The sequence below is a fragment of the Balearica regulorum genome, chromosome W (assembly GCF_011004875.1).
Source record: "Balearica regulorum gibbericeps isolate bBalReg1 chromosome W, bBalReg1.pri, whole genome shotgun sequence".
Classification (NCBI taxonomy): Eukaryota; Metazoa; Chordata; class Aves; order Gruiformes; family Gruidae; genus Balearica; species Balearica regulorum.
This window is the reverse complement of record NC_046219.1, coordinates 24,925,107-25,033,297: the sequence shown is the minus strand read 5'-3', so window position 1 is coordinate 25,033,297 and position 108,191 is coordinate 24,925,107. Positions and strand designations below refer to the sequence as shown.

Sequence of the window (108,191 nt, the reverse complement as noted above, 5' to 3'; positions counted from 1 at the left end):
TTCCTGTTCTTGTCTCCATCCCAGGGCAGGGGAGTGAATGAGCGGCTGTGTAGATGTTTAGTTGCTGGCTGGGGTCAACCTACCACAATATCTTATTTTGAAGTAACTGCACTTTTATTGGCTTCTGGACTTTTTCCTATAATTTGATTGGTGAAACTAAGAATAGTTTCTTACATTGTAATTTCCTACCTTTGTAATTTTTTCACAGACAGAAGGTAACCATGGTAAGAAAGAAAGTGATGCCTCAAGCACAATGATTAGAAGGGGTCTCCTAACAAACAGTCCAATTATTGTAGTCAGAGTCCTGCATTGTTTTAAAATCCAGTCCATTCTTTAGTGCCCAGTCTATCAGTTTTCTTCACAGTATATCCTTGAGCCTTAATTCTCCAACTTGAATATATTTCTCTAGAACTGCCTGGTAGTAGTTCTAACTGGAAGACTTGTACACTGGGGAGTTAGTGGTCCACATAACAGTTGACCTGAGTAGGCACAGGGATGTGCTGTGCTGCACATATTCCTTGGCTGCAGGATATACTTAGCCCACTAATTGTAATGGAGAAGTCTATAGGTGGCTCCCACTTGGTACCTGGTATCCTGGTTTTGGCAGGGATAGAGTTAATTTTCTTCCTAGCAGCTGGTATAGTGCTGTGTTTTGGATTTAGGATGATAATAATGTTGATAACACACTAATGTTTTTAGTTGTTGCCAAGCAGTCAAGGACTTTTCAGCTTCTCATACTGGCCTGCCAATGAGAAGGCAGGGGGCGCCCAAGAAGCTGGGAGGGGACACAGATATTCCAAACCATATGACATCATGCTCTGTATATAACTGGGGGGATTGGCCAGGAGGTGAGGCAGCTCAGGAACTAGCTGAGCATCAGTTTCAAGTAGTGAGAAATTGTGCTGTTCATCACTTGGTTTGTATATTTTATTATATATTGTATATTTTATTGAAACGGCTGTGTGGTTGTTTTAGCTGCTGGCTGGGTTAAACCACGACACCTGGTTATGACACCAGTGGTGTGTCTTTGTCTTTTTCTTGAAGTGAAGCAGCATATTCTCATGTGAACATCCTTTCGCTTGAACAGTAAAAATGAATAATAGAATTGTTTACTTCTAAGAAAATCCTTTAAGATGGGATCTGCGCAGCATGCCATGCCCTGATGGGAGGTCATTTTAATCAATACCTTATGGAGTATGAGTGCCTTTCTTACTGGGATCTATAGAAACATTTGCACCCATGCATTACATCTGACATAGTCTGCAGGATCCCTGTGAGAAATGCCTTTTTGGAAAAAGGATAGTGAGGAGAAGACAGAATAGGTGCCCAGATAGCCCCACATGCAGCCATGGGGGACAGTCATGCAGTGTTTGGCCTGGGTGACCTCCTCAATGAGCTGGAAATCAGAGAAAGAGTTGTTTGGATGTCCCACCCCAGCTGAAATATTAACTTGTATCCAAAAGCAATGGGTGGGAAAAGGAAAAACCCATCAGGATTTGAGCCTTATTAGGTTGTTACTAACATGCTTGAAATGAGTGTGGGAACGTTTTGACCAGATATAGAAGAGTTACAAAAGACTAATAAGATATGGTAATAACTAGTTCAGGTATTCCAGCAACAAGAAACACCAGCCTTGAAGGAGCATGCTGCTTGTTGTGCTGTTTGGGGGCAGAATGTGCAGTGTGTGGTTTGTAAGCAGCAGGTACAAGGAAAGGTTGGGATCCTGGCATGTGGAATCATTGATTATGAACAAAGTAATGGGGCCCCCTGGGCAGCCTCAATGCAAGTTTACACCCAGGGAGAACTGTAGACCATTGCTGAAACTTATTGACAAAAACCAGGGGAGAGACTAGGGCAGTGGCTAATGTGAGTGCGTAAGATAATCGAGTAGGGTAAAAGCTCTAATGCTATTAAGGGTCGAGGGCGTGGGAGGTGTGCTCCAGGAGGAGAACATATGTGTGTGTCAGTGTGCTGCATTATAAAGCTGACAACCATTACACTTCAGGGCAGAAGATTCATGGATCGGCTCATCATCTGAATGGTTGGGTTCTTCAATGATGATGGGGACCTCACTAGAGCTCCAGAGAACCTGTAACACTTATGCCTTCAGATAGCAATCACACAGCTCTACCTGCTGGTTGGGGTCTGTCGTACTGGTGAGGCTTCACTAGGGCTTTAGTATGCACGTAAATCATAGAATCATAGAATCATAGAATGGTTTGGGTTGGAAGGGACCTTAAAGATCATCTAGTTCCAAGCCCCCTGCCATGGGCAGGGACACCCTCCACTAGACCATGTTGCCCAAAGCCCCATCCCGCCTGGCCTTAAACACTTCCAGGGATGAGGCCTCCACAACCCATCTGGGCAACCTGTTCCAGTGCCTCACCACCCTCACAGTAAAGAATTTCTTCCTAACATCTAATCTAAATCTACCATACTTCAGCTTAAACCCATTACCCCTTGTCCTGTCACTACACTCCCTGATAAACAGTCCCTCACCATCTTTCCTGTAGGCCCCCTTCAGGTACTGGTAAGCCACTATTAGATGTCCTCGGAGCCACCTTTTCTACAGGCTGAACAATCCCAAATCTCTCAGCCTGTCCTCATAGGAGAGGTGCTCCAGCCCTCCAATCAGCTTCATGGCCCTCCTCTGGACTCGCTCCAACAGCTCCATGTCTCTCCTGTACTGGGGCCCCCAGAGCTGGATGCAGTACTCCAGGTGGGGTCTCAGCAGAGTGGAGTAGAGGGGCAGGATCACCTCCCTCGACCTGCTGGTCACACCTCTTTAGATGCAGCCCAGGACATGGTTGGCTTTCTGGGCTGCAAGCACACACTGCCGGCTCATGTTGAGCTTCTCATCAATCAATACCCCCAAGTCCTTCTCCTCAGGGCTGCTCTCAAGCCATTCTCCGCCCAGCCTGTAGTCGTGCTTGGGATTGCGCTGACCCACGTGCAGGACCTTGCACTTGGCCTTCTTGAACTTCAGGCGGTTCGCACGGGCCCACCTCTCCAGCCTGTCAAGGTCCCTCTGGATGGCATCCCTTCCCTCCAGTGTGTCGACCACACCACACGGCTTGGTGTCTTCGGCAAACTTGCTGGGGGTGCACTCGATCCCACTGTCCATGTCACCGACAAAGATGTTGAACAGTGCCGGTCCCAGTACCGACCCCTGAGGAACACCACTCGTCACCGTTCTCCACTTGGACATTGAGCCGTTGACCACAACTCTTTGAGTGTGACCATCCAGCCAATTCCTTATCCACCGAGTGGTCCATCCATCGAATCCATGTCTCTCCAATTTAGAGACAAGGATGTCATGCAGGACAGTGTCAAATGCCTTGCACAAGTCCAGGTAGATGACGTCAGTTGCCCTTCCCTTATCCACCAACGCTGTCACCCCATCATAGAAGGCCACCAAGTTTGTCAGGCACGATTTGCCCTTAGTGAAGCCATCTTGGCTGTCACCAATCACCTCCTCATTTTCCATGTGTCTGAGCATAGTTTCCAGGAGGGTCTGCTCCATGATCTTGCCAGGCACAGAGGTGAGACTGACTGGCCTGTAGTTCCCTGGGTCTTCCTTTTTTCCCTTTTTAAAAAAATGGGGGTTATGTTCCCCCTCTTGCAGTCAGTGGGAACTTCGCTGGACTGCCAGGACTTCTCAAATATGATGGAGAGTGGCCTGGCCACTTCATCCGGCAGTTCCCTCAGGACCCATGGATGCATCTCACCAGGTCCCATGGACTTGTGCACCTTCAGGTTCCTTAGATATTCTCGAACCTGATCTTCTCCTACAGTGGGTGGTTCTGCATTCTCCCAGTCCCTGCCTTCTGTGACCTGGGCAGTGTGGCTCAAGCATTTGCCAGTGAAGACTGAGGCAAAGAAGTCATTGAGTACCTCAGCCTTCTCCATATCCTGGGTAACCAGGTCACCCGTTTCATTCCGGAGGGGACCCACATTTTCCCTCGTCCTCCTTTTCTCACTAACATACCTATAGAAGCTTTTCTTCTTATCCTTGACATCCCTGGCCAGACTAATTTCTATCAATCAGGGCCTTAGCTTTCCTAACCTGATCCCTGGCTGCTCGGACAGTTTCTCTGTACTCCTCCCAGGCTACCTGTCCTTGCTTCCACCCTCTGTAGGCTTCCTTTTTGTTTGACTTTGCCCAGGAGCTCCTTGTTCATCCACAGGGCCTCTCGGTGTTTTTGCTTGACTTCCTCTTTGTTGGGATGCATCGCTCCTGTCCTTGGAGGAGGTGATCCTTGAATATTAGCCAGCTGTCTTGGGCCCCTCTTCCTTCCAGGGCATTGTCCCATGGTATTCTACCAAGCAGATCCCTGAAGAGGCCAAAGTCTGCTCTCCTGAAGTCCAGGGTAGTGAGCTTGCTGCGCACCCTCCTCGCTGCCCTGAGGATCTTGAACTCCACCATTTCATGGTCACTGCAGCCAAGGCTGCCCTCGAGCTTGACATCCCCTACCAGCCCCTCCTTGTGGGTGAGAACAAGGTCCAGCATGGCACCTCTCCTCGTTGACTCCTCTGTCACTTGGAGGAGAAAGTTGTCATCAACACATTCCAGGAACTTCCTGGATTGCTTGCGCTCAGCTGCGTTGTCCCTCCAACAGATATTGGGGTGGTTGAAGTCCCCCATGAGGACCAGGGCTTGTGAACGTGAAGCTGCTCCTATCTGCCTATAGAGGGCTTCATCTGCTCGGTCCCTCTGGTCAGGTGGCCTGTAGCAGACCCCCACTATGATGCCCCCTGCCCCAGCCCTCCTTTTAATCCTGACCCATAGGCTCTCAGTTGGCTCCTCCTCCATCCCCAGGTGGAGCTCCATGCACTCTAGATGGTCATTGACATAGAGGGTGACGCCCCCTCCTCTTCTGCCCTGCCTGTCCTTCCTAAAGAGCCTCTACCCTTCCATCCCAACACTCCAGTCATGGGAGCCATCCCACCACGTCTCTGTAATGCCAATAATGTCATAGTCTTGCAGGCGCACACACCATCACACTTAAACCTCACACCATGGTTGAGGTTCGACCCTTGGTCAACTTGCAAACCAGTTTGAACCTGACCAAGGTGTTTAAATGAAAAGGCAGCAGTGGCTTGTGAGAGTGGGATGGAGTGTTCCTCTGGGTCCTGCAGTTCTCCCCACCCAATTGCTCTGTAACAGTTCAGCAGTGAGTATTCCTGAATCCTTGGGAACAGAGCCCCTGTGTGAGGGGATGGAGGATTCATCCTTTTTCGAATGTACCCGAAGTGTTACAGTTGGTGATCAAACTATATAACTCTGAAGGAGCATATCCAGGAACACTCCACCTATTGAACCAGCAAATGGCATTGGCCATAGAACAAAGGCCCAAGAAAATAGGCTAACCCTCTCTATTCTGCTCCTAAGAAGTAGGAAAAATAGTTACATAAGAAATAAACAATTGCAAAAAGATTTCCTCACTTAAAAAGTCAGCCTATATGGGGCAAGACATCAAACCTCCCAGTTCTATTGAAAACCAGACCTTAGGGAGGGAAAAAGTACCAATCCTAGCTCTATTACTCTGTGAAAGAAAAATAACATGCATGTCATGGCTTAACCTTGGTAGGCAGATAAACACCACACAGCAGTTCGCTCACTCCCCCCACAGTGGGATGGGGGAGAGAATCAGAAGATTACAAGTGAGAAAACTCATGGGTTGAGATAAAGACAGTTTAATAGGTAAAGCAAAAGCCATGCATGTAAGCAAAGCAAAATAAGGAATTCATTCAGTACTTCCCATCAGCAGGCAGATGTTTAGCCATCTCCAGGAAAGCAGGGCTCCATCACACATAACGGTTACTTGGGAAGACAAACACCATAACTCTGTATGTCCCCTCTTCCTCCTTCTTCCCCCATCTTTTATTGCTGAGCACAATGTCATATGGTATGGAATATCCCTTTGGTCAATTGGGGTCAGCTGTCCTAGCTGTGTTCCCCTCCCAACTTCTTGTGCACCCTCAGCCTACTCGCTGTGTAGTTCTATCTTGAATCTCATGGAACAAGAACATGAAATTTTTATATTGACTTTACCATTAAAACCTTTTTTTTTCAGGGGGAGAACAATCCTGCTATATAGCTTGAAATAGTACACCTCTCTTGCTGTACAGGTTTATAAGATGCCACTTGAAAAAATCTTACAACATAACTCTTGAATTATTTCCATTTGAAGTTCATGACAGCTACATATTTACATCTACTACAAAATGTGATGAGCCTTTAGTTCATTACCTTGTCAGTTTTGTTAGGCATTTCTGGTTATATTATACAAAGTAGTGTGAGTTTATCATGTTGTAATGCTAAAAGTAGATCATCAGCTTTGAGGCCTCTTGTACTTTTCAGGTAGGTCCTCTGCATACAACTTGGTGAAAAATTAAAAAAAAAATTATTTGAGGGGGAAAAAAAGTGGCTCTGGATTAGCTGAAAAAAATCCAGAGATGTGTTCCAAGTTGAAGGAAGAGTTTTGACCAAAAAAAGAATGTTCAGTAAAAACTCTTTCCTTTTGATTTTTTTTTCAGAATGAATGTTTTGAGTTCTAATTTGCCTAACTTTACTGTATTTCTTAAGTTGAAGAGTAAAAAACTCCCCTGAAAATAAATAATAAATAAAATGAAACAACCTCATCTTTCTCCTCAAAAAAACCCCAACAACGCACAAAAAAAAACCCAACAGAAAATGACACAACATTTTATTTCCACTTGAATAACACATTTCAAACATTTTTTTAATTTTGGGAAAACAAACATATCATTTGATGCTAGGGCACCCAAAACAATTGTTCTTCCCCAATTATTTTTTGGTCAACTAGTGAATAAAAATATTGTTCCAAGGCTTTAGCTCTTTAACATAGTCCAGTCAAGTGAACTGAAGAAGCTCAAGGAAATGAAATGACCTACTTAAAAAACATGGGCTCACAGTTAAGTGAAATCTGTCAGAGACTGTGGCAAAAACCCCTAAATACCATGTCTGCTCATGGCATTCAGGTTCCAAATCACAAGTGAAGACAAGAAAATGGAAGGTTGCATATATGTTGGGTGAGTAAGGTGTGCTTTGACCTTTATATGGAAAAAGGACTAATCCTACTACTTTGTATCATCACCTTTAAACAGATCAATGGAGATGCACTGACAAGCAGCCTGTAAGAGGCTGACAACCTATTTCACTGTGCTAACTTAGCTAGCATATGCGATAAAGTCAGATTAAAAAAAAAGGAAAGGATGTTATAGCATTTGGTGGTTTCAGAATGAAGGATCTGAAGTAAATTTTTATCATCTGATTCTACCCTTGTGACAATGAATTAACATAACAATGATGAGAACTGAGATATGCTAAAATAAATAATTTGAACACTTTTTTAATGCAGAGCATTAAAAGAAGCACTGATCCAAAGAGAGCAGTCGCAATCATAATTACTCCAGCTGAGCACCTGCTGTTAGTCCGCATTATTATCTACTGAATTTTTAAGAAAAAAAATAGGGGAAGGACTAAAACATTAGAAGGAGAAATCGAGTGACAGTCATTAGTTAACAATGGCTGTAACTCAAATTTTCTAATATAATAGAAACATCAACCACACTAAAAAGTCACAGGTGTTCTTGTTTTTTCTAATCAAATCAGGACCAAAAATAAAAATAACAATATATTTAATATTTTTAAAAACAGATCTTGTCATTGTAACATATTGCATTCCAGTATAATGTAATACAGTAATTGTAATACACTACAGTGTAATCTTATTTGTTATATAGATATTGTTACATATGTGTATTATATACATATATAATATATATTGTCATAATATTGTTATATTGTTGTTGTATTGTTATATAATACTGAAAGACATTTTCACAGAATCACACAGAAACACAGAATAGTTGAGGTTGGAAGATATCTCTGGAGTTCATGTGGTCCAATCCCCCTGCTTAAGCAGGGTGTGATGGTGTGCTCCCCCCTGCCCCAACCTGACCTTTATTTCCCATAACCCTGCTCAAGCAATAACCACCAGTGGCGGTTGTAATGGCTGCATCTGTCGTGATGGCTGCATGACTCAAAGTGAATTTGGAGACAGATAACACCACAATAGCCAAGGGCTAATTTGAGCAATGCACCCACCTAACCACAGTGCTGGTCAATGTCCAACTCAAGCCAAATTTGGAAGAAACTAACATCTGTATTCAGTATGCAAATATGACTATGAGTCAATCATCTTACTCCATAAATAGCGAGCAGTCCAAGAGCCCTTTGATCTCTCCTGCATGGCAGCAGGCTGCACACCAGGATCTCCCCTTGAGTAGGGACACCTTTCAAGGTTACTGCTCAACGTTGAGAGATTCCTTGCTGCAATAGATTCTCAGTAAGTGACTAATAGCATGCTAAACTTTGAAATCTTAGCTAAGTGATATAAACGATTGACTGTGCACATATAATCCTTTAGACATAAACTGTTGCTCAAGTCTGGGACTAGGATTGGATCCAGCTGCACCAGGATTCCTCTCTGAAAAAGGGTTTAGAAAGCAAGGGGGTCCTTTCTGAACCTCATGACTCAACAGGAGGGTATCCCTGACAGTTTTGCCTGACCCGACCATCTATGCAGTAAATAATCAAGTGTACCTTGCCATCAAATCTTGTTAAACCACTGTTGCATTTACTGTTTAAATTTGTTAATTCACTGGTTTATATCAATAAAGTATATTGTTGCTTCTCTCTTACAAGTGAAGTGCATGAGTCTATCTGCGACACAGGGTCAGCAGATTGCTTGAAGCCTTGTCCAGTCAGGTTTTGAATATCTCCAAGGATGGAGACACCACAACATCTCTGGGCACTCTGTTCCAGTGTTCAACCACCCTCACAGTAAAAAAAAAAATGTTTCCTTATGTTCAGAAGGAATTTCATGTGTTTCAATTTGTGCCCATCGCTTCTTGTCCTGTCATTGGGCACCACTCAGAAGAACCTGGCTTTGTCTTCTTAAGTCATCAGGAATCTCCCCAGATAGCCATGACCTTTCAAAGATAATCAAGAGTGGCCTCACAAGGACATTGGCCAGCTTCTTCAGCCAGCTTCTTCAGTGTGCATCCTGTAAGGCCCCGTGACCTTACGTATGTCCAGTTTGTTTAAATGTTCCCTAACTTGATCCTCCTCCACCAAGGGTCTTCCTTGCTCCAGACTTTCCTGTGGTCTCAGAGGCCTGGGATTCCTGAAGGCCGATCTTACCCGTAAACACTGAGGCAAAGAAGGCATTGAGTACCTTGGCATTTTTCCATGTCCTTTCCCACCAGAGTCTCTGCCTCATTCAGCAGCAGGTCCACATTTTCCCTAGCCTTCCTTTTGCTGCTTATGTACTTGTACAATTCTTTCTTGTTGCCCTTCACGTCCCTCACCAGATTCAACTTTGACTTTCCTAACCACATCCCTGCACAATTGGACAGTGTCTCTATATTCCTCCTGGGTCACCTGACCTTGCTTCCACCTCTTGTAGGCTTCCTTTTTATATTTGACTTCAGGCAGGAGCTCCTTGTGCATCTATGCAGGCTTCGTGCTGCCTTTCCTTGATTTTTCTGCTCTTCAGAATGGACCAGTCGGAAGTTGGAGAGGGTGGTCCTTGAAAATCAACCAGCTGACCTGGATTCCTCTTCTCTCCATGACTGTCTGCCATGGGATTCTTCCAAGCAACTCCCTGAACAGGCTAAAGTCTGCTCTCCTGAAGTCCAGGGTTGTGAGCCTGCTATTTGCCTTGTTCCTTCCTCTCAGGATCCTTAACTCCATCATCCCATGATCACTGCAGTCAAGGGTACCCCTAACATTCACATCCCCAACCATTTCTTCCTTGTTTGTAAGTATGAGGTCCAGCAGAGTGCTTCTCTTTGTCTGCTCTTCAATCAACTGTGTTAGGAAATTGTCATCAATACACTCCTGAAACCTCCTGGTTTGTTTGTGCCCTCCTGTGTTGTCCTTTCAACAGATGTCAGGGAGGTTCAAGTCCCCCATGAGGACCAGTACCTGTGAATGTGAGGCTTCCTCCAGTTGTCTGAAGAAGGCATCATCTACTTTTTCCTGATCAGGCAGTCCACAGTGTCATCCATGTTGGTCTGCCCTCTAATCCTAACCCCTAAACTCTCAACTGGCTCATTGTTCATCCCTAGACAAAGCTCCATGCATTCCAGCTGCTCTCTCACATAAAGGGCAACTCCCCCTCTTCGCCTTCCCAGCCTGTCCTTCCTAAAGAGCCTGTATCTACCCATGGCAGCACTCCAACTGTCTGAGCTATCCCACCATGTCTCTGTGATCCTGATAAGATCACAGCCCTGCAGCTGCACACAGACCTCTAATTCCTTCTGTTTGATCCCTATTGCATGCAGAGGCACTTCAGAGAGGCACCCAGTCATGGTGAGAGGTTTCTGCATTAAATGAAAAGATGTGCATATATATGTATTTTCTGCCATGATGCAACAGATATACACACTTTTAAACTATTACTGACACAAAGCAGTATAGAACCTTGATTTATTACATGAAGATTCTTCTGCATTGTTGCCAAACCATACACCGGTCCAAAATTACTAAAAAAATTAAAAACCCCTATACATTGGGTCAACAAAACATGAATAAAACAGCATAGTTCTTTGTGTATATATAGTTTAGTACAGATTCTTAAGAATTCAGGAATATGTATACATTCATGCCATGACTATTTTATTAACCCTCTGAAAGCATAACTCTGAACCTGAATATATTGTTCCTCCTCTTAAGTCCCACAGGTAAATGGAAAAGAGCCATAATCTAACAATTTTTAAAAATAAATCCACAATATTTTAAACAAAATAAGAAATTGTTTAAGTTATAACAACCACTTCCAAAGAAAAAGAATGCCTCAACATTTCAAAGTGACTCATTTGCTCTAAGTTCATATGCAGCTTTTTCAGGTTTATCTAAGCAAGGTGATTGAAAAGGAGGAAAGACAGTGATAGGATTTCTGCTTGTGGACATTACAACAGAAGGCAATGATGAAGCTTTTGATGCTGAAGTATTGATAGCATTCAGAATGGCTCCCTCTGGACTTAACAACAGTTTTTTGATAGATGTATCTAAGGCAAACACTGAAGTGTTACTTGATAACTGAGAGTTCCGAGGGTGCATGGAAGAAATCAAAGAAGTTGCAACTAAAAGATTAGCTGGAGGTTTTATCACTGAAGACATAGACAGCGGTGGTGTTGATAGTGAAGCACATGAGCTAGCAGGAGTATTCAATATCTGGGGCACTGTGTGTACAGTGGGTAAAGCATTTGCAGACCCAGAAGAGTTCACAATTTTTGTAGAGCTTTTCAAAGGATGTTTTGATGTTTGCCAATTTAATGAATTAGTGGGTGCTAGTGTGATCTTTAGGGGTACAGGATTAACAATTGGTACACCTTGAGCCCCTTGACCATGGTTAATAGCTAAAGGAAGAGGAGTCTGCTTTGTATTAGAAGAGAGAAGAACATGGCTGCCAGGTCCAAGGCCTTGTGATGGAACAATAAAATGAGTACCATTAATCATTATCTCAGTTCCAGGTGACAAAGGCATAGTGGTGTTAATTTTCTGTTGAATGCAAGGTTCATTCAATTGATCTCCTGCCTGGCTTGTTACAGAGGGTGAAGTTGTAGACATCTGAACAGCAGAAGCACAGGTGTAAGTATGACTTACTTTCACTATATTGGGAGACATCTGCTGGCACTGTAGAGAAGAAAAGCTGGGAAAATTAATTACTTTACCTGTATTTTGTGAAGCAGAGGACAATATACTTTGAGGCTTGTGAATATCTGCATTAGATGGCAAAGCAGCTGAAATACCTGGTAACTGAAACTGAAGCAATGCGGGTGGCTTGTCTTTTGGGAGTGAGGGGAGATTTGGAACTGCTATCAAGTGAGGAACTGTATGTATCATTTTTGAGGAGATAGCTACAGATCCAGGCAGGCTAACAGCTGGAAACTCTAAAGTAGATGATAAGTTCTGAGGAGATACTGTTGGTCGTGTAGTTGAAATTAGCACAGGTGAAGCAAGATGTCTTGTTTCCACAGTTGATATATCCACAGTATTTCTGATATTCAATGTACACAGTTGCTTAGCTAAACCTGGCCTTATTCTTGAAGTGTTGTTTCCATCAATCAAGACAGTAGGTTGTGTCCTAACAGAAGTCTCACTTGATGTTACCGAAACAGATTCCAAACATGCATTTGCTTCTGTTACTGTAAAGGCAGTTGCAGCTTTCATTACAACACCTATGGATTTATTCAATGATGTAACATTTTGACTTCTAAACCCTGAACATACTGGAACCAAGCTACCATTGCTTGACAAACATAAAGTAAGACCCATACTCTTTTTGTCTTCTCCCTTAGAATTGACAAACTGTGATATATTCATTGATGGAGTTTGTTGTTCATTGACTTTGGTATTTACAAAGGCATGCCCTATGTTTAGTCCAATTTTCACATCTTTTACTTGAGCCACATCAGGTGATGATTTTTTTTTTATTGATACTTCTACTGTAGATGGGATCAAAACCAACTGTGGCTGCTCTGTGGCACTAACAAATGTTTTGTTTATGGAAGAAGGGAGGATCAGTTTTGATGACTCCACAACTAGATTAGTGTTTGATGCACCACTAGGAAGTGGAGTATTAATGAAAACTAATTTTCGAGCACTTATACCAGTGGAAGTTAGAGAAGGTATAATATTGACTCCTGTAGCCCCACATGGAGACAAAATAGGTGGATTTTTGACTAACATAACTTTTTTAATTGGAGTACCACTGATTACATCACCATTTGTTACTGTACTAATCTCAGATTGTATAAGGGGATGTTTTTTAGCTTTAGTATCACCTTGTTGCTGCATTGAAGAATTTGGGGTAATGACAGTGTTATCCTGTCCAACACTAATTGCATTAACAGGACTGCTTGGAATTGCTGACATTGAAGTGCTAGTTGAGGAAAAGGGTGCCAAGAAAGTAGGAGAGGACACATGACAGGTTTTCTCTGTTTGATTCAAAATGCCCCCATGAGGAAGCTGCCCTAACATACATTTGAAATTTTTCCCCATTATCTGATTGAAGCCAGCAGGAAAAGATGGAATGTTGAAAGAAGGAGCTGCTGAGGTGGAAAACACAGAAACAGATGCTTGTCCAAAAACTGGAAAATCAGATGTGGCTGTTGTTATAGATGAAAGAGTAGAGGTTGATAATATTGTGGATTTTGGCACCAAAAATGCCTTAAGTTGAGATGCATAAGCAAAAGTTGAATTAGGAGATAAACTATTAGCTGCAGTCTGGTCTGGGTTTGTCTGTACTTTAACAATTCCTATGTTCCCACCTCGTGTTGTGACCAGAATAGCCTGCGATTCTCTTATACACACTGTTTTTAGTTCTTGCTTAGCTTCAAAAGAGTCACTGGTCTTCTGTGATGTGAGACTGTGAAAGGAAGAAGTAGTATTTGTAGATCCACTTAATATTGTTGCTGATGTAAAAGGCTGACTACCTGTAGGAACAGTGGGTAAAGCCAAAGATATAGGGAATGGGGCAGCTGAAACTGTAGGCTTGGTATTGTCAGTTTCACTGTGGCTCATTGTAATTGTTGATGATAATAAGTTACTTGTTGAGTTTATAGAAGGAAATGATTGCAGTCTGTTCACAGGACTAGTTATCTGTGACAGATGCATAATGTGGTGGTTAAAAATTGTACTAGGCAGTGTATTAGTAACATGTGCAGTTGGTGTTACCAGGACAGGTGTTAAAGAAACATTGACAATTGCTGCTTGTGAGAAGGTTGTACAGTGCAGTTCAGGAGAGTTTTGTTGCCATGACTGAATGTTCTTCAATACAGTTTTTCCTTCATTCTGATGAATAAGAAAATTCTTAGGTTGCATGACTTTTTTTCCAGTTTTAGGGTCAATCACAGCTTGCATTTGAATTTTCATTGAGCTGTTGTGAAGGTCTCTTGATACATAATGACTACCTGGCATTTTGTGTGATGTTTGCAAAGGACTTTTTGAATTGGTCTGGCAAGGAAGTGCTGCTTTTATTGGCGGCGATTCCATAGGTGATATAACTGTTTTTTCAGAAGTAGATACATTTATGCCTGGGGGAGGTAGCAGTGGATTTGTTAATGTCACTTTGTTTCCAATACTCTTGGCAAGCAAGGCCTGGATGGGTTTGGTCCCTTTCAGAAAGTTTGATATTGATGTTGCAGGATTTGACAGGAAAAATGATCCTGGAGTTGGTTGTTCATATTGTTTCAGCTCAGTCAAACAACTGTCCGTCTGCATGCTATTTTCTGAACTCTGGACTATAGCCTCAGTAGTGCTCAACTTAGCTTGCTTTCTTGGTGAAAGCTCATTTGTGCTATCATCCAGACAACTGTTCTGCTCGGACTGTCGTTTAACAGATTTAGGCAGCATCTTATGTATTTCTTTAGAAGTCCAATCTCTTTTTAGAAGTCTGTTTTTTCCTGCAGGTAAAACAATCTCTAACAGTTTCATTTCATCTGCAAAAATAGTAAAGTAAATTTTTAAGTGTTTTACAAGTTTGCAATTGATACACCTATATGACAATTTGACAATGTTCAGATAAAGGCAAAGTGCTAGTTCATAAACATTTGTCAGGACAGCTATCAAGAACAGTTTCTGAGTTGATGACAGCATTAATCATCTGTAATGTATTTTACTTTTTTTTTAACAACTTAAGCTACAGCTGATTTAATGTAAATTCTTCTGAGCAGGCCTACTATTTTATCACAGAAATAATTAAGCACAAAAATGGCAAAAGCTTACTAATACATAAAATCAAAATTCTCATCTAGGTCATCTCTGCCCCCTTCTCCTGGTCTATCATCTATCAGAAGTGCATCACAAAATCCAGTATGCTTACACTATAATTAAGGTAAAATATATGACAGAAACATGCATGAAAAAACTGATAGGCCCTTGAATCAAGTCCAGGCTATTAAATTTCGGTAAGTACTTACCAAAGTCTAGATGATCTTTTTTGGAAACAGCCTCATGTTCTACAGACTCTGAAGATTTACTGGCTATTACTTCAAAAGGCTCTTTGCCAGCATCACCCTCACTTTTGTCATTACTCCATAATTCTCTGGTAAATTTATCATAGTCTAGCTGTCTTTGAAAGTTATCATAGTCTTTCTTCAATCCAGACCTTGAAAATAATGACACACAGCAACTAACTTCACTGAGGAACAATACTCAATTTTTTCATGCTTTTATTTGTAAGTTTCTCCCCCCCAAAAAATCAAATAGAAAAGATAACCTACAATAACCTATGCCCTTTAAAAATGTGCAGGGTAGCTATATTCAAGTGTCTAAAAGTCTTCCCTCACTGAAATGAAATTCTGTCCTCTTTAATTTTTTAACAATAAGCAACAAGACTGAGTAAAATTTGACCCATCACTACTTTCCTGTCTCCATTTCCTGCTTTCCACCTTACACTATGATAATTAATACCCTAATCAATACAGGTACATCTGTAACAAATCTACACATCTATTATTTCCTCTGAAGAAAGCTTCATCTAGAAAAATAAGCAATTCTTGCTTTCAGGAATGCGTCATATCTTTGGTGCAATTAGATGACCATAATGTTCCTTTTTTTTGGAAAAACACCTTCCTTATTTTTCAGCCACTAAAAGAGCTGTCACCCACTTCCAGAAGCTCATATTCCATTAGGAATGTGCAGAAGATAGAAGTAAATACTTTGCTCCATTTGAACACTCTTGTGAAATTATATCCACCATGACACAATATTTGCCTTGATAGTCACACAATGCTACTTTCTCCCTTGTTCTTTCTTCTATATCATTGCTCAGATGATATCTAGTGGTATTTTAGCATATAAATACAGTGAACTACAGAGCTCAGCCAGTGGTAAACACGACATCAGAGAGATTCATTAAGAAAACAATTAAGAGATGCTAGTAATTAGCAAATTGTCTAGGCTAGAATATAGATTCTAGCCTGGACCTAAACTCAACCACTATGACAGTAAAAATAAGGTTTTGGTACTTCCTTAAATCTTAGAATTATTTAGGATAGAAGGGGCCTCTGGAGGTCTCTAGTTCAACTCCCTGCTCAAAGTAAGTTTAATTAGATCAGGTTGCTCAGGGCTTTGTCCAGTCAAGTTTTGAACACCTCTGAGGGTGGATATTCCACAAACTCTCTGGGCCTCTGTTCCAGCATTTGACTACTCTCATGATGAATTTTTTCCTTATATCTAATCGGGATTTCCCATGTTCCAACTTGTGTCTGTTGCTTCTTACTTGATTGGTTTGCACCTCTGAGAAGAGTCTGACTCTGTCTTCTCTGCATCGTCTGATCAGGCAACAATAAGGTCTCCCCTGAGCCTTCTCTCCTCCAGGTTGAACAAATCCAGTCCTCTCAGCTTCTCCTTATATGTCATGTGTTCCAGCCCCCTGACCAGCTTGGTGGCCCTCTGTTGGGCTTGCTCCAGTATGTGTCTATCTTGCACTGGGGAGCCCAGAACTGGATACAAGACTCCAGATGTGGTCTCACAAGTGACAAGTAGAGGGGAAGGATCACTTCCCCGAACCTGTTAGCTACACTGTTACTAGTACAGCCCAGGACGCTGTTGGCCTCCTTTGCTGCAAGGTCACACTGCTGGTTCATATTCAACTTGTTGCCCACCAGGACCTGCAGGTCCTTTTCTGCAAGGCTTCTTTTTATCCAGTGGACCCCCAGTCTGCACTGGTACATAGGGTTATTCCAGCCCAGGTGCAGGACTTGGTACTCATCCTTGATGAACTTCTTGAGGTTCCTGTCAGACCATTTCTTCAGCCTGTCCAGATCCCTCTGAATAATAGCTCTTCTCTCCAGCACATTGACCACCCCCTCCCAATTTGGTGTCATTCACAAACTTGCTGAGAATGCACTCTGAGTCATTATACAGGTCATTACTAAAGACAATCAACAGTGTTGGCCCTAGTATTGATCCTTGAGGGACACCAGTAGTAACCAGCCACCAGTTGGACTTTGTACTGCTGATTGTGACACTTAGAGCTCAGAAGCCCTGTCAATTTTCTACACGCATTATTGTCCACTTATCCAGTCCATACCTCACCAATTTGGCTCTAAGGATACTATAGGAGACTGTGTCAAAGGCCAAAGGTATGCAACATTCACTGTTCTCCCTTTGTCTACAGAGTCAGTCAGCTCATTGTAGAAAGCAATCAAGTTGGTCAGGCATGATTTGCCCTTGGTAAATCCATGATGGCTGTTCCCAGTCACATTCTTGTCCTTCTTGTGCCTAGAAGTGGCTTCCAGGAGGATTTGCTCCATAACTTTCCCAACAGTTACTAATCTGTCTGGCCTGTAGTTCCCTGGATCCTCCTTCTAAGATGAGTGTGACATTAGCTAACAGACAACAGTAGCACAAGCTTCAAGATGCAGTGGCAACATATGTAGTCCTTAAAGGGCTTTGAATCTGGGTTCTAGTCCTCACCTCATTTTCATTGCTGATATTACTGTGTTGGGTTTGTGTGGCAAGGTTTTGGTAGCGGGTGGGGGCATGGGCTATAGGGGTGGCTCCTGTGAGGAGCTTCTAGAAGCTTCCACAATGTCTGACAGAGCCAATGCCAGCCAGCCCCAAGATGGGCCCGCCCCTGGCCAAGGCCAAGCCAATCAGCGCCTCTGTGATAACATATTTAAGAAGGGGGGAAGTTTTTTTTACATCTGGAGGGGGAAGTGTGGAGATGTAACATCAAGGTCGGTGCAGGTGCAGGTGCAGGTGCAGGTGCAGGTGCAGGTGCAGGTGCAGGTGCAGGTGCAGGTGCAGGTGCAGGTGCAGGTGCAGGTGCTCGTGCTCGTGCTCGTGCAGGTGCAGGTGCTCGTGCTCCAGACACCGGAGCAGAGATTCCCCCTGCAGCCCGTGGTGAAAACCATGGTGAAGCAGGCTGTTCCCCTGCAGCCCATGGAGGACTGATGAGGGGGTGTAGAGATTCCACCTGCAGCCCGTGGAGGACCCCACGCTGGAGCAGGTGGAGGCACCCGAGGGAGGCTGTGGCCTGTGGGAAGCCCGGGCTGAAGCAAGTCCCTGGCTGGACCGGTAGACCCGTGGAGAGGGGAGCCCATGCCAGGGCAGGTTTTGGTGGCAGGACTTGTGACCCCGTGGGAGATCCATGCTGGAACAGTTTTCTCCTAAAGGTCTGCACCCCATGGAAGAGACCACGCCGGAGCAGTTCGGGAAGGACTGTAGCCCGTGGGAGAGACTCCATGCTGGAGCAGGGGAGCGATGAGAGGAGTCCTCCCCCCGAGGACAACGAAGCAGCAGAAACAACGTGCGCTGCACTGACCGCAACCCCCATCCCCCTCCCCCCATTCCTCCCCCCTGCCGCTGAGGGGGCGGAGGTTTGAAGCAGGGAGTGAAGTTGAGCCCGGGAAGGGGGGAGGGGTGGGGGGAGGTGTTTTAAGGCTTGATGTTACTTGTTTTTTTTTTCATTGCTCTATTCTGTTTAGTAATAAATTAGATGAATCCCTTTTTCTAAGTTCAGTTTGTTTTGCTCGTGATGATAATTAGCTCTCCCTGTCCTTATCTCGACCCGAGCCTTTTGTTAACTTCTCCTCCCCATCATGCTGGGGAAGGAGTGAGCGGCCGGCCGCGTGGCGCTCAGCTGCCGGCTGGGCCTAAACCATGACAATTACCCATCTTGACTATCTTTAATCTTATCACTGCTACACTGATGCTTGTCTGATACACATAATCCTAGATATACACTAATTTACAAAACTAGGAAGACTCTAACAATTTAAGAACTAGTTCTCTTATGAGGTTGTTAATGACCTCATGACCTCAAGGTAGTTTTAGGTAGTAATTAATACCATAGACTGACTTAAAAAGTTGTAAGAAGACTTGGTCCAGGTTTTTTAATACTGTTTTTCAGGAATTTTTTGATCAAACAAACAGCAATATTAACCACAGCTAGCTTATGATATGCCATAGCTAGAGACAAGCATGCTTAGGGATTCTAGAGCATCGTGGGGAAAAAAACAGGGATTAAATCTCAAATTTATTTGTAATCAGTAAATCTGTTGTTACAAAAATGACATTTATCTCTTCAGACTAAAATGCTACTTAGATATCATTTCTGTTCTCAAAATATCTTAATTACCATGATTTTAGAAGCCAGCTAAGATTGACTGGTTTTAAAAGTAAGGAACTGGATTTTGTTTCAAATTTCTTGTATTATTGCTAAAAAGAGCAGCTAATTACCTGTTTCTTTGAAATGCTTTCATTAGCTTTAGTTCCCATGGTAACAGTTCATTAAGTAGTCGTATCAATGTACTATGTAATTCCTTTACAGCTTGCTTTCGATGGTACCATTTTCCCTGCAGACACAAATAACATTTAGCATTGCATTATATCTGAATCTTGTTATACTATAGTAGTCCTACAACAATCTTGGTACACTTACAACCTAGTAAAATAATGACTAGAACAATATTAAGTCTCACAATGTCTATTACCAACCTTCATAAGACAAACCTAATACTCTACAGTTTGTATAGTGCAAAGAGATAATATTCTAATTTATAAAAGCAACAGTGCAGAGATGTTTACTTTTTCAGATTTCTCAAAATTAGAAATGAATAGAACCCTGCTAACAATTACACCACATGTTTAAAATTGCCTATATGAGTAACCTTAATATATGTTGTAGACATTTCAGGTCAAAAAAGGCAATCAAATATGCAAAGCTTCAAAAGTTAATATTAAAAAGATATTTCTATTAAAAATTGTATAACTATTTCATTTAATGTATAAATGATATAATTTATATAGACCCTTACAAAAAAAAAAGGTTGGTATCATTTTCAGAATTCACACGCACACTTTGCATTATACTTTGCTCATCCAAAATTCTAGATAAAGTTATTAAAAGGAAAGTTCTGTTGGCCATTTATAAAGTAACAGACTATGGAGTAAGGAACACATTGCAGATGTAAAAACCTTTAGTTTTTTTAACTCATTCTTGCAATTAAAAACTCTTTTATTTTCTAAACTGAAATTTAGCATGTATATGTCCATAAAGAATTCTTGTTTTGTTAAAAATGGAAAGGCTGATTGAGGATAAGAAAACATTGTGGAAAAAATGAGTAGTGTGCATGCACAGTACACAGTTTTCCTTGGTATTCATTTAAATAGTTGCTGTGGGGGCCCTGAGGGAACCAACAAGCTCTGCACCCTCCCCCTGCCCCTGCTCCTTGGGGTTTGGCTGCCTGTGCTCAAGGGCACATATGCTGATATGGTGCAGCCATGCAACTTGGGATCAGATTGCTGGGAAAACCAAGTGTGAGAAAGAGCTGGGAGATGCCTTGGCAGGGACCTCCCTCTTTTGCTCCGGCCTGCATTTAAGCTCAGGCCCTCACCCTTGGGTCTTCCCTGAGTTATGCTCAGCATACCTTACTGACCCCAACCTGGCTTGACCTCGGCCCTGCCTTGTCACTCTGAACTTGCCTGGCCATAACTGGATTGTAGTTGACCCTGATTACCATTACTAGACCTGCTCTGCTCTTCTTCCTTGGGTGCAGTGGAAGTGCATCCTGTTGGTGAGGGCACTGCCCCTGCCTTGCTGTCACCCTCAGCTCCCAGCTCACCTACATTTGCAGAGCAGCTATTCTTGCTGCTTCCTGACAGGCAATATGCAATCTTTAAAAAAAAATATCACAGTGAATATAATGCTATGAAACACATCTTTTTACATTCTTAAACATGTATGCCTTATAAATATTTGTTCTAAAACTTTATTATGAAGTCACTCACAAAAATGAGAAAACATGTATATATGGGCAGCTACACAATCAGATAATGTACATTATAATGCTTCTGTCACTATACCAATTCAGTGCATTTTTACTTCATTGATGATTTTGTTTTAACAACCTCTCTGACAAGACAGGAGACAGTATGGTTCTGCAGCAAAAAAAGAAGACAGACTTAGGAACTTTTTTTATATATGTCTTTAGATTTTGGTAGAGCTCTGTTCTTTAATAGCTATCTGTATTTTAGCATGCACAGAAATTTAGGGCGGGAAAAGCTGATCCAGGCCTGACATGGCAGCCTTTCAGCAGTCTGCAACAGTGCTCTCCGTGACTAGTGGAACAAATTCCTTTCTACCTGTTCCTAGCAGGTCTGCCCACTGTGTACTGTACAATGTCAAGCTGCATGCTTATTTGAGGACTTGAGACACTGTTTATTTTTATGAATAATCATTTAGATGTTACAGAACAGAATTAATGGCTATTCATTTATTCTTTAATTAAAGTTACAAACCCCAAAGTTTTTATATGGAAAATGGTACCATATTACCATACAACGTTTGATGTTGAAAACAGAAGTCAGGAGATTGTCTTCTAATATCCCCCCATTTGTGGCCTAGTCATAGTGCATGTGTAACATACTGAAGATAAGCTTCCATCAGGTACTGTTTTAGAAAATAGCCTACTTGTATATTGTAGCCTAATTAGGCATTTGATATTGCTTATTAGTTTCAATAGTCAACAGAATTAGCTGTGAATGTATAAACCAATATTAACAATGCAGATTTATTTTCCTCTTAAAGACCACGTATAATGTTTCATAGAGAGTTGTAGAAGGATGAGTTGATATACTGCATAATATTAGTGGAATGTATCATATCAAAAATCAAAATAGCCAAAATAAACAATGTGATTATATGACCAATCAATCAATGAACTCCTTCAATGGAAGAAGACTGTGAGGAGCTAGGCAAGGGCTATGTCATAGCTCATGAAGGTCAGGGAAGAAGGTAGGGAGTGACTGACCACAGCTGTTCCAAAACAAGCTGAACTTAACACAAAGGGGACCAGAGGGTAGCCTTTGTTTTAGCTAAACACTACATCAGTTGGGTGGGTCAACTGGGGTAAACTAAGTCAACCAGTTGAGCAAATCAACTGGTTATATCAGTTCAATGAAACAAATGGCTATGTAACTGTTCATCCCTGAGTTAATATAAAGAATGCAAATATATGTCTTCCTTAGCCAGACCAGCATGGGGGGGTATATGCATGGCTCAGCTCAAAATAGAGTATAAAACCAGAATAATGAACAAAAAGAACTTTGAAGGGAGCAACAAGTTTGAACTGGTTTCAACCCACATATTGCTTCCTGGTGACTGGGAACACCCAGCATCATGAAGGTGAGCATAATATAGAGACCAGTAATGAGAATCATGTTTGTGATTCAGCTGTATATTGCAATTGGTATACTCTGATAAGTGTAATTTGTACTTGTATAGTGATTTCAATACATTGCTGTGCTTTCAGTACTCTGCTAAATCCAAATCCCATGTAACATCAAATAACTTCAAATAAGTACATTTAGTATTAAAAATTAAATTCTACATGTGAGGAATATCTAAAAGAACCTGATCAGAGATTATCTGGTCAGATTGGAATCTTATGCTTAGCAAAGAATAGGATGAATGAAAACAAGATAGAATAAAAAAACTCATGAGAATTACCTGGAGAGTAAAAAGGAGAAGCTGATAAAGCTGAAGAGACTTATTTACCTGTAAATAAGGCAGTCTGATTTATATAAGGAAAAATCAAATATGAACTAGATATGGTCACTGAAAGAACTATGAAGAAAAAATTGTTTCATGGGCTGAATAGACGCAGGTAGAAGATTTAGTCAAGAACAGACTTCAAGACTTCATTATATTAATTATTACTTCAGGGAAGAACAAAATTATCACAGGTCACATTTCTCCTCCTTTAAAGAGTCCAATACTCTCTGACAAGGTTCTTCTAGATATTCCACATGATGAGGGTTTAATGTTTGATATCAAATTTATTTATTTGAAAGTATTTGATAATTGCATGAAACTTTGATTTAGCGGAGTGATACAGAAATATACTGAAATCACAACACAAACACAATATAGCAATTGCAACATACAGTTGGATCACAATACAAACACAATTCCCAATACTGGTCTCTGTATCCTCACCATTATGATGCTGGGCATCCCCAGTCTCTGAGAAGGAATACACGGGTTGAAGCCAGATGAAGTCCATTGCTCTCTTCAAAATTAATTTTGTTGGCTGTTCAGTTTTTATACTCTATGTTAGGCTGAGCTACATATACACTTCCCACATGTTGGTCTGGCTGGCTCAGGACGTTCATAATACTTTCTATTGATTAACTTAGGGAAGATCATTTACACAACCAGTTGACCCACTCAACTGATACAGCCATTCATCTAAAACAAAGGCCACCTTCACTGTAGATTCCTGCCATGTCAGGAAACACTTTTTGAAGTTTTTGAGGGGAAAAAGTTCCCTCAATTGCTTTGTGACTGTAGTATATTAAGTGGTATGTGGGTGTCTATCTCCTTCTCACAGTTTTAGCTACTATGAAAATTTCATCCCTGAATGTCTGCTCATACCTTTTCTCAAATCTCTTTTTTCTAGACACTTGTCCTGGTTTCAGCAGGGATAGAGTTAATTTTCTTTCTAACAGCTGGTATGGTGCTGTGTTTTTGATTTAGTATGAGAATAATGTTGATAAGACACAGATGTTTTTAGTTGTTGCTACGTAGTTGTTGTGTCTACACTAACTCAAGGACTTTTCAGCTTCTCACGCCCTGCCAGGTGCACAAGAAGCTGGGAGAACATAGCCAGGACAGCTGACCCAGACTGGCCAAAGGGATATTCCCTACCATATAATGTCATGTTCCATATAGAACTGGGGAAGTTAGCAGGGATGTAGATTCGCTGCTCAGAAACAGACTGGACATGGGGTGGGTGTTTTTTTTTTCTGTATGTGGTGAGCAATTGCATTTGTGCATCACTTCTGTTATTGCTATTGTTATTGCTATTCTTATTGCTATTCTTATTCTAATTCTTATTCTTATTCTTATTCTTATTTTCTTCCTTTGTTATCCTGTTAAAATGTCTTTATCTCAACCCATGAGTTGTTTTTTTTCCATTCTCCTCCACATCCTCTTGGAGGGAGGAGGGGGAGTGAGCGGCTGTGTGGTGCTCAGTTACCTGCTGGGATTAAACCATGATAGTCCTTTTTGGTGCCCAACGTGGGGCACGAAGGGTTGAGATAATGACAGATCCAACCAGAGCATGTTAAAACAAATATGTTACAAGCATTTATTATATTAGTTTAATCATTACTGGTCCACTGGTCACAATGTTGTTTTATTTGATCTCAAAGTTGTTCTGAGAGTTGTGTTATGTAACAGCTTACTTGCCACATATGCTGGTTATCAGTGTTTATGTGAGGTTTCTCAACTCTGGGTGTTGGATTAAGGTTATCACTCTGCTATTCAGTGTGCTACTGCCTTATGGTATGATAAAATCATTGATAGTCAGACCAGTTTTGTATTTGTATTCAGCAGTAGCCGAATCTGTATTCAGCGTCAGCAGAGCAACATCGATGGCTTCATCTCCATACTTCAGGAGCCATCTGTCAGAAGCTATTAATAACTATACATTTACTTACTTTTGAAAGCTAAAGCCCTGATAGAATTAAATATGGCCAGGGACATAAAGGGCAATAAGAAAAGCTTCTATAGGTATGTCAGTGATAAAATCAATGAAATCCTGTGCAACATGCTCTAAGTGATCCTGCTCTAGCAGGGGGGTTGGACTAGATGATCTCTAGAGGTCCCTTCCAACCCCTACCAATTTGTGAATCTGTAAAAGGAAGACTAGGGAAAATGTGGGTCACCTCTAGAATGATACGGGAGACCTGGTTACCCAGGATATGGAGAAGGCTGAGGTACTCAATGACTTTTTTGCCTCAGTCTTCACTGGCAAGGGCTTGAGCCACACTGCCCAGGTCGCAGAAGCTAAAGGCAGGGACAGGGAGAATAAAGAACCGCCCACTGCAGGAGAAGATCCGGTTCAAGACCATCTAAGGAACCTGAAGGTGCACAAGTCCATGGGACCTGAGGAGATGCATCCGCGGGTCCTGAAGGAACTGGCGGATGAAGATGCTAAGCCACTCTCCATCATATTTGAGAAGTCGTGGCAGTCCAGTGAAGTTCCCACTGACTGGAAGAGGGGAAACACAACCCCCATTTTTCAGAAGGGAAAAAAGGAAGACCCAGGGAACTACAGGCCAGTCTCACCTCCGTGCCTTGCAAGATCATGGAGCAGACCCTCCTGGAGACTATGCTCAGGCACATGGAAAATAAGGAGGTGATTGGTGACAGCCAACATGGCTTCACTAAAGGCAAATCGTGCCTGACAAATTTGGTGGCCTTCTATGATGGGGTTACAGCATTGGTGGACAAGGGAAGGGCAACTGACATCATCTACCTGGACTTGTGTAAAGCATGTGACACTGTCCCACATGACATCCTTGTCTCTAAATTGGAGACACATGGATTCAATGGATGGACCGCTCGCTGGATAAGGAATTGGCTGGATGGTTGCACGCAAAGAATTGTGGTCAACGGCTTGATGGAGATCAGTGACGAATGGCATTCCTCAGGGGTCAATATTGGGACTGGAACTGTTTATCATCTTTGTCGGCAACATGGACAGTGGGATCGAGTGCATCCTCAGCAAGTTTGCCGATGACAACAAGCTGTGTGGTGTGGTCAACATGCTGGAGGGAAGGGATGCCATCCAGAGGGACCTTGACAGGCTGGAGAGGTGGGCCCATGTGAACCTCATGAAGTCCTCATGAAGATTCTGGAGATGACTTCTGTCAAGCATGAAGGAAAGGTATCCCTTCAGTGAAGATGATGTACGTCATCCAGGCAAGTGAACCACCATGGAGAGAGGCATCCAGTACCTGAGGGAATTAGCCATGCGGGAGACGGTTTATTATGACCTGGACAATGTGCAGTTACCCACAGATCCAGATGAAGTCCAATGTATCTGACCCATGTGGTGGAGGTTTGTACATAGCGCACCACCAGCGTATGCCAAATCATTGGCAGTACTGGCCTGGAAGGAGGAAGAGGCACCAACAGTGGATGAAGTGGCTGGCCAACTCCAGCAATACAAAGAAAATCTCTTTTCCTCCCTATGGACCTGTGTCTCAGCCATAGAAAGACTGTCTGAAAAATCCAAAAACCCGTTCAAGAAACTGTCCTAGGAGGTCCCGCAACTCAAAGAGGATATGTCCTATTTCACACCAGTACAGATCAGTATCTCAGCTATTAGGAGTAAGCGTTCCTCTGCTCAAGAGAGAGGATATAGAGGGTACACACCATGAGGCACCCTGTGGTTTTACGTGCGTGACCACGGATAGGACATGAGGAAGTGGGATGGAAAACCTACCTTACAACTAGAGGCATGGGTACGTGAATTGCAAGGAAAAAATCTCAAATGGAGGTACTTCCATAAAAATTGCTGCTCCAGCTTCCAGTGGGCAGTTCCCCAGACAGACCTGTATTTCTGGAGTGACAGAGGGATCCCAACGGTTAACTGTATTGGAAGCTGAAGTAAGTCTAACTGGGAATGAGTGGCAAAAGCACCCCATTGTGACTGGGCCAGAGGATCCATGCATCCTTGGCATAGACTACCTCAGGAGAGGGTATTTCAAGGACCCAAAAGGGTACTGATGGGCTTTTGGAGTAGCTGCTTTGGAGACGGAGGAAACTGAACAGTTGTCTACCTTGCCTGATCTGTCAGAGGACCATTCTGTTGTGGGGTTGCTGAAGGTCGAAGAACAACAGGTGCTGATCGCTACCACAATGGTGCACCAGCAGAAATATTGAAGTAACCGAGACCCCCTGATTCCCATCCACAAGTTAATTCGTCAACTGGAGAGTCAGGGTGTGATCAGCAGAACTCGCTTACCCTGTAACAGTCCCATATGGCCAGTGTGAAAATCTAATGGAGAGTGGAGGCTGACGGTAGACTATCGTGGCCTGAATGAAGTCACTCCGCTGGTAAACGTTGTGGTGCCAGAGATGCTAGAACTCCAATATGAAATGGAGTCAAAGGTAGCCAAGTGGTACGCCACTATGGATATAGCTAATGCATTTTTCTCGATCCCTTTGGCAGCAGAGTGCAGGCCACAGTTTGCTTTCACTTGGAGGGTTGTCCAGTAAACCTAGAATCCACTGCCCCAGGGGTGGAAACACAGCCCCACCATTTGCCATGGCCTGATCCAAATTGCACTGGAACAGGGTGAAGCCCCAGAGCACCTGCAATACATTGAGGACATCATTGTATGGGGCAACTCAGCAGAGGAAGTTTCTGAGAAAGGGAATGAAATAGTCCAAATCCTTCTGAAAGCCAGTTTTGCTATAAACAAAGTAAGGTGAAGGGGCTTGCACAGGAGATCCAGTTTTTAAAATGGCAAGATGGATGCCATCAGATCCCAATGGATGTGATCAACAAAATATCAGCCATGTCTCCACCAACTAGCAAAAAGGAAACACAAGCTTTCTGTTAAAGACTACACTGAGAGCAATGGGTGGTGGGACCCTCAAACACTGGGACACACATTTAGCAAAGGCCACCTGGTTACTTAACACTAAGGGGTCTACCAATTGAGCTGGCCCTGCCCAATCAAAACTTCCACGTACTGTAGAAGGGGATAAAGTCCCCCTAGTGCACATGAAGACTGTGTTAGGGAAGACAGTCTGGGTTAGCCCGGCCTTGGGCAAAGGCAAACTGAACTGTGGGACTGCTTTTGCTCAAGGACCTAGGTGCACTTGGTGGGTGATGCGGAAGGATGGGGAAGTCCTATGTGTGCCTCAAGGGGATTTGATTTTGGGTGAGAATAGCCAATTATTTATATTGTATGGTGTTGATTGATTGCTACATAATACTGCATGCCATCACTACTATGATTGCTATATGCCATAACAATGGTATTACAGTAAGAATCACCCAGACTAATGAAGAATGAACTTTGATGAAACCAAGCAAGGTGCAGAGGTGATGAAACCAGAACTGGATTCAGCAACCAGCGCCCAGCAACTTCCTCGAGATTGACATCTGCAACACACACACCGTGAGCATGGACTGCGTCAGATACATCAGCTACGAGCTCTGGATGCAGCATGCAACAATCCAACACCACACACCATCTCCCCTGCCCTGAGAGACTGTTATGACAGATGGAGTCCAAAAGTCATGGACTAAAGGAACTCAGTGGACATTTTAGAGGGATGGCCCATAGACTAAGGAATGATATCAAAGACAGGAAAAGTGATGGTGATTAAATGGAATGTATTGGGAAGCATAGGACCTGGTGTGGTGGGTTGACCCTGGCTGAGGGCCAGGTGCCCACCAGAGCCGCTCTATCACTCCCCTGGTTCACCAGACAGGGGAGAAAAGCTACAATAAAAGAAAACTTACGGGTCGAGATAAGGACAGGGAGAGATCATTCTCTAATTATCATCACGAGCAAAACAGACCGAACTTAGAGAGGGAATTCATCTTATTTATTACTAAGCAAAACAGAGTAGAGGAATGAGAAATAAAACCAAATCTTAAAACACCTCCCCCCACCCCTCCCATCTTCCCGGGCTCAACTTCACTCCCGGCTTCAACCTCCATCCCCCCTCAGCGGCACAGGGGGACGGGGAGTGGGGGTTACGGTCAGTTCCTCACGCGGTGTTTCTGCCGCTTCTTCATCCTCAGGGGGAGGACTCATTGTTCCCCCGCTCCAGCGTGGGGTCCCTCTCATGGGAGACAGTCCTTCACGACCTTCTCCAACATGAGTCTCCTCCACGGGGTGCAGACCTTCAGGAGCAAACTGCTCCAGCGTGGGTCCCCCACAGGGGGTCACAAGTCCTGTCAGCAAACCTGCTCTGGCGTGGGCTCCTCTCTCCACGGATCCACAGGTCCTGCCAGGAGCTTGCTCCAGCACGGGCTTCCCACGGGGTCACAGCCTCCTTCAGGTGTCTCCACCTGATCCGGCGTGGGGTCCTCCACGGGCTGCAGGTGGAATCGCTACACCCCCTCATCCTCCCTCCATGGGCTGCTGCAGGGGGACAGCCTGCTTCACCATGGTCTTCACCACGGGCTGCAGGGGAATCTTGCTCCGGCGCCTGGAGCACCTCCTCCCCCTCCTTCTGCACTGACCTTGGTGTCTGCAGATGTTCTTACATCTTCTCACTCCTCTCTCTGGCTGCAAAAGCGCTCTCTAACTGTTTTTTCTCTTTCTTAAATATGTTATCACAGAGGCGCTGATTGGCTTGGCCTTGGCCAGCGGCGGGTCCGTCTTGGAGCCGGCTGGCATTGGCTCTATCAGACACAGGGGAAGCTTCTAGCAGCTTCTCACAGAAGCCACCCCTGTAGCCCCCCCGCTACCAAAACCTTGCCACGCAAAACCAACACACCTGGGCATGATATAGATGGTATGGAATAAGGGGTGGATACTGTCCTGGCTTGGACTGAGAAAGAGTTAATTTTCTTTCTAGCAGCTGGTATAGTGCTGTGTTTTGGATTTAGTATGAGAATAATGTTGATAACACAGTGATGTTTTTAGTTGTTCCTACATAGCTGTGTCTGCACTAAGTCAAGGACTTTTCAGCTTCTCACACCCTGCCAGGTGCGCAAGAAGCTGGGAGAGCATAGCCAGGACAGCAGACCCATACTTGTCAAAGGGATATTCCCTACCATATAATGTCATGCTCCATATAGAACTGGGGAAGCTAGCTGGGCGGCAGAATCACTGCTCAGAAACAGACTGGGCATCAGGGGGGTTTTTTGTCTGCATGTGGTGAGCAATTGCATTTGTGCATCACTTGTTTTATATGTTTTTTATATATATATATTATTCTGTTCCTTTGTTATCCTATTAAACTGTCTTTATCTCAACCCACAAACTGTTTTCCCCCATTCTCCTCCCCATCCCCTTAGAGGGGAGAGTGAGTGGCTGTGTGGTGCTTAGTTACCAGCTGGGATTAAACCACAACAACACTCTGACCTGGTCTCCCTTTTTGAGCAGAGGTACAGATACTTTAATTTTAATCACATCCCTGTATACAGTTTTCCAAACCCCAGCAGAGTTTAAAGGGTTCTTGACTACAGGCTTGGCTCTTTGATAAGAAAGAAATTTTTTACAGTAACAATCATTCACTGGAACAACCTCCCCAGGGACGTGGTAGAGTCCCCATCACTGTAGGTTTTCAAGATGTAATTGGACAGGGTTCTAGATAATCTCATCTAAGCTGCCATTCCCACAAAAGATTGGAACAGATGATCTTTTGAAGTCCTTTCCAAACTTGGCTATTCTATGATTCTCTGATAGTTCTGTGGAAGCTATGGTTATAATTCTTTAAATGGTCTGATAACATATCAATGTAGCAACAGGTGTTGCATGCTATAAAATATCTCCACATCTTGGTTTTGATCATCCTGTTCAAATGCTCTATGACGGTCTTTTACTTCATTATTAGCAATAAAATGATGAGCATTATACTGTTTTTACAGCTTGTTTCCTCTGTTCTGACATGGGTTCCATGGGCTGCAGTCCCTTCAGGAAAGTACTTACTCTGGCATGGGTTTATCCACAGGCCACTGCCACACACCCCACACCCCTGCCCTGCTACCAAAACCTTGCCATTTATACCCAATACACTTTTTATAAAATGGCAGCCCCTCAGGTGTAAAAGGAGGTAGAGTAAACAGACTATATGACCAGAAGAGGGTAGGGACTTCCAGGGTAAGTAGGATATGTGACTGTCAGTAGCAGGCACGGCTTCTGCTGGAAGTTGAGGGCATGGCACCTACTATTTATTGTGTTGGATACTAATTGTCCTAACACAACTATGAGGTAATCCAATGTATGCTAAGAAAAACTTTTCCATCAATCTTTGATCTAAAACCAGAAAGGACCTCTTTCCTGGACCATCAATTGAATAGGAAAAAGCCAAATATAATTGCTTGCAAAAGAGGATGTATCAGGAATCATGTTAAATTACATGAGAGTGTCAGTACATGTGAATATTTGATCAGCACTGCATAAGCAAATGTGAGAACTCTACCCCATCATTGCTTGGTTAATCAGAATCTGTCTTCAAGAAAGAATATCCACATGATTAATAGGAGTGAATTAACTCTAAGATACTGCCACTACCCACATTCTATTTGGGCAATGCAAAAACATTGATATGTAGTTATCAGTTTTACTTATGAAAACATTGTGAATTGAGCCCCTTATGGGGCTCCATGCAGTTAATTACTGATGAGACAAAGTCTTCTGCTGAGAAGCCTCAGCAAATAACTGAAATACATTTATATCCATACAAGAGTTTTCTTTTTTGTCACATACCGATTTCTTTTTTCTGTCCTCCAGATGCATGAGTTCATTCTCAGTCTTTGTGATTAATTCCCTGAGCTCATTAAGACTAGTGCAAATAAGCTAAAAAAAATCACACACACAAAAAACCACATAAGCACTTCAAACACTTGATAATGAGACATTTGGGGAAAAACCCCACCCACATACACAATTGCTTTTAAAAAAAAATATCTATAAACTACTGTGGTGGGTTGACCCTGGCTGAGGGCCAGGTGCCCACCAGAGCCGCTCTATCACTCCCCTGGTTCACCAGACAGGGGAGAAAAGGTGCAATGAAAAAAAAAACTTACGGGTCGAGATAAGGACAGGGAGAGATCATTCTCTAATTATCATCACGAGCAAAACAGACCGAACTTAGAGAGGGAATTCATCTTATTTATTACTAAGCAAAACAGAGTAGAGGAATGAGAAATAAAACCAAATCTTAAAAACACCTCCCTCCACCCCTCCCATCTTCCCGGGCTCAACTTCACTCCTGGCTTCAACCTCCGCCCCCCTCAGCGGCACAGGGGGACGGGGAGTGGGGGTTACGGTCAGTTCATCACGCGGTGTTTCTGCCGCTTCTTCATCCTCAGGGGGAGGACTCATCGTTCCCCCGCTCCAGCGTGGGGTCCCTCTCATGGGAGACAGTCCTTCACGACCTTCTCCAACATGAGTCTCCTCCACGGGGTGCAGACCTTCAGGAGCAGACTGCTCCAGCGTGGGTCCCCCACAGGGGGTCACAAGTCCTGTCAGCAAACCTGCTCTGGCATGGGCTCCTCTCTCCATGGGTCCACAGGTCCTGCCAGGAGCTTGCTCCAGCGCAGGCTTCCCACAGGGCCACAGCCTCCTTCAGGTGCCTCCACCTGCTCCAGCGTGGGGTCCTCCACGGGCTGCAGGTGGAATCGCTACACCCCCTCATCCTCCCTCCATGGGCTGCTGCAGGGGGACAGCCTGCTTCACCATGGTCTTCACCACGGGCTGCAGGGGAATCTTGCTCCGGCGCCTGGAGCACCTCCTCCCCCTCCTTCTGCACTGACCTTGGTGTCTGCAGATGTTCTTACATCTTCTCACTCCTCTCTCTGGCTGCAAAAGCGCTCTCTAACTGTTTTTTCTCTTTCTTAAATATGTTATCACAGAGGCGCTGATTGGCTTGGCCTTGGCCAGTGGCGGGTCCGTCTTGGAGCCGGCTGGCATTGGCTCTATCAGACACAGGGGAAGCTTCTAGCAGCTTCTCACAGAAGCCACCCCTGTAGCCCCCCCACTACCAAAACCATGCCATGCAAATCCAACACAGGGAGGAAGAGAGATTCTCTTCGAATTTCCAGATTTGGCTGATCTTACTTCTGATCTTATGGAAGGAGCTTCTGTGGGACTACTTTTGCTCAAGGACCTAGGTGCACTTGGTGGGTGATGTGGAAGGATGGGGAAGTCCAATGTGTACCTCAAGGGGATTTGATTTTGGGTGAGAATAGCCAATAAATTCAATTGTACAATGTTAATTGATAAATAACCCTGCCATTGTATGTCATCATTGCTACAATTACTATATGCTGCATCAACGGTATTCCAGTAAGAATCATCCAAATTAATGAAGAATGAACTTTGATGAAACCGAGCAAAGTGCAGCAATGGTGAACTGGATTCAGCAAGAAGCGCCCAGCAACTTCCTTGAAATCGACATCTTCATCCCACAGACCATGGGCATGTGATGTGCCAGATATACCAAGCTGTGAGCTCCAGATGCAGCATGCAACAATCCAACAGCACACACCATCTCTCCTGCCCTGAAAGACTGTTATGACAGATGGAGCCCAAAGCCATGGACTAAATGATCTCAACAGACATTTTAGAGGAATGGCCTATAGACTAAGGGAATGACATCTGTGTGTTTAACCAGCTGCAGTTAAACCACAACAGTCCTTTTTGGTGTCCAATGTGGGGCTTGAACCTATGACTCTGAGACTAAGAGTCTCATGCTCTACTGACTGAACTAGCTTCACAAAAATATAGAATGCTTCACAAATCTGCATGTCATCCTTATGCAGCAGCCATGCTAATCTCCCCAGTCGGTAATGAAGTACCATGCAGCCACTCACTCAACCCCCACACACAAGAGGATGGGGAGGAGAATGGAAAAAAACCCCGTGGGTTCAGTAAAGACAGTTTAATAGGATAACAAAGGAAGAGAATAATTATTATTTTTTTATATATATGGATCTATATAAAGCAAGTGATGCACAAATGCAATTGCTCACCACATGGAAGGAAAAAAAACCCCACAACCTGATGCCCTGTCTGTTTCCAAGCAGCGAATCTATATCCCTGCTAACTTCCCCAGTTCTATATGGAGCATAATGTTATATGGTAGGGAATATCCCTTTGGCCAGTGTGGGTCAGCTGTCCTGACTATGCTCTCTCAGCTTCTTGTGCACCTGGCAGGGCGTGAGAAGCTGAAAAATCCTTGACTTAGTGTACACACTACAACTAGATAGTTGTTGCTAGATAGCAACAACTAAAAACATCAGCGTGTTATCAATATTATTCTCATCCTAAATCCAAAACACAGCACTACACCAGCTATTAGAGTTAATTTTCTTTCTATCATCTCAGCCAAAACCAGGACATGTTGGAATCTTTTAGTAAAATCAAATAAAAATAGAACACAAAACGCAAAAGGTTATTAACATACACCAGCTACTTTTTGTTTTTTTCAAAGCTCATTAATTCATGACAATGTATTTTGACTTCAATACACATTGAGTTTTAAGTTTGGACAAATTCAAACAAATAAAACAAAACTCCAGAGGACTAACTGTTATATTTCATTATTAAAATATAGAACAGATACTTTTACTAAGATATCAAAATTTGAGAAACTGTGAAAATGCAGTTACAATTTTTCATAGTTTGTGTACATTTCAGAGGGTTAGGAAAATATAGCAACTCAAACTAAAAGTATCTACATTTATCAAGTAAAGTTTTAAATAATTATGCTATTGCTATGAGCAACTATTAGATTCTATATACACAGGATATACCTCTAATATTAAAACTCCAAACCTTCTTAATGAACCATATAAATGCTAACTGGATTACACTCAATGGTTCACACTCCTTTGGGAAAAAAAGAAAGCCCACAAACTGTGATACTATACTGTTATTATTTTACAAAAGTGTACAAGTTTAGAAAGTCAAGCAATGATATAATTATAACTGAATCATAAGGTATACAACCAAATGAGTTATAGTCATGTATAGCCAGTCTTAAACCTGGCTTTTTTTTCCTCCTCCCACATGACCCCAGATTAATTCTATGTACCATGGATTGAGGATGAATCAGAAGTATAAAGCAATAAAGGATATTGTCCATAGAATTCTTGCATCAGTTGCTGCAGAGTTAGAAATGGAGTGAACTGAGTAAAGAAAGAGATAGCCAGGAGGGGAATGATGATCTCATGCCTGAGTCAGCTGAAATACTGGCTCTACCTTTGGCTCTGTCCTGGTTTCAGCTGAGATAGAGCTAATTTTCTTCATAGTAGCTAGTATGGGGCTATGTTTTGAATTTGTTCTGGAAACAGTGTTGATAATATAGAGATGTTTTTGTTATATAGACATGTTTTTGTTGTTGTTGAGCAGTGCTTACACAGAGTCAAGGCCTTTTCTGCTTCTGACATCACCCCACCAGCGGGATGGCTGGGGGTGCACAAGAAGTTGGGAGGGGACACAGATAGGACAGCTGACCCCAACTGACCTAGTCCTGCTGGCCACACTGTTTCTGATACAAGCCAGGATGCTGTTGGCCTTCTTGGCCACCTGGGCACACTGCTGGCTCATATTCAGCCAGCTATCAACAAACATCCCAGGTCCTTTTCTGTTGGGCAACTTTCCAACCACTCTTCCCTAAGCCTGTAGCATTGCATGGGGTTGTTGTGACCCAAGTGCAGGACCTGACACTTAGCCTTGTTGAATCTCATGCTCTCTACAACTACCTGAAAGGAGACTGTAGCGAGGTGGGTGTTGGTCTCTTCTCCCAAGTAATAAGTGATAGGACAAGAGGAAATGGCCTCAAGTTGCACCAGAGGAGGTTTAGATTCAATATTAGGAAAAATTTCTTCACTAAAAGGGTTGCCAAGCACTGGAACAGTCTACTCAGGGAAGTGGTTGAGTCACCATCCCTGGACGTATTTAAAACATGTGTAGATGTGGTGCTCAGGGACATGGTTTAGTGGTGGACTTGGCAGTGTTAGGTTAACGGTTGGACTTGATGATCTTAAAGGTCTTTTCCAACCAAAACGATTCTATGATTCTATCATTAAGAAAGCATTTATTAACAAACATGAATGTATTTTATTTGCATGAAAAAATAGTATCTTTTCTCTGTAGCAGTATAGTTATTGTAATATCTTTAAAACACTGCTAAGTAACTTGGGACCCAGTTTTTCTAAAAAAGATTACACAATAGTTAACTTGTAAACTCATGATTTATCATCTGTCATATGACTTGCATTTTCAGAATGTTAAAAATATGATTCCTGTTTTCATGTGTTCTTATTCTGTAAGGACAGTTTACTTTGCATCTACACACTTTTTTCATTATGTGAGCTAAGGATTGAGATGACAAAGTAGTAAGGGAGTTTTGTTCGCCAATTTGTGTGTTTATTGTTTTGTTCTTGACATTAAAACTATGAAAAAGAACAGAGAAAATGAGTCATATATTTCCTCATGCACTTCTTTTACATGGCATTCTCACTGTTAGGATTTATTAGTACATTTATCTCCTGAATATGATTATTAATATTTTAATACAATATATAATTATATTATATTATTATATTAAAATATTTTAAAATTAATACTAATTTATTTAGCTTTAAAGTTTGGTTGTTATGATTTGAAGTACTAGGATCTATAAAATGAATAATGTATCAGTGGTATATTTGCATTAAGGATTTATACAGTGTGAGGATGTTAGTAGACTGCATGTACATAAAGAAATTAAGTTGTGTGTGTGGTTTTTTATGAAAAAAGATGATGTCCATGTATGAATAGTAATAATCTTATGGTTATTAAAAATACTTCCGTTTGCATATCGCACATCAAGCATAGACTTGAGGTGCCTCACCAAATGATTTAAAAAAACGCTACATAAACATTTACATAATTTTATTAAGTTCGGCCATCATGTATGTGAATTAGAGAGCACCAAGAAATGACACTACACTGCAGTATCTAAAAGTTTCAGTAGTATTCCCACTCAATTTAATATTCACAAATGCTAGAAAAGTAGTCCTAATCTTCTACCCTGCCTGTCCTTTTGAAATAAATGGTAAAGTCATCCCCTAGTAAAGATGCACTACTGGTATTGACAGATCTTAGCCTGATCAAACAGTGCCCAGATTATTGTTACAAATTTAATTATCCTACATTTTTACACAGATTAAAAAAAAAAAATTGGGTTAAACTTTCCATATTCTTTTAGACAGACTATGCCTTGTAGGATAGGGGTTTTTTTTCAGAGCAACAGTTTAATAATGCAGCACAAGATTTATAATTATTTAATAGTGAACATGCATGTAGGGAATGTGCCAAAAAAATGTACACATTTTTAAAATTTTGCATACTTTCTGGACTTGCCAAGAGCAATTTTAGCCCCTAACATAAGAATGTAGATGTGGTGGGTTGACCCTGGCTGGATGCCAGGTGCCCACCAGAGCCGCTCTATCACTCTCCCTCCTCAGCTGGACAGGGGAGAGAAAATATAACAAGAGGCTCATGGGTTAAGATAGGGACAGGGAGAGATCACTCACCAATTACCATCATGGGCAAAACAGACTCAACTTGGAAAAATTAATTTAATTTATTATCAATAAAATCAGAGTAGAGCAATGAGAAATAAAACCAAATCTTAAAACACCTTCCCCTCACCCTTCCCTTCTTCCTGGGCTGAACTTCACTCCTGTTTTTCTCTACCTCCTCCCTGCGAGTGGCACAGGGGGACAGAGAATGGGGGTTGCGGTCAGTTCATCACACGTTGTCTCTGCTGCTCCTTCCTCCTCAGGGGGAGGACTCTTCACACTTTTATCCTGCTCCAGCATAGGGGGCCTCCCACAGGCGACAGTCTTCCATGAACTTCTCCAACCTGAGTCCTTCCCACAGACTGCAGTTCTTCATGAACAGCACGGATCTCTCCCACAGGGTGCAGACCTTCAGGAACAGACTGCTCCAGCATGGGCTCCTCTCTCCACAGGTCCACAAGTCCTGCCAGGAGCTTGCTCCAGCGCAGGATCTCCACAGGGTCATAGCCTCCTTCAGGTGCATTCACCTGCTCTGGCTTGGGGGTCCTCCATGGGCTGCAGGGTAGATATCTGCTCCATCGTTAACTTCCATGGACTGCAGGGGGACAGCCTGCCTCACCATGGTCTTCTCCATGGGCTGCAGGGGGATCTCTGCTCCCGCACCTGGAACACCACCTTCCCCTTCTTCTTCACTGACCTTGGTGTCTGCAGAGTTGTTTCTCTCGCATTTTCTCACTCCTCTAAACCCCCAAATGCTGCTGGGGGTTTTTTTTGGGTGGTTTTGGTTTTTTTTTCTTCTTAAAAATGTTATAATGGAGGCACTGATTGGCTCAGCCTTGGCCAGCGATGGGTCCGTCTTGCAGCTGTCTGGCATTGTCTCTATCAGACACAGGGGAAGCTTCTAGCAGCTTCTCACAGAAGCCACCCCTGTAGCTACCCCCACTGCCAAAACCTTGCCATGCAAATCCAATACAGTAGACAAAAGTCAATGCACATTAGGATGTGGGCCCTTATTTAGCATCAACCACTACTAAGGGATTTTAATCTCTAGAAGTTCTACTAGCCCCACCTGGAACACTACATCATCATGGACAAAACTGATTCAATTTGAGAGTTTTGCAGGATAACTGCAATTTAGTGAGGCCTTACTGCCAGGAATAGCACAGGTTGTTTTCTTAACATAAAGAATATGAAAAGATATACTTATAACCATAGGAGAGCTCCAACTCAAGCAAACATGTATGGATGAATTGTGACATATAGCTGAAATACTAACTAAAATACTTCTGCTATAGTATCATAAAAACCACATTATAATTAGCACTCTCTTGGTGCTCTCTGGTCTAAAGTTCACATATAGCTAAGAGGTAATAGCTAAAAACAAGAGGAGTCTGCAAGTCTAAAATTTTTTCTTCCAAGTCCTTTACCTGATCAAGCTACATCTCATCAACTCAAATATCAATGTCATATTCATGTAAAACCCAAGTAATTTTATCCATGAAAACTATATATTTGGTAACATCTACAGTATCAATTACAAACATCTCTTAGTTTTTCAAGCTCTGTGCTTTAACTGGTGTGTTATATAGTGTTGCACAATACTAGTTAAGATGCACATAATAGAAATGCTAAAACATTTTCTATCAAGAAAAAGTAAAATTCACATTTGAAAGTGTTATTAGATTAAAATTTTCAATCTGCTTAGCTGCAACTGGAAAAATGAGATTCACCTTTAACTATATTTTCTGTGATCTCAGTCAACCACTGAGGGAATTACTTAAAACATTCAGATTTCGAGTACTTAAAAACTAAAATAATTTACCTGAAATTCTGGTACAGTAGACTTTGCAACAGCTTTCTTCTTCTTCTTGAATGGTTTTTTAGATATGGATTTTTTTCCTTGTAAGATTAAAAGAGAAAAGCTTTAGAATGTTGTTTCTTGCCCTTCATTAATAAAACAATTACATACAGCCTTGAAAGTTACATTATAATTAATAGATTGCTGATAACAAGTCAGATAAGCATGATGAATCAGAAACAGACTTAACCAAATCAAACACTAAACTATAAGCATCTGCAAATAGCAGGCCTCCCCTTTCCTCTAAGAACAACCCCACTACAACCCCCCAAAATTAATACAATTATTGTAATATTACGTTAATTCATAGAAAAAAACCCCACATTCATACTACTGTTCTGAGTGGAGCAAGCTCCAGAACTTAATCCACAAATTTTGGAAATAATATAACTTAGCTGTAATTTTTTTCCTCTGATACTTCTGCAAAGTAATCTACACACTAGGCTCTGGAATCTCTGTAGATTATATTAAAATATATTCTCAAAGCAGAAACAGTTTTCAGAAATCCCCACATAGAATCATAGAACCGTTTTGGTTGGAAAAGACCTTTAAGATCATCAAGTCCAACCGTTAACCTAACACTGCCAAGTCCACCACTAAACCATGTCCCTAAGCACCACATCTACACATGTTTTAAATACGTCCAGGGATGGTGACTCAACCACTTCCCTGAGTAGACTGTTCCAGTGCTTGGCAACCCTTTTAGTGAAGAAAGTTTTCCTAATATTGAATCTAAACCTCCTCTGGTGCAACTTGAGGCCATTTCCTCAAAATTAACATGTGAAAGCAGATTACAGTTTCATCTTTTATAGCAGTCTGGTTTCAACTGTGGCAAAAATCACACATTTCTGAAGAAAGCAAATGCCTTCCCATAAGCAATTCCCACCCAACTGAACTATGTAATAATATAGATGTTCAAACAAAAAAAACCCACCATACTCCTTCAACCTAAGGTAATTGGTTTACTTCACAAAGTATCAGGGTTAATATATCACATATAACTTCTCAAGTAACTATGTCATACAGCTAGGAACAACAGGCAACTTCAGGAAAGTAGAATTTGACCTGTTTACAGAACTGCTTGGAAGAAATCCATTGGACATGGTCCTGAAGAGAAGAGGGGTCCAGGAGAATTCACCAGTAAAGAATAAGTCAAGGAAGGCATTAAGTACCTCAACCTTATTTGCATCTACTGTCACCAAATCACCTGGCCCATACAACAACAACTCACAGTTTCCTTGTTCAACCTTTTATTGCTAAGGTAACGGTAGAAGTTCTTGTTGCCCTTGACTTCTCCTGTGAGCATCATCTCCAGCTGAGTTTTGCTTTCCTGAGAACATCCCTACATGCCTGGGCAGTGTTTCTAAATTCCTCCTTTGTAACCTGTCCCTGCTCTCTTTTTGCATTGGAGCTCTACCATGAGTTCCCTGCTTAGCCAAACTGGTCTCATGGTACATCTACTTGTCTTCCTGAATATTGTGATGGACCTTTTTTCTTTCTTGGAGAATGTGGTCCTTAGAGACCTGCCAGCTTTCCTGAACTCCTTTGCCTTTCAGAGTTGCCTCCCATGGGATCCTACTGAGTAGTTCCCTGAATAAGCTGAAACCTGCTCTCCTGAAGGCCTGGGTCTGTACTGTGCTACTCTTTCCTCATTCCCTAAGGATCTTGAGCTCCACTGTTTCATGGTCACTATAGCCAAAGCTACCATTGCTGACCACATTCCCCAATCAGTTCTTCCTTGTTAGTGAACAGCAGATCCAGCTGTGTGTTACCTCTGCTTGGTGCATCCAAGTCTGTATCAAGAAGTTAATCTCTGATACCCTCCAGAAATCTTCTTGACAGCTTGTATCTCTCCATGTTGCCTTTCCAGCAGATGTCAGAGAGGTTAAAGCCTCTCCTAAGAACCAGGATCTGTGATATAAAGACTTCTTTCAGTTGCTTAAAGAATGCTTCATTTACTTCCTCACCCTAATCAGAGGGTCTGTAGCAAACTCCTACCATGATGTCATCCTTACTGGCCTCACCTCTGATCTTGAATCACAAGTTCACAGTCAGATTGCAATGCAGCCTACAGAAGGGCTCCATACATCCAAGCTGCTCCTTCACATAAAGGGCAACTGCTCCTCATCATCCTTGCCTGTCTTCCTGCTTGTTTCCCATGCTGCATGCATTTAGAATCATAGAATCATAGAAAGGTTTGGGTTGGAAGGGACCTTAAAGATCACCTAGTTCCAAGCCCCCTGCCATGGGCAGGGACACCCTCCACTAGACCAGGTTGCTCAAAGCCCCATCCAACCTGGCCTTGAACACTTCCAGGGATGGGGCATCCACAATTTCTCTGGGCAACCTGTTCCAGTACCTCACCACTCTCACAGTAAAGAATTTCTTTCTAACATCTAATCTAAATCTAACCTCTCTCAGTTTAAAACCATTACCCTTTGTCCTATCACTAAACTCCCTGATAAAGAGTTCCTCCCCATCTTTCCTGTAGGCCCCCTTCAGATACTGGAAGGCTGCAATAAGGTCTCCCTGGAACCTTCTCTTCTCCAGGCTGAACAATCCCAACTCTCTCAGCTTGTCTTCATAGGAGAGGGGCTCCATCCCTCCAATCATCTTTGTGGCCCTCCTCTGGACTCACTCCAACAGGTCCATGTCTTTCTTCTGCAGGGGGCCCCAGAGCTGAAGACAGTACTCCAGGTGGGGTCTCACAAGAGCAGAGTAAAAGGGGAGAATCACCTCCCTCGACCTGCTGGTCACACTTCTTTTGATGCAGCTCAGGATACGGTTGGCTCACTGGGCTGCAAGCACACATCGCTGGCTCATGTTGAGATTTTCATTACCCCTAAGTCCTTCTCCTCAGGGCTGCTCTCAATCCATTTTCCACCCAGCCTGTAGTTGTGTTTGGGATTTCCCTGACCCATGTGCAGGTCCTTGCTACTAGAGCCTTATACTCCTAGGGGTCTGACACTCCAGGCCATCGAATCCACACAGGCCGGTAAACCCTGTTGTCCCTTTCCTTCACCTGGCTGGAGGCAGAGCCCTCTAGGCCTGGTCATCATATTCATTACCGATGAATGGATTCGTGTGGCGTATATGGGTTTAAGTCTCATCCTTGTTACGCACTGCTTGTAATTACGAATCAGAAGCTCCTTCCATAAGATCAGAAGTAAGATCAGTCCTCCTACTCTGTCTGGGGAACTTCCCACTGGAAGCTGGAGCAGCAATTTTTCTGGAAGTACCTCCATTTGAGATTTTTTCCTTGCAATTCACGTACCCATGCCTCTAGTTGTGAGGTAGGTTTTCCATCCCACTTCCCTCAGGTACTGGATACCTCTCTCCATGGTGGTCCACATGCCTGGCCAACGTACAGCATCTTCACTGAAGGGACACCTTTCCTTCACACTTGGCAGGAGTCACCTCCAGAGGCTGAGGGCTTGTGTCTTTTTCACAATTGCCTCGTCAATGCCCACTTCCTTAGACAGGGATCCCAGCTGCTTGGCTTCCCTACCCTCTAATTCCAGGCTACTGGCTCCATTATCCCACCATCGGAGCAGCCAGATAATGATGTGCTCGCCTGGAAGGCGACTGAAATCTTTCCACGTATCTTGCAGCTCACTCAGGGACAGGGATTGGCTGATTACCTGTGGTTCTACCTCTTCCTCCTGTTCTCTTGATGGTCCTGGTTCATCATCATCCTGTATTTCTTCTTCTGTGTAGAGGCGACTGATACCCGCACAGGTTGGTTTTTTCGTTCAGCTGCGCTTCCTGTCGCCAGGGTTTGAGTAGCCACAGTGCCTGTTGCCAGGGTTAGGGTACCTGCAGTGCCTGTTGGTCTGTTTTCTCTCTCTTCCCACTGAGGGGACTGCCTTATATCAAGCACTGTTTGACAGATACTGGCCAAGGCCTAGCACAGTATGATAAGTTGTGCCTCCTTGGAATAGCCACAGTATTTTCCTTTCAAATATTCTATCACTTTATCAGGGTCCTGTAGTGGTTTGGGAGTGAAGCTCCAAATCATTGGGGGTGAGAAGTTCTCTAGACACCTGCCCATATCCTCCCACATGCCATGCCACCCATGACTATTTCGCCTCAGGGCAGATCTCTGGGTGGTATTATTAAAACAATTTTTTGTAACCTTAAACAAGACTTGAAACATATTCAGGAGACATAGCAGGAACAGCATGCTATCTTGAACATCCCAAGGGTATTCAAAATTCTCAAAAGCTTCTGTAACCAGCCTGAAGGAAAAAGGGGAGGTGAAAGAGCAGGAGAAAGTATCACCCCTCCCCATCTTTCTCATAGATTGGGTGTGATTATTAATCAGTTCTGAGAGATGTCATCTCAGGTATGGACATGATAGCAATGCCACGTACAAATACCAGCTTAACCTCATGACCAGTGATGTTATCATATTGTAAGTCGATATCACACAGTACAGCAAAATGAGAATCCTGATCCCTCTCCTAGAGGTGATAAATAGCACCACAGGGAATACATACAGCAAGTAAGAGTTTACATATCACAGCTATGTGAACAAACAAACCACCATTGTGATAAGTAACTGTTTAAATAATGTTATAAATACTTATAACACCTTTTTTTTAACACTCTCTAGTCAGATCTGTCATTATCTCAACCCTTATCACAGAGGTACCACCAGCATTGCTGATTGGCTCAGCTTCAGTCAGCTATGGGTCCATTGCTAGATTCAGCTGTGTTTGGCACGGGGACACCCAGACAATCACAGAATCGCAAAATGGTAGGGGTTGGAAGGGACCTCTGGAGATCATCTAGTCCAACCCCCCTGCTAAAGCAGGATCACCTAGAGCAGGTTGCACAGGATCGCATCCAGGCGGGTTTTGAGTATCTCCCCAGAAAGAGACTCCACAACCTCTCTGGGCAGCCTGCCCAATGCCCTGTCACCCTCAAAGTAAAGAAGTTTTTCCTCATATGCAGATGGAACTTCCTGTGTTCCAGTTTGTGCCTGTTGCCCCTTATCCTGTCACTGGGCACCACTGAAAAGAGTCTGGCCCCATCCTCTTGATACCCTCCCTTTAGATATTTATAAGTATTGATGAGATCCCCTCTCAGTCTTCTCTTCTCCAGGCTAAACAGACCCAGCTCTCTCAGCCTTTCCTCATACGAGAGATGCTCCAGTCCCCTCATCATCTGTATTGAGTTTGCATGGCAAGGTTTTGGTAGTGGGGGGGAGGGGGGGGCTACAGGGGGGGCTTCTGTGAGAAGCTGCTAGAAGCTTCCCCTGTGTCTGATAGAGACAATGCCAGTCAGCTCCAAGATGGACTCGTCACTGGCCAAGGCCGAGCCAATCAGCGACAGTGGTAGCACCTCTGTGATAACATATTTAAGAAGGAAAAACACAACTTAGAAGGAGCTTTTGCAGCCAGAGAGAAGAGTGAGAAGATGTGAGAAATAACTTTGCAGACACCAAGGTCAGTGCAGAAGGAGGGGGAGGAGGTGCTCCAGGCACCGGAGCAGAGATCCCCCTGCAGCCCGTGGTGAAGACCATGGTGAAGCAGGCTGTTCCCCTGCAGCCCATGGAGGGAGGATGAGGGGGTGTAGAGATTCCACCTGCAGCCCATGGAGGACCCCACGCCGGAGCAGGTGGAGACACCTGAAGGAGGCTGTGGCCCTGTGGGAAGCCCAGGCTGGAGCAAGCTCCTGGCAGGACCTGTGGATCCGTGGAGAGAGGAGCCCACGCCAGAGCAGGTTTGCTGGCAGGACTTGTGACCCCATGGGGGACCCACGCTGGAGCAGTTTGCTCCTGAAAGTCTGCACCCCGTGGGAGAGACCCACACTGGAGCAGTTCGTGAAGAACTGTAGTCCATGGGAAGGACTCACGTTGGAGAAGTTCATGGAGGACTGTCTCCCCTGAGAGGGATTTCATGCTGGAGCAGGGGAAGAGCATGAGGAGTCCTCCCCCTGAGGAGGAAGGAGCGGCAGAAACAACATGTGATCAACTGACTGCAACCCCAATTCCCTGTCCCTCTGTGCCGCTTGGGGGGAGTAGCTAGAAATCAGGAGTTAAGTTAAACCCGAGAAGATGGGAGGGGTGGGGGGAGGTGTTTTAAGATTTGATTTTATTTCTCATTCCTCTACTCTGTTTTGCTTGGTAATAAATTAGATGAATTTCCTCTCTGAGTTCAGTCTGTTTTGCCTGTGACAGTAATTGATGAGTGATCTCTCCCTGTCCTTATCTTGACCCACAAGCCTTTCATTATACCTTTTCTCCCCTGTCTAGTTAAGGAAGGGGAGTGATAGAGCGGCTCTGGTGGGCACCTGGCCTCCAGCCAGGGTCAACCCACCACATCATCTCTGTAGCCCTCCGCTGCACTGTCTCCAGTAGTTCCCTATCTTCCTTGTACTGGGGAGCCCAGAACGGTACTCTAGATGTGGCCCCAATCTCTTCTCACAGAAGCTACCCCTGCAGCTCCTCCACCAAAACCTTGCCATGTAAACCCAATACAACAGTATTACAGTATCCTGAAAGTAAACCTGCTGCTGCTTTCATAAATGCCATGTTTGAAACAATTAAAACATAACATATATCTTGGCCCATTCTTCAACAAGATGGAAGATCCAGCTTTAGGGCGCTTCATGCTAAACCAAAACCACTTCAGTCACATGATAATTTGTACTGGTTTAGCACTTTGTAACTTTATTAATTTCAGAATTGTAAAAAAATTTTTTTTGAAGATAATTTTATCCTGGAAAACTTGCTGGATCAAGTATAACTCATCTGTACCACTCAAGTTATAAGAATGTCTAGTTGAGCTGTATCTGTAATTAAAAAATACTACTCACAGAAAGTCTGTATTAAGTGGTCTGGCTAATTTAGCAGAAATGTGATCATGGGCTTGTGGTCAAATCTGTACTGCTAGGCAATTAAGATTACACAGTTCTACTAATAAAATCATGACCTCACATGATTGGCTCTACATTTCTCTGCGACTAGCATGAGGTAATACTGTCAGAAAGGGGACAAATATTTCCACAATTGCTACAAGTTAAACTATGCACTCTGAAACAGATTCATTGTCCTAGATACTTTTTGTAAAAAAAAAATCTCCCAATTAATTATGTTCTCTCTGTCTGCACATGAATCATGGTTCAATCAACTGTTGAGCCTGTTTTATATGCTTGTATTATGAAATTGGAAACTTACATTAAAATTAATATCAGAGACATGTAATAAAATAACACTATCCCAGTTCAAAGTAAAATGTGACCTCTTCAGCCAATAACAACTTCTAATACACTAAAAAAACCAAAATAAGCCCCCAACGTTTCCCTTATTTTTAGTGCAGTAAACAAAAAATCAATTTACCAGATTCGTGCTCATGTTTCGCTGTCTTTTTGATTACAAACAACTTCTTCTGCTTCTCAGGTTTATAAGATTTGAATGAATGAGGATGAATCTCATGCTTTTTTTGCAAGTCATCAAGTTTTCTTTGTAGATTTTCATTTAAAGCAGCTTTTGATTTCTTTTTTTTCTTTTTCTTCTTTTTTGTCAGCATTTTAGTAAGTTTTAGTTTCTTATTACTTTGCAATGAGTTCTCCAGCAGTGTTTCTTTAGCAATTTTGTGGCAAGTCATGTCTGGATTGTCATTATGACTGTCATTGATATGCATTTGGCAGGTTTTCAGGGTATTCTCTTTTGACAGGCTGGGCTCAGTTTTTACTATGCAAGTTTCATCACAGTTTTCCCCATTTTCTACAACCTTATTTTCTCCTGTGCTAAATAGTTCCCCAAAGCCAACAATCTCTCCTGAACTAATTGTTTTCACCAAGTTCTTTTTATAACAACCATTGTTTTTGATGTCATAGACTCTTTGAGATTTTATTTCACAGTTAAGTTTTATTTTTTATGAGATGTCACTAAAGCTATCCAAGTGATTTTTTTTCCCTGGACAGTAAACACTGTAATTAACATTTTTCCCTGGTTCTGTGTTGGTACAAGGTAGCAGCTCTTCTCTACCATCAGATGCAACTTCCTCATTGCTTTTGTTTACAGGGTCACATTTTACGTTCTCAAATTTATTCTGTGGTACTTTTTTTACTTTGATGGCATGAGTTGGAAATTCTGGGGCCTGAAGAGGTTTTTGCCTGTAAATCCGAACATCTGCACCACAAAACTGTGGAAAATGAACATAAGCATTCTCCAAGTAGTCATAACCAAGGATTACTTCTCTGCATTCATGGATGGGCTGACCTAGCACAGCATCCTGGACATCTTTTTGTGTTTCATAAACAAAGTCACAGAGACCTTTTAGCAGCCACACTTTTTGGTAGAATGGAAGCTCATGAAATGATTTTTCTTCCAAAGGATTAACTTCTCCAAGGACTTCAAAAAACTGGGGACATAGCCCAAGTTTTTCAGCACAGTCATTGGGGTTGTCAGTTTGCCCTACAACAGTATACCACTGCTGTACTTTCTGTCTAAGTGCTGCTTCCCAAGTCCCATAAGGAAGGATTGGTTTTCGATGCAAGGTAGATCTGTGATGAGGAGGACTTAACAAAGAAGTCATTATTTTAGATAAAAAAGCATTACATTGAGGCATCAGAAGACAACGCTCCAATTCATAGAACACTATTTCAGGTAAGCTTAAAATCTGTTGAGCTAAACAGAGGAAATGACCAATAGCTGGAATTTCCCACATTGTCTCTATTCTTGTAGGTGCTGCTTGAGCTAAAAGTGACTTTTCCCATTCTTCTATTTCTTTATGACTAGCTGCTTCTGCTTCTTTTCTTTCTTGCTCTCTCAGTCTATTGAAATGAAAAAAAATTGAAAATTCAGATACTAGATATACTAAAAGAAATAGCAAAGGGAAATTAAAACTATGGTATGGCAAACATACATGTTTCAAAGTAACAAAACAGCACATAAATTATTATATAATTTGTCTTTATTTCTGACTATAGAGTGGGTCTAAAATCATTGCTACAAAATGAGAAGTTATAGTCCCTTATTTCTCATCACCAGTAGTTCTAAAACAGAAGAAAAACTTAGCAAATAGCAACAGTTTGGGTGTTCTTTTTGGAGGGGGAGAGGAATACATTTCCCCTCTCTCTTCTTTGGCACTTTCAATATATCTACTGTCCTGTATCAGCAGACTATGTACTTGATCATCAATCACCCAAATAAAATCTCTTAAATACCTAGCAAAATCTTACTTTTGAATGATTGTACTATGGCTTATGACACCAAACTTCTAACTTCCTATTTTGGTACACACATACACATGCCTAACTATAAGCATCTCACATATATATAAATACTTCCTTTTCCCCACAGACGTGTTACTAATTACTCTGTAGTGATGCTCAAAAAGGAAGCAAATATTAAGATGCATGAAGAATGTTATGGGAAGAAAACAGAAAAGAGGAGAAAAGAGGAGAGGAGAGAAGAGAAAAGAAGAGAAAAGAAGAGAAAAGAAAAGAAAAAGACTATTTCAGTTGGAAGGGACCTACAACGATCATCTAGTCCAACTGCCTGACCAAATCAGGGCTGACCAAGTTAAAGTATGTTATTAAGGGCATTGTCCAAATTCCTCAAACACTGACAGGTTTGAGGCATCGACCATCTCTCTAGGAAGCCTGTTCCAGTGTTTGACCACCCTCTTGGTAAAGAAATGCTTCCTAATGTCCAGCCTAAATAAAGATTTCAATGCTATTTCAAAGAGATATTTAAGAGGAAAAGGGGGGGGGAAGCGAAACTTCTTAAGGAAGCAGTTCTTTGCTTAAGCTCTGCATAAGATGCATCAGAAAAATAGGCAGCAGCAGCGTTGGTTTGTTTCTACACATTGTATTAAGTAACGTAGGGGAGAGATCCCTCATTTTGTATTTGGAATTTTGGTGTATGAAACATTGGGTTAGGAAATTCTTTTGTTTGGTACTGAAATGGGTTCCACTGCTTCCAAGGAGGTTCCTCTTTGTTCTCCCTTAAGATGCATCCTAAAGAATTGGAGTAAATTTGGAGGGAACCCCATGACTAGGGATAAATTAAAACAGTATTGTAATCAATGGTGGCCACAATATCAATTGGATAATGGTGAAAGATGGCCTGAAAATGGGTCTTTGAAATATCATACTATATTTCAATTAATGTTGTTTTGTCAAAGAAATGAGAAATGGGATGAGATAGCATATGCAGATTTGTTCTTTGCATTGAGAAGTGATTGGAATGTTAGAAAGAAATATGGTTTGATGGATTTGGAATACCAGAAGGGAATATGTCCTTTAACCGAGGAAAAGAAAGAAAAGGGAAAAAAGAGTGTTTGTGTTATACTGATTGCAAGAAAAGAAAAGAGTTTATGTGTTGTACCGATTGTAAGATGGGAAAAACCAGGTCAGAAGACACGGAGGAAGATGTTCAGCTATTGGTAGCCCCCCCCGAAACAATTAGAATCAGATTCCACAAGTGAGGAGGAAAAGGAAATTACTGGTCCTGTTTCTGGAAGAACTAAGGGACAGAGACGGAGAGCTGTACTCCAGGCCCCTCTTAGACAGGCTGTAGGACCTGATGGAGCCCCGGTGTATGTTCATGTACCATTTACCACTTTGGACTTATTACACTGGAAACAGGGTCTTACCGGAATATTCCGGAGGGAATGTATAGCACAGTTAAGACTGTGATGATGACTCATGATCCTAATTGGAGAGATATACAAGCCCTTATGGAATATTTGTTTACCCATGAGGAAAGGAGGACAGTCTTAGAAAAAGCTAGGGAAGGATTGTACCAGAAGCATGGAGGAGTACCTAATGCTGACATATATCTCCCGAGGGAAGATCCAGGATGGGATCCTAATACAGATAAAGGATTACAGGGAATAAAGGAATACCAAGAACTAATTCTGTACGGAATCCAAAAGGGGGTAGAAAAGCCCAAAAATTTATCTAAGTTGTATGAAATAAGGCAAGGAGACAAAGAAAACCCATCTGCTTTTTATGAAAGATTGTGTGAGGCAGCTCGAAAATGGACAGATTTGGATCTGGAGGATGCTAGCAATATGAAATTGTTTAATATGTTGTTTACTCTGTAAATTAAATGCACAATTAACCTTCTCTGAAGATTCTGTTCAGTTACATATTCCCCCAGAGAATGTGTGGAGAGCTCACATATGCCTACTAACCGAGAAGAATCCTACAGAAAGGGAGATATTCCCGATGAAGTGTTGGACGCAGTAATACCTATAGCGTGGTCCTCGGGAACTCCAGGAAAATGTGACTCCAGTAAAGATTGAACTGAAACCAGGAGCCCAGCTGGTAAGAAAGAAACAATATCCTATTAAATTGGAAGCTCGGAAGGGACTGGAACCTACAATAAATTCTTTTTTTAGAACACGGACAGCTAAGGGAATGTCAATCGGAATTTAAAACTCCCATTTTGCCTGTAAAGAAACCTCACTCCCAGGAAGATAGACTGGTACAAGATTTACGAGAAGTTAACGCGAGAACTATAGATGTGCACCGTGGTTCCAAATCCTTACACCCTCCTTGCCTCAGTTCCTGATAGCAATACTTATTTTACAGCACCGGACTTGAAGGATGCTTTCTTTTGTATACCTGTGGATGAACAGAGTCAGACCATTTTTGCTTTTGAATGGGAAAACCTGACTACAGGAGGGAAGATGCAACCCTGTTGGACTGTCCTTCCCCAAGGATTCAAAAATAGCCCCACCTTGTTTGGTAATGCATTGGCGAAGGAACTAGAACAATGGCACAGTGAGTATAACGCCATCACACTGTTACAGTATGTAGATGACTTGTTGATTGGCTCTGATACTTATGAAGAGTGTTTGGAAGCCACAATCAGCTTGCTGAATTTTCTAGCTTTAGCAGGCTGCCGAGTCTTCAAGTTGAAGTTTTGAAATTTGAAGTTCTGCAAGGACACAGAGAACTGAGTGCTGAAAGAAAGGAGGCCATTTGCAGAATTGCTGTACCTACTTCAAAGAAACAATTAAGGGGATTTTTAGGAATGGCTGGGTGGTGTCGGCTATGGATTCCTAATTTCGGACTAATTGCCAAACCATTGTATGCTGCTATTAAAGGAACTGAAGGGTTTTTAGAATGGACACCGGAATGTCATAAAAGTTTTGATGAAATTAAGAGAAAACTGATGGAAGCCCCTGCCCTAGGGCTCCCAAACTTGAGAAAACCCTTTCAGTTATATGTACATGAGAGACAACAAGTGGCACTGGGGGTGCTGACACAGAAATTGGGAAGCTGGAAGAGACCAGTGGGATACTTTTCCAAACAACTGGATGAGGTCAGTAAAGGTTGGCCCGCCTGCTTGCGAGCAGTAACGGCGACTGTAACCCTAATTGAGGAATCTCAAAAACTAACCCTGGGCCAACCAATTACTGTATTTGTACCTCATGCTATATCGTCTCTCCTTGAAAATAAGGGACACCACTGGATATCCCCGAGTAGGTTAGCTAAATGCCAAGCTGTGCTGTTAGAACAAGATGGTGTCATACTTTCTTTGACCTCCACCTGGAATCCTGCCACCTCACTCCCAATCTCTGAGTCTGATGAACTGCAACATGATTGTGTAACCACTATTGAACAGGTGTATTCCAGCAGGCCGGACCTACAAGATGAACCATGTTTGTAAGATCTGTAAATGTTTTTGATATATGTAAGTTGGGCTGCTGCGGTGTTTAGTCAATCTCCTAAGTATCGGAGGCCTGGCTGATCATCAAAGTGGCAGGACGGAGGGAGTCACTCCTTCAGTGGTTTGGGCTCGAACCTTGGGAGTATTTTAACGAAGGAGGGAACTGGATAAGGAGGGGAGAGGAGCGGATTTTATTAAGAAGAGCGTATTTAACACCAATTGGACAGATAGTAGCCCTAAATTGGGAACAACCTGTCCCAGATGATACCTTTTTTAAACCCCCATATTGATGGAGGGTGATTCCTTGTTTTGTGTGTGGGCTTACTAACAAATTATGTGAAAATTGGCATTCGGCCTGGGTCTTGTTAGAGTGTTCGTTTTGTAAGGAAAGGTGGTATTGTTTATCTGGAAGGCAGAAAGCTGAATGTCCTAAGTGCTTTCCCAAAATCCCCAGCTTTGTGATTGGGAAAGGACTTATCAAGAATCCAAAATAGGAAAGTTTGCGTGTAAAAAAAAAACAAAACAAAACAAAACAACAAAAGACCTAATCCCATAAATTTGGGGATGTCTGGGAAAAAGGATTGAAAGAGAACCATGGGGATTTGTAAGAGGAGGTTTGTGTGGAAATTAAAACTGATAGAGAAGGTATCTGGAAAGAGTTTGTGAAAAAGGAAAAAGAAATTATTAGGATGGGCAATACCCAGGGAGGCATTCTAAAAAAGAGTCCCCTAGGCTGTGTACTTGCTCACTGGAAGGAAATTGCTGGGACTGGAGGCACAGAGAGCAGGAAGACCCTTATTAAGTACTGTAATCAGTGGTGGCCGCTGTACAAACTGGAAGATGGAGCCAAATGGCCGTTGAATGGGTCAATTGATTATAACACTATCTTGCAATTAATGCTGTTTTTAAGAAGGGAAGGAAAATGGGATGAAGTATCATATGCAGATATGTTTTTCACCCTCCGAAATCATCCGGAGTGGCAAAGGGACTGTGGGATGGTGCCACCACAGGACCCTATGGTACTTGCCCTTGAAAGAGAGAGTAACAAGGAACTTAAAGGCAAGCTGAAGCTGGCATGTAGTATTGGACAAAGATGTACAAACGTAAACAAAAACCGCCAGGCACTAGAACAAGATCTAACCGATTTGTTTAAGCCTCCCCCTCGATCGCAGGAGCAGGATCTGGACTCGGACAGAACCTCCACTCCCCCGACTAGCCCTGTATCCTCCCGTACTAGGCGGAAGCCCGGCCTGACGGTCCTGCAGGCACCTCTCCGGGAAGCAGTAGGACCTGATGGTGGGACAATGCTGATCAAGGTACCTTTTTCCACAATCGATTTAGAGGCATGGAAAAGGGCTGCTAAGGATTACAGGAACGATCCGGTGAGTGTGACCAAACATTTTCAGTTTATCGTAAAGCAACACAACCCTGATTGGAATGACATACAATTATTGTTAGAATGTATGAGCGAGATGAAAAAACAATTGATTTTTAAAACTGCAGGGGATCTGGCTGAGGACCATTATAAAGTCTCAGGAGGAGACGTTAAAGAATACTTCCCCCTTCAGGACCCAAAGTGGGATGCAAATAGGTCCGCCCATATGGAGAAATTGCGGGCATATCAGGGATGGATTTCAAAAGGAATGGAAAGAGCCATTCCCCAGACCATAAATTGGTCAGCACTATATGCAATTAAGCAAGGGCCTTCCGAGTCACCATCCGAATTCCTGGATCGACTGAGGGACGTAATGCGCCGTAATACACCACTGGACCCTGGGTCAGAGGTAGGAATACAACAACTAGTTTCTTTATTTTTGGGCCAGTCTACAGGGTGTAACCGTAGGATAGGGGCCGTGAAATAGAAACTATAGAATCAGGTTGAGATAATTAGTTTGTAACCAAGGTAATAGGTAATGAAGCTAGCTAACCATGGCAAGTGGCAAGATGACCGTGTCAAGATACAATGCTGCTATGTTCCTTGTACAGTCCCTACCCAACCGGACAATAGGCCCGGGAATATCAATCTTATAAAGTAAGGACAGGTGCAGATGTACCTGCACAACAAGGGTACTGCGCATGCCTGCACGAAGGGGGTCATCCAGCGGACACGGGTGCAAGACCACTGACGACCACCAGAGACCCCTGAGGACCACCGACTCAAATCACTGAGCATGCGTGACGGGGAGGAGAATATGGAAATGAATTCTAAGAAATGATTATCATAGGACTGCCTTTTCTGAGAAAAATGATGAATATGTATGTTTTGATCCTACATAACCTGTGTGTTGGCGATCACCTGGCATGCACGTTGGGTGGAGCTATCCCCCGTGCATCCAGCGCTGCAATAAAGAATGCCTGCCTTTTAACACTACATTGGTGTTACGAGGTTTATTCCCGGATTTCGGTGACAGTTTCTGGCGACCCAGGTGGGACCCTGCTTCTGAACCTCGACGGATCCGTGGGATCGCAGGACCTCCAGCCGGCACCGGGGAATTCTCGGGGAGAACCTCCGATCCCCGGACCGAAGAGCTCTGAGCAAGACCCCTGGGAGAGGTAAAGGCATTCTTATTTGATTTGAATATTCAAGGAGCCCCGTGGACGGGAGGCCTGCTCGTAAGGCGCGGTGAAAACTGCGCAGAGTTGGGCTGGGGAGACGTCTCAGGTAAAAAGTCTCTGCTAGGCGAAAGCCTGTGGAGCAGGGCCCAGAGGGGAGGGGAAGCCTCCAAGGTTGAGATTTCTCTTACCACCGTGGTGGGACAGGCCCGCACCAAGAGAAATCCTTGAGGGAGTTCTAACACGGGTTAGGGCCCCTCTGACTAGTGCTTGTGATAGTGCACAATCACAACCACTGAGTCCTTGGGAGATGGGTACTTTTCCGAGTAAAAAATCAATCCCATGAAAAACACCACTGGGATGCATTCTGGAACACTGGAAGGATTTGGGAAATATTGATCCTCTGACTCGGAAACAGTTAATTGAATATTGTAATCACTGGTGGCCACTGTATACTTTAGAAAATGGGGAAAAGTGGCCGAAAAATGGGACGTTGCAGTATAATACAATTTTGCAACTAATGTTATTTTGTAAGAGGGAAGGTAAATGGAATGAAATGGCATATGTAGATTTGTTTTTCACACTGCGAAATCATCCGGAATGGCAAAGGCAATGTGAATTGGTTTCACCTAGTTCTGCGATAATGGCGTTAAAGGGGCAGGAACCTGATAAGAATTTGGAAAAGGTTGCTCAGTTTGTGATATTGGTAAACGGTGTTTTAAATGTGAATTTGAAGATGATGATGTTGAATTATTGGTTGCACCTCGCAGAAGGTTAGGAAATGATCGAGGGGATCAAAATCTGGGGGCCAATAATGCTTCCGTCCCTCCTGTGGAAGGGGAGGCGGAAGGATTCAGCCCAATTGCTGGGAGGACAAGGGGAAGAGGGGGAGGAGACGGATTAGCTCCCCTCCAGGCCCCTCTTCAACAGGCAGTTGGTAATGAGGGTCTGGTAATGGTAAAAGTTCCCTTCTCAATAACTGATTTAAGACCAGGGAAAGAAACTGCAGGCACTTATCGAGATGATCTTGAAAGAGTTGCCAATTTGAAACAATAATCAGAACCCAGAACCCTGATTGGGAGGATTTCAAAGTAATATTGAATACTTTGTTGGAAGACACTGAAAAGAAAATGGTACTAAATACGGCCAGAAAACAAGTGGAAGGAGCTCATGCTAATGGGATTATACAAGGGACAGTGGATCAGAATTTTCCATCCACAAATCCTGAGTGGGACCCTAATCAACTGGGACCCAGAGGGATGTTTAGATATCAGAAGTGGATTTTATTTGGTGTTAGACATGCAATGCCAAAAGCAATTAATTGGTCTAAATTATATGAAGTAAGAAAGACAAGAACTAAACGAATCCCCTTCAGCCTTTATGGAAAGACTGAAGGTGACTGCGAGAAAATATACTAATTTGGACCCAGAGAAAAAAAAAACCAAACCAAACAAACAAAACCACAAGCAAGCAAACAAAAAACACCACAGAAGAAGCTATACAATTGGCCTCTATATTTATGGGACAATCAGCCCTAGAAAAAACTCCAGAAACTGGAAGGGGCTGAGTCCAGAGACTTAGGTAAAATACTTGAAGTAGCCTGGACTGTGTATAACAACAGAGAAAAAGAAAAAGAAGTCAGACAAATGTAAAGGGATGGAAAATTCTGGCAATCTTGACCAAGAATAATAAACATGTAAAGCAAAACTCAGCTATAAATCAGCAGAGGTTGTTGGTGCGACGGGGCGAAAACAGAACTGGCCTTTCTTGAAACTGTTAAAATTTAAGCTGGGAAAACAGTAGGTAACACATCAATTTTTGTACATGCCTGAATGTCCGTTGCCTTTATTGGGACGAGATTTACTAAGCAAATTAGATGCACAAATAATTTTTAAAGATGGAGAAATCAGATTGCTAATACCAGAATCAAAGCCATAGAGGCGAGAGTGTTTATGTTACAGGATTCCTCCAAGGAGGAACAGATTTCAGAAGCGGTGGACAATGCAGTTACCCCCCTGGTATGGACAAGTTCCAGGACGATCCAAACTGGCAGAACCGGTAAAGGTGACTTTAAAACCTGGAGCCAAGCCGGTAAGACAAAAACAGTATCCTATTAAGTTGGAGGCTCAGAAGGGATTAGAGGAATTAATTACAAAATTTTTAGAATATGGGCTGTTAGTAGAATGTGAATCAGAATACAATACCCCTATATTGCCAGTAAGGAAATCAGGAGGTAAGGAATACCGATTAGTTCAGGACTTAAGGGCCATAAATCAGATAGATAGTTCAAGATATACACCCAGTAGTAGCCAATCCATATACCTTGCTGACATCCTTGAGGGAGGAGCATAAATGGTTTACTGTACTGGATTTAAAGGATGCCTTCTTTTGCATACCTCTGGATACGAAAAGTCAAGGCATATTTGCCTTTGAATGGGAAAGTCCTGCTACAGGACGAAAGACGCAACTAACGTGGACTGTACTTCCACAAGGATTTAAAAATAGCCCTACAATATTTGGAAACCAATTGGCAAAAGAGTTGGAAATGTGGAAGAAACAAAATCAAGGAGAAGGCATATTATTACAGTATGTGGATGACAACCTGATAGCAGCAGAAAGTAAGGAAACATGTTTTGAAATTACTGTCAGTTTATTGAATTTCCTGGGCCAAGGAGGATACAGAGTCTCCAGAAACAAGGCCCAGATAGGGAAAGAAGCAGTGATTTATTTGGGATTCGAGATATCTCAAGGACAGAGACAATTGGGAAATGAAAGAAAAGAAGCCATTTGTCAGATCCCCGAACCTAACAGCCCAAAGGAACTGAGAACCTTTTTGGGAATGATTGGGTGGTGTCGACTCTGGATTCTAAATTATGGACTGTATGCGAAATCCCTATATGAAGCCCTGAAGGAATCTAAAGATCAATACCTGACTTGGACACCTGAATGCCATAAATCATTTAAAGAACTCAAAAAGCCATTAATGATGGCCCCTGCATTGGGTTTACCTGATCTGACTAAACCTTTTGAGCTATTTGTACACGAAAGGCAACATCTGGCCCTTGGAGTGCTGGCGCAACAGCTGGGATCCTGGAAGCGACCAGTGGGGTACTTCTCCAAACAACTTGACACCGTGAGTAAAAGATGGCCGGGATGTTTGTGTGCCGTGGCAGCAATGGTGCTGCTGATTCAGGAAGCCTGAAAATTGACTATGGGCCAAAAGATAGTGGTATATGTACCGCATATGGTAATAACTGTCTTAGAACAAAAGGGGGGTCACTGGTTATCCCCTAGCAGAATGTTGAAATACCAGGTTGTCCTATTGGAACAAGATGATGTGGAATTAAAAACCACAGCAATTGTAAATCCAGCAATGTTCCTGTCAACAGAAAATCCTACCGAGAAATTGGAACATGATTGCCTGCTAACCATTGAACAAGTATATTCCAGCAGACCGGACCTGAAGGACGAACCCTTGAAGGATCCTGATCTGGAGCTGTTTGCGGATGGAAGCAGTTTCGTGCAAGAAGGAAAGCGAATGGCTGGGTATGCTGTTGTCACCATTGACAAGATATTGGAGTCAGGGACACTACCTGCAAATACATCAGCACAGAAAGCAGAATTGGTGGCGCTAAAGCAGGCTTTACGGATGGCAGAAGGGAAAAGGGTAAACATATGGACGGATTCCAAATATGCATTTGATGTGATCCACGCTCATGGAGCTCTCTGGAAAGAAAGAGGGCTGTTATCAGCCCAAGGATCACTAATAAGGCATAAGGAGGAAATTCTTCAGCTCCTACAAGATGTGCAAAAACCAAAGGAAGTGGCCGTAATGCATTGCAAAGCTCATCAATTTGGTCAGATGGCTGTCAATATAGGTAATCGGTTGGCGGATAAAGCTGCAAAAGAGGCTGCAGAACGAGGTATCCTTGCACTAGTACCAGTAAAACAGGTAAAGATTCCGAACGTAAGAGTAAGATACAGTAAATTAGACGAACAATTGGCAGAGCATTTAAAGGCATCCCAAAATGCAGAAGGATGGTGGGTAACACCAGAAAATCAGGTAATAGTAACTCCACAAATTATGTTGGAACTTGCAAAAGAGGAACATGAGCAGACACACTGGGGTGTAGATGCTATGGTTACAAGTTTAAGAACATCTGTAATATGTCTAGAATAGGAAAATATGAGTGGAAGTATTGAAAAGTTATTATTTCAAAACTTCCAAAGGGGGGAAATGTAACCGTAGGATAGGGGCCGTGAAATAGAAACTATAGAATCAGGTTGAGATAATTAGTTTGTAACCAAGGTAATAGGTAATGAAGCTAGCTAACCATGGCAAGTGGCAAGATGACCGTGTCAAGATACAATGCTGCTATGTTCCTTGTACAGTCCCTACCCAACCGGACAATAGGCCCGGGAATATCAATCTTATAAAGTAAGGACAGGTGCAGATGTACCTGCACAACAAGGGTACTGCGCATGCCTGCACGAAGGGGGTCATCCAGCGGACACGGGTGCAAGACCACTGACGACCACCAGAGACCCCTGAGGACCACCGACTCAAATCACTGAGCATGCATGACGGGGAGGAGAATATGGAAATGAATTCTAAGAAATGATTATCATAGGACTGCCTTTTCTGAGAAAAATGATGAATATGTATGTTTTGATCCTACATAACCTGTGTGTTGGCGATCACCTGGCATGCACGTTGGGTGGAGCTATCCCCCGTGCATCCAGCGCTGCAATAAAGAATGCCTGCCTTTTAACACTACATTGGTGTTACGAGGTTTATTCCCGGATTTCGGTGACAAGGGGATATTAGGCGAAAGCTTCAAAAGCTGCGTCCCACAGAGGGCAGGAACCTGGAAGTATTGTTGAATGAGGCATGGAGAGTGTTCAGCAATAGAGAGGAAGATTACAAACGGGGACAGAGAAGGGTGGTAGCGGTCGTCAAGGAAGAAGAGAGAAAACCCAGATGAGGACCGCCTCGATTAGACAGGGATCAATGTGCGTTATGCAAAAGATTTGGTCACTGGAAGAATGAGTGTCCAGAAAGGCAGGGAAATAAGGGGAAGGGACGAAGCAATCAGAAAAGAGGGATAGTGGCCCATATGAAGGAGGACTGACGGGGACCTGGGGAATCTACCCTAGCGGATCCACTGGTTATAATGAAGCTAGGGAAAGAACAAAAGAAGATAGAATTTCTGATCGACACAGGGGCGACGTATTCGGTTTTAAACCAAGCTTTGATGCCCCTGGGAAATGACTATATCATGGTAAAAGGGGCAACTGGCCAAAGTGAAAAGGCATATTTTTGTGAGCCTCTGAAATATAAACTGGGAAAACAGTGGGGCATTCACAGATTTCTGTATATGCCCAACTCCCCGAAGGCGCTTTTGGGAAGAGATTTATTGGAGCAATTGGGTGCAATAATTAAATTCAAAAAGGGAGAGATTACTCTGGAGGTAAATGATCAACAGTATATCCAAATAATGAGTTTATCACTAGCTAGTGTTCCCACAGAAGGAAAAATCGGGGAGGAGATCACCAACCAGGTATACCCCGGGGTATGGGCCACTGATGTACCTGGAAGAGCAAAGAATGCCCCACCTGTTGAGGTCAGGCTCAAAGAAGGAAGGCAGCTGGTAAGAATTAAACAATATCCTCTGAGGAAGGAGGACAAGGAAGGAATCCGGCCAGTGATAGAAAATTTTCTACAACTAGGATTACTAAAGGAATGTGAGTCCGACTTTAACACTCCCATATTACCTGTCCGTAAGCCCGACGGATCATACCGGGTAGTCCAGGACTTACGGGCTGTAAATAAGATAACTGAAGACCTCTACCTGGTAGTGGCGAATCCATACACCTTGCTGACTGTATTGACACCTGAACTAACCTGGTTTACCGTTTTAGACCTGAAGGATGCCTTCTTTTGCCTCCCTCTCCATAAAGCCAGCCAGAAAATATTTGCATTCGAATGGGAAAATCCTAAAAGCGGTCGTAAAACTCAGCTTACTTGGACGGTGTTACCACAAGGGTTCAAAAACAGCCCTACTATATTTGGTAATCAACTTGCAAAAGATCTTGAGTCTTGGGAAGCCCCGCCTGAGGAAGGGAAGCTGTTGCAATATGTGGATGACATCCTGATTGCCACCAAGACAAAGGACGCTTGTATGACCTGGACGGTGAGTCTGCTAAATTTTTTGGGGCTCCAGGGATACCGGGTATCCAAGAAAAAGGCCCAAGTAATGCAGTGCAAAGTGATTTATCTGGGCTATGAAATTAGTGCTGGACAAAGGACTTTGGGACAGGCCCGAAAAGAGACAATATGCCAAACCCCGAGACCACAAACAGTGAAAGAGTTACGAACTTTCCTGGGGATGACTGGGTGGTGCCGACTATGGATCTATAATTATGGACTGCTTGTTAAACCCCTGTACGCACTAACAACCACTGAGCAGAAACCCCTTAAATGGAGCAAAGAGACCATACAGGCCTTTGAGTTGCTAAAGAAGGCCCTGATGTCGGCCCCAGCCTTAGGACTCCCAGATGTGAGTAAACCATTTTTCCTTTTTTCCCCATGAGAAGCAGGGGATTGCCCTAGGAATATTAGCGCAAGATTTGGGCCCGTACCGACGAGCAGTTGCCTACTTTTCCAAACAATTGGATGCAACTGCAAAGGGCTGGCCTGGATGCTTGCGAGCGGTCGCGGCTGTAGTACTAAACATCCAGGAAGCCCAAAAATTCACCCTGGGCCAGAAAATGACTGTGTTGGTGTCCCATACAGTATCTGCAGTACTGGAAGCGAAAGGTGGACACTGGCTTTCCCCACAAAGATTCTTGAAATATCAGGCTATAATGGTAGAACAAGATGATGTGGAGATTGTAGTCACTAACATTGTCAATCCAGCCTCTTTCCTCAGTGGAAACACAGGAGAACCAGTGCATCATGACTGTCTGGAGACCATTGAGGCAACATATTCGAGCCGCTCGGACCTGAGAGACAGTCCTATGGAAAACACGGAAAACTGGTTCACGGATGGAAGCAGCTATGTCCTAAGCGGTAAAAGACATGCTGGATATGCCATTACCACCAGCCAGGAAGTAATAGAGTCAGGGCCTTTGCCCATGAATACCTCTGCACAGAAGGCAGAAATAATTGCTCTGACCCGCGCCTTGGAATTGGCCCGAGGCAAAGCTGTAAATATCTATACAGACTCAAAATATGCCTTTGGAGTCGTACATGCACAGGGAGCAATCTGGAAGGAGAGAGGATTATTGAACTCACAAGGCAAAAACATCAAGCATGCGGAGGAGATCCTGAAGCTGTTGGAGGCAGTCCAACTCCCTGAGAAAGTGGCAATCATGCACATTAAGGCGCACCAGAAAGTGAACTCAGAGTTGGGAAAGAGGAAATGAGCTGGTGGACAGAGAGGCAAAACAGGTAGCCAAAACAAAGGTAAAAACAGAAGGGGCTTTGGTCCCTGACAGGCGAATCTCCCTAGAAGGTAAGCCAGAATATACCAAGGAGGATCAGAAGCTTATCACAGATCTAGAAGGGTCATATAATAACGAGGGGTGGGCTCTCACCCCACAAGGGAAACTAATCATTCCCTCCTATCTAACATGGTCTCTGATAAGGGAAGAACATAGGAAGAGGCACTGGAGGGCAGAGGCCCTATATAAACACCTGATTAGAAAGATTGTAGCTAGGAATTTATACACCTCCGTGAGACAAGTGACTCAGCAGTGCGATCTTTGCCTCCAGACTAATCCCAAGAATACCCCCAAACCAGAAATAGGCCAAATTGGGAAAGGCAACGGGCCTGGGCAACAATGGCAGATTGATTTCTCAGAACTCCCAAGAAAAGGGGGGTATCGATATTTATTGGTATTAACTGATACCTTTTCAGGTTGGCCAGAGGCATTTCCTACCAGGACAGCCAAGGCTCGGGAGGTAACCAGAACATTAATACAAGAAATAATACCACGCTTTGGGGTTCCAGCAACCGTATCTTAAAACACGTGGTTGGGACTCGAAGCAGGGGTTTGGATGGACCTGTACATAACATAAAACCTGGAGATTATGTATATGTGAAGTCTCTTACAGAAAAGACCCTGGAACCACAATGGGAAGGACCGTTCCAGGTACTCCTCACATCCTTCACAGCAATAAAGATTAAGGAACAGAACGCCTGGATTCACCACTCCCCTGTGAAGAAGGCACCTAAATCTCCATGGAGAGTCACGCAAGTACAGCAAGGAAAGCTTACCTTGTCACGACACTGACTGTAAGCCTAATAGGGGGACTTGAGGCATGGGAGAATAATGCCTTTTTGCAGCTACATGACAAAATTGCTAATGCCATGAACTGGTCTGATTGCTGGATTTGCTCACGATTGCCCACAAACGTAGGACAGGGCCACCCGGTGGTCGCCACCAGTTTTCCCAACTCTTCGGAGATAGCCAAGGCCTTTAGTAATATATCCCTCACCGAATACACGGAGATACCAAAAAGGAATCTCGAGTGGCAGATAGATTTTAGCATACTCTGGAACGAGACCACGGAAGTACCTTGTGTCCAGAGGTGCTACCTGGAAAACACCACAAAGAGTACGGGAGGGAATAGCACAGATAAAAAATGTGGAAGTACAAGTTTTGTTGGGGCTTACCCTAATTGCACGAGTTATATCAAGTATGGAGGTGCAAATATGTGGAATAGCAACCAGACTCGAAGACACGTCAGCAGTACCCCCAAAGGCTGGCCCACCCCTGTGGGTCAGGGATGGTACTGGATCTGTGGGAAGTGGGGGTACAAAGTATTGCCCTTAGGGTGGAAAGGTCAATGCGCTACAGGGACTATAGTTCCTAACATTACTATTGTACAAAACTTAACTAGTTCAGGCACGCTCGGTTTATTACGAACTTATATGAAACCCGTGGCCCATCCAACCCGGGGAAAACGGAACCCTTTAGTAGAAAGACCAACCAGCTTTCATAGCTTTGCGAGGTGGTTTATCCCATGGTTGGGGGTTAGTGAATTAGAAAAGGCCTTAGTCAACATTTCGGCTACAATGGAAATTATTAATAATGCTACAGCTGATGCGCTCACGGCTCTACAAAAAGAAATCTCTTCTCTAGAACAGGTGACACTCCAAAACAGGCTGGGGCTGGATTTGCTTTTTGCTAAAGAAGGAGGTTTATGTACGGTTATTGGTGAACATTGCTGTACCTATGTCAACCAAGACAAAAGGATTGAAAAGGATTTATCTCAAATTTGGGAAAAAAACAAAATCTTGCATGAAGTGCCCCAAGATAACACATCTTGGGGGTTTAGTGACTTAGTGGAAAGATTAACATCCTGGTTACCGAATTTGACATGGTTGAAACAATTATTTGTTATGACAATTATGGCTATAATCCTGTTTATAGCTCTGTGTGTAGTAGTTCGATGTGCTTTAGGGTGTTGTCAAAACACGGGGAATTCTTACAGCGAATGGAAGAAATACCAACTAAGGCAAAGGTTAGAATCAAATAAGTATTTTGAGAAACTATTAGATAGTCATTGTATTAGCTGTAGTAAACGAATTTACTAACCTTTTTGAAAAGGGGGGATTGATAGAGGGAACTAACACTTAAGGGAAATGGCAGGACCATTAACTAGCTTAAGCCACATATCTAGTAATCTTAACCCTTACGTAAGATGTTTTAACAAGAACTAGCGTAAGGAAGGGTCAAGATGACCCTTCATTCTGCTTGCATTTTTGTAACCAATCACAAGATAAGGAGGTAGTAAATCAGAATGGAATGAACACGGAGGATTCTCTGCTAATTAGGAACCGGTCTGAGTAAGTTTTGTGGTGAAGGTGAAAAGTGCACAGTGAGGAAGACATACGGCCTTCATCCCTAAGACCCCGGCCCACGACCACCAAGAGGCACTGCGCGTGCGCAGCTGAGAGGAGTTAAAGGCAGAGACAATGGAAATGAACTCATTGTAATAAGACCGCCTTTCCACGGAAAGATCATGAATATGTATAGGCGCTTTTTGAATATGTAACATTTTGTTGTATAAAATTCAAAGGGAATTGCCGCAAGGTGCGCACGATTTTGGTGGGATGACCCCCTGTGCTGCCCAGCGCTGAATAAACATACCTACTTTACAACTTTCCCAGTTGTGGAGTCCGATTTTCCGCACATGACACTGATTCCAAATATGCCTTTGGAGTGGTGCATGCACATGGAGCAATTTGGAATGAGAGAGGATGATGTGGTTTAGCCCCAGCCGGCAGCTAAGTGCCACGCGCCACTTGCTCACCCCTCTCCCTGGCAGGATGGGGAGGAGAACAGAAAAACAATGGCAAAGCCTCGCGGGTTGGGATAAGGGCAGTTTACTGGGACAGCAAGGGAGAGGGAACACAATCAACAACAGTACTGATAACAGATATTAACAATGGGTGATAACAGAGAACGATTTACCGATCCAACGTCCGACCGGACACTCAGCCTGTCCCGGAGCCACGCTGAGCCCACCCCTGCCCGACTAGCCCCCTTTTATGGTGAGCATGATGTCACATGGTATGGAAGAGCCCCCGGCCAGCTTGGCTCACCTGTCCTGGCTCCTTGTGAAATTAACTCTATCCTTGCCAGAACCAGGACAGAGGACTATTAAACTCACAAGGAAATCCAATAAAATATGGGACAGAAATTATGAAACTCTTACAAGCAGTTCTTCAACCAAAAGAGGTTGCAATAATGCATTGTAAAGCTCACCAAAAGGGAAACAGTGAAGTTATAAAAGGAAATCAAAAAGCAGATTGGCTAGCTAAAGAAGCAGCCATGAGGGAGTCCAACTTAGAAGGAGCTTTAATTCCAGGATCTCATATAGAACTGTTACCACCAAAATATACTGAAAAGGAAAACCAGTTGGCAGAACAATTAGATTGCTCCAAAAATGGTCAAGGCTGGTGGGTGACGCCACTGAAACAATTATTGATTCCTGAAAAAATGATGGAAACTGTGCTTAAAAGACTGCACCAAGAAATGCATACAGGAGCAGATGCACTGGTATTAACTGCTAAAAGAAATGTTTTTGGGCCCAAAATGCAGAGTATAGCAGATACTGTAGTAAAGAAATGTACCATCTGTTGTGCTAATAACCCAGAAATCGGGAAGAAGATTATGGGAGGACTTGTGAAACAAAGAATAACTCCTGGGGAATAGTGGCAAATAGACTTTTCAGAATTACCTAGATGTAACCAGTATAAATATTTATTGGTATTAGTAGATACCTTCTCTGGCTGGCCAGAGGCTTTCCCTTGTTGTACCAACAAAGCTAGAGAGGTAATTAAAATCTTGTTAAAAGAAATTATACCCAGATTTGGTATTCCAGAGGGGATCTCCTCTGATCACGGACCTCATTTTATTGCAGAAATGGTACAGGAAATTTCCAAGTTTTTGCAGATTAAGTGGGAACTACACACCCCCTGGAGGCCTCAATCTAGTGGGAAAGTAGAAAGAATGAACCAGACTCTCAAAAGACAAGTATCTAAACTTTGTCAGGAAGCACACCTTAAGCGGACAGAAGCCTTACCCATAGCTGTTTTGCAAATCCGAATAACCCCTAGGGTCAAGGAAGGAGTAAGCCCCTTTGAAATCATCTACGGGAAAGCATATCCTACAAACCTTTTAAATGTCAAGGGAGACCAAATGCATATAAAAGGTCAGGCTGCAATTAAAGAATACTTGATTTCTCTCTCGCAGACTTTATCTTCACTGCACAGGTACCTAAATCAAAAGGTGTCTCTTCCCTTGGACACACCAGTTCACCCATTCCAACCAGGAAATGTTGTTTACATACGGACCTGGAAAGATGAACCACTAAAAGAGAAATGGAAAGGACCCTATACCGTGCTATTGAAGACTTACTCTGTGGTCAAAGTAGAGGGAATTAATTCCTGGATTCATTATACACAGGTAAAAAGAGTACCAAGGCCTGATGAAGACGAATGGACCTCCCCACCAACCAGAGAAGTTAAGCCTCGATGAACTGTACCTGAGAAACAGGACTTGCCTAAGTAGAGGTTAAGTGCCCACAAAGCCAATTGGTTTTGTATTTAGGATTAATAATGTAGTTATCTATTGTTTTGCTGTTTATGTATAGAACGAATTTTTTTTCCACAGGGATAATTATAGAACCTCCTCAGAAAGCATTGTTAATTTAACTCTGCTAAAATTGTAAATATTGTAATAGTATATTCAGTATTAGCAGTCTGTAATGGATAATTGTAGTTATAATGAAAAGAAATAGTGAGACATATGAGACCCATGAAAAGGGATCTCATAGTCTCAAAGGGGGAGGAAAAATGATATCCATAAAGTAGAAATTTCCACTTTACAGGGACAGAAATGTGTTTGGGTTGGTGTTTAGACACTGTTATAATTTAGGGTTAAATGCAGTACTTGCTTTGCTGATGACTATACCTTTGAAGAAGAGCCAAAGGACTGATAAAAAGCATGCTTTGCTAAAGAGTACCCTTGAAGGAGAGCTGAAAAACTGATAAAGAGGAAACATCCTGCCCCAGAAGGCGCTGAGAGCTGGGCAATTGCCAGAGAGGCCTGAAGTCAACAAGACAATTAGTGTAAATTTAAGCAGGTTTTTCTAATCCTGTAACAAGATAAATATGCGGTAGATTCTGTGTGGTGTGTGCTAGCTTTGTGGAATTACCACCTAGCACCCATCCCTGCGCAGACATGAAATAAATAAAATACCTCTGCTTTGTGTGTATATTGGCGTACTGCACACCGGTTAAACGATCCTACTTTTGGGACAACACCCTCACCTGGAACACTGTACTCAGTTCTGGTCGCCCTGTCTAAAAAAAAAAATAAAATGATAGAGCAAAAGTAGTGGGTATTCAGAGACATGTCAAGAATCCTGTAAAAACCTTCCACAGAGAGGCTGAGAAATCTGGGATTTCAGACAAAGCACTAATAAGAGGGAACATAATAGAAATATATAAAACGTTAAAAGATAGACAGGGCACTTCTACTTACTTTTTCATAGTATAGTGAAATTTAAAGACAACAAGTTTGGAAAGAAAAAAATGATTTTATTTTATATAATCACCTTTAGCTTAGTTACTAGTGAATTTATTAGCACACAAGATACGTGTCATGGTTGTGTTGGTTTTGGCTGGAATAAAGTTAATTTTCTTCACAGTAGATAGTATGAGGCTATGTTTTGGATTTACGTTGAAAACAGCGTTGATAATACAGAGATGTTTTCATTATTGTTGAGCAGTGCTTACACAGAGTCAAGGCCTTTTCTGCTGGGACACATCACCCCACCAGTGAGTATGCTGGGGGTGCCCAAGAACGTGGGAGGGGACACATCCGGGACAGCTGACCCCAACTGACCAAAGGGATATTCCATACCATATGATGTCATGCTCAGCATATAAGGGGCTGGGGCAAGAGGAGGGACATTCGGAGTGATGGTGTTTGTCTTCCCAAGTAACCGTTATGTGTGACAGAGCCCTGCTTTCCTGGAGATGGCTGAACACCTGCCTGCCGGCGGGAAGTAGTGAATGAATTGCTTGTTTTGCTTTGCTTGTGCGCGCAGCTTTTGCTTTACTTATTAAACTGTCATTATCTCAACCCATGAGTTTTCTCACTTTCACTCTTCTGATTCTCTCCCCCATCCCACTGTGGGGGGAGTGAGTGAGCAGCTGTGTGGTGCTTAGTTGCCAGCTGAGGTTAAACTGCTCTTAACCTGGCTGGCAGGTAAAACAACCACACAGCCATTTGCTCACTCCCCCCTACACCAGTGGGATGGGGGAAAGAATCGAAAAGGAAAAAGTAAGATTTGTGGGTTGAGATAAAGACAGTTTAGCAGGACAGAAAAGGAAGATTCATAATAATAATAATAAAAGAATATACAAAACAAGTGATGAACAGCACAATTTCTCACCACTCGAAGCCAATGCTCAGCTAGTTCCTGAGCTGCCCTGCCTCCCAGCCAACCCCCTGTTATATACAGAGCATGATGTCATATGGTATGGAATATCTGTGTCCCCTCCCAGCTTTTTGGGTGCCCCCTGCCTTCTCGTTGGCAGGCCAGTATGAGAAGCTGAAAAATCCTTGACTACTTGGCAACAACTAAAAACATCACTGTGTTATCAACATTATTCTCATCCTAAATCCAAAACACAGCACTATACCAGCTGCTAGGAAGAAAATTAACTCTATCCCTGCCGAAACCAGGACAGTATGTTAGGTAAGTTTCAAAGTGAATAATTGGACTTTTGCATGAATAATACAAATAAAATGTGGGTCAATAATAAGACTATCTAGTGTTACATTGCTAAGAGAGGTTTTACTTTATGTTTGGATGATGTACAAATATTTTTATCTCAGGGCACAAAGTAGACTCTAAATGATAGAATTAGGATAAAATTGTCTCTACAGGAAGATTTTTCCAGGATTATTTCAATATTCTTTTTTCCCTTTGAAGCTTCTAGTACTGACCATTGGAGAAAAAGATATGGGATATACAGATCACAGATGTGGCCTAGTACTGGAATTTACATGACGTTATTTTCAAACTGCTATGCCCAAATTCTTCCTCTTCACTACAGTTGTGGTGGATTTGCCCTGGCTAGCAGCGAATCTCCCACCCAGTCTCTTGCTCAATCTCCATCCTCCTCAGCAGGATAGAAGGAGAAAATAGGAAGAACAGGAGAGCAAGACTCATGGATCAAGATAAAGACAGGAAGATTGCTTACCAATTACTGTCACAGGCAAAACAGACTCAACTTGGGGAATATTAACTTAACTGATTGCCAATTAATATAATATAAATATTCAAGTACTGATTCAGATACTGGGAAACAACAACAAACTAAACCACCACAACAGAAAAAAGAAGCAAACATTTACACACTTCCCTCTCAGGCTCAACTTCACTCCAAGCACATCTCCCCCCCCACACACACCTTATTATCCATGCAGGTTACACTCAGTCCCTTCAGTGAGGCAACAAGTGGTGCAGGGCATGGTGGAAGGATGTAGAGGTTTCTCTCTGCTGCACCTTTCTTCTCACTCTTTCCCTCTGTTCCAGCATGGGTTCTCCATGGGCTGCAATTCCTTTGGGAATATCCATCTACTCCAGTGTGGGTTCTGAACAGGCTGCAGGGAATATCTGCTCTGCCATGGAGCACCTCCTCTGACTTTGGTATTCCCTCTGCTGTTTCTCACTTTATTTGTTCCCTCTTCCTCTGCCTGACGAGTGTTTTCTCCCCTTTCTTAAATATGTTTTCACAGAGGCACCACCAATTCCTCTGATTGGCTCAGCTTTGGCCTGAAATGAGTCTGTTGCCAAACTGACTGGAACAGGCTGTGTCCGGCACAGGGTAGCTCTTTAGCTCTTCTCGCAGAGGCCACCCTTGTAGCCCCCCTGCTACCAAAACCTTATCACATACACACAATACAATAGCGTTTCATTTTTTTCCCAAGAAAAAGATAAATCAAAAACTAATTACTTAATTTGTGGATGCACTGTATTGAAGTCCTGGGTTCATAAGTAAGCTCAGGACCAGGAACAACACTGTGAACTGGGGAGCCCAAACTGGACAAGAAAGATATTGATAAACTTGAGCAAGATCAGTGGAGAGGCACCCAGATGATCAAGGGGCTGGAGCACATGCCATATGAGGAGAGGCCTAGAGAAGAGTAGGCTTTAGGGGGACCTAACAGCAGCCTTTCAATATGTATGAGGAAACCATCAAGACAACAGAGCTAGGCTTTTCACAGTGATGCAGAGCAGCAGGACAAGAGACAACAGGCATAAGTTGAAACAAGAGAAGTTCGGATCGGATATATGGAGAAACTTTTTTACCATGAGAACAGTCAAGCATTGGTTGCCAAGAGAGGTTGTGCAGTGTCCATCCTTGGAGATTTTCAAGACCAGACTGGATAAAACCCTGCTGAGTAACTTGGTATGACCTCATAGCTGACCCTGCTTTAAGCAGGAGGTTGGACTAGAGACCTCCTGAAGTGCCTTTCAACCTGAATGATTCTGTGATAATTTTTATTCTCCTAAAGAAGGTGCTTTAGAGAAATATGAAGACAAGATTATTAAAAACAATTCCTCCTGCCCACTTTTTTTTCCTATTACCTCTTTTTCTCCTTTGGTCTCAGCTGTTCTTCCTGTCTCAGAACCTGAACCATTATGGACTCAAAGACACCTGTTGTCAAGCCTACTAAAGTACGAGGTATGGAATGACATCTTGTTGAAGTGCATGCCCTTCCCATATCATCTTCCAGCCCATAGCACCCTCTTGATGTTACAGCTATTGTTGTTTTTGCTCTCAAATGCCTAGAAGGAAAAGGAAGTCAATTCATGATTACAGTGTTCCTGACAAGCAGCAGTTTGACACCTATGCTTCCAAACACAGAATAATCACATTAACAATAATTGTTTTTTTCTGAGCAGAAGTGCCATGATAAGAATTGCCAATTTTTTTCAGCTCTAAAATACAGGTTCCCTTACAAAAGAAATCATAGAATGGTTTGGGTTGGAAGGGACCTCAAAGATCATCTAGTTCCAACCCCGCTGCCATGGGCAGGGACACCCTCCACTAGACCATGTTGCCCAAAGCCTCGTCCAACCTGGCCTTGAACACTTCCAGGGATGGGGCCTCCACAACCTCTCTGGGCAACCTGTTCCAGTGTCTCACCACACTCACTACCACCCCCTTTCTTGTCATTTGACATATACACAGATATCATTCCCTTAGTCTATGGTCCACCCCTCTAAAATGTCCACAAAATGTCCTTTGGGTTCATTTAGTCTATGACTTGGACTTCATCTGTTGTGATGGTCATTTAGGACAGGAGAGATGGTGTGTTGTGTTGGATTTTTGGGCACCAAAACCAGCTCAGGTTGGATCACTGCTGCACTTGCCTGGATCCTTATGAGGTTCATCCTCCATTGGTTCAGGTGACTCTTGCTGTAGTACTTCTGACATACAGCTATGGCAGCATACAACTCAAATCATGGCTTATTGTTAAATCTCCTTGAAGAAGGCGTTGCAATTCCACATTCTTCCACATTACCCACCAAGTACACCTAGGTCCCTGAGCAAAAGCAATCCCACAAATGGATGGGATCTTATCTCCTTCCACAGTATGTAGGGATCTCATTTGGGCAGAGTCAGGTTAAGTAGCAGATCCTCTAGTATTAACCAGCCAAGTGGCTTCTGCTAAATTTGCATACCAGTGCCTGAATGTCCCAGCACCCATTGCTCTCAGTATAGATTTTAACAGTCCATTGTCTTGTTCAATCTTTCCAGAGGCTGGTTCGTGATAGGGAATGTGATACACCAAATCAATGACATGTTCCTTGGCCCAGGTGTCTATGTGGTTGTTTCAGAAATGGTTCCTGTTGTCTGATCCAATTCTTTCTGGCATGCTGTGTCACCTCAAAGCTTAGTCAGTTAATTAGTAGGGAGATAAGGTCCCTGTAGCACACATAAGGAACTGGCTGGGAAAGACAGTCTAGGTTACTCCTTCCTTGGGACAAGACAAACCCATTTGTGGAAAGAAGAACTGAAGAATCCAGGATTTGTAATAAAAGCTTCTAAATAAACCAGGAAAAAAAAAGAAATTCTTAAAAAGACTTGCCTCTCCATGTGCTACCTTATATTAAATGGATTCTTATCTCAAATATTCAATTAGACATTTCTTCACCATCACTTTATGATAAGAGTTTGGTCATCATAAAAACAGCTGAGTGTTGATGGCCATCAACTATCAGGTGATCACAGGTAACATTGATACTATTACAAACAACTACAGTTACTGTTAACCTTAGTAAGGGCAATCATCTGCCTAGAAAATTGGAAAAAAATAAAATACAACTCATTTGCCATCATGCCAGTATAAAGTAATTGTGGAGATACTTTGCAGGAGTGGACAGAACCCTCCTTCCTGATGTAGATCACATCAAGGTCAAAGAGTCCAAACTTGTAGATAGGGTGAAGTTAACAACATTTAAGAGACAGTAGGGATGCCTCAGCATACAATGGCCAGGGAAAGGGCTTTAGTCTTCATCTTTTGCTACCCCACCACAGCTCTAACAGAGCTCCAATACTAGTCATGTTTCCCTGTATTGCAACAGATAAGATGAGGGATAACAAGGGTTTCCTTACCTTGTATATCCATGCCTGACTTGAGTCAAATCTAACTTGGTTAGCCATTTATGTCAGCAATTACTCCTTTAAGTCAGTAGTTCCCAATCTTTTTTAAAACCAAACTTCACTTGAGACCACTGGCAATGTTCGTGCCCCATAGGGTTCAGCTCTTTCCCCTCTACCCCAAACTTGTTGCTATGCAAAAAACAGTTTCAAAAGGTGCAGTGTTGATGCACCAAGCCAGAATGCATCTACTACAGCTTATTCAACTGGGTTCCACACCTCACTTCTTAAGCATTCCCACTAGATGAGCAAGGACCATCTCATTAGCTGGCAGCACTGCTCTGTGTCACTAACAAGTTTGAGAACAGTGGATATATTTAACTTCACGTATTTATTAACACCTACCCCTCCTTCCCCCCTACAACTTGCAGCTTTGATATACAAGATACCAAGCTCTTTCCACAGAAGGCTGATAGACCTTTCAGGGTAAGCAGCACCTCACAATTTTCTAATAAGAAAACTCATACCTGAGTTGTGACTCAAGTTGGGCCTTTCACATTATATCTGAAAGTTTTCCATTCTCCAGTTCTTGGCCAAAGAAAAAAATTGTTACCAGGGACTTGTATTTACCCATACTATAGTTTTCATTTTGACTTTTGAGATTATAATGAGCATGGGCCAAGGGCCATCTTCCCTTTTTATATCATCATCAAGTACTGTGCTGACATTTAATAGCAATATCAAACAAGGCAGTTTGGGCTCCATATTTAATTTAAACTATGGATAAGGTGGATATCACTGTAACATAACACTGTACAAATCATATGAGATATCATTTACTTTTAACAGATAAGGTTGTCAATTTAAAAGAGACATTCTATAGAATTTGGGCAGATTTATTGACTTTTACACCAACAAAAAATAAGGGAAACAGTTAAATTTATCATTACATCCAAACAAGTGCTCCTATATGTCATGGGAGGCCTCTGTCAGAAGCAAAATCTCTAGTCAGGAACTGATAAGCCTTTTTTCATTTTGGTATTTAGTATTCAGGTCAAATACACACTCCCAACTCTGGTTTAAATAAATAGCAGCTTCCAGAGCCTCTGAACACAATCCTTTGTTACACCTACCGGGACAGCAGTGCCAGCTTCTGTTCCAGCATCACCTCTAGCTTCTGGGCCTGCTTGGACAGCCAGTGATCCACACCATGAAGCCGGTAACACATCTCCAGCATCAGACGGAAGTCAGCCACAAAATCCGTTATCCCTGTATACTGCCCACTGGAAAATTTCTCTTCCATCTTCAATAGCCACATTCCAGCTGATGACTGCTGAAAGGAGTGACTGCTGCCATAACCTGACTGGGATGCACCTTCTCCTTCATCCCTGATGGATGCCTCATCTGTGAGCGGCTTCAGGAAAGGTGCTGTCAGTGGATGCTGCTTCTCCAGAAGAAACTCACACAGTATGCGGTACCCTTGCTGCAACTCCGGGCTTAGATTCTGTTCCCAGGGACAGCTGCTGTTCTTGCCTCCCACATCATCATCATTATCCTCATCCTGCTGAATATCCTCCTCCCTCTCTGGAGGGCCGCTAGCTAGGGCTGGATCCTTTGAAACCGGTCTGTCTGGAGCAATGGGCGGCAGCTTTCCCACAGCCCCCATGGGCTGTGCCAGGTCCGTTTCTCTCATCCCGGGTACGCATGCACACATACTGTACCGTTCCTGAAGGGGGCACTCAGCCCAGGAATTAAGCTCTTCAGCATGGGCTGAAGACCTCTGTACGCCCCCCCAAGCCAGGGAACAGAGATCGAGTTCACCTATGTACACAAGTCAGTCTCTCAGCACGCTCCCTCCGACGTCCTCACCCCTACCCTAAAGTGGGAAGAAGAATATGCGCCAGTACAAGCTTCCTCACCGGGCTCTGTCCTGGTCCGAGTCAGCCACATAAAATGGGCTCGACTGAACCTGCACACAGCTCTGCCTGCACACCTCCTTCCATTGGCACTGAGTGAAGGCTACTGCTTCTTCTGTGCCTACTCCGGAAGTAGCTCCCTGTCCCTTGTCCTCAGGTACCGCCCTTTTCACGGGGCATTCAAACGTCATCCCCCCACCCCTCCCTTCTCAGGAGAGGGACGAAAAAAGCACCGGCTGGCGTTCAGTCTAGCTCCTCTGACTTCTCCCGCTACCTGCAGCAGGCAAGAGGACCCCGCCAGCTGCTTCCTGCCATCCAGAAACTGCTCCTGCTTGCGTGGGTCATCCCTTCGGCATGATGCATCCACTGCCCTTGCTGATTTCTCACCCCACAAAAGCCTTCTTCAATCATCTACCTCAGAAAGGGCATCTCCTGAGAAAAGGAAGTCGAGTCAGGCTGCAGGGCCGGAGTGCATGACAGCAACAACAGAAATGACAGCAAGCACCACCTTCTCACTCACAGCCCCCAGCTGGCCTCTATCTACGTTCCAGACAGTTCCCCTCCTCACATCACAACACAACACAACACAATGGAGCCAGACTTTCTGCTGTGGGACATAGCTGTTACCGAAGTTAGCAATGCTGTCAGTTAATAGCACGGCAAGGACAGGTTAATAGAAGAGAGCAGGGACTTGATCCTCTGTGAGGCCTAGAAAAGGAGTGAGAGAAAGAAACAGGTTTCCTCACCTCGTACGCATATGCCCAAGTAGAGGCTATAGCCAGTAAGGCAGCATGCCAGTTATTTTGGACACCAGCTGAGTCGGCATCATCAGAAAGTAATCTGCTTAGAAAAGGTATGTGAGATTTAGGACGCTTACACCTCCTGGTACGCATTTTGTATGCCTGCTGAGTTGAATTGGAGGGGGGGTAGGGGGATTAAGAGTGTGGAACCTTGGTACCAGGGACCAGATAGTAGACCTGCTTGCAGGTGTGCAGTTTTCAACTGTCTTAACCCCCATGTATATACTACCACAAAGATCGTGTTACAAGTCCAGTGAAGCCATACAACTATAAGTGTGAATGAATGTATGCGTTGGTTTTGCGTGGCAAGGTTTTGGTAGCGGGGGGGCTACAGGGGTGGCTTCTGCGAGAAGCTGCTAGAAGCTTCCCCTGTGTCTGATAGAGCCAATGCCAGCCGGCTCTAAGACGGACCTGCCGCTGGCCAAGGCCAAGCCAATCAGCGCCTCTGTGATAACATATTTAAGAAAGAGAAAAAACAGTTAGAGAGCGCTTTTGCAGCCAGAGAGAGGAGTGAGAAGATGTAAGAACATCTGCAGACACCAAGGTCAGTGCAGAAGGAGGGGGAGGAGGTGCTCCAGGCGCCGGAGCAAGATTCCCCTGCAGCCCGTGGTGAAGACCATGGTGAAGCAGGCTGTTCCCCTGCAGCCCATGGAGGGAGGATGAGGGGGTGTAGAGATTCCACCTGCAGCCCATGGAGGACCCCACGCCGGAGCAGGTGGAGACACCTGAAGGAGGCTGTGGCCCTGTGGGAAGCCCAGGCTGGAGCAAGCTCCTGGCAGGACCTGTGGATCCGTGGAGAGAGGAGCCCACGCCAGAGCAGGTTTGCTGGCAGGACTTGTGACCCCATGGGGGACCCACGCTGGAGCAGTTTGCTCCTGAAAGTCTGCACCCCGTGGGAGAGACCCACGCTGGAGCAGTTCGTGAAGAACTGTAGTCCATGGGAAGGACTCACGTTGGAGAAGTTCATGGAGGACTGTCTCCCCTGAGAGGGATTTCATGCTGGAGCAGGGGAAGAGCATGAGGAGTCAGGTGCCCACCAGAGCTGCTCTATCACTCCCCCTCATTCACTAGACAGGGGAGAAAAGGTACAATGAAAGAAAACTTATGGGTCGAGATAAGGACAGGGAGAGATCATTCTCTAATTATCATCACGAGCAAAACAGACCGAACTTAGAGAGGGAATTCATCTAATTTATTACTAAGCAAAACAGAGTAGAGGAATGAGAAATAAAACCAAATCTTAAAAACACCTCCCCCCACCCCTCCCATCTTCCCGGGCTCAACTTCACTCCCGGCTTCAACCTCCGCCCACCCTCAGCAGCACAGGGGGACGGGGAGTGGGGGTTACGGTCAGTTCATCACGCGGTGTTTCTGCCGCTTCTTCATCCTCAGGGGGAGGACTCCTCTCATCGTTCCCCTGCTCCAGCGTGGGGTCCCTCTCACGGGAGACAGTCCTTCACGACCTTCTCCAACGTGAGTCTCCTCCACGGGGTGCAGACCTTCAGGAGCAAACTGCTCCAGCGTGGGTCCCCCATGGGGTCACAAGTCCTGTCAGCAAACCTGCTCTGGCATGGGCTCCTCTCTCCACGGATCCACAGGTCCTGCCAGGAGCTTGCTCCAGCGCGGGCTTCCCACGGGGTCACAGCCTCCTTCAGGTGTCTCCACCTGCTCCTGCCTGGGGTCCTCCACGGGCTGCAGGTGGAATCTCTACACCCCCTCATCCTCCCTCCATGGGCTGCAGGGGGACAGCCTGCTTCACCATGGTCTTCACCACGGGCTGCAGGGGAATCTTGCTCCGGCGCCTGGAGCACCTCCTCCCCCTCCTTCTTCACTGACCTTGGTGTCTGCAGATGTTCTTACATCTTCTCACTCCTCTCTCTGGCTGCAAAAGCCCTCTCTAACTGTTTTTTCTCTTTCTTAAATATGTTATCACAGAGGCGCTGATTGGCTTGGCCTTGGCCAGCGGAGGGTCCGTCTTGGAGCTGGCTGGCATTGGCTCTGTCAGACACAGGGGAAGCTTCTAGCAGCTTCTCACAGAAGCCACCCCTGTAGCCCCCCCGCTACCAAAACCTTGCCACGCAAACCCAACACAACCATGAATGAACATCTAATGACTACAAATTGTTTTGCACCAGGTGGTGCTGGTTCATTATGATCGCAGTAAGAAAGGCACTCAGACTCTGTAAGGTATTGTTTAAAATGCTATTTATAAGAGGTAGCACTATAAGGAGAGAATAGTATATATAATCTTACATCCCTTTGACGTGCGGAAAGCAGACTCCACAACTGAGAAGGTTGTAAAGTAGGTATGTTTATTCAGCGCTGGGCAGCACGGGTGGTCGCCCCACCCACAATCGTGCGCTCCTTACAGCAGCTTTTAGCTTCCTTATATGCTACAGAGTATTACATATTCATAATAGTTTCGCAAGACGCCTATACATATTCATAACCTTTCCTGTCTCGTATTAAAATTAGCTCTTTCCCCGACTCCTCCTCCTGGCGCATGCGTAGTGTCCTCTAGTCAGGGTGGGCAGGGGTCTCTGATGATGAAGTAAATATCATCCCCTTCATAATCTTTCGACCTTCTTCCCTTACGCAGGCGCAGTACTCTCCCTGATCCTTTCCCAGACCGCAAGGTTAGTTTGAACTGATTCTTGTAAGATGTTTCCTACTGCATCAGGGATTCTGTCCTTGGTTCTTGTGGTGGGTTGACCCTGGCTGGGGGCCAGGTGCCCACCAGAGCCGCTCTATCACTCGCCTCCTCAGCAAGGCAGGGAGGGGAGAAGGGAAGATGGAGAAAAAACAATCCCAAACTCGTGGGTCGAGATAAAGGCAGTTTAATGTAGCTAAAGCAAAAAGCCGCACGCGGAAGCAAAGCAAAAAGCAAAGATTATTCTCTACTTCCCATCAGCAGGCGATGTCCGGCCACTTCCTGGGAAGTAGGGCTTCAGTAAGCGTGCCCCTTACTCCGGAAGACAAACATTGTAAAAAAAAAACAACGAATGCCCCCGCCCTGTTCCTCCCCCTATTCTCAGTTTCTTACTGCTGAGCATGACGTCATATGGTATGGAATATCCCTTTGGTCAGTTTGGGTCAGCTGTCCTAGCTGTGTCCCCTCCCAAGATCTTGCCCACCCCCAGCCTGCTGCTGGGGAAAAAGAAATGTTGGAAAGCCTTGATGTGTGCTGGCACTGCTCAGTAGTAGCCAAAGCACTGGTGTGTTATCAACAGTTTGCTAGCTACCAATACACAGCACAGCACCATGAGGGCTGCTGTGGGGAGAATTAACTCCATCTCAGCCAGACCCAATACAGTTCTTCCTCTCATCGTTGTGATATGTGTAAACTATTCTTAATCAACCTGTTTTTTTTAAGTTTACTTGTGTGGGAACAAAGTTCGTGCCTCCCTTATCTCACCTTTGGATGCTGGGAACTGTTATGAAAATTCCCTTTCCTAACTATTATATCAATCAGTGTCTATAGTATGAAAGTGTATTAGCATTGTTAATATATATTAGTTCACATTATACACCATAATGTAATGAGGTAGTGGAATTTTACTGGAGACTTTGGTATTGTTCATGCTTAAGTAAAACAGACTAAAGGAAAGCCTGGCCCTGGAAATAAGGACTTTGCTTCTTGGAAGCTTAGAGCTGTCCATGAAGGATAACGGTAGTGCCAGCATCCTAGCCCCTCTAACATGTCTCTGAAAATCTTCCAGCATCATCTAGTGTCATAGACAAATAACTCTAGCAAGACTGACTCCAGGGACATCTGGATCAATAGACAAGCAGCAAGAATGCTGCCGAAATATAGTTGCTTTACGAAGTTTTGCTATGATTAGTAATAGGTAGTGTGGGTGTTAGTTATTAGTCAAATCGTGTTGTACCTGAACGTTTGAAGGGTATAAGAACCCTGTGTAAAACCACATTCGGCATGCCCCAGTTTGGCTGGGACACCTCATGCACATGAATAAATATTTACCCTTGCAATTCTATAATTTGTGTCCTAGCCTCTCCCCTCAGTTGGCACGGACCAGTTGCAAATTTTTGTGACAGAACCCTAGGTGGTGTAGCATTGAATGGGCCTCTGATCCATGCGCAGCATGCTGTGCAGAACTTGTCCATGGAAAGGACATGAATGACCTCATTTTGGTCATTCAAGCTGTTTTAGGATTTTTCTTACAAGGAAACAACTCTATTCTACATTTCTACTGTCAAACATGAATGATATTCGCATGAGAACAACTTGCTGCACCGTTAGATAATGGCAAAACCATGCAGGTGGTGTAATCGACAGTACCAAGTGGGAACTGCCTGCAGGCTCCTCTGTTACAATGAGCTGGCTGAGTTTATCCTGTATCCAAGGGATTTGCGTAGCACAACACAGGCCTGAAGACCAAGCTGTATGTGCATGTGGTGGGTTGACCCTGGCTGGGGGCCAGGTGCCCACCAGAGCCACTCTATCACTCCCCTCCTTCTCTAGACAGGGGAGAAAAAGTACAACGTAAAAAAAAAGCTTATGGGACGAGATAAGGACAGGGAGAGATCATTCTCTAATTATCGTCGCGAGCAAAACAGACTGAACTTAGAGAGGGAATTCATCTAATTTATTACTAAGCAAAACAGAGTAGAGGAATGAGAAATGAAATTAAATCTTAAAACACCTCCCCCCACCCCTCCCATCTTCCTGGGCTCAACTTCACTCCCGGCTTCAACCTCCGCCCACCCTCAGCAGCACAGGGGGACGGGGAGTGGGGGTTACGGTCAGTTCATCACGCGGTGTTTCTGCCACTTCTTCATCCTCAGGGGGAGGACTCCTCTCATCGTTCCCCTGCTCCAGCGTGGGGTCCCTCTCACGGGAGACAGTCCTTCAGGACCTTTTCCAACGTGAGTCCCTCCCACAGGCTACAGTCCTTCATGAACTGCTCCAGCGTGGGTCTCTCCCACGGGGTGCAGACCTTCAGGACCAGACCGCTCCAGCGTGGGTCCCCCACGGGGTCACAAGTCCTCTCAGCAAACCTGCTCTGGCATGGGCTCCTCTCTCCACGGATCCACAGGTCCTGCCAGGAACTTGCTCCAGCGTGGGCTTCCCATGGGCCACAGCCTCCTTCAGGTGCCTCCACCTGCTCCGGCGTGGGGTCCTCCACGGGCTGCAGGTGAAATCTCTACACCCCCTCATCCTCCCTCCATGGGCTGCTGCAGGGGGACAGCCTGCTTCACCATGGTCTTCACCACGGGCTGCAGGGGAATCTCTGCTCCGGCGCCTGGAGCGCCTCCTCCCCCTCCTTCTGCACTGACCTTGGTGTCTGCAGAGTTTCTTACATCTTCTCACTCCTCTCTCCGGCTGAAAAAGGTCTCTCTAACTGTTTTTTCTCTTTCTTAAATATGTTATCACAGAGGCGCTGATTGGCTTGGCCTTGGCCAGCGGCGGGTCCGTCTTGGAGCCGGCTGGCATTGGCTCTATCAGACACAGGGGAAGCTTCTATCAGCTTCTCACAGAAGCCACCCCTGTAGCCCCCCCGCTACCAAAACCTTGCCACGCAAAACCAACACAGTGCAGCATAACGCAGCACAGCACAGGCCTGGGCTTACTCAGGTTAACTGCTATGTGGATCACTAACTCCTCAATGTACAATGGTCTTCTGGTCAGGACCACTACACACACAGAGTAAGATGAACTCGAGGAGAGGAGAAAGAAATCAAATTAAGTTTGATTTCAGACTCCTCAATCTGAAACAGTATGTAGCAGTACAGATAGGGTCCAACTGGCTAGAAAGTAGCTTTGCAGAAAAGGACCTAGGGGGTACTGGTGGATGAGTTGAACATGAGGCAGTGTGGTGGGTTGACCTTGGCTGGAGGCCAGGGGCCCACCAAGCCACTCTCTCACTCCCCCTCCTCAACTGCACAGAGGAAAGAAAATATAACAAAAGCCTCGTGGGTCAAGATAAGGACAAGGAGAGATCACTCACCAATTACCATCATGGGCAAAACAGACTCAACTTGGAAAAATTAATTTATTGCCAATCAAATCAGACTAGAGCAATGAGAAATAAAACCAAATCTTAAAACACCTCCCCCCACGCTTCCCTTCTTCCCGGGCTGAACTTCACTCCCATTTTTCTCTACCTCCTCCCCGCGAGTGGCACAGGGGGATGGGGAATGAGGGTTGCGGTCAGTTCATCACACGTTGTTTCTGCTGCTCCTTCCTCCTCAGGGGGAGGACTCTTCACACTCTTCCCCTGCTCCAGCGTGGGGTCCCTCCCATAGGCGACAGTCCTCCACGAACTTCTCCAACATGAGTCCTTCCCACGGGCTGCAGTTCTTCATGAACTGCTCCAGCGTGGGTCTCTCCCACAGGGTGCAGACCTTCAGGAACAGACTGCTCCAGCGTGGGGTCCCCCACAGGGGTCACAAGTCCTGCCAGCAAACCTGCTCCAGCATGGACTTCTCTCTCCTTGGGTTCACAGGTCCTGCCAGGAACCCGCTCCAGCGCGGACTTCCCATGGGGTCACAGCCTCCTTCGGGCACATCCACCTGCTCCGGTGTGGGATCCTCCACAGACTGCAGGTTGGATATGTGCTCCACCATCATCATCCTCCATGGGCTGCAGGGGGACAGCCTGCCTCACCGTGGTATTTTCCATGGACTGCAAGGGAATCTCTGCTCTGGCACGTGGAGCACCTCCTCCCCCTCCTTCTTCACTGAACTTGGTGTCTGCAGAGTTGTTCCTCTCACATATTCTCACTCCTCTCCCTGCTGCTGTTGTTCCACCGCAGTTCCCCCCCACTTCTTAAATATGTTATCACAGTGGCGCTACCACCATCGCTGGTTGGCTAAGCTTTGGCCAGCAGCTATATCAGACTTAGGGGAAGCTTCTAGCAGCTTCTTGCAGAAGCCACCCCTGTAGCTCCCCGCTACTAAAATCTTGCCACGCAAAACCAATACAGTATGTAGCAGTACAGATAGGGGCTGATTGGCTAGAAAGCAGCTTTGTAGAAAAGGACCTGGGGGGTACTGGGTACTGGTGGATGAGTTGAACAGTTAAGCAGTAGTGTGCTCTAACAGTAAAGGCAGCCAACAATGCCCTGGGATGTATCAGCCAGACCATAGCCAACAAGCTGAGGTGTTTGTTCCCCTCTATTTTGCAGTTGTGAGACCACATCCAGAGTCTTGTATCCAGTTTTGGTCTCCTCAGTTGACATGGTTTAGCCCCAGACAGCAGTTGAGCACCACGCGCCGCTTGCTCACACCTCCCCCGGGCGGGATGGGGAGGAGAATGGGAAAAACAAAGGCAAAGCCTCGTGGGTTGGGATAAGGACAGTTTACTGGGATGGCAAGGGAGAGGGAAACAATCAACAACAATACTGATAACACATATTAAAAATATTCACAGTGGGTGATAACAGAAAGCAATTTACCGATCGAGGACTGACCAGACGCTCAGCCTATCCCTGAGCCATGCTGAACTCACCCCTGCCCGACTAGCCCCCTTTTATGGTGAGCATGACATCACATGGTATGGAATAGCCCCCTGGCCAGCCTGAATCACCTGTCCTGGCTCCTTGTGAAAATGAACTCTATCCTAGACAGAACCAGGACATTATCCACCCCTTACTCTATGGGCCATTGCTCTAGAATGTCCATTGAGTTCATTTAGTCCATGGCTTTGGGTTCCATCTGCCATTACAGTCTCTCAGAGCATGAACAACGGTGTGTGCTGCTGGATTGTTGCACGCTGCATCCGGAGTTTCACGGCTGGTGTATCTGGCATGATCCATGATCGTAGTCTGGACGTGTGATTTTCGATGAAGTTCCTGGGCACCAGTAGCTGAAGTCAGTTCAAGTTCCATCATCGTGGCACTTTGTTCAGTTTCAAAGTCCGTCCTTCATTAGTTTTGGGTGATTCTTATGGTCATACCATTGATACAGCATATCGCTATTAACATCATGCAATTTAATTTATTGGCTATTTTCACCCAAAATCAAATCCCCTTGGGGTACACACCGGACTTCCCCATCCTTTCTCATCACCCACCAAGTGCACCCTGGTCCCTGAGCAAAAGCAATCCCGCAGATGGGCTTGCCTTTGCCTGAAGCAGGGATAACCCAAACTGTCTTCCCCAACATATTTTTCATGTGCACTACAGGAACTTTATCCCCTTCTACTGCGCATGGAAATTTTGAGTGGGCAGAGCCAGCTCGATTGGCAGATCCCCTAGTGTTGACTAACCAGGTGGCCTTTGCTAACTGTGTGTCCCAGTGTTTGAGGGTCCCACCACCCATTGCTCTCTGGGTAGTCTTTAGCAGTCCATTGTCCCTTTCAATTTTCCCAGAGGCTGGTGCATGACAGGGGATGTGATACACCCACTCAATGCCATGCTCTTTGGCCCAGCTGTCTATGAGGTTGTTCCGAAAATGAGTCCCGTTGTCTGATTCAATTCTGTCTGGGGTGCCATGTCGCCACAGGACTTGCATTTGAAGACACAGGATATTGTTCCGGGCAGTGGCAAGGGACAGGAGATATGCTTCCAGCCATCCAGTGGTTGCTTCCACCATTGTAAGAACATAACGCTTGCCTTGGCGGGTTTGTGGGAGTGTGATGTAGTCGATTTGCCATGCTTCCCCATGTTTATATTTCAGCCATCGTCCTCCATACCACAGAGGCTTTACCCGCTTGGCTTGCTTGATTGCAGCGCACGTTTCACATTGATGGATGACCTGTGAGATGGCTTCCATGCTCGAGTCCACCCCTCGATCACGGGCCCATCTATACGTCGCATCTCTTCCTTGATGGCCTGAGGTGTCATGGGCCCACCGAGCTAGAAATAATTCACCCTTACGCTGCCAGTCCAAATCCACCTGAGCCACTTCAATCTTGGCAGCCTGATCCACCTGCTGGTTGTTTTGATGTTCCTCAGTGGCCCGACTCTTGGGTACGTGGGCATCTACATGACGTACCTTTGCAACCAGCTTCTCTAGCCGGGCAGCAATATCTTGCCATAATTCGACAGCCCAGATGGGTTTGCCTCTGCGCTGCCAGTTGCTCTGCTTCCACTGCTGTAACCACCCCCACAGGGCATTGGCCACCATCCATGAGTCAGTGTAGAGGTACAGCGTTGGCCACTTTTCTCTTTCAGCAATATCTAAAGCCAGCTGGATGGCTTTCACCTCTGCAAACTGGCTCGATTCACCTTCTCCTTCAGCAGCTTCTGCGACTCACCCTGTAGGACTCCATACAGCAGCCTTCCACCTCTGATGCTTTCCCGTGATGCGACAGGACCCATCAGTGAAGAGGGCATATGGTTTCTCATCTTCTGGTAGTTTATTATACGGTGGGGCTTCTTCAGCACGTGTCACCTCCTCCTCTGGCGACATTCCAAAATCTTTCCCTTCTGGCCAGTCTGTGATCACTTCCAGAATCCCTGGACGACTGGGGCTTCCTATTCGAGCCCCTTGTGTGATCAGCGCAACCCACTTACTCCACGTAGCATCGGTTGCGTGATGTGTAGAAGGAGCCCTCTCTTTGAACATCCAGCCCAGCACTGGCAGTCGGGGTGCCAAGAGGAGCTGTGCTTCAGTGCCAATCACCTCTGAAGCAGCTTGAACCCCTTCGTAGGCTGCCAATATCTCCTTTTCCGTTGGAGTGTAGCGGGCCTCGGATCCTCTGTATCCCCGACTCCAAAACCCCAGGGGTCGACCTCGAGTCTCCCCTGGTGCTTTCTGCCAGAGACTCCAGGTAGGGCCATTCTCCCCGGCTGCGGTGTACAGCACATTTTTTACATCTGGTCCTGCCCGGACTGGCCCAAGGGCTACTCTGTGGACAATTTCCTGTTTAATTTGTTCAAAAGCTTGTCGTTGCTCAGGGCCCCATTGGAAATCATTCTTTTTCTGGGTCACCTCATAGAGAGGGCTTACTATCAGACTGTAATTTGGAATGTGCATTCTCCAGAAACCCACAACACCTAAGAAGGCCTGTGTCTCCTTTTTGTTGGTTGGTGGAGACATGGCTGCTATTTCGTTGATAATATCCATTGGGATCTGATGCCACCCATCATGCCACCTTATTCCTAAAAATTGGATTTCCTGTGCAGGCCCCTTCACCTTACTTCGTTTTATGGCAAAGCCAGCCTGCAGCAGGATTTGGATTATTTTCTTCCCTTTCTCAGAAACTTCCTCTGCTGAGTTGCCCCATACAATGATGTCCTCAATGTATTGCAGGTGCTCTGGGGCTTCACCCTTTTCCAGTGCACTCTGGATCAGGCCATGGCAGATGGTGGGGCTGTGTTTCCACCCCTGGGGCAGTTGATTCCAGGTATGCTGGATGCCCCTCCAAGCAAAGGCAAACTGTGGCCTGCACTCTGCTGCCAAAGGGATCGAGAAAAATGCATTAGCTGTATCAGTTGTGGCGTACCACTTGGCTGCCTTTGACTCCAGTTCATATTGAAGTTCCAGCATGTCTGGCACAGCAGCACTCATCGGCGGTGTGACTTCTTCATTCAGGCCACGAGAGTCTACTGTCAGCCTCCAAAAAAGACTGTGGTGGGTTGACCCTGGCTGGAGGCCAGGTGCCCACCAGAACCGCTGTACCACTCCCCTCCTTAACGAGACAGGGGAGAAAAGGTATAACGAAAGGATTGTGGGTCAAGATAAGGACAGGGAGAGATCACTCACTAATTATCGTCACGAGCAAAACAGACTCAACTTAGAGAGGGAATTCATCTAATTTATTACCAAGCAAAACAGAGTATAGCAATGAGAAATAAAATTAAATCTTAAAACACCTCCCCCCACCCCTCCCATCTTCCCAGGCTTAACTTCACTCCCGGCTTCAACCTCCGCCCCCCCCTCAGTGGCACAGGGGGACGGGGAATGAGGGTTATGGTCAGTTCATCACACATTGTTTCTGCCGCTTCTTCATCCTCAGGGGGAGGACTCCTCTCATCATTCCCTTGCTCCAGCATGCAGTCCCTCCCATGGGAGACAGTCCTTCACAAACTTCTCCAATGTGAGTCTCCTCCACGGGGTGCAGACCTTCAGGAGCAGACTGCTCCAGTGTGGGTCCCCCACGGGGTCACAAGTCCTGCCAGCAAACCTGCTGTAGCGTGGGCTCCTCTCTCCATGGGTCCACAGGTCCTGCTGTAGCCAAAAATATAAGCCTGTAACAAAGGCCTACTTATATGTGATAAGAAACTATTCATTGTTACTTTAGGTAGAAGGCTAACAATTCTTAGAATGAGCACCTGCCACACATCATGATAAAAAGGAAGAGCTACAAGACACTTCTTCTTAATGCTAAATTCTAAATTAAATGCCTGCTTCTTAATGCTAAATTGGTGTTAAGGAGTTTTATTTTATTCCCGAATTTCAGTGACAGTTTTAGTGACCCAGATGGGACAAGGCTTTTGAATCTCCATGGATCCATGGGATCATAGGACCTCCAGTCGGCACCATGGGATTCTCGGGGAGACCCTTCAATGCCCCAGACCGAAGAGTTCTGAGCATGTTCCCTGGGACAGGTAAAAGGCATTTCTCTTACTTTTAATTGATTTAAGATTTGGGTTAGAGGCCCCCTTAGCCTTCAAGTAAGCTGTGGCGTGAGCTACGCGAGGGGCTATCGTACTGCAGTTTAACAATTATCAAGAACTTGTGTTTTATTGTTTTGTGTCACTTTTGTCATTTGTCAATTTTTTATTATGTGTTTTTTGTGGTATTTGTGTTACGATGGGTAACAAACCTTCGGTGGATGGGGGGATATTAAAGAAATCTCCCCTAGGGTGTATTTTAAAACACTGGAAACAAATAGGAGGGGACCCTCTTATAAAAAGACAACTAATTGAGTATTATAGTCACTGGTGGCTGATGTATAAATTGGATGATCAGGAAAAATGGCCCAAGAATAAGAATTTGGATTTTAATACAATGTTACAATTGATGTTGTTTTGTAGAAGGGAGAAGAAATGGGATGAGGTACCTTATGCTGATTTGTTTTTCACCTTGCGAAATCATTCTGAGTGGCTGAAGGACTGTGGGTTTACCCTGCAAGACCCCCTGGCATTAGCATTAGAAAAGCAGGAAAAGGTAGAGGGAGGCTGTGAAGGTGTTGCTCTGCGTGTAGTACAGGGCAACGGTGTTTGAAGTGCGGGTGCAATGAGGAGGATGATTTGGAAATAATGAAAGATGTTGGAGGTTGCATGGATGGTTTTTGATAACAGGGAGAAAGAGAAGAAAATTAGAGAAGAGCAACGAGAAAATGAAAGAGAGCGGAGACAGGCACGGAGAGACAGGGAAAGAGACGGTAACCTGACAGCTGCACTGCAGGGAGTATCAGCAAACAGTAACTTCAGGGGAGGACGGCAATACTATGGGGGGAGAGGCGAGGCCCCTCCAGCACAAAAACCAGGAACACCTTAGGACATAATCAGTGTGCCTATCGTAAAGAATTGGGACATTGGAAAGATTAAGGACCGTTTTAGGGGTCCTATTCCTATCAGTCGAGAGGTTCTGGAGGAGGCACAATACAATCAAGAAGCAGCTCCCTTTCCATGTCAGTTCCCCTTAACTAAGTCCTGAAGGGGACCGGGGGAAACCTCCCCAGCAGAACCCCACAGTAGAGCTGGGGAAATGGAAAATAGATTTTCTTGTAGATACTGGGGTAACTTATTACTTGTCAAAGAAAATTGAGCGATGATACAGTAAAAGTTGTGAGTGCCACAGGGAAAGCGGAACAGCGTGCCTTTTTCCATCCTTTAAATTTTAAGCTCGAAAAACAATGAGTAACTCACCAATTTTTATATATGCCTGAATGTCCTATACCACTCTTGAGACGGGACCTATTGAGTAAATTGGAAGCGCAAATCACCTTTAAAGATGGGGAGGTCGAGGTGTTAATTCCTGAATCTAAACTTGTACAAGCATCTGTGCTCCTATTGCAGGAAGATAAAATTTTAGAAACTGGCATTCCAACGGAAGTGGAAAATGCAGTGACACCCCTTGTATGGGCTGGAGAAGTCCCTGGTAAAGCTAAGAACGCCGAACCGGTAAAGATTGAACTCAAAGCAGGAAAGAAGCCGGTAAGGCAAAAACAATATCCTTTGAAACTAGAGGCTAGAATCAGGCTAAAACCAAGAGTGGTTCACAGTTATAGATTTGAAAGATGCCTTTTTCTGCATACCTCTCGAGCGAGAAAGTCAAAATATATTTGCCTTTGAGTGGGAAGACCCAGAAATGGGTTGCAAATCACAGTACACTTGGACAGTGTTGCCACAGGGATTTAAAAATAGTCCCACAATATTTGGAAATCAATTAGCCAGAGAACTGGAAACCTGGAAAAGAAAACATAAAACAGGGACTGTGTTGCAGTATGTTGATGATATTTTCATTGCAACTGTAACCCGGTGTCCTGGTTTCAGCTGAGAGGATTGATTTTTCTTCATAGTAGCTAGTGTGGGGATACGTTTTGGATTTGTGCTGGAGACAGCATTGATGATGTAGAGATGTTTTTGTTCTATGGACTTATTGTTGAGCAGTGTTTACACGGGGCCAAGGCCTTTTCTGCTTCTTGCACTGCCCTGCCAGCGGGATGGCTGGGGGTGGACAAGAAGTTGGGAGGGGACACAGACAGGACAGGTGACCCAAACAGACCAAAGGGGTATTCCATGCTATATGATGTCATGCTCAGTTTATAAGGAGCTTGGGGGAAGAGAGAGGGGGGGCGGCGGCGTTCGGAGCAATGGCGTTTGTCTTCCCAAGTAACCATTACGCGTGATGGAGCCCTGCTTTCCTGGAGATGGCTGAACACCTGCCTGCCCATGGGAAGTGGTGAATGAATTCCTTGCTTTGCTTTGCTTGTGCGCGCGGCTTTTGCTTTACCTATTAAACTGTCTTTATCTCAACCCACGAGTTTTCTCACTTTAACTCTTCTGATTCTCTTTCCCATCCTGATGGGGGGGAGTGAACGAGCGGCTGCATGGTACTCAGCTGCCGGCTGGGGTAAAACCACGACACCCGGGAAGAATGCTTATGAGTAACCATTGATCTTTTGAATTTTCTGGGATTAAACGGTTACTGAGTTTCAAAAGAAAAAGCTCAAATCGCACAAGAATCTGTTAAATACTTGGGATTTGAACTTTTAAAAGGACAAAGAAGATTGAGCACAGAGAGAAAAGAAGCTAACTGTCAACTCCCAGAGCCCCGGAATGCACACGAACTGAATAGTGGGCTGGTGCAGGCTGTGGATCGCCCATTATGGACTCATTGTGAAACCTTTCTATGAACTACTGAAAAATTCACCACCTGAACATTTGGAATGGGACGACAGTACCAGAAATGCTTTCAAACAACTAAAAAGAACTCTGATGAAAGCACCAGCTTTAGGACTCCCGGCTCTAACCAAAACCTTTGAATTGTTTGTTCATGAGCGGCAAGCTGTAGCTCTGGGGGTGCTCTCTCAGATGTTGGGAGGCAACAGGCATGCTGTGGCCTATTTCTCCAAGCAATTGGACAATACCAGCAAAGGACGGCCAGGATGTCCGAGAGCTGTGGCCGCTACTGTGCTGCTAATTCAAGAAGCCCAGGAACTGACACTGGGACAGAAAATTGGCTGGGTTTGTACCACACATGGTCCTCACTGTCCTGGACCGGAAAGGCTGTCTCCAAGCCAGATGCTGAAGTATCAAGTGGTGCTTCTTGAACAAGATGATGCTGTTTTGAAATCCACCGCAGTAGTAAACCTGGCAGTTTTCCTGTCATCCTGAAAACTGGAAGAAGAGGAACCCACACATGATTGTTTACAGACCATTGAGGAAGTGTATTCCAGTCGACCTGACCTGAAAGACTCTCCTCTGGAAAACCCAGACTGGGAGCTATATTCAGATGGGAGCAGCTTCGTGGAAAAAGAAAAAAAAAAGAAAAAAAAAAAAAGAAAAAAAAAGATTCGGATGTCAGTGTATGCTGTGACCACAGTGGATGCTGTTGTAGAAGCAAAAGCTCTGCAACCAAAAACATCAGCCCAGAAAGCAGCATTGATTGCACTAACAAGAGCCTTGGAACTAAGTGAAGGAAAGCGAGTGAATATATGGACCGATTGCAAGTATGCATTTGGAGTATTACATGCACACGGAGCAATTTGGAAAGAAAGGGGACTGTTGTCATCTCAAGGAACCGGAATTAAGCATGCGGAGCAGATTTTAAAATTACTTGAAAGTGTACAGAAACCAAGAGAAGTGGCTATCATGCTTTGTAAAGCTCACCAAACCGGACGAACCCCACAAGAAAGAGGCAATCAATTGGCTGATGTGACCGCTCGTAAGGTTGCAGAAAAGGGTAAAGGGATATTGGCAATAATACCTGAAAAGAAGATAGAATTAGGAGAATTCCCTAACTATGATAGTCGGGAAAAGAATTTAATTGAAACACTGAACACTGCAATACAGGAAAATGGATGGGCTGTTACTCCTACGGGGCAGGTAATTCTAACCCCAATTTTGATGCATGAAATAGTAAAGAAAGAACATAATAGCATTCATTGGGGAACTGAAAATTTATTGAAACATCTACAAAAGTCAGTGGTGAGTGGTAATATGGTAGAAATTATAAAGTCCGTAGTTGAAAGGTGTGAAACATGCCTTAGGAATAATCCGAAGACACAGAATAAAATTCAGTTTGGATCAACAAAACCAGGCAATATTCCAGGAGAACACTGGCAGATAGATTTCACTGAATTACCAAGAAAAGGAGGGTTGAGATATCTATTCGTATTGGTGGATACTTTTACAGGATGGCCTGAAGCTTCCCGATGTCGCACCAACAAAGCCAGGGAAGTTGTTAAGATCTTGCTTAAAGAAATAATACCACAATTTGCTGTTCCTTTGGGGATTTCTTTGGATAGGGGACCACATTTTGTTGCAAACATTGTCTGACAAGTAAGTAGAATATTACAAATAACATGGGAACTGCATGCCCCCTATCGTCCACAATCTAGCGGACGGGTAGAGCGCATGAATCAAACCTTAAAACTACAATTGAGTAAAATTTGCCAAAAAACCTCAATGATCTGGATACAAGCACTTCCACTTGCTCTATTGATGAGAGTGGAAGGATATCTGAAGATTTAAAAATCATACATGACCAAACAACAATTTTACATGAAGTTACTAAAGATAATACCTCTTTTGGGTTTGAAGAGATTTGGAATACTCTTACTTCTTGGCTACCTAATTGGTCATGGTTGAAAAAGCTATTTTTATTAGTGATTTTTTATTATAGTGGTTTGTGTTCTTGCCTGCATAATGATTCAATGCTGTCACTGCTGTACTAACCTCTGTTCAAGATACAATAAGTTTGTATAGTGAGAAATTGTAGCATGTAAGCTACAAATCCTCAAAAAGAAAAGAAGGGATGGATACCTGTGAATATTGAAATATTAAGATCAATTCAAGCAATTAGAGCCATTGCTCAATAGATGTAACCAAACAAAAGGGAAACCATTGTAACTTAGAAAATAATTAGTTGTAAGGTAAGAAGCTCTGGAACAATCTCATTTTAAACAGCTCGGCCTTGGAAGAACAGATGTGCAAAGATAAGAAAGTTACAAGGTGATCACAAAACCAGCCTTGAGGGATAAGGTATATGGGATACCAGGACTGAGTCTGAAGACCCCCGAGGACCACCCGGAGGTGCCAACAAACGCGGGCGAAAGACATTAGCATATGCTAACGAGTTCCCGGAAAATCCATGAATGTGATAAGCACTACTCGGAAATATAATGAATATGTATATTAACATAGTATAAATACTTGCTAGTTTTGTCTTTTGGGGGTGCACGTTAGGTGGAGTTATCCCCCGTGCGCCCAGCGCTGCAATAAAGAATGCCTGCTTTCTAAAACTTCAAAATAAGTCTTAGAGAGTGAATTATTTTGCCGCTTTCCGGTAACACTGGTCCATTATGATCCCAGTAAGAAAGGCACTTGGACTCTCTAAAATATAATTTTAAATGCTATTTATTAGAGCTAACACTATAAGGAGAGAACAGCACAGACACTCTTACGTCCCTTTAGATGCTGGGAACCCCGAGTGGTGTAGCATTGATTGGGCCTCCAACTCACACGCGGCATGCTGGACAGACTCCATCCATAGAAGAGATTCTCCCCTTTCTGTCATTCAAGCTATTATAGGATTTTCTTGCAAGAAAACAACTCTGTTTATCATTTCTACTGTCAAACAAAAATAAGTTCTCATGAGAACTGCTTGCTGCACTGTTAGACAAAGGCAGGGCCACACAGGTGGTGTAATCACCAGTACCAAGTGGGAGCTGCCTGCAGCCTCCTCTGTTACAATGAGCTGGCTAAGTTTATTCTGCGGCCAAGGGATTTGTGCAACAAAACACAAGCCTGAAGGCCAGGCTGTATGTGTACCATGGTGCAGCATAGCACAGTGCAGCACGGCACAGACTTGGGCCTACTCAGGTTAACTGTACTGTGGATCACTAACTCCTCAATATACAATGGTCTTCTGGTCAGGATCACTACATTCCACCCCTTGATTCACATACAGTTTACCTTTCCCAAAGATATTATAAGTTACAGATTATACTAGTAAACCGTTCAGCTAAGAAAGTTTTGGGTTTTTTTATTTTATTTTGGTTTTAATGTACCGTAACTGCTTTTGGTAAGATGTAATCTATTTGTCAGGTATGGCCAGGAACAGGGCCTCTTTGAATCTGCCCATAAAGCTGCTGAGGCAACTTTTAAGCTTACAGACTGCACACCGCTGTACTAGCTCCCAAATGGCTTCTTGGGTACACGGGATTCCCTGGCTTCGAGTCCGTCTATCTATGCCATTGACACCCAGGTGCCCAGATTTTTCGTGGGCCCATTTAGCAAGGGCTTCCTCATAAGGAGATAGAGCATCAAGGGACAGGGGATCAGGAAGTAAAGTAGTGCTATTAATTTGAGCTAAGTGATCAACTGTGGCATTGTGCTCCCTCTCTTCCCCAACACTCCAGGTGACACAAATATCAGCATGTTGAACCCACGGGTTTAAATACACACATCTCATTGTCCAGTTATCTGTTTGCCACTTACTAACCCGTGCAGTTAATCCCTTGTATACCGCCCAAGAGTCAGTATATATGTATAGCTCAGGAGCTGGGGCTTCTCCTAATGTTTCTTATAGTTCAAATTCTTTTTCTGACAGCATTTACTCAAGAAGAGTTGTTGTCTCTATGAGGGATGACTGGTGTCCAGAATAAATGCTGGTATTGTAGGTAGCCATATGCACCCTAAAATCCTTCCCTATAGACAGATCTAAAAGTGCCAAATTGGGAAATATGCAAGTAGTTGGTTATGAAATAGAGGAATCTAGTCTGGAAACAGTAAGACACAATTTTTTAAAATTTTTTTTTCTTATTTCACCTCTTCCTCCCAGAATGAAAAAAACTGGAACTTTTCTCTCAAGCTCTTTTGCTCTTCTCTCTAAGTACAAGCTTCTCTGTGCAATCCATCTCTTAGTCTATCTCCACACAATGGTGTCTCCCACAGTGTATGTGCTTCCTCTGTCTCACCATTCACCAACTAACTGCTAATTCAGGCCCACTCTGTGGCTCAGTCCCCCAGCCCCATCAGTCTCTTCCAACACAGCCATCTATAACCTTGAGTTCCCCTTCATACACTTTTCCCTCAGACTTAACCCCCTTCTTCTTGAGTTGGAAGCCACTTTCTCAAGCTGTGAGCTTTAACATACCTTAACTCTCCAAGGCTCAGCATACATTTGTTCTCTTCACTGACATAAACATTTGAGGACAGAACTCTTCTTTTTTGACACCACCACCAAATCCAAAAACACAGCTGCCTATGTCCACTGTATGTTTTTCGTTGCAATGTTGCCCGTACTGTTCTTGTCACCAAAATTTGGGAATGAAAGAAAACTCCTTAACACCAATTTAGCATTAAGAAGCAGGCATTTCCTTTTATTGCAGCGCTGGGTGTCAGGAGGATAGTTCCTCTAATCAGGCACACCTAACGCTGGTTCTCTTGTCATATTTATACACAAATGTTACAAAGATTGCAAAGTGGTACACTCCCCGTTACAATAATTGGTTCATATTTCTTCGCCTAGTATGCAAACTAGAACGCATGCTCAGTGCCTTTCTCCGCCTCTATCTTTTGAGTAGGTGGTATAATTTGGGTAGGGGGCTTATGGGTCGGTGGTCGTGGGGACCCTGGCCCAAGTTACCTTTCCCCTAGTTTCTCAATACTTTGGTGTTGGTAATTGTTTGCTATATGCCTCAGGAAGATAAGGATGCTCCTGGAGGCAATTAGTGTCCTCCCTTTCTGAAAAGTATGTACATAAGGACCTTGAAGTGTCTTGTAGCTCCTCCTTTTTCTCAGGATGTGTGGCAGGTGCTCATTCTAAGAATTGTTAGCCTTCTACCTAAAGTAACAATGAATAGTTTCTTATCACATATAAGTAGGCCTATCTTTTTTGCTACATTCTAAGGCACATTTAGTTTTAGTGAAGTACATAGAGATTATCAGGCAAAGGTTGCTATAACAATACACTTGATTTATTAGTAGGGAATTTTATATTTTTTACTACTATTAGTGAAACTAACTAAAATTCATTTACAATTAACTTTTAGTCTGTGAGCAACAATGAAATTTTGTATACTGACAGAAGACTCAAACCCAGTTCATTTTGACTTAGATGAAGATGGCCATCATGAAATATCAACCAAGGATTCCCAGTCCCATGAAGCTATGGTTTACTTTTTATATCAAAACTGCATCTACATAAGTAATATTACAGAACACTCGTTGAATGTCTTCACCTACCTCAGATGGGCTACTCTGATCTCTACCAAAAATTATACCACAACTAGCATCCTGAAACAGTTGTTAGCAGAGATATGTTAGACAGAGAAAATGCAAATAATGATGACTGAACTTAGTCTAGACATACCTTTTCCAGAAATGTGGAGGTAGGGGGAAAAAAGAAGACAAATATTTTTTTCTTTAAAACTGAAATGTGGGGAAAAGTTGAAAACTCTGTGATTGTTACTTGCTTATCAAAATTTTATTTTCTTATAGAAACTGAACTTTTTTAAGGCATAAAAATGCATATATCCTTTAGCTAATACATTAAAGGGGTTTTGTATATTTATGAACTAAATTAATATTATTCAAAATTTAATAGAATAAAAATTATGACAAGTATACTGGAAACTAAGGTATTGAAGTGTGAAGTTTTTTTCTTTTGAAGTATTTCTAACATGGGAAGAAATAAAATGCTGAAAACAGAAAGCATCAGTATTGCAAATTTATAAACAGAAATTAAAGATACAGAAGATACTGATGTTTCTAAAGACTGAAAATTATGTGGTATATGCAAATGCACAGCCATACATATATAACAGCACAAGCCAGATGACCCAAGCCATTTGCTATCTGTGTAGCATCGAACAGGACTCTGACCCATGTGCAGCAAACCATGCAGACCCCATCCACAGAAGAGGGTCTCCCCTTCAGTCATTCAAGCTATTATAGGATTTTCTTGCAAGAAAACAACTATATTAATCATTTCTACTGTCTCAAACCTTATCTTTGCTGCCACCTAACTGTATTATTGCTTAATACATCAGATGGCTCTGCCATCTGATCTGCCCATCCTGTAATTTCTCTGCTGAGAAATTAGTCTCTGCTACCCTCATTCCAGTCCATAATGCATACTACGCTGCTCAATTCATAGAATCATAGAATCATAGAATGGTTCTTTAAGGGACCTTAAAGATCATCTAGTTCCAACCCCCCTGCTACGGGCAGGGACACCCTCCACTAGACCACGTTGCCCAAAGCCTCATCCAACCTGGCCTTGAACACTTCCAGGGATGGGGCCTCCACAACCTCTCTGGGCAACCTGTTCCAGTGCCTCACCACTCTCACAGGAAAGAATGCCTGCTTTCTAAAACTTCAAAATAAGTCTTAGAGAGTGAATTATTTTGCTGCTTTCCGGTAACAACAGAGCAATGTGTGGTAAGACTGAAAGACGTGCATGTAGGAATGTATTAATGTCTGACATTCCAAGTGCCTAGGATGTTGGTTAAGGAGAGCGGTACTGACAAAGAGACAGACAGAATTTATTAAAAATGCTGAAGCAATCTTGGTCATCTGAGGTCAACAAATTTTGAAATAATGTTTTCAGTATTAAAAAAAGTAAATAAAACTGTATATTGAGAAAAGTAAAAAGCAAGGACAGAAAGCATTTGCCTTAAACCACTTCTGATTTTATGGTTAGGGTGTCTCACTTTTTGTTCCCCAAGTATGGTGTCAGCTGCTACGAGACACAACTCTACAGTTTCTTGATAGGACCTAGGTCTTGTGCAGTACAGTAGATTGAGCAGTGCCTTCCTGGAACAAATTTGCTACTTTCAAATACAGTACAAACCCTATACGTTTCTGAGCCAATGCTGACCTATAAAGTAAACAAGTACTATAAGAAAATTTGACCTTTATTGGCCAGAAAACTTAGGCTAGTGAAATAACAGAATGCACTAGCAGCGACACAATGTTCTGAGAATGCTGGGCCTGATCAATCACTTCTTTATTCCCAGCCTACATCGATGACATTCTTCTGAAATATCTGGGATTTAGCAGTTGTTTCTGGGAGGCTTTCTTTCCATCCTCTCTGTTCAGGGTGAGCAGAAATTCTGTACATAAGGTGAACAATGTTAAGGTATGCAGGCAGATGACTCGGCCCTGGCCTGAGGTTTAGCTAACTGAACAGGACGTGGAAAAATAACGTGACATGAGAAGTTGCTGGACGTGACAGATAACAGCGTGAGAAGTTTGCTTCCTACCAAGCAAGAGCTTGCATTCACGGGGTCACTGAGAGGCTGCCGAGCCTGGTGAACCCTACGTATTATCATCCGCTCCTACTATTCCAAGGGGGGGGCAAGAAAAAAAACAAAAAACCAACAACAACAAAAAAACATCAAAAGAGACTATATGTCCCTCAGAGCAATGTTAAAAGGATCAGGAGCACAAGTGGTGTTCTCCTCTATCCTCCCAGTCAGAGTAAGGGTTCAGGAAGGAGGAGATGAATTGAACAGGTGTGGCTGGTGCCATACTCAAGGTTTTGGCTTCTGTGATCATGGATCTACCTTTGAGAAGCTGGCTCTGTTGGGAGCTCGTGGGATTCACCTGACCAAGTGGGGCAAGAAGGTCTTTGCCAAAAAACTGGCCAGATTTATAAGGAGAGCTTTAAACTAGATTTAGTGGGGAAGGGGATGTGGTTTTGAGCAACAGAGGAGAGCCAGGGACTGCTGATGTATTAGGAACCAATAGGGAAACACCTGTGGAATGCCTCAAAGGAATTAGGGCTTGTCCCTCTATAAAGGTGACAAGGTAGGTAGCCCAGCTGAGGTGCCTCAATACCAATGCGTGCAGCATGGGTAACAAGGAGGAGGAGCTGGAAGCCACTGTACAGCTAGAAAGCTATCGTCTGATCATTATCACCAAAACGTGGTGGGATGAATTGCACGACTGGAGCCCTGCAATTGATGGCTATAAACTGTTCAGAAGGGACAGGCAAGGGGGAGAGGAGGGCCTTGACCTCCATGTAAAAGAATGGATTGACTGCACAGAGCTGTCTTTGAAAAACAGCGATGAACAACTTGAGAGCTTATGGGTAAAAATTAGGGGCGAAGCCAACAAAGGAAACCTTGTGGCTGGTGTTTATTATGGGCCGCCCGATCAAGGGGAGCTTGTTGACGAAGTGTTCTTACTTCAACTACGGGAAGCATCACGCTTGCAGGCTCTGATCCTGCTGGGGGACTTCAATCACCCTGACATCTGCTGGAAGAGCCGCAGAGCAAGCTGTAAGCAGTCCAGGAGACTCGTGGAGTACGTTGAGGATAATTTCTTAATCCAGGTGTGTTGTGGTTTTACCCCAGCTGGCAGCTGAGCACCACGCAGCCGCTCACTCACTCCCCCCCATTGGGATGGGAGAATTGGAAAAGTTAAAGTGAGAAAACTCGTGGGTTGAGATAAAGACAGTTTAATAGGTAAAGCAAAAGCCGCGCGCACAAGCAAAGCAAAGCAAGGAATTCATTCACCATTTCCCATGGGCAGGCAGGTGTTCAGCCATGTCCAGGAAAGCAGGGCTCTATCACGCGTAACAGTTACTTGGGAAGACAAACACCATCACTCCGAACGCTGCTGCCCCCCCTCTCCCTCTTCCCCCAAGCTCCTTATAAACTGAGCATGATGTCATACGGTATGGAATATCCCTTTGGTCAGTTTGGGTCACCTGTCCTGGCTGTGTCTCCTCCCAATTTCTTGTGCACCCCCAGCCATCCCGCTGGCAGGGCAGCGCGAGAAGCAGAAAAGGCCTTGGCTCTGTGTAAGCACTGCTCAACAACAGGTCCACATAACAAAACCATCTCTCTATTATCAACACTGCTTCAAGTACAAATCCAAAACATATCCCCATACTAGCTACTATGAAGAAAATTAACCCTCTCAGCTGAAACCAGGACAGGGCTGCAAGCGCACACTGCCGGCTCATGTTGAGCTTTTGACGTGGTTTAGCCCCCAGCCGGCAGCTGAGTGCCACCCACTGCTCGCTCACCCCTCCCCCGGCAGGATGGGGAGGAGAACGGAAAAACAACCGCAAAGCTTCGAGGGTTGGGATAAGGGCAGTTTACTGGGACAGCAAGGGAGAGGGAAAACAATCAACAACAGTGCTGATAACAGATATTCACAATGGGTGGTAACAGAGAACAATTTACCGATCTGAGGACTGACCAGACGCTCAACCCGTCACCCGCCCCTGCCCGACTAGCCCCCTTTTATGGTGAGCATGACGTCACATGGTATGGAAGAGCCCCTGGCCAGCTTGGCTCACCTGTCCTGGCTCCTCATGAAATTAACTCTATCCTTGCCAGAACCAGGACATTATCCACCCCTTATTCCATAACATCTACGTCGTGCCCAGATTATTTTACAGATCTCATTGCCTTACTCTATGGGCTATCGCTCTAAAATGTCCGTCGAGTTCATTTAGTCCATGGCTTTGGGTTCCATCTGCCATTACAGTCTCTCAGAGCAGGAGCAATGGTGCGTGCTGCTGGATTGTTGCACGCTGCATCCGGAGTCTTCACAGCCGGTGTACCTGGTATGGTCCATGCTCACAGTCTGGATGCCAAAGATGTGATTTTTCGATAAAGTTTCTGGGCACCAGTTGAAGTCAGTTCTAGTTCCATCATCGTGGCACTTTGTTCAGTTTCAAAGTCCATCCTTCATTAGTTTTGGGTGATTCTTATGGTCATACCATTGATACAGCATATCGCTATTAACATCATGCAATTTAATTTATCGGCTATTCTCACCCAAAATCAAATCCCCTTGGGGTACACACCGGACTTCCCCATCCTTCCGCATCACCCACCAAGTGCACCCTGGTCCTTGAGCAAAAGCAATCCCGCAGATGGGTTTGCCTTTGCCTGAAGCAGGGATAACCCAAACTGTCTTCCCCAACATATTTTTCATGCGCACTACAGGAACTTTATATACCCTTCCACTGGGCGTGGGAATTTTGACTGGGCAGGGCCAGCTCGATTGGCAGATCCCCTAGTGTTGACTAACCAGGTGGCCTTTGCTAACTGTGTGTCCCAGTGTTTGAGGGTCCCACCACCCATTGCTCTCTGGGTAGTCTTTACCAGTCCATTGTCCCTTTCAATTTTCCCAGAGGCTGGTGCATGGTAGGGGATGTGATACACCCACTCAATGCCATGCTCTTTGGCCCAGCTGTCTATGAGGTTGTTCCGAAAATGAGTCCCGTTGTCTGATTCAATTCTCTCTGGGGTGCCATGTCGCCACAGGACTTGCTTTTCAAGACCCAGAATAGTGTTCCGGGCAGTGGCATGGGGCACAGGATATGCTTCCAGCCATGCAGTGGTTGCTTCCACCATTGTAAGAACATAACGCTTGCCTTGGTGGGTTTGTGGGAGTGTCATGTAGTCAATTTGCCATGCTTCCCCATGTTTATATTTCAACCATCGTCCTCCATACCACAGAGGCTTTACCTGCTTGGCTTGCTTGATTGCAGCGCATGTTTCACATTGATGGATGACCTGTGAGATGGCGTCCATGCTCAAGTCCACCCCTCGATCACGGGCCCATCTATACGTCGCATCTCTTCCTTGATGGCCTGAGGTGTCATGGGCCCACCGAGCTAGAAATAATTCACCCTTACGCTGCCAGTCCAAATCCACCTGAGCCACTTCAATCTTGGCAGCCTGATCCACCTGCTGGTTGTTCTGATGTTCCTCAGTGGCCCGACTCTTGGGTACGTGGGCATCTACATGACGTACCTTTACAACTAGCTTCTCTAGCCAGGCAGCAATATCTTGCCATAATTTGACAGCCCAGATGGGTTTGCCTCTGCGCTGCCAGTTGCTCTGCTTCCACTGCTGTAACTACCCCCACAGGGCATTGGCCACCATCCATGAGTCAGTGTAGAGGTACAGCGTTGGCCACTTTTCTCTTTCAGCAATATCTAAAGCCAGATGGATGGCTTTCACCTCTGCAAACTGGCTCGATTCACCTTCTCCTTCAGCAGCCTCTGCAACTCGCCCTGTAGGACTCCATACAGTAGCCTTCCACCTTCGATGCTTTCCCGTGATGCGACAGGACCCATCAGTGAACAGGGCATATGGATTCTCATCTTCTGTCAGTTTATTATACGGTGGGGCTTCTTCAGCACGTGTCACCTCCTCCTCTGGCGACATTCCAAAATCTTTCCCTTCTGGCCAGTCTGTGATCACTTCCAGAATTCCTGGACGACTGGGGCTTCCTATTCGAGCCCGTTGTGTAATCAGTGCAACCCACTTACTCCACGTAGCATCGGTTGCGTGATGTGTAGAAGGAGCCCTCCGTTTGAACATCCAGCCCAGCACTGGCAGTCGGGGTGCCAAGAGGAGCTGTGCTTCAGTGCCAATCACCTCTGAAGCAGCTTGAACCCCTTCGTAGGCTGCCAATATCTCCTTTTCCGTTGGAGTGTAGCGGGCCTCAGATCCTCTGTATCCCTGACTCCAAAACCCCAGGGGTCGACCTCGAGTCTCCCCTGGTGCTTTCTGCCAGAGACTCCAGGTAGGGCCATTCTCCCCGGCTGCGGTGTACAGCACATTTTTTACATCTGGTCCTGCCCAGACTGGCCCAAGGGCTACTCTGTGGACAATTTCCTGTTTAATTTGTTCAAAAGCTTGTTGTTGCTCAGGGCCCCATTGGAAATCATTCTTCTTCCGGGTTATGTGGTAGAGAGGGCTTACTATCAGACTGTAATTCAGAATGTGCATTCTCCAGAAACCCACAACACCTAAGAAAGTCTGTGTCTCCTTTTTGTTGTTGGTGGGGACATGGCTGCTATTTTGTTGATAATATCCATAGGGATTTGACGCCGCCCATCATGCCACCTTATTCCTAAAAACTGGATTTCCTGCGCAGGCCCCTTCACCTTACTTCGTTTTATGGCAAAGCCAGCCTGCAGCAGGATTTGGATTATTTTCTTCCCTTTCTCAGAAACTTCTTCTGCTGAGTTGCCCCATAAAATGATGTCCTCAATGTATTGCAGGTGCTCTGGGGCTTCACCCTGTTCTGGTGTAGTCTGGATCAGGCCATGGCAAATGGTGGGGCTGTGTTTCCACCCCTGGGGCAGTCGATTCCAGGTATGCTGGACGCCCCTCCAAGCAAAGGCAAACTGTGGCCTGCACTCTGCTGCCAAAGGGATCGAGAAAAATGCATTAGCGATATCAATTGTGGCATACCACTTGGCTGCCTTTGACTCCAGTTCATATTGAAGTTCCAGCATGTCTGGCATGGCAGCACTCATCGGCAGCGTGGCTTCTTCATTCAGGCCACGATAGCCTACCGTCAGCCTCCACTCGCCATTGGACTTCCACACTGGCCATATGGGACTGTTAAAGGGTGAATGGGTTCTGCTGATCACTCCCTGACCCTCCAGTTGACGAATTAGCTTGTGGATGGGAACCAGGGAGTCTCTGTTGGTGCGGTATTGCCGCCGGTGCACAGTTGTAGTAGCAATCGGCACCTGTTGCTCTTCAACCCTCAGCAACCCTACAACAGAAGGGTCCTCCGAGAGACCAGGCAGACTAGACAATGGTTCAATTTCCTCCGCCTCCAAGGCAGCTATTCCAAAAGCCCACCGGTAGCCTTTTGGGTCTTTGAGATACCCTTTCCGGAGGTAGTCTATGCCCAGGATGCACGGAGCCTCTGGCCCAGTCACAATGGGGTAGTTTTGCCACTCATTCCCAGTTAGACTCACTTCAGCCTCCAACAGAGTCAACTGTTGGGATCCCCCCCATCACACCAGAAATAGATATCAGTTCCACTCCTTCATAGTTCGATGGCATTAGGGTACACTGTGCACCAGTGTCTGTGGTGTATGATAGGCACGGACTCCGTAGGGTGCAAGTACAGAATCAACTTTATTACAGAATTTTCTGATTATATAGTATTTCTTGTTAAAAGGGGAGGCTCTTTTATTCCCCAATCATCACCCGATTCGTGTTCCCCGCAAGGTCTGTTATTCTGTTTTTCTCTTGCACCTGGCGGGCGCCTGGCTGTCTCTTCTCAGCTCCTTATCTCCTGGATTCAGCCAGTCACACGTTATTTACGAGCTACTGAAGAATGCAAGGCCTGTTTTGTGCATATCTTTTCTTTGAACTTTTTTCAGTTTCAGCAGTTTTTCGCTGCTTTAGCGCACAGGCGGAAATCGCACATTTCCCACGCCGTCTTTATTCGCTAAAGCGTTGTTCTCCACAAGTGTCCACTAGTGCTTTGTACTCTTGTGGGTCCGATGTGCCAGGCCATCGGATCCACACAGTCCAATACACCCTATTGTCCCTTTCCTCCACCTGGCTGGAGGCGGGGCCCCGCTAATCCTGCTCATCATAGTCACTACTCACCTCTTGCAAAAAGGACTTAGAAGTCCCTTCAAGAGGATCAGAAGTGCGATCTGGCCTTTCACTTGGTCTGGGGGGCTGCCCGGTGGAAACTGGAGCAGCATTCTTTCTGGAAGAGTCCCTTTGTACAGCTGTCTTGCCTTGCAGCTCATGTACGCGTGCCTGCAGGGTTGAGGCAGGCTTCCCATCCCATTTCCTCATGTCTTCTCCGTGGTCACGCAGGAAAAACCACAGGATACCTCGTGGTGTGTATGCTCTATATCCCCTCTCCGGAGCAGAAAAACGCTTACTCCTAACAGCTCAAAATGCGGGTCTGTGCAGGTGGGGAGGAAGATATATCCTCTTTAAGTTGCTGGACCTCCTGGGACAGTTTCTCCACAGCTGAGATGAGGGAGGAAGAAAGGCTCTCTTCATTCTGCCGGAGTCGGCCAGCCACTTCGTCCACCGTGGGTGCCTCTTCACTTTTCCAGTCGAGTACTGCCAGTGAGTTGGCATACGATGATGGTGCACTTCGCACAAATTTTTGCCAAATGGGTCGGGTACACTGGACTTCATCGGGGTCTGTGGGCAACTGTGCGTTCTCCGGATCATAATAAACCATCTCCTGCACAGCTAATTCCCTCAGATATTGAATACCTCTCTCCATGGTGGTCCACTTGCCTGGCCGACATATGACATCTTCGCTGAAAGGACACCTTTCCCTCACACTTGACAGGAGGCGCCTCCAGAGGCTAAGGGCCTCTGCCTTCTTCCCAATCATCTTGTCAATGCCCCCTTCCCTAGACAAGGATCCTAGCTGCTTGGCCTCCCTGCCCTCCAGTTCCAGGCTACTGGCCCCATTATCCCAGCAGTGGAGCAGCCAGGTAATAATATGCTCCCCTGGAAGGCGGCTGACATCTTTCCACATATCTCGCAGCTCACTCAGGGGCAGGGATCCGGTGATCACTTCTGGTTCTGGCTCTTCTTCTTGTTCTCGTGATGGCCCCGGTTCATCATCATCTTTCACTAAGCGAACCGATTTCCTTGTGTATTTCTTTTTGTGTATAGGGGCGACTGATACTGGTGTGGGTTGATCTTTTGGCTCGACTATAGTGCCTATTGCAGGGGTTTGGGTAGCTGCAGTGCCTGTTGCGGGGGCCTGGGCAGCTGCAGTGCCTGTGGGTCCGCTCTCTCCCTCTGGATGGTGCTGTCTACTATCAAGCAGTGTTCGATAGATTGTGGCCAGGGCCCAGCACAGCGCAGGAAGTTGTGTCTCCTTAGAATCCCCACAGCATTTTCCTTTCAAATATTCTACCATCTTATCAGGGTCTTGCAATTGTTCAGGAGTGAAGCTCCAAACCATTGGGGGTGAAAAGGTCTCTAGATAGCCGCCCATACTCTCCCATATGCCATGCCAGCCCTGACCATTCAGCCTTGGGGAAGATCCCTGGGTGGTATTCTTGAAACAATTTTTGCTTAACCCTGAACAGGACTTGGAAACCATGCAGGGGACCTAGCAATAGGAATATACTGGCCTGAACATTCCAAGGATATTAAAAATTCTCAAAAATTGTTGTAACCAACCAAAAGGGAAAAGGGGAGATGAAAGAGTGGGAGAAGGTATCCCTCCCGTCTTCCCCATAGATCGGGTGCAATTATTAATCAATTCTGAAAGATACTGACCGAGGTACGGGCATGACAGAAATGCTATGTACAAGTACCAGCTCAGACCCATGACTGTCAATGATATCTTATCATAAGTCATTATCACACAATACAACAATATGAGAACACGAACCCCTCTCCCAGAGGTGATAAACAGCACCGCAGAGATTACATAGAGTAAACATGGGTTTACAAAACAGAGCCATGTGACCAAACAGAACATCATTATGGCCAGCGACTGTTTCAATAACATTATAAATGCTTATAACAACTTTGTTTTAACACACTTGGGTCAGACTTGTCATTATCACAACCACTCGAGCCCCACGTTGGGCGCCAAAAAGGACTGACATGGTTTAGGCCGAGCCGGCAGCTGAGTACCACCCACTGCTCGCTCACCCCTCCCCTGGCGGGATGGGGAGGAGAAAGGAAAAACAACGGCAAAGCCTCGAGGGGTGGGATGAGGGCAGTTTACTGGGACAGCAAGGGAGAGGGAAAACAATCAACAACAGTACTGATAACAGATATTCACAATGGGTGATAACAGAGAACAATTTACTGATCCCATGACCGACCCACCAGACCGACCCACCAACCCACCGACCAGATGCTCAACCCGTCCTGGGTCCTGGAGCCACGCCGAACCCACCCCTGCCCAACTGGCCCCCTTTTATGGTGAGCATGATGTCACATGGTATGGAAGAGCCCCCTGGCCAGCTTGGGTCACCAGTCCTGGCTCCTTGTGAAATTAACTCTGTCCTTGCCAGAACCAGGACAGCTTTTCATCAACCAACACCCCCAAGTCCTTCTCCTCAGGGATGCTCTCAGTCCATTCTCCACCCAGCCTGTAGTCGTGCTTGGGATTGCGCCGACCCACGTGCAGGACCTTGCACTTGGCCTTGTTGAACTTCACGCGGTCCGCATGGGCCCACCTCTCCAGCCTGTCAAGGTCCCTCTGGATGGCATCCCTTCCCTCCAGTGTGTCGATCACACCACACGGCTTGGTGTCATCAGCAAACTTGCTGACGGTGCACTCGATCCCACTGTCCATGTCGCTGAGAAAGATGTTGAACAGTACCGGTCCCAGTACCGATCCCTGAGGAATGCCACTCGTCACTGGTCTCTACTTGGACATTGAGCCGTTGACGACAACTCTTTGAGTGCGACCATCCAGCCAATTCCTTATCCACCGAGTGGTCCATCCATCACATCCATGTGTCTCCAATTTAGAGACAAGGATGTCATGCGGGACAGTGTCAAATGCCTTGCACAAGTCCAGGTAGATGACATCACTTGCTTTTCCCTTATCCACCAACACTGTCACCCCATCATGGAAGGCCACCAAATTTGTCAGGCAGGATTTGCCCTTAGTGAAGCCATGTTGGCTGTCACCAATCACCTCCTCATTTTCCATGTGTCTGAGCATAGTCTCAAGGAGGATCTGCTCCATGATCTTGCCAGGCACAGAGGTGAGACCGACTGGCCTGTAGTTCCCTGGGTCTTCCTTTTTTCCCTTTTTAAAAAAATGGGGGTTATGTTCCCCCTCTTCCAGTCAGTGGGAACTTCACCGGACTGCCAGGACTTCTCAAATATGATGGAGAGTGGCCTGGCGACTTCATCTGGCAGTTCCCTCAGGACCCACGGATGTATCTCATCAGGTCCCATGGACTTGTGCACCTTCCCGTTCCTTAGATATTCTCGAACCTGATCTTCTCCTACAGTGGGCAGTTCTGCATTCTCCCAGTCCCTGCCTTCTGTGACCTGGGCAGTGTGGCTCAAGCATTTGCCAGTGAAGACTGAGGCAAAGAAGTCGTTGAGTACCTCGGCCTTCTCCATATCCTGGGTAACCAGGTCACCCGTTTCATTCTGGAGGGGACCCACATTTTCCCTCATCCTCCTTTTCTCACTGACATACCTATAGAAGCTTTTCTTGTTGTCCTTGACATCCCTGGCCAGATTTAATTCTATCAGGGCTTTGGCTTTCCTAACCTGATCCCTGGCTGCTCAGACAGTTTCTCTGTATTTCTCCCAGGCTACCTGCCCTTGCTTCCACCTTCTGTAGGCTTCCTTTTTTTGTTTGATAATTATTTTCTCTTTTATCAGTACATAATTTTCTCACTAGCATACCCAATCAGGACATTATCACCTGCTAAATAACTAGCTCACTTTTCCTCTAACCTTCCCAATAACCTCCCCTTTTCACATCCTCTCACAGACTACCAGTCAAATACTGTTTACATTCTTTCTTTCCCTTTATATTCTAGTCTCTAATTCCACTTTGCATGGTACAAAACAGGCCACCTACAATCAGTCCATAACAATGTGATCTTTCTAATCAGTAACTCCTGTGCCAGCAACCTGATCTCTGTTTCTTTACAACTCCAGCGAGGTAATGGATTTCCCAATATGGTTTTGTAGCAAGTTGATCCTCTTTCAGCCTCTGTCTCTCTAGGAAAAGGTGTTTCCTATTCCAGAAAGCTGATTCTGTGCTTTCCACATAGGCTCCCACAAAATATTGATTCTATTTCCTCTAACCCATTAAAACTGACCCCATTTCAGAGTCCCTCCAGAACTTTTTTCTCCCCACTCCAGAAAAGAGACACATTCTGTTGTTAGCAGTAGCTGCAAGAGAAAGATTGTGATCTGCAAAACAGAAGACAATGCAAAGGGATTATATTGGGACTCTGTTCCCTTTACTGTGGTGGTAGAGTTGGAACTAGGGCAAAGCTGAAGACAGCTTGATTTATCTCTTTTTAGTTATGACTATTAACCCACGTTCCTACTGTATTCCTCTGCATTAATTATCTTTGAATGTTTCAGGAAAGGCAAGATGACTGGCACATGAAGATTTGACTAGATCACGTGCACTGCATTACTTGAACTGGAGCTTGTAACACCACCACCAAGCTATAAACCAAACTCTGAACTTGTGTCTCTCTGACACTCTGGTGTCGTGCTGTAGTAGGTATAGTTACAGGAAGGTGTGTGTTATCTCAACAACAGAGATGGAACAATGGAGCTAAAAAGGCAAGGAACAGATTTCCAGGAGGATTAAGCAACTCCCATTTATTTCAACTGCCTTTGCAAGTGCTTAATACTCATAAAATGAGGCCTTAAAAGTAACTCAACCAAGGCCACAGTGGGAATTATGTCAGACCTGAAATTAATATACAGGGATCTTTGATATCATCCTGATACAAAAAAGTCACAAACCCACATCTCTCTCATCTGGAACCTGTCAGTTTGTTATCTCAGTCTCTAAAGTTTTACTACTCAGGCAACAAGGCAACAAAGCTGCTGCGAACTCTGCCCAAAAATGTAGGCTTCAATGCTCCTGGGTGTAATAGCATCAGAGACCTATATCCATAAGCTGAATCTCACTGGGTACTACATCAGATATGTTTTTACAGTCCCATTTTACCAGTATACACAAAAAGCCCAGACTTTTTCAGTGTTACTCGGAGTCTCGAGCAAAAATGTAGCAAATAAAACCC

The 108,191-nt window shown here is 44.4% G+C and overlaps 1 protein-coding gene and 1 pseudogene across 1 annotated transcript; both read right to left on the bottom strand.

Annotated features, from left to right (window-relative positions):
- Positions 1-5,814: 5,814 nt before the first annotated feature.
- Positions 5,815-74,403, bottom strand: LOC142599144 (putative bromodomain-containing protein 10). Its single transcript, XM_075738841.1, is given in 7 exon segments — positions 5,815-14,538; positions 15,019-15,206; positions 19,289-19,404; positions 38,933-39,009; positions 46,314-47,752; positions 70,342-70,542; positions 73,495-74,403. Coding segments are annotated over 7 exon segments (6,243 nt in total). The 5' UTR covers positions 74,076-74,403; the 3' UTR covers positions 5,815-10,897.
- LOC142599358 (U6 spliceosomal RNA) lies at positions 33,316-33,383 on the bottom strand (annotated as a pseudogene).
- Positions 74,404-108,191: the final 33,788 nt, after the last annotated feature.